The 106564-nt window shown below is 43.6% G+C and overlaps 6 protein-coding genes and 1 non-coding gene across 18 annotated transcripts; 3 read left to right on the top strand and 4 right to left on the bottom strand.

The window, feature by feature from the left end:
* Positions 1-1690: 1690 nt before the first annotated feature.
* Positions 1691-26055, bottom strand: yme1l1b (YME1-like 1b). 2 transcript variants are annotated; one of them, XM_020044172.2, is made up of 18 exons: positions 25583-26055; positions 16729-16854; positions 16085-16265; positions 11823-11921; positions 11014-11120; positions 10695-10845; positions 10256-10339; positions 9747-9899; positions 9495-9647; positions 6661-6793; positions 6322-6384; positions 6066-6178; positions 5680-5835; positions 5435-5586; positions 5204-5330; positions 4940-5013; positions 3609-3695; positions 1691-3422 (listed from the first exon to the last, which is right to left on the bottom strand). In XM_020044172.2, exons 1-18 carry the CDS (start codon positions 25613-25615, stop codon positions 3279-3281), a joined length of 2136 nt encoding a protein of 711 aa, XP_019899731.1. In that variant the 5' UTR covers positions 25616-26055; the 3' UTR covers positions 1691-3278. The 2 variants fall into 2 exon arrangements, with proteins under 2 accessions (XP_019899731.1, XP_010893636.1); XM_010895334.4 differs by having other exon boundaries at positions 9747-9920; positions 25583-26054.
* LOC114831825 lies at positions 16937-21081 on the top strand. Its single transcript, XR_004575597.1, has 2 exons — positions 16937-17415; positions 20423-21081. It is a non-coding gene; the product is annotated as an uncharacterized LOC114831825 (transcript).
* Positions 26056-26342: 287 nt separating the features above from the next.
* Positions 26343-34355, bottom strand: LOC105024986 (acyl-CoA-binding domain-containing protein 5A). 8 transcript variants are annotated; one of them, XM_010895341.4, is made up of 14 exons: positions 34182-34348; positions 33748-33879; positions 33185-33308; positions 32323-32395; positions 32043-32166; positions 31542-31583; positions 30710-30913; positions 30060-30281; positions 29581-29651; positions 29305-29482; positions 28726-28931; positions 28582-28635; positions 28326-28435; positions 26343-27982 (listed from the first exon to the last, which is right to left on the bottom strand). In XM_010895341.4, exons 2-14 carry the CDS (start codon positions 33824-33826, stop codon positions 27970-27972), a joined length of 1500 nt encoding a protein of 499 aa, XP_010893643.2. In that variant the 5' UTR covers positions 33827-33879; positions 34182-34348; the 3' UTR covers positions 26343-27969. The 8 variants fall into 8 exon arrangements, with proteins under 8 accessions (XP_010893643.2, XP_019899732.2, XP_019899734.2 ...); XM_020044173.2 differs by having other exon boundaries at positions 30722-30913; positions 34182-34340; XM_020044175.2 differs by lacking the exon at positions 28582-28635 and having other exon boundaries at positions 34182-34355.
* A 237-nt stretch (positions 34356-34592) lies between these two features.
* On the top strand, positions 34593-61342 carry LOC109614578 (abl interactor 1). Of its 4 annotated transcripts, XM_013132011.3 has the most exons (11): positions 34593-34922; positions 44154-44321; positions 49876-50052; positions 53079-53093; positions 53391-53500; positions 54328-54468; positions 54890-54990; positions 55513-55734; positions 57340-57426; positions 58722-58910; positions 59050-61342. In XM_013132011.3, the coding sequence occupies exons 1-11, from the start codon at positions 34806-34808 to the stop codon at positions 59223-59225; spliced, it is 1503 nt and encodes a 500-aa protein (XP_012987465.1). In that variant the 5' UTR covers positions 34593-34805; the 3' UTR covers positions 59226-61342. The 4 variants fall into 4 exon arrangements, with proteins under 4 accessions (XP_012987465.1, XP_012987467.1, XP_012987466.1 ...); XM_013132013.3 differs by lacking the exon at positions 57340-57426; XM_013132012.3 differs by lacking the exon at positions 53079-53093.
* A 281-nt stretch (positions 61343-61623) lies between these two features.
* On the bottom strand, positions 61624-74551 carry LOC105024989 (amyloid beta A4 precursor protein-binding family B member 1-interacting protein). The gene is made up of 13 exons (XM_010895343.4): positions 74429-74551; positions 72699-72758; positions 71256-71343; positions 70770-70993; positions 70316-70393; positions 69845-70007; positions 69254-69375; positions 68821-68895; positions 68550-68693; positions 68235-68345; positions 62810-62908; positions 62294-62417; positions 61624-62155 (listed from the first exon to the last, which is right to left on the bottom strand). The coding sequence occupies exons 2-13, from the start codon at positions 72756-72758 to the stop codon at positions 62046-62048; spliced, it is 1398 nt and encodes a 465-aa protein (XP_010893645.1). The 5' UTR covers positions 74429-74551; the 3' UTR covers positions 61624-62045.
* Positions 74552-76678: 2127 nt separating this feature from the next.
* Positions 76679-85103, top strand: si:ch211-252f13.5. Its single transcript, XM_010895392.5, has 5 exons — positions 76679-77501; positions 78321-78526; positions 80463-80777; positions 80942-81008; positions 82847-85103. The coding sequence occupies exons 1-5, from the start codon at positions 76883-76885 to the stop codon at positions 84403-84405; spliced, it is 2766 nt and encodes a 921-aa protein (XP_010893694.5). The 5' UTR covers positions 76679-76882; the 3' UTR covers positions 84406-85103.
* Positions 85104-96753: 11650 nt separating this feature from the next.
* On the bottom strand, positions 96754-104448 carry anxa13l (annexin A13, like). The gene is made up of 11 exons (XM_010895346.4): positions 104298-104448; positions 103398-103473; positions 102834-102928; positions 101820-101990; positions 101487-101520; positions 101051-101130; positions 100707-100775; positions 100146-100247; positions 99862-99937; positions 98763-98875; positions 96754-97317 (listed from the first exon to the last, which is right to left on the bottom strand). Exons 1-11 carry the CDS (start codon positions 104310-104312, stop codon positions 97198-97200), a joined length of 951 nt encoding a protein of 316 aa, XP_010893648.2. The 5' UTR covers positions 104313-104448; the 3' UTR covers positions 96754-97197.
* Positions 104449-106564: the final 2116 nt, after the last annotated feature.

Genomic DNA, 106564 nt, shown 5'->3' on the forward strand with positions numbered 1-106564 from the left:
GGTTATGTTCAAAAGCTGGTATCGTCTTATATTGCTATGAAAAAGGTATTTTTGCATATTTTTGGTTAACGAAAAATGTCAGATCTAACCACACATGTATATAGTTTACAAGTTAAAGACAAATTATTTTTCAGTATTTTATCTAATTTGAGCATATTTGTCAGAATGTTTTCAGTTCTTTAACCAAAACCTATTATTAAATCCAGGGACACTGGGTTAACAAATGTGTACTTATTTTTAACAATTGAATAAACATAGTTAAATAATACCCAATGTGTCTAGGCTAGGGCTTTCAGAAACATTAAAATGTACAGACATTCTGATGTTGACTTGCTTGTGTTTTCTGGATTATAGTCTTGCAGCATGACCCAAAGTTTCTTCACCTCATTAATGCCGTTTTTTTTTTTTTAATGGACAGGTCATTAAAAGTGTTTTTTGCAAAAGCAGAATTGGAGTTTGCATTAACTTGTTGATTAAACAAATAAAGAAACCATGTGTTAATGGTTAAATAAGATTCTGTTCAATTAATATCAGGTAATATTATGGTCAAAGACCGGAAAAGCCATAGTGGGGATAACAAGTATTTGATAACCTGCAAAATCGGCAGTTTCCCACTTACAAATTACAGACTTCTACATGCTTTGTATCATAGGTACTCTTCAACTGTGAGTGATGGAATCCAAAACAAAAATCCAGAAAATCCCATTGTATGATTTTAAGGGATTTTGGGTTCAGGTCTGGAGACTGGCTAGGCCACTCCAGGACCTTGAGATGCTTCTTATGGAGCCACCCCTTAGTTGCCCTGGGTCGTTGTCATGCTGGAAGACCCAGCCACGACCCTTCTTCAATGCTCTTACTGAGGGAAGGAGGTTGTTGGCCAAGATCTCGCGATACATTGCCCCATCCATCCTCCCCTCAATACGGTCCTGCCGTGTAATTCTGGACTGATCCCTCACCTTTCTCATGATCATTGATGCCCCACGAGGTGAGATCTTGCATGGAGCCCCAGAGCGAGGGAGATTGACCGCCTTCTTGAACTTCTTCCATTATCTAATAATTGCGCAAACAGTTGTTGCCTTTTACCAAGCTGCTTGCCTATAGTCCTGTAGCCCATCCCAGCCTTGTGCAGGGCTACAATTTTACCCAGCTCTCTGGTCTTGGCCATTGTGGAGAGGTTGGAGTCTGTTTTATTGAGTGTGTGGACAGGTTTCTTTTATACAGGTAACGAGTTCAAACAGGTGCAGTTAATACAGGTAATGAGTGGAGAACAAAAAAACAAGAAAAACTAACAGGTCTGTGAGAGCCGGAATTCTTACTGGTTGGTAGGTGATCAAATACTTATGTCATGCAATAAAATGCAAATTCATTATTTAAAAATCATACAATGTGATTTTCTGGATTTTTGATTCCATCTCTCACAGTTGAAGAGTACCTATGATAAAAATTACAGACCTCTACATGCTTAGTAAGTAGGAAAACCTGCAAAATTGGCAGTGTATCAAATACTTGTTCTCCCCACTGTACATACAATCTGGTGACAGATCATTTTCACAGCCGATTAAAGTTTAATATATAACTGCTTATATAAAAAATGTAATTGTCTATCGGCAAATAGCCAAACAAGCTGCATAATTGTGGACCTCAGGTAAGTTGCATCAGACCACACACAAAAACCCAAGCTCAACACAAGTTAGGATCACTGTAGGGTTTGGAGTCATTTTATTTATTTCAGAAAAAATGATATTTACTAAACATCATCCGTCATATACCTCTGACAGAATGAAAAGCTTATCGGTAGATTGTAGAGCCAGCCAATCCATACACAGGCCAACATCTATCTATACACATATACACAGTGTTCCTGTTAAACCCCATTCCTATATACACAAACTGAACTTGGGTCAAAGGCAGAAAACAGGAGCTTGAAATGTGTGACTAAGGCAGGGTAAACAAAACTGTACAGAGTATATAAATAAGTAACCAGGAACTGGGGTTTTACTGTCACTGTACTTTACAAAGAAATATCAATATCATACCTTAAATGCTAACAGCGTGGCTATCATAATGCTTCCAACTCAACTGATACATTGCACACAAAGGATTTCAATGCTCTTGCCTCAAGCAGTATGCAGAAACTATTCATGCTGGCTGACCAGAGGTGGGTATTTCTAGATTGCTGAAGCAAATGATTTGCAGAAGCATTTGACCCTTGCAGGCCAACTGAGCAGAAAATTAGTAGACAGGTCCTTGGGTCCAATGCAAGCGTAAAGGGTCTAAAAAACATACAATGGAAAGGTTTTCTTAAGAGGAGATTTACTGAAGCAATGCCCGGGACAGCTGGTGTTCAGATGTGTATAGTGGGTCTATTGTAGAAGTGGGATAAACCAGAACACAAGAGGTTGTAGGTTCTCAACTTGTTCACTGTTCAACGTTGTTTCAATGTTACACCTAGGAGCCAGACAACTTAAGGTCCTTAATAAATAACAGATCAACTATTGGGATTTGAATTAATTGAGAGGCCAAGTTGATCCCAAAACCCTGTTTCAATAGGCCAATGTTGAGTTTGAATAGACTACAAATCATTTTAAAAACAAAGGTGTCTGGAAAGCTTCAATTCTGTTTCGCTGTGCAGATTCTGATGGAACAGGTGTAATCAATCTGGAAATTCCAAGGCTACGCATTTCACCCCCAATCTCCACACACACAGCGCTGACATTTCTCCTAATATAAATACATAAATTAAATGTTCTGACTTACCAGAGAGACTGAACTGAGGCTCAAGACCAATCCCTTATCGAAGTACATTCCAAAAAGTCTCAAGAGTATGTTACTGAGGATACATTAGTCTCAAGTGATTCTGAGGGCCCAGCGCAAGATTTTCTGGATTTGTAGGTACAGGGCACAAAATACAGACTAACGGCAGGGCACATTGAGAGAAAAAAATAAATAAAAACCACACAAACATGGGAATATGGCAAGAAGAACACTTCCAAAGTTAAAAAAGCTTTGTGAATATGCCCAGGGCAATGGAAAAGTGCCAGTACAGGGAGAAATCCCACAATCCTCTTTCTAATCAACATCAGGAAAGTAAAATTATCCAGACATGAGCAGGAAGACAAAATACAGTGTGCTTAATGTGCGTGGATCGTTTACCTTAAAATAAATCCTAATTTTGGTTTGCATATTTACATTCGCAACACCATGCAAGACGTCCGTCCGGAAACGTCCATTGCTCCCCAGCCCCTAATTAACCAGTTACGCCCCCGCCCGGGGACGTCTCATCTGGTCTCCAGGGACTTGCCCTCCAGGATCATCTTGATCTCCTTGGCGTCTAACGTCTCATACTGCAGCAGGGCGATGGCCAGGCTCTTGTGCTCTTTGGCGTGAGACTTGAGCAGTGCCCTGGCGCGCTCGTACGAATCCTGAAGACCACAGAAGAAGAGTCAGGGAACTGTCTTACTCGGTTAGGGGCAGTTGAGAGACATCCCACAGGCTCGCTTGGACCCAGCCCATTCCAGTGAAGAGCACGGACAAATCATTAAGCTTGCGTGGCCTAGGTTTGAAGAAGTGATCAGGGGCATGGAAGGACGATGGAGGTGGAAACTCACCTTTAAAAGCTTTCTGATTTCCTGTTCAATGACAGCCTGTGTCTCTGGGCTCTGCTTGGTTTGGTCGGTGTAGGTCATGACCCCGAGCTAGAGGAACAGAAGAGGAGAAAAACAGACTAATAGAGAAAGAGCAATGTTTCTATACACACACACACACACACACACACATGTGTTGGTTCCATGTGTAATGATCTGAATTAAAAGATCCTAGACATACTATAATAATAATACATTTAACTTATATAGTGCTTTTCGGGCTAGGGAGTGGGGAGGGGCTAGGGGAAGGGAGAGGGGCTAGATGTAGGGAGTGGGGAGGGGCTAGGGGAAGGGAGTGGGGCTAGATGTAGGGAGTGGGGAGGGGCTAAGGGAAGGGAGAGGGGCTAGATGTAGGGAGTGGGGAGGGGCTAGGGGAAGGCTTGTCTGGTGGATGAAGATGGTAACAGATTTACAGATTGATTGTGGAAGCGAGTTCCAAAGCCTTGGAGCAGCCCTACAAAAACCCCTGTCTCCAAAGCTCTGTGGCTTGGACCAGGGGATGATGAGGTGACCAGCTGTAGCAGAGTGGAGTGACCGAGACAGTTGGTCATAGGGAATAAGGTCCGAGAGGTAGGGTGGAGCAAGCAGACGGAGGGCTTTATAAGTGAGCAGAAGAATTTTCCAATCAATGTGCTGGGGGACGGAAAGCCAGTGGAGTTCCCAGAGGATAGGGGTGACTTGCTGCCAGGACTTGGTTGAAAAGGAAGTTTTTTTTGACCATCTATAAGCTTATGGAGAGATGAAGTTGATGCCAGGAAGAAGAGAGTTGCAGAGGTCTAGGCGGGGAGGAGGTGAATGCATGTATAAAGGTTCCAGCGCGGTGGGAGAGGGGAGGCCTTTAGCGTGGCCATACGTGTAAAAAGCGTATTTCTCGTGTAATATCCGGTGATTAGGACTTTAATGAATTTAGTTCAACTGAATGATTTCTAACTGTAAACTGTAAACTACAGCTCTACTATGCCAGCAAGGATGATGTGAAGGAACACCTGACTAACAAGAAACCTTTGTCTAGAACGTCCTGTTACTCTGTTGCCTGGAAAAAGGCAATATATGTATAATTTAGGCTTTGTTATTTTTACTTATAAATGGTGAAACCAATGTACACAACCCTCCTCCATTCACCACTGTCTCAATGTTCATGTAGAGGATATATGCAGTGGTATTCGCACAACATGGGGTAGTTAACACACATGCCAATGAGGCTAATTTAAACGTGTCCTCCGTTTCAGGTTACTGAGAAGAAATTGCTACAGGACTTCATCTGCCGACCAAACGTCTGCACTCCAGACACGTACCTTCTCGCACATTCCAAATCGGGTCACCATCATTTTTGCAATTTTGGTTGCGGCGTCAAAGTCACTTGATGCACCTGGGGGGGGGAGAGAACCCAAAAACATTTATTTCCTGTATAATGTGTTCAGACCTGGACTTCTGGAAGATTCTAAACAGGCTACAAGACCTAAGGGGCTCATTCAGTGAGTGCATGGTGCTGAAAAAACCCAAACAGGATTCTAAAACGCCTCTCCCACCCAGACTCCCCCGACTCCCTCGGCCCCTACCGGTGGTGATGAACTCGTTGCCGAATATGATCTCCTCGGCCACGCGGCCTCCCATGCTGACATCCATCTGGGCGAGGAGCTGCGCGCGCGTCTCGCTCCACCGGTCATCATCCGGGAGCATGGACACCTGAGAGGAGGCCCCGGAGGGGGTAGAGAAGAGTAATGAGGAGCGGACACAAGCGCAACCCTTGCCCACATTTTCGACATCCCCGACGTTCCGTATCTACTCACGTGGCCCAGGGTGGGACCTCTCGGCATGATGGTGGCCTTGTTGATGGGCATGGCGTCCTTGGTGTAGTACGCCACAATGGCGTGGCCTGACTCGTGGTAGGCAGTGATCTCCTTGTTCTTCTGGTCAATCTCCACACTTCTCCTCTCCGGACCTGGGGGGGGGGGGGGGGGGCGTGAGGCGGAGTGAGTGGGGGGGGGGGGGGATTTGCATTTCTATTTTCATCCACATTAGCCACAGGTCTCACCCATGAGGATCTTGTCCTTGGCAAACTCCAGCTCTTTGAGGGTCACCATGTCTTTGCCATCCACCGCCGCCTTCAGCGCCGCCTGGTTAACCAGGTTCTCCAGATCGGCCCCGGAGAAGCCCACGGTGCCCCGGGCGATGATGCCCGCCTGGACGTCTGCGTGAGGAAGCAGGGTGGTGAGGGCCAGCGTCTTTAACGAAGCCACTAGCGCTCGGAAATGTTATTAGACCTACATACATAACGTTTCTTTGAGGTTTCCAGCACGCTGATATGAAATAGACTGAAGTGATGGTCAACCCAGGGCTCTCACTCAAACACACACAGAGAGACAGACACACACACACACACACAGAGACAGACACACACACACAAACACAGACACGTACTGGGGTCCACTTTGATCTTCTTGAGGTACCAGTTGAGGATCTCCGTGCGCCCCTTGACATCTGGCTTGGGGACGGTGACCTGCATGTCAAAACGTCCTGGCCGGATCAGAGCACTGGGAAGTGGAGGGCGGTTGACAAGGGGAGTTCCACGCTGGTTTAGTTGTGTGTTAACAAGTCAGTCTGCACTCAATGCAGCACAGACACTGGAAAAACACTCAATCTGGCAACAAGTTACAAGAACAAACCTTTGACATACTTATCTAAAGCCTCTGGGAAGTTTGTTGCTCCAATGATGATGACCCCTTCGTTTGTTTTGAACCTGTGGGCGCACATGACACGGTTTAGGGTCATGTCAGGTTGTTCCCCATCAGAGAGAAGCCGAGAGCAGCCTGGCTGTCCCGATTTCTGGGCCAGTAACCAAAATGTTTTTCTGCGGGTTTCTCAGAAGTGACCCATTACCAAAACAGGACAAATATTTGAATGGCTTCGGTGGTCACAGCATTTCGTAACAGAAAAACTCATTTCAGGCAGAGCCTCCCAATTCTAGTAATTTCTAAAAACTTTTTCTACCCAGACAAGCCCATTGGAAACATACCCATCCATCTCTGCCAGAAGCTGGTTGATGGTTTGCCTGGAGTAGGGGTGCATGGGAGACTCTATTCTTTTCCCGCCAACGCTGTCCAACTCGTCGATGAAGATCACACAAGGAGCATTGGCTTTGGCCTCCCCTGTAGAGATGAAAAATACAGGGAGGTGGGATACATACATGCATAAATACATACAAATACATACATATACACATAATTCTACGTGGCATTGATTCAACAAGGTGCTGAAAGCATTCTTTAGAAATGTTGGCCCATATTGATCGTATAGCATCTTGCAGTTGATGGAGATTTTTGGGATGGACATCCAGGGCACGAAGCTCCCGTTCCACCACATCCCAAAGATGCTCTATTGGGTTGAGATCTGGTGACTGTGGGGGCCATTTCAGTACAGTGAACTCATTGTCATGTTCAAGAAACGAATTTGAAATGATTCGAGCTTTGTGACATGGTGCATTATCCTGCTGGAAGTAGCCATCAGAGGATGGGTACATGGTGATCATAAAGGGATGGACATGGTCAGAAACAATGCTCAGGTAGGCTGTGGCATTTAAACGATGCCCAATTGGCACTAAGGGGCCTAAAGTGTGCCAAGAAAACATCACCCACACCATTACACCACCACCACCAGCCTGCACAGTGGTAACAAGGCATGATGGATCCATGTTCTCATTCTGTTTACGCCAAATTCTGACTCTACCATCTGAATGTCTCAACAGAAATTGAGACTCATCAGACCAGGCAACATTCTTCCAGTCTTCAACTGTCCAATTTTGGTGAGCTCGTGCAAATTCCTATTTGTAATGGAGATGAGTGGTACCCGGTGGGGTCTTCTGCTGTTGTAGCCCATCCGCCTCAAGGTTGTGCGTGTTGTGGCTTCACAAATGCTTTGCTGCATACCTCGGTTGTAACGAGTGGTTATTTCAGTCAAAGTTGCTCTTCTATCAGCTTGAATCAGTCGGCCCATTCTCCTCTGACCTCTAGCATCAACAAGGCATTTTCACACCATTCTTTTTAAACCCTAGAAATGGTTGTGCGAGAAAATCCCAGTAACTGAGCAGATTGTGAAATACTCAGACCGGCCCGTCTGGCACCAACAACCATGCCACGCTCAAAATGGCTTAAATCACCTTTCTTTCCCATTCTGACATTCAGTTTGGACTTCAGGAGATTGTCTTGACCAGGACCACACCCCTAAATGCATTGAAGCAACTGCCATGTGATTGGTTGATTAGATAATTGCATTAATGAGAAATTTAACAGGTGTTCCTAATAATCCTTTAGGTGAGTGTATATGTATATACCAAGCGTGCCGCACAAGCCCTGAAAAGTGAAGCCAAAACGTCTCGATCGCCCCCTGGTGAGTGGTCCCAGTATAGGTCATAAACCCCACCCTCCCCATGTTATTCAATGGGACGCGAGACCAACTAAACAATTAAATTACCCTTCAAATATCTTTTTTCCGAAGCTGGTTTCTGTCATTTACTGTAGTTTGTATCACGCTAATGTAAATTCAAGAGTTTGTTTTTAAAATAAGTTTGTTTTTAGTTAGTTATTTAATGCTCTAAAAACGATGGTGTGACGTCGTGATTCACAGCTGTGATTGACAGCTATCTGAGCCGAGGAGCCACTGAATCTTCGGAGGACTGAGGAGATTGGAACTTTACATTTAATCTCAAAATTTCCATAATTGATATAATTTCACACGGACATAATGGGTTGTTCTGCAGTACATTGTGCTAACCGATCTGGCATTTCCAATCGATCTTTGAATTTTTTTCGGTAAGTTACATTTATAAGCTATTTAATTAGTAAATAAATGTAATGGGCTAGCTAACGTTAGCTAAAAGACAACAAGCCTCGTTAATAGCCATGTTAATAGCTAGCAGGTGATCGTTAGCTAGAAGTTACCAATTATTTTTGTATTAGGCCTATTCTAAATTAAGGTTAAACATGATGTAAGTTAGGCTATAACATATCGTCTAGGTTTAACAAGCAAAGGTTGTACTGTACTTGGACTTGCGATTGATTACGGTATGCGCATTCTGCGAGGGAGAGTGAGGGCGGGGCACAGGGGTGGGGCCGTTGATTTTGCGGCTGTACGGCTTTACTTCCTGCTCGCTACTGCGCATAACTACTGCGCAGAACTGGTCCCAAGATCGCTATCTGCGCAGACGCAAGTCCAAGATGTCAGCGCCGTATCAGGACACTGGTGGCTTCATTTTTCACCAATGGAAAAGAGCAAAAGGGCGTCGTCCATTTTTTTTACAGTCTATGGTATATACACACGCACGCACGCACCTTTAAACAGAGCAAAATCTTCAGCTCGGGGGCCACATTAAATTATTTGCAGATCAGAAAAGGGCAATCATTAAAATACTTACACAGTATTTCTATTATTATGTCTGAATAATTTCAATTCAAATTCAGATGTACCAGAGTGAGTGAGTTATGTTTTACCTCTCCTCAAAACTATTTTATTACCTGCTGCGCCTTAGTTTACCCACCCCTGCCTTTAAAGCACACGTTATTACTGCTACTGTTTATGTTCCCCCCCACCACAAAACCACACGTATCGATTTGTTTCCAGATAACTCGAAAAACACAGAATGAACATACTGAAGAATTGCATTTCAGTCCAACGAAGGACTCCACTGTCCCAAACGCAGCCGATCTGTGCCTTGGAAAGTCTAACGGCCTATACAAAGACCAGCACTCGCGGGCTCACATACAACCCGGCTAACGTTCAGGTACCGGGGGAAATAAAGGAGCCAGTGACGGGGAGAACGTCAGGCTCAGGTTCTGAAGAGACGGCGCGACTCACTGAAGAGGTTCCGGATGCGGCTGGCTCCAACACCCACGAACATCTCGTCAAATTCCGAGCCGGAGGCGTAATAGAAGGGAACGTCGGCCTCGCCGGCCACGGCCCTCGCCAACAGGGTCTTCCCGGTCCCGGGGGGCCCCACCAGCAAGATCCCTAGAGACGGGTGAGACAGAGTACAGTGTTCCCGCAGTTGGTGCCAGCTGACTGGGCCCAAACCCGGAGGCCGTGACAAAGCCCCGCAGGGCGCCGTACCTTTCGGCAGTTTCCCCCCGAGGACAGTGAACTTCTCCGGGCTTCGAAGGAACTCCACCACCTCCTGCAGCTCGTTCTTGGCCTCCTCCGCCCCTTTGACGTGCTCGAAGGTCACGTTCTTCATCTGAACCGGGTCCACAGCCGAGTCCAGGCCTGATGTGGTTCGGAATCGCACTGTCAAGAACGGTTGGGTTAAGGTTCGAAAGCACACTGCACAGATGCAAACCCGCGTTTAGCTACGGTTCTAATTCACTTTAAGTTTGCCAACATGTCGCTGTCATTTACAAGCATTCAGCAAAACAAATTGATGGAAATAATGGGTGAAAATACAAATGTCAGTGTCAGAGATTGTGTATGAACTACGACAATTTCCCCCTCTGTAGTGAGGATGGGAGCTGGGCTGAAGCCCAAACTCCAGACCGATATTTTAAACACAAATCACACCCCATGCCAAAGTGAAGGTCTTACAAGACTTGATTTGAGGGACAAGACGAAAAGGTTTCCTTTACCCGATAGGAAGGGGGTCTTGGAGAGGCCATAAAGCCCAGCCAGGAACAGAACCAGCAGCACCAGTCTGGTCCTCCTCAGAGAGTCTGCAGGGAAGGGCAGAATGTCACCCGGAATCAGTTTCATGTCCGAACATATAACGTCTTAACACTCACTCCTGTAACAGTCAGTATTTAAGTGCCAGTACAGACATCCTGGTTGAATGCTCACTGCTCTACTGTAGCCGATGGCATTTATGTTCTGAAACTCTTGACAGCATTGAAGGAGGTCTGAACATAGGTCAGACCGGGTGGTGAAACGAAGGCAGGTACTAAATGTGTTAATTCGGAATGACTTGCTTGGGCTTCGATTTTAACATGGTCAGTTATGTCATGTCCTACTGAACATGGACATGACATAGCCTTTTCGTCTCATGAAGTGTAATGTGTGTGTCACACTTGCCTTGTGTGCGTTGCGTAAGTGCTTGGGATTTCAAAAAGCCCTCCGCAAACCCGGTCTTGAAGGAATCTTGTTGACCTTCTGGAATGTTCTTGTTCTTCAGGAGCTTGTTTAAGTTTTCCACCTCCAGCCCTTTGTCACGTGTCAGAAAGCCCTGCAAGAGACAGACATGTTACCAATGACGCCTGGGTCAGGTTCATTAGGGAAAAATGCTTCAAAACTTTGAGGCACAATTGGCCTTCATCCAAAAAAAAACTGCTTGGCTTTGGCCTAAGTTTCAAAACACCCAATGGACATGACCTGAGGTAAACAGATGTCTCACCTTCATAAAGGATGGTGTGAAGCCACCTGGTTCCATGGGACGCTCAAAGCTTTCCTGCAGGCGCTTGTGTTTCCTTAGAGTTTTAAAGCCTCTGCTTTGGAGCCACACTGGACAAAAAGGGAAACATACGAACGGGTGACAAATCGAAGGAAAAATCGAAATGAAGTGTCTCAGTAAGGTGTTGGGCCACGAGCTGTCAGAAGATCTTCAGTGTGCCTTAGCATAGATTCTGCAATGTCTGAGGAACTGTACTGGAGGGATGGAACACCGTTCTTCCAAAAGATTTTCCCTCAGTGTGTGTTTTGATGATGATGATGATGATAATGGTGGAGAGCAGTGTGCAAAACATTGATCCTTTCATTTCGCCATCTTGACCCAAATTTGAGGTCAACTGGACCGGCTCAGCATTTTTATACACGCCACAGAGCATGATAAGATTACTTTTAATTACTTAATTGTATCAGGCAGCACACCTGCATGGAAGCATCTGCATTTGACATGTCCCTCCACTAATGTGTTCAGTTTTTTTCCTGTATAATTTTTGTTGTTGTTACATTTCAAATCACCTTCTGATTTTTTCATTATGGCACTCAAAAATGGGAGAAGAATACAAAAAAACACCATGTCCTCCAACATTCAATTGGATAAACTCTCTCTCTAGAATACAATATGTCAACACCAAGAGGTAGAACAGGCTTGCTTTGGTTTTTACTGGCATTTTATTGTTGACATTCACACGATTTGGGACTTATGCCAGACATTTACTTTGGTTACCTTATTTAAATTGAATACAATGTTTGTTCTTTTACCTGGCCAGTACTGGAGCTCTGTGCAAATGTTCTGAAGAGGGGAGGGAAACTGCCGGCAGAAAACGGGGGAATTCGTGCCCAGTTTTCCACCAGAGAACCCTAGAAAAACAATGAAAGGAGAGTTGGATGAGCATATTCATATCAATGGTAACGTTTGTAGAGCATTAAAACATACACAAAAAGTGTGTCTCAGCAGAAATCCCTAATCAGGCAGGTAGGCGATACAGTGGTGACGTTACCTAGCAACGATCATGGACCGAAAACACGTAATTGGGTCTGATGAGTTAAGCTGAACGGTGACTGTGGAGAATGTCATATCAAAAGCACTCATTCCAAACACTTGTTCCAGCACCTTGAGACATTGGCTTGAATCTAGGTTTTGCGTTTACATTTCAAGAAAATGAACAGCTTAGGCCCCTCCAAGAACTGCCACCTTAACGTGGTGGAGGGGTTTGAGTACCCGAGTGACCCTAGGAGCTATGTTGTCTGGGGCTATATGCCCCTGGTAGGGTCTCCCAAGGCAAACAGGTCTTAGGCGACGGGTCAGACTAAGAGCGGTTCAAAACCCCTTAATGAAGAATACAATTTTGAGTACCGTGACGTCGCCCGGTATGGCGCAGCCGGGGCCCCACCCCGGAGCCAGGCCCGGGGTTGGGGCTCGAATGCGAGCGCCTGGTGGCCGGGCCTTCCCCCATGGGGCCCGGCCGGGCTCAGCCCGAACGGGTGACGTGGGGCCGCCCTCCCGTGGGCTCACCACCCACAGGAGGGACCATAAGGGGCCGGTGCAAAGAGGATCGGGCGGCAGTCGAAGGCAGGGGCCTAGACAACCCGATCTCTGGACACAGAAACTGGCTCTAGGGACGTGGAATGTCACCTCGCTGGCGGGGAAGGAGCCTGAGTTAGTGCGTGAGGTTGAGAGGTTCCGATTAGAGGTAGTCGGGATCACCTCTACGCACGGCTTGGGCTCTGGAACCACACTCCTTGAGAGAGGATGGACTCTTCACCACTCTGGAGTTGCCCATGGTGAGAGGCGGCGGGCTGGTGTGGGTTTGCTCATAGCTCCCCAGCTCTGCCGCCATGTGTTGGAGTTTACCCCGGTGAACGAGAGGGTCGTTTCCCTGCGCCTACAGGTCGGGGATAGGTCTCTCACTGTTGTTTGTGCCTACGGGCCGAACGGCAGTGCAGAGTACCCGACCTTCTTGGAGTCTCTGGGAGGGGTGCTGGAAAGTGCTCCGACTGGGGACTCTATTGTTCTACTGGGGGACTTCAACGCCCACGTGGGCAACGACAGTGACACCTGGAGGGGCGTGATTGGGAGGAATGGCCCCCCTGATCTGAACCCGAGTGGTGTTCAGTTATTGGACTTCTGTGCTAGTCACAGTTTGTCCATAACGAACACCATGTTCAAGCATAAGGGTGTCCATCAGTGCACGTGGCACCAGGACACCCTAGGCCGCAGGTCGATGATCGACTTTGTTGTCGTCTCATCTGACCTGCGGCCGTATGTCTTGGACACTCGGGTGAAGAGAGGGGCGGAGCTGTCAACTGATCACCACCTGGTGGTGAGTTGGATCCGATGGCGGGGGAGGAAGCTGGACAGACTCGGCAGGCCCAAGCGTACTGTAAGGGTCTGCTGGGAACGTCTGGCCGAGTCTCCTGTCAGAGAGATCTTTAACTCCCACCTCCGGCAGAGCTTCGACTGGATCCCGAGGGAGGTTGGAGATATTGAGTCCGAGTGGACCATGTTCTCCACCGCCATTGTCGAAGCGGCCGCTCGGAGCTGTGGCCATAAGGTCTCTGGTGCCTGTCGAGGCGGCAATCCCCGAACCCGGTGGTGGACACCGGAAGTAAGGGATGCCGTCAAGCTGAAGAAGGAGTCCTATCAGGCCTGGTTGGCTTGTGGGACTCCTGAGGCAGCTGACGGGTACCGACAGGCCAACCGGGCTGCAGCCCGGGTGGTTGTGGAGGCAAAAACTCGGGCCTGGGAGGAGTTCGGTGAGGCCATGGAGAAGGACTATCGGCTGGCCTCGAAGAGATTCTGGCAAACCATACAGCGCCTCAGGAGAGGGAAACAGTGCCCTACCAACGCTGTTTACAGTAGAGGTGGGCAGCTGTTGACCTCAACTGAGGATGTCGTCGGGCGATGGAAGGAGTACTTCGAGGATCTCCTCAATCCCGCTGACATGTCTTCCATTGAGGAAGCAGAGGATGAGGGCTCAGTGGTGGACTCGTCCATCACCCGGGCTGAAGTCACAGAGGTGGTCAAGAAACTCCTCGGTGGCAAGGCACCGGGGGTGGATGAGATCCGCCCTGAGTACCTCAAGTCTCTGGATGTTGTGGGGCTGTCTTGGTTGACACGCCTGTGCAACATCGCGTGGCGGTCGGGGACAGTGCCTCTGGGATGGCAGACCGGGGTGGTGGTCCCTCTTTTTAAGAAGGGGGACCGAAGGGTGTGTTCCAACTATAGGGGGATCACACTTCTCAGCCTCCCCGGGAAAGTCTATGCCAGGGTTCTGGAGAGGAGAATACGGCCGATAGTAGAACCTCGGATTCAGGAGGAACAGTGTGGTTTTCGTCCGGGCCGTGGAACACTGGACCAGCTCTATACCCTCTACGGGGTGTTGGAGGGTTCATGGGAGTTTGCCCAACCAATCCACATGTGTTTTGTGGATTTGGAGAAGGCATTCGACTGTGTCCCTCGCGGCATCTTGTGGAGGGTGCTTGGGGAATATGGGGTCCTGGGTCCTTTGCTAAGGGCTGTCAGGTCCCTATACAACCGAAGCAGGAGCTTGGTCCGCATTGCCGGCAGTAAGTCAGACTTGTTCCCAGTGCATGTTGGACTCCGGCAGGGCTGCCCTTTGTCACCGGTTCTGTTTGTAATTTTTATGGACAGAATTTCTAGGCGCAGCCAGGGGCCGGAGGGTGTCAGGTTTGGGGACCACACGATTTCGTCTCTGCTCTTTGCAGATGATGTTGTCGTGTTGGCCCCTTCTAACCAGGACCTTCAGCATGCACTGGGACGGTTTGCAGCCGAGTGTGAAGCGGTGGGGATGAAAATCAGTACCTCCAAATCCGAGGCCATGGTCCTCAGTCGGAAAAGGGTGGCTTGCCCACTTCAGGTTGGTGGAGAGTGCCTGCCTCAAGTGGAGGAGTTTAAGTATCTAGGGGTCTTGTTCACGAGTGAGGGAAGGATGGAACGGGAGATTGACAGACGGATCGGTGCAGCTTCTGCAGTAATGCAGTCGATGTATCGGTCTGTCGTGGTGAAGAAAGAGCTGAGCCGCAAGGCGAAGCTCTCGATTTACCAGTCAAATTACGTTCCTACTCTCACCTATGGTCATGAGCTTTGGGTCATGACCAAAAGGACAAGATCCCGGATACAGGCGGCCGAAATGAGTTTTCTCCGCAGGGTGGCTGGGCGATCCCTTAGAGATAGGGTGAGAAGCTCGGTCACCCGGGAGGAGCTCAGAGTAGAGCCGCTGCTCCTCCACATCGAGAGGGGTCAGCTGAGGTGGCTTGGGCATCTTTTTCGGATGCCTCCGGAATGCCTTCCTGGGAAGGTGTTCCGGTCCCGTCCCACCGGGAGGAGACCCCGGGGAAGACCTAGGACACGCTGGAGGGACTATGCCTCCCGGCTGGCCTGGGAACGCCTCGGTGTCCCCCCGGAAGAGCTAGAGGAAGTGTCTGGGGAGAGGGAAGTCTGGGCATCCCTGCTTAGACTGCTGCCCCCGCGACCCGGCCCCGGATAAGCGGAAGAAGATGGATGGATGGAACAGCTTAGGACCAAGTTAACTCCTCCCATTGACCTTTTTAACCATCTCCATCCAAAATCAAGTATTTGACATCAATGACACAAAATGAATTCTTAAAAAAAAAAAAGACAAATCAGCACTGTGCAAAAAACAACAACGCTATAATCACCGAAAAATGCTACGCTGCAATAATAGTCAACCAGATGCTCTTTGGGGTGTCAGGCTGGGCATCTGTCAAAGCACCATGGGAACTGCTGACATAAAAAAAAAAAAAAGTATTTATAAAATACATGGGATTGATTGAACCGCAAACATTCTCTTGGACATGGGCCTAAGCTACACACAGAAGTGCAACTCTCCCCCCACAAAATCCAGTCCAATTACAGTCATTACTACAAAACGGCGAGTGCCAAAAACACAGTGATTGTGTTCAGGGCTGAAGATTGCCATCAACGTTCTCCAACCGGCAGAGTTAGGTCACAGTGTCAAATCGACGGTCCTCAGCCTCACCATGCTTGTTGCGGAAGAAGGAGGGCGTGGAACAGTGGGAGACGCTCCAGGCCCGCGGGCTGAGGATGGATGTGGACGCCGCCCTCTGCTGGCTCAAGTGTGGAAGTGCACCGGCCACCAGCTCGTCCAGCTGCTGCACGCCCAGGTCAGACAAGCCCAGGTCCCTCAGGCACCACGCGGCCTACAAATATACGTGCACAGCACGGGCGGTCACTATCCTCAGTATTTAACGCTGTCTTTTTGTTTGTAATTATTGGCACGTTTTGTTCTCTCCTGTCCATTTTCACACAAATCTACAACCTGCACGCAACATAGCACAAGCCCTTAACTTGTAGGGTTGGTGGAAATAGAGTTATGGGGAAACAGAAGGGGTGACAAATAGCTGATTAACTAATGTAGTACTACTATAGTTAAGACAAAGTATTTAATATGGAATTCTACAGTATAATGCACTATTCTCTGCAATATACACAACAATGCAGAAATACTAGTCTGAAGCCCTAAATTAAAATAAAATACAAGAACAATAGTACATAAGTGTTGTATCAAATAAAAACGCAAGCATGATACAAAGGTGTACTTTGCCTTGGTACTTGGCAGGCCAGCATTCCGTAATGGGGGTGTGTGTGTGTGTGTTTTTTTACCTCTGTGCTCTCCAAGTCCTGTTCTGAGGCCTGCTCTCTGCGTTTAACAGTGGCACTACTGCTGCTTCCCACCGAACTCTTCAGGGAGTGGAGGGCGTTAATCAGGTGACTCAGGGGGACAGTGACCTATCAGAAGGCACAAAAGAGTTTCACGTGAGTTCAAGACAAGTCCCTTTTTAGTATAAAACTACATTTTGGGCAAGACCAATTTAACATAGGTCCCTACGTAGTACAATTTATCGTTTATACCCTTTGGGTCTGATCCCAACATGTGTTCCTAATAGATAGTGAAGAACAGGAAGAAATAAATGATGGAAGGAAAAAGGAAATATAACACACCTGACGTTTAATTCAGTAGGCAGAAGTACACTATAGACATTTGAGTTATGTAAATACATGTTCAATTACTGTAAATTTAACTATCTAAAAATGTAGTATCCTCGGCTACAGTATATAGTATGCATGCAGCAATATGCCAACAACAATGAAAGCTCAGATTTGTGCAGAAGCGGAACAAAAAACGGGTCGGTGTCTTTAGTTCGAAGAACGTTAGTGGACCGGAAGCGGTTGCAAATTCAAAAAAGGCTGCAAAGATTTCGCTATTATTCTCAGACGGGGTGGCTAGCGAGCTACCTACAACGAAAGAACCAGCTCTAGATCTTCGTGTGGTGAATGTGTTTTCCCAAGGTAATGCATAAATTGTGTATTTATATGGAATTAGCCGCAATCGAACAACCAAGCTAACATAGCTAGCTAATAACGTGGTTTATACAATCACAACGCTAGCTAGCTGAGCCTGTCAATTGGCTAGATAACGTTAGCTAATTGAACATCAAACCTGGACTACGCTTTGTTGCGGTCGTAGTAACGTTAGCAAACTACGGAGATACATACAACACCCCTTGTAGCCTGTACAGTAATCATGTTCGGACTGTTGTGGCTAATAGCAGGTATGAGGTAGTGTGTACAGTAATGTGTGACATGCATTCCCGGCCTTTTAGATGTTTATTTTTTTATCTCGCTGCTTCCTAACATCATCAGTAACATTAAGTAATTACAGTAAAAATATTTACAACTTGCTTTCAACTCGGGCTTTTTCTTAAATAATGCGAGTTGTATGGCTATCACTGTTCGAAAGCTGTATATAACGCAGTTCAGACGCTGAACCTGTGCTCAGTCGAACTAATTACAATACGTATCATGACCATGCAAATATAGCCCATCGGCTTTACAAAACTTTTCATCGGGAATCATTATATTGGCTCCTTAATACGCGTCGACGTCTCAGCACTGATTAGTCTTTTTGTGGTTCCCGGCGTATTGTTTTTGCATGGTCTCATGCCGCAAACACCTTCCTTTGTGCTTGTCCGTGCGCACGCCGTAGCGGCGGCAAACGTTTCTCATTCGCCGCAGAAGTTGGAAAAGTTGCTAAACGTTATCAAAACCATAACTGTTGGTGAATAAACCAGTAAAGGAGCCGCATTTGTTGAGAGCCTGTCACCATGAAATACATCACTAAGAGGGGTGTATAAACTCCCTACATATTGGTACAAATGTCAAAGCGAACCTTGCATGGTTTAGTTAGATGCCACTTGCCCATTCTAGCATGTATTTGCATTTTTGTTCTTCAATGCCTAGTTGATTTTGAGCGTTTAGCAAACATTGAATTATTGTGATGGGCATATTTACTTTTTTCGGGGGGTGAACGGGTTCATATAGCGTTGTTCAAAGTGTCAAAATCACTAAGAACCATAAAAATCATCCAGTGCAAAGCCCCAACGTAGGCTGCCGGTATGTCAGCTCTGAAATTGATTTTGAAATAGGCTGCATTTCCACTGCCCAAATAACTGGGCAGTGTGCGTTTTCATGAAAAATTGCAATTCGGTTTGGGCATTCACCAAAGGCAGCGGTTTGTGCAATTGGAGGCCCATGTGACCTGTCCTTCTGCTTCTTATGCATTACCTACTGTCTAGTCATTTTATTTTAAGCACCAACATTCTGTGCTTCCTACAAAAGGTGCCAATACCACTTCCTACAAAAGGTGCCAGTGTGTGGTCTCAATGAAATCCGGTGAGTAGGCAGATTTCATACACAGACCTACGCTTGCTAAAAGCAGGATTATTCTGCCGTGCATTGATAAACTGCCTAAGCCATTATTACATATAATTCGGCACACATTCTAAGATTGCTAGAGTGGAGCAATGATGCTACTCAGTAGCATTGAGTACCCCCAGCAGAATGAGGCAACTATCAAAGGTTTCAGTTTTAGAAGACAAAAATAATACAAATTGAGTGGTTATAGGACCTTGCTGGCTCTCCAGATCTTGGTTTTTCTTCCCTCCATATAGTCCTCAATGGGAATAAATGGAATGACAGTATTTCAATAATGTTTCAAAGTCAAAATGACCTTCCTAAATACTCAAAGATGTAACAGTAGTACTTAATACATTCCAACGTATTAGTTAAACATTTGTTTATTTTACTTAACTCACCAGAATTATGTATGCATGAAGGCATTTAATACAATACCTGTCCAAAATGTAGGTCTGTACATTAACAAAAGCATTTGTGTAAACATTAAATACTAAAATAGTTGTAGGGCTGGGTGATTATCGCCAAGAAATTATCACAAATCCCTGTGTCTTTGATATGTGGATGACAGATTAAAAAAGACTGCTGATTCTGTGGAAATGTTACCGTACAGCTGTTTTAGGATTCTTGGGGAAACTGACATCCTATTTAATAGTTTGTCATAAATGTGTACTCAGTGTATTTCCATGAAGGAATAATGGTTTACAGAAAATAAAAAATGTAAATGATTTTTCCACTGTACTTGCATGTCTTCCGCGAGACACAATTATAGCCTACCCCATTGAGAAGCACTGGAAATGCATGGAAAATTAACGCGTAAAATTAAACAATTAGACAAGGGGGGGGGAAAACATTCGCTATAGAAGCAGGTTGACAACGACCAGAAACTGATGTGATTTTTCAGAGCAATGACTTAGGAATACAGGTGACTAGTCACTTGTTTTTCTATTGATGTCAGACTTAGTTTCATGAAAATACCTAGACCGGGGACAAACTAAACCAACGACCAAGCCCTGTTGCTCCAAGCAAACGCTTCGCTTCTAGCAGATCCTCTACTCTGCGTTGCTTGAGTTGTGTATCTGCAGCACCTACCTGCAAAATCATTGTTGCTATGGCAAGGAAAATGTTTTGAGCAAAAATATCGCCATTAACATTTTGTTGTGCACTTGAATCAAATATACTTTAACTAGACACTGTTGATGTGAAACACTCAAATGGGTATTTTAAACGTTTTTGTGGAAGTCCAAGGTGCCTGTGTGAGTCGGCGTGGTGCAGTCTTCAGTTGGACTGGAAAGACCTGGTGCTTCTTTTGTTAAACACAGAACATTAAGCAGACAAAGCTCTACACAGGTGAACAAAATTAACCGGCCTTTCTGTACACTTGAGTCCGGTGAACACAGCAGCTGTTGATGCCTTGACATTAGTTGTCCTGTCCGAATACCATTTATATAGAGAGTTCGACATAAAAATTAAATAAGCTCTGGTTAAGAGTTCCTGGATTATTTACAAATTAGGAAACACAGAACTGTTTTATTTTTCCAACCAAAATGTGAAATTTTCGAAAACAATGAAGGGACTCGTGTATAACTGCTTTGTTTTACAGCGGTGAGCCCCTGAAGATCCCACGCCCCTCTGAGAAAGGCACCAAACCGGGGAGAGTTCCGGTGGAGGGAAGGGAGACCAAACTGGAAGTGGAAACAGAGGCAACCATGTCTGAAGAGTTGCAGGTGGATGTGCCGGGCACGGAAGAGAAGTCAGGTGGAAACCTGCCTAATTGTAACTCCTTAACCCCCAAGAGGGGGAGGGGCAGGCCAGCTAAGAAAGGATCGGTCTCCAAGTCAGATGAAATATTGTCTAATAGCCCTTCAACACCTAAGAGAAGGGGTAGACCGCCCAAAGAAAGATCAGTCTCCAAGTCAGATGACATATTGTCTAATAGCCCTTCAACACCTAAGAGAAGGGGTAGACCGCCCAAAGAAAGATCAGTCTCCAAGTCCGATGAAATATTGTCTAATAGCCCTTCAACACCTAAGAGAAGGGGTAGACCGCCCAAAGAAAGATCAGTCTCCAAGTCCGATGAAATATTGTCTAATAGCTCCTCAACACAGAAGAGGGGAAGGGGTAGACCGCCCAAAGAAAGATCGCTCTCCAAATCAGATGAAATATTGTCTAATAGCTCCTCAACACAGAAGAGGGGAAGGGGTAGACCGCCCAAAGAAAGATCGCTCTCCAAGTCAGATGAAATATTGTCTAATAGCTCCTCAACACAGAAGAGGGGAAGGGGTAGACCGCCCAAAGAAAGATCGCTCTCCAAGTCAGATGAAATATTGTCTAATAGCTCCTCAACACAGAAGAGGGGAAGGGGTAGACCGCCCAAAGAAAGATCGCTCTCCAAGTCAGATGAAATATTGTCTAATAGCTCCTCAACACAGAAGAGGGGAAGGGGTAGACCGCCCAAAGAAAGATCGCTCTCCAAGTCAGATGAAATATTGTCTAATAGCTCCTCAACACAGAAGAGGGGAAGGGGCAGACCCCCCAAAGAAAGATCGCTCTCCAAGTCCGATGAAATATTGTCTAATAGCTCCTCAACACAGAAGAGGGGAAGGGGCAGACCGCCCAAAGAAAGATCGCTCTCCAAGTCAGATGAAATATTGTCTAATAGCTCCTCAACACAGAAGAGGGGAAGGGGCAGACCCCCCAAAGAAAGATCGCTCTCCAAGTCAGATGAAATCTCATCTAATGGCAGCCTTTCAACACTGAAGAGGGGAAGGGGTAGACTGCCCAAAGAAAGATCGGTCTCCAAATCAGATGAAATATTGTCTAATAGCTCCACAACACCTAAGAAGGGAAGGGGCAGACCTCCTAAAGAAAGCTCAGTCTCCAAGTCAGATGAAATATTGTCAAATAGCTCCTCAACACTGAAGAGGGGAAGGGGCAGGCCCCCTAAAGAAAGATCAATCTCCAAGTCAGATGAAGTGTTACCTCATGGTAACCCCTCAACACCTAAAGGAAGGGGTCGACCCCAAGGGATGGTCTCCAAAATGGGTACCATCCCCATAACACTGAATAAGGGAAGGGGCAGACCAAAAAGATCAGTCCCCAAGCCAACTAAGAGAGGTAGACCCAAAAAAATGGTGTTTTCAAAAGCCAGAATGCTGAAGGTGACATGCAAGCCATATCCGAGTGGACCTCGCCAAGTGGTTGACCTCGCTCCTGAGAAGCGTGGCCGTCCCGGTAAACCAGTTGACCTTTCCAATAGACGGCGTGGCCGGCCCGGTAAACTTCCACCGAAAAGGGGCAGACCAAAGAAGATCCTGACGCCCGAGGAGGAAGAGAAGAGGAGGAAACGGGAAAGCGAACCGAGAGTGTTTAAGCCACTCGGTAGGCCACGCATCCACCCCCGCGTCGATCCTCCAGTCCATGTGCCCAGGCCGAGAGGCCGCCCACGCAAGACCAACCGTGGTAAAGCCCCGATTTATGACGGGCCTCCGCGGAAAAGGGGCCGTCCCCCAGGTGCAGCCGTCAAGGCTAAGAGAGAGGCGGAGCAGGATCAGGCAAACGGCGAAACGCCAGTCAAACGCTTCTGCAACTTCGACGGAAAAAGTGAAGAGGTGGGGGAAGGATTCCCTCCAGTGGAAGACAGTGATCAGGAAGAAGAAACAGGAAAGTTGGATGAAGTAATGGAAACGAGAAAGGTGGAAGAATATACAGAAGACACAAAGCCAGTCACCCCCGCAAGCTTTCTCGGAGCAATAGGCTATAGGATGGTGTTTGGCGACAGTCCAAGTGACAGTACCCATTAGCTAGTTATTATTTTTGTCCCAGTGTAATCGTTTTGATGTGACGCTGTTCTCTATTAGGGATCATCACTCAATCGCGGGCAGAGACAATGAATTGCAGAGAATGTCATTCTTCGCCTTTTGGTTAAGACGGTCACCGTTATGTGGACTCCACAACTTCCAATCCAACATCTTTTTATTTTATTTTTTATCCTATGAATCTCAAACAAGCCCCTGCACCCTACACACATGCTCAAAGTGCCATGCACCTGTTTCTGGTGAACCTGAGGGTGATCTCCACAGTGTTTAGGCGTATAACAACAAATCAGCATTGGGTGACTAAAATTACGCAATATGACAAGCGTGAGCCCCCCCCCCCCCGCCAATGCAAATCCTCTGCAAAAGTTTTGTTTGTGCTGCTTTCATTTTTTAGATATTAAAGTATATTCTTTCATTCTGAAGTCACTCAATTCACCCATGCTCCAAAGCACAAACGAAAATTGAAACAAACCAGCCTATTTTGCCAAATGTTTTACGTTGGGTGGGGGGCCCCAACTTCATGCAGGTCGCAATTTGTGGTCCACTGACACTAAAATGAGCAACAGGCATCTTTGCAAATCCCTCAGATTTGTTTAATTAAACCTCATTGACAATTAAACATTTAATTTAGGAGGTGTTTTGTCTGGAGTCTGGAATTGGACAAACCAAATGCAGATGTCATAAATGGATCATGTCCATCCATTCCTTTGTGTGAAATTGTACAAGCTCAAAAATAACACGTGCCTTTCACTTCACTACTATGTCACTTTGCACATGGAGGCTGTATCGTTGTACTCACTGGAAGGGGCCTTTTTGAGAGTCTAATTAGCCCCAATACCCTTGGTCATTATCATTCCCTCAGCATTTGGGACACTTGTCCAAATGGAGGGCTGAGGGTGGACTGAAGAGGGGTTAAATTTGATTTAGCAATAGAGTTGTTTCCAATAAGAGGCTGTTTCAGACGTGGAACGCCAGGTGCATGCTACCAACCAGGTTGAAACAAAATCCACAAGAGCATTGGACCTCCAGGACATGAGCTGAATAACCCTGATCAACTGTAAGTGTTTTGCCTAACAGTGGCATTCTTGAAGTTTGTTTAATGTTCACTCCGTGTGGATCTTTTCAGGATTTAGCCTGCTGTCTTTTGCAGTTGAAAGTCAGTCCCGATCGTTCGTTTTTCATAAAACCAGAGATGGAAGTTTTTACAGCAAAACGTTTGTGAGATTTTACAGGGTTTAATGTTTTTCTGCATTTAAAATGTTCTTTCATATGTATGTGACACTGGTCGTTGAGTTAATTGCAGCCATGTTAATTGCTGCTTTTAACTGTGTAACTGTTTGTTTGTAGCTGTATTCTCTTCATTTTGGTACTCAATTAATGCCCCTTGGTTCCACTGCAGTAATAATGCACCAACATATATTTGGGCAAAGTACAGTCAACCATGTCCTGAATGATACTTATTTCTGTCACTGTTTTTAACCAATCAGCTCTGAGCTAGATATGATAGGCCAAATGACCAATTGGTAAAAAATTCTGTTGTCTGTATTTGCAATATTTGAGTTTGAAGTAGACTCAGCGAGTAGAGCAGTGTCATGTTTTTAATTTGGTGTTCTCTAATATTGTTGTGTAGCTTAGGCCTGTACTTCGAAGGTGCCACCAGACACTAAATGACCCATGTCCACAGTTCTTGTCGGTTCATGAATGTCGGTGTTGACAGTAAATTCTGATGGCAGAGTAACTTGAAAATGTTTCAGAGCAAGTAGGCTGAATAATATAAAGTAAATATGTCACGTTTTGTATTACATTCGATGGTTTCTAAATCTTAATGAATATAGACAGTGTGCAGTATTATTGAATAAGGCAGTTAGCGGATGAGCATAGCCAGCACACCAGCAGTTAAGAGCTTGCTCAATAGCACATCGGCAAGAAGGTAGTACCTGTAATTTAAAATAAACCGTTGTACTAAATTAATAAGTGTACTAATCCTAAATAGATCCGTGGGAAAAACAAGACCCGCTAACGACCACAACATGGCCGCAATTTGGCAGACAGATCAAGTTCAACCTGCTAACTATAGTCTTGCTTCAAGACAACAGCAGCTATTTTGTCTGATCTGTGGGTGGGGAATGTTCCACCACCTGTCAGAAAAGTTCGGTTGGTAAATGGAGATTATACACAAGCCTTTGTTGAAGATAACTCGTTAGGGCTCGGCGAAAAAACGTTTCGACGTAACTTTTCTCTTAGGCTATGGAACTACAGATTAGACAGATTAGCCACTGCGGCTGTTGTGGTCGAAGCCAGCTCTGTAGCCTATCCTACTACAGCAAAGATGCACAAAAGTTAGGCCTTCCCGGTAATATTCTGATGATCACATGTTCATGCCCACACCTGACCTTATTACAATGTGGCAAGTTCTGACCGCCTGATATTATGTAAGGGCATAGCTCAGCTAGATATCCAGCTACGCTAACAACATTTCAACAGTTGATCCTGTCACGGGAGAGCTGTGACGTAGCTAGGCATCTTTACGTTACAGTAACACACGTTATCCAGTTAGCCATGTCACACATTGAACTAGTCCGCGAAGGTTCCTTATGTTACGGCCATTACCCAGGGAGAAGGAACACAACGCCCGGGGCAGTTCGACACACACCAACGCTGGTTTGCCGGCGGCATCAGACAACCGCATTAGTTAGCTAGCTGTAGCTCAACAATTAGCCTAGTTAGCAGTGACGTTAGACGTCAAGATTTTTAAAACCCCGGTGAAAGGTATTCCTTGCAAAGTGCACAATAACATTGTCTCAACAACATTAGTTAACTATTAGACAGGTACTGTAGCCGTATGTGGGAAGAAAGGACTGCAAGTAAACCAAGGTTAGCTAAGCAAAACTGTGGCTGCTAGCAAGCTGGTAAACACCAACACTGCCTAGCTTACGTTACTTTACCTGTGGTTGGACTGTTGTTGACAGTGAAAACATTTTCAATATCGGTCTCGGACAGGCCAACAAATGTGTTTATACGTTCCTTTCCGAAATTAATATGATGTTTGTTCTCTGTCCGCGTTGATCCAATGAAACTCCTGACCAGTGTGGGGTAGCGGCGGTACAGCAGCTTTGTGAACTTCGTAAACTGCAAACGGCTAATGCAAACCCGGATATTTTTTTTCTTATGACAACCGGGTTAAAGGTTTAAAGCCACAATCCAGTTAACCACGAGTTAATCCTAACCCCTGAAGTGCATTTAAGAAAATGTGTTGGAATGCAATGTGTCTAGCTAAACATAACAAAGCTATAGCCTTACATCAATGGATATTGAATTATGCAAACGCAGCCTACTACTTGAGCGAATATTGTATACCATTAATTCACCGAGATAGTTGACTGTTCACAAATTAGGCAATTGCTCCCTACATTGAGGCAATTGGGGAACAACAATGTTGTTGAGACAATGTTATTGTGTATGACAAAATAACTAATGGCGGTATTTTACTAATTTTACTGTTAAAAAATTCTGGTCCCCATAAATCCTTTTATAACATATTTCATATACTTGGCATAGTATACACTGGGAGATAAAGTGTCCATGTTCTGACACACAAACAATAACACTTTTTTTAAATTTTTTTATTCTTCAAACTTTAATGCTCCTGAGATTCATATGCTAGACTTGGTGTCAGTGGACAGAAGTAGGAATGACAGTGCTACATTTATATTTAAAGGGTATCTGTGCATTTTAAATCATTTATTGCGAACTATATGAAGTAACAGTGGAATTGAATTAAGTAAAAACAGAAAGCCAATTACAAAACCTATTCCAGTTCATTTATGAGCAAGTCAAATTGCAAAGACACTTGCAAAAACCCTCCTTTACAGTCTTCCAAAAGCTGGAAATTGAAATTACAGATGTTTACATTAACAAGAACAAACTAACAATCAACTCCACGCCAAAACAGCTTTATTGTAAGTGCATCTCCGCTCATGATATTTGTGTAATAAGGCTATTCAGTGCTTGACTTGGTCCAGAGTTCAACAGAGCTGAGTACGGCACCAGAAAGTCACATTTCATTTTCTACAGTCTTTGTTAACAACAGGTGTAGACCCTTTTCCACAGACAGGAGTCAATAAAACATTTTATGGCAAACTTCTGTTATACAGCTTGAGTTCCTGCACCTCTTATAAAAAGTTTGCTCAAAATATGGCAGTTCCTGCATGGAGTTACAGTACAGGCACCTATTTCTCTCCAAGTCAAGCATAGAGGCTACTTAGATACATTGCTGTGGTATCGATAAATACTATAATTACAACACATTGCACTATTGTCTGTTTCTTTCTCTAAATTACAATATATCACACTATGACAACAAGAAAAACATTAAGAGATAGATAAATAATATTGACTTAAGAAAATAAAACATCCCAAAAATGTTACATTTCAAAAAGATTGTCTAACCCTGTCAAATTACTTTCTGGGAGTTAATTATTTGGTCTTATTGCAATGCAAATAATAATATACCACAGATATTTTACAATAATATTTTTAATTATATTTTGGTCCACACAGAAACATCCTTGGAAAATTATACGTACTTCTGAGATTTATTTGCTACACAAAACCGCAGGATTTTTTTTTTTTTTACCATATATTGGGAATAAAATATTAAAATCTATAACCCAGCAGTGTTACTGGATGACCATGGTTAGTGGATGACTTCATCGACACAGATACAGTTGAATAGTCGAGGCCACCCACCAGTATGTGTTGTTTGCATGACAATGTGGTTAATAAATACAGTATAAAATCTGGTTATGTTCATTGAACTCAATATAAATACCTTTACTGTTATTTCTTGATGACCCGCAAGGTTGCACTTTAAATTAGTGACGTTTCTGTATGGATCTCCTTCATGAGTACGAACGAACAAATATTTAGATTGTTTCCTGTTTCTAAGAAACCATGTTGTATCTCTACGTATGAAAATCAGAGCAAATGATCAAGTTAGTGGGTCACTATGTTGTGTTAGGAATTATACCAACCTACCCCCTGGAGTAAAAAGCATCAGAAAAATCACAATTTAAAGTGCTTAGAGTTCAGTAGATTACATATGTGGCATTTGTTGGATACCAAAGCCTTATACAGTTTTCCATATACTGGGACAAGTCAATTCACCGTAATGTAAATGTAATTATGTATTACAAATCACCTGTACAATAACAGCTAATGTCCAGTCCAGTGCCAACCAGTGGCATGAGAGCTTCAATGAAAAGCCCATCGCTTTACAAAAGAAGACCCCCGACACTTTCACCTCAGCTCGTCAGGATAACTCACATGGTCCTCAGCTCATTTTCCTGAGAAGAGAATTTTTTTTTTGGAGAATAATTATTTTTCATCTTGACAACCTGGTAACGGACAATACATAGATCTCCCCCGCCCAAAAGCACACATTCTAAAGACGGTAAGCCCCCGAAGGACATCGTAGATGGATCCCTGACATCACCTGTCACAGTGAAATTATCACTATTATTGTAATAACTAGTGGATATACTATCGTGTTCACCTTCTCCCACAACACCCATCACCTTCCACCACCTGACTATATAAGCGCGCGTACAACAACCATATACAGAGAAGTGTCCCCCCAATTCACAGGGCTCTGACGACGCGGGGTATAAATTGCAATGGAACACTTGCCTGCTCCTTCTTTGAAGGTAAATCTGAACGAGCCAGTGGGCGATCAACGGCCAGACGGTGGAAAACACCAAAGTGGCAGGGCAGAGGTGAAAAGGCCACCACGAAGGTCTCTGGAATAGAACACAACATGTGATGTGCCTCATCCGTGCTGATTTGACCGTGTTGTCAAAAGAGGGCGATTCGCTAACCTTGTTTATCATTGAAAAATATTTAACCGTTTATATATAGAAGTTATTTAGCGGACTGAAGTACATACCTCTCTTGCTATGGATAAGGAGTCATTTTGTCTAGCCTGAGAAAGCGATCTAGTCTGTAAAACGAACACACACACGTGTTTTTATCCTGCGATAACGTTTCTCTATGGTGCTCAGAATGCCTCTGGTGTTCAGGGCGTTCTCACCTGTATGGTGGTTAGAGCCTCCAGGGTGTTCAGCCTCTGAAGCACGTTAGCCATGTCCTCCTGTAGCCTCGTCAGCACCCCAGCAATGTAGTCGTTGAGGTCACCACTGGCAGCTGCCTCAGTCGAGCTTTGCATAACCCAGCGCTCTGCTGCATTTTCATTGGTGCAGAGTTGGGATCCAGAGCCTAGCCCAGATGACCTGGAACCTATACCACAAATAATATTCAGGGAGTGAACAATACTCTATGGACAGCTGGTCCTGTATTTACAGCATGTCGAAGGGCTGATCAAGAACAGTTAAGCCTTTTATGTAGCAAAATATGGACAGTTGGAGAAGCTTCTAGATGGATAACAAAGATCAGATCTGATGCACCAGTGAAACAATTTTAACCCAGTTGAGAGATGAAATGGTAGTGATTATTGGTATTTTCCTTTAAACAATAGGATAATTTTTACTAGATTCTCAGTATTTTTATAACTTTTTTCCAAATTCCCAGGTTGTCCAGAAATCCAAGTTTGAGAAACACAGACATTTTGAGTAGGTCTACAATTTTGTAACCCTAATTTCTTAAGACCCACCGATTCCACTCATTGACCAGCAACTGTCACGTCGTTCTGTATGAAGCCCCTCCCTGTTAGGGGAGTCTTCCAGGAGACTCAGGTCCTCATCCATGTTCAAATTCGTCTCTCTTTGAAGACTCCTCTTAGCCTCACTTGCCCTCCTCCCAGAGGAGTGAACTCTGGGTACTGCTGATTCCTGTGGAGACCACCGATTTAAACCAGCAATTAAAATCATAGGGGTGGCAACGACTGCTCCATTTACATTACCAGTTGTTCAAAGAATAAAAGCCTTACCTCCTCCATGACTAAGTGTTCAATTGAGTCACAGAACTCCTCGTTGTCTGACTCGGTGGCTCGAAGATGCTCTGTGTATGGAGAAGTGTACTGTGTCATTGCCAGATTATTGACAAATCAAGTCTTGACCCGCATTCACCAGATGCACATCTCTGGTCCTTGTGGGTCCCTGTAATACCCTGATTCTACCTGGTAAAACAGGCTTATTCTCTCTGGCTAATCAATGACGCTAAGAGAGAAAAAAGATCTGCAGAATTCAAAGACCTGAGCTGTGTACCCTTTGATGAATCTGTGTTAAATAAAACATCTAGTGGGGTGTGCCCACAGCCAAGGTGTCTGTTAATGTGCCTGTGCTGGAGACAATGTGTTTTCAGTGACACGTGATAATCAACCTGGCTTTCACTCCCTCTGAAATCTGGATGTCGGGGGCCCCTCGGGAATATCTTTCCTAACAACTTTAGGTTGCCGGTGGTTCTTACCACTGAGGTGTCCGTTCAGATGCTGGAAGCGGTTCTCCGGAAGGGGCTGTTTAGAATAGGCCAATTCTTCTTCCTCCTCCTCACTGTTGAGGGAGCTGTGTGTCCCGTAGGTCACGGATGAGACGCTGGGTTCCATGCTGCCGTTGGAGGAGCTGACCTCTGACCCACACCTGGGGTCCTCCATCCTGAGCCGACTCCGGTTAGGGCCTGGGTGCTTCCTCTCTGGTGGACAGTGGGACGTAGGCCTTTTCTTAATATCATACTCTGTGCGTCCTCCCTCTTAACCCACTACCAAAAACATATTTTCTCACCTAATGGCTTCTGAGAAAGCGATTGACATCAAACTAGAGGCTCTGTTTCGATATCTACACTAAAATGTCACTCAGTGGAACAACATTTGATGACATAGCAAAAGTCCCTCCTGTCCTTCCGTAGTTAATACAGGGCAGTTATGCTATGACATGACAACAGACAAACATAAGTGAGTCAGGGACATGAAACCACAGTCACAAAAACTCAAAACAGACTCAGCTATCCTTAGCTATCGCTTATACTGCTCTATAGCTACTTAAAGATACAACAGTGCCAAAAATATAACCATGCTACATAGTATTTGTAACCAGTGTATAACAAAACATCTCAATGTGTACCGGCAGTGGTACCTCTCTCATCATCCTCCTCTTCATCGTCTGAATCTTCCTCCTCATCACAGTCCACTTTCTCCTCCTCAGTCAGTTTGCGTGCCTCTTTCATTCCCTCTTTGCTTTCTTCCTTGCCCACCATAACCATGCTATTTGATTTTCTTTCTGGGACTTTGGTTTGAATATCCGCCCAGATTTCCAAACTTCCAAAGCCTGAGCAGGACAATGATATTGACAAGACAATTTGCAGCTTCTACGATCATAGCAAGGTAATCTAGACCGCCCCAAATGCATCTACATTGCAACAACATTTACTAGTCTATGACTCACAAACACGATTCGAAAACTTTGGCACAACTCTCACAACTACCAACTCAACCACCACGAATAACACAACTATCACAACCAACACGACTAACACAAAAAAGCTACTATTCACATCAGCAGCAAAGACGTAATGACTATAGAGACAATACCAGATAATCCAAAGATATATACTAAAAGAACCAACAAATCATACCACAAAACACAACAGATACAAGGGCCACTCAACTCCTCCCACACTTCACAGCCTCTTTGCACTTATTTTCATAAGGATTGTTTGGCCAAATTATAAATGTGTTTGCTGTTTAGCACAGGCTAACAGGGGTTCTGCTTGCTCCATTACGCTAATATCTTCTACATGAATAGACATTTTTCTTGGTGAATTTCATTCTAATTGTAGCCATCGAAAACAGTCGGTTTGACGTTTCTAATTACAGGCTGAGAGTGTCAGAAGTTCAGGCTGTGGACATTTGGTGAATGGATTGTCCATGACCAACAAAATTACACAAACACTTGCCTTCCATTTTTGGTTTCTGGATAAACCCTGTCTGCATTTGCTCTGAGCAAAAAAAAACAGAAAGGCAACTATGAGTATACAGTACATCAAAGGGCCTTCACTGCTAGTAGATAGAAAACCATGAAAGATGAAAAACGAAACCATCCATTAAGTAAGATGGAACAATCTCTCATGTGATTTCATGGACTATTCAGTGCAGAAAAAAGTCAAACATACAATCCAGCCCCACGGGTCCAGTTCAGTGGAAAAAATATCTCAACACTGAAATGACAAAAAAACTAAAGGAAATGGCATTAAGATGAGACATTTATCATCTCTTTACTATTTCCAACTTGCTAAGACTCCTTGACGTGTAAGATGGACAGGGGAGATCGAAAGTTCAGAAATCAAAGGACATCCATTATAAATTTGGCACATTTTGACAGCTAGGAAATAAATTGTAAGACCGGCCGCTGGACACTGCTAAAGACAAAATGGGGCCCTTTCAAATGACTGACGCACCTGCAGCGACTGCGTAGGGCCTCTCTTCCTCCTGCACTCCTCCCTCCACTTCCTCAAAGAAAACCCCTCCCAAGGCCTCCAGCAGATCAGAAACCTCCTCAGTGACCGGAAGAGTCTCCAGGATCTTCCAGATAGAGGGAATTTGACTGTAAACGCATCACTATTTCGGCACGGTACAAATGTGGTCTGTTCAATTTGATGGAGATGTACATGCGTTTTGCATAACACAGTTGCTTCCTCTTCTGTTACTTATTATACAAGGCAACAGTAAAATCCTCACCAGCTGAATGTCACTGACATATGCTTGCATGGCTTCCGTCTTTGACATGTTTCCCAGTGAGTTCCATGCATCCCTGGAAACAGACAGTATTTCAGTCTCGTGAACCCAGGTGACAAATGAAATGCTCCACAAACCTCAATGATTTTACAGACAGACTAACAATGTGCTGTCCTCCAAAAGTTGGGAGTTACTTCTAGATACATATAAGGTAAAGGGGGCCTTGGGGTTTTCACGATCACATGGTGGGACCAGGAACTCGAGGCCATATTGTATTAAAAACATGTTAAATGTTTGTAAATAAAATCTCTTGCAATTGGCCCTGCAGTAAACAGATACAGAAATCGTAATAGTAACATGTGTTTTCTGTGGCCAACAAATGTGTAATTATAGATTTGATATTAGGATGGTACTCATGGTAAATGATGTACATTGTCTGAGGTAGTCCGAATGAATATCCCACATTCCTTGCAATGACATGGATATCATGTCATAATCTTCTCCAAAATATCCCAGGTAAAATAATCAAGCATTATTAGTTAATGACAAAACCTTAGTCTGTTTCTGCCTTGAGGCAAAAACAAACAATTTTTTGATTGTTCATTTGCATTTGCCTTGCCATGGCATTCTTTTGCTGTCTTTCCAACTAATGTTTGCTTTTCTAAGGAGAGCTTTCAAACGGCACTTTCTGCACACTGGCAGATCTCATGTCTCAGTAGATGAAAACCCATGAGTCATCAATGTTTGTGGGTACTCCTCTTTCCGTGATAAACAGAAGCAAGCGATCTGAGCAGTAACCTTGTATTTAATTTCATGTAATTATTTTGCAAAATGTTTTTTTCTATGGTGAGTACTTATATTTTACCATTTGGCTTTGCCTGCTGTGTCCCAGTATCCTCTGGGTCTGGGAATGTTACAAGGCCCAAACTTAGCCTGCTTGTAGTAACTATAGAACATCAGCATCATGTCATCCGAAGGCTGATACGAACCTTTAGGAAAAACAAATAAGGATATAGAAGAAAACAAAAAACAGGATAAGTAGGTATATAAGGAAGATAATTGTTGACATTATACTTAAGTATTTTTAGTGACTGTTAATACCATAATAGCTGATAATGCCCTAATTTATAGCAATTATAATGGGGTTACTGCAACTGACAATAACATGTCCTCACAAGGTAGACATTTATTTAAATGTCTTCAGCTCGAAAGGCACCATCAATAATTTCAACAGGCTGTACTGCCTAAAGAGCAAGAACTGACATTCCATACGATTCGCAGGATGATTTTGTACGTATATCGAATCACAGGTTATTCACAAAGACTCAGGGTCAAGATGCTGTCATGAGCTGATACGGCATGTATATTATTCAAGAATAGCATCATTTCTTATAGCGTGGCATGTTAGCGGATAGTTGATAAGCGTACCGTCTTCAGGTAAACTTCGAATCACTCGCACTGCGGCATCAAAGCGGGTCTCGAGCTCGTCTTCCTCGGCGAGCTCCATGGCTTATTAGTACTGTAGTCACAACCAGGATGACAGACGGCGAATCTTTACGCCTTAAAGAGACACAACATCCAGTCAGCTTTGTAACAACAAAGTTGCATAGCAGCAATAATTTCAAACGGTATCAACCGTTATTTCTAATTAAATCAATAAGCCTATTCGGTGCCCTCGAACATCGTAAAGTAACGGTAGGCTACATGCATAGGGCACATGACAACCGTATCTACTATTTTGCGCCTGAGGTTAATATTAAAACTATTCGGTCATTGCATAAACATTAAATATCCACATGTGATTGTAAAAGCGAATGCAAAAAAGAACCATGGCAATATAAGGTAATTTGTATGAAACTCACCCTACGCATGTCTGGATGCATTAGCCCTCTGAAATGTTTGCCGAAATCGACCTCCTAATTTCAGTCAAACCAAACTCAACAAAACATATGATTCCCAAAGTTGCTAGGGAGTTGTAGTGTCTTCTGACCAGCAATTATAGAACGAACCAATTGGCTTTCCTTCACTACTCCTACAAGGCCCAGAATGCTCTTTATGGGGAGACGTAGCGCTGACTGGAGCAACTATTTGGGAGCAATATGGGAACAAATCTGTTTTGCATACATCTAAAGATAAGATGTAGCAGTGAATGAAATAATGAACTGCGCACCATCATCGACTGACTCATCACACTGACCGAATTGTACCGCCTCTGGCTTAACAAAGTAGCAGGCATTTAAAATCCTCCGGTTTCACGACTTATCATCGCGCCTACATTCTATTGGTCCACAAATAATCAATTTAGCATTTGAACCAATCACGTTTATTAACGATGCCCACAGTGCGGTAAAAAATAGTGACGGTTATCAAATCGAGGCCAGAATTCTCTCAATACCAGGCGGGGGAGCCCCTTTCTCACCACACCAAAAGCATCATCGCTTTGCCTCATTGAAAGGAAAGGGAGGAGAGATGCAGAGGGATGTAAGATGGCAGAGCTACAAATGTTGCTAGAGGAAGAAATTCCGGCCGGTAAACGAGCACTCGTGGAAAGCTACCAAAATCTTTCGAGGGTTGCAGAATACTGTGAAAACAATTATGTACAGGTAAGGAAATAAATATATGTTTATATTATTTATAATATGCCGAATTCGTCGGACCTGTAATATTCTGTAACTGGGTTAAATCGGGGACAGGAAATGTTGCTCTCAGAGACCCCAGACCGCTAGACTTGCATATTTAACTCACGAAACAGTCTTAGGGCAATGTAAAAATATATATAAAAAGGACACCTCATCGTTCTATGCTCTTACAGTCGCAAGCGATATTCTCCTATAACAGCAACGCTCGGTTGGTTGCCTGCTCTTACGGCCAATCTTTACCAGCCTATTTGATATCCATTTATAAAGCTGTTGGGGACTATTCAGAGGGTGTGTCGTTGTTATGACCAAGGTTTGTCACTGACTGCAATCTCTTTGATAGGTAGATTAGAACTGTTATATATCATAGGCAAGGCTATTTAGAATTCTAGCCAGGGTCCTCCATTTTTCTAAATCGTTCACTTTCCGAACCTAGGAAATTCTAAAAGGACCAGTAGTTTAATAATGTAATACTCATTGATTCTGGGCCTACTGGTAGCATGGTTGGTCACCGAATGGTGTTACTAGGGCAATTCTGGTCGCTCGAGCAGTTTTTTTTAGAACCAGCAAATCAGTTCCCAGTCAGCCTGTATCACGCATGCAATAAAGGCATCGCTGTTATTTTGTGACTGTAGCCTCACATTTGAGTAATGCACTTATATAGAGGTGTTACAGTTGATTAGGCCCTTTGTAGATTCATGTGGGACGCGATTGATGCGTGAGTTTAAACTACAATGTATCTCAATGTGTTGGCCGACTTGATTGAGGCTACGAGAATTGGGATTCATCCGGAGGTGGCTCTGCATGGTAATAGGCTGCCGGTCATTCCAGATTTATAGGTGCAGCTCGAGCACTTGTTCCATCTCCGTATTCAAGATACTTTGCTATAAACTACTTTATACCATGTTTATTTGCGCATGAACAGTGGTTCCCAAGAAACGGTGTGAGCAGTTGTCAACCGACAGACACGCCTGGGACCCCTTTGTGTTCGCGCGTGGAAATGGAGCTATGCGGATGTGACACTTTGATGTTTGGTGATTAGTGACAAGCAAAATTGCGCCAAGCACTTCGTAATAGCATACCCTGCATGGTCTTACAAATATGCATCCACCAATAAGGAAAATAAACGGTAAAACCACAGAAGTCTAATAATATTCATAAAAACAAAATTCGAATAAATATGATCAAATACATCATATATGCGTCATTTTAAGTACAATCATGTCGTACATAATACTTAACTACCTTCAATCTCAGTTGTGCATCGTCTTCCAAATTGACATTGGTAAATGGCAATTGGTTACAAATGGTGAATCAAGCGTGACTTTGCACATTTGATTTGTGCCCAAAGACTGTACCTGACGAATCGCTTTAATCCATTGTAGAGGGGTTAATTTGGGAAGTGGTGAAGCCCTACTTCCTACTTTCCAGTTGTATCTAAAATGTTTAACTCCTGGCCAGTGGCGGTATGGGAGCTCATCTCCCCTAAGTTAAAATGTTGTGTCCATATATGCTGGTTTGCTGGCTCCTGCCCAATATTAACCCCTGATTGTAGACACTGTTGTGATTTATAATTTCAGTGCTCCCCCATAAAAAATTTAAATTGAATTACATTTTGATAATCTGGATTATTGTCTGCGAAATGGATTGTCCATCCAACACGCCAGATGGACAATCCTACAGATATTTGATACTCTCCAGCCTAGTACTTTTTGTCCTGAACAGCAATTTGGAGATGTGTAATAAGCTGGATATTTCATCAGTGATGTCTTCACGGGAACACTTCAGGTCAAGAGGCGTCCGTCAACATCTTTGTACATCCATAATCCATAATGGCAGGCAAAGCAGTTAAACATCTGGCTTTACATCATCCCGCTTCAAATCAGTTGTGTCGGTCTGCTAACTGGTATATATAGCAGGGATCAGTGGAACGTGTCTTTTTTGTGTGTGTTGGTGTTATGCAAGGAAAGGCCAGTTGTGACAGCGGAGCCTTCACCCTAAATCCCTGACCACATGATATCCTATTGACTCATAGTCCTTTCACTCGTGAGTCATGGGTTTCCAGACACAATGTGACAAGTCTGAGCCCTGTGTGATCTTTTTTTTTTTTAAGTATTACTAGGGTCGCTCTCTGACTAGGATCATTTGATGATGCGGCCACCTGGTTCAGAATGACCCAGGTGACTTTCTCCCATAATGAGGTTAAGGACGGACCAGTCACCAGGGTAACACCGGCTGGTTAGTCTTGGTAAACTAAACGGAAGGAGAAGTTCTAGCCTACAGGTCGGGCCAAACGTTTGGTCGCAAACCACTCCTCATTTTCACGTGTGAATGGGCACCCTGGCACTTTATTGAAATAATGCATCATTTCTTCTAGGAAATTTATGAAATTCCCCCCCAAAATATTGTACACACGTATTCCATTATTTCACAGAAAATCTGGATAATTTACTAAAACTCCGCTTATTCCACAAAGAAACCCTTAAACGACCCAAACTATATTATTGGCACAGAGAAGTAGTTACAAATAACTGGATTTCAAGCAGGTGATTCTCCTTATTTCTGGAACTGAGTTCAGCTGTGGTGAGTAGCAGATGCCTGCAATATGAAAATAAATCATTAGACCAGTTTGAATAGAGGAAAGGACTAATTCTTCTGTTTTGTGTCATTGCGAAAAAGAAAGAAAATCAGAGAATTGTCTGAGGAAATCAGACACCAGGTTGTAGCCCAGCACAGACAGTCTGACGGATTTGTCCATCTCCAGAGACATCGATGTACCTGTTTCCTTATGTGATGTTATCAAGGAGTTTTTAGGCCTGTGCTACTACTATAGCCAACGTCCCTGGAGATGGCTGCAAGAGAACTTTATGAACAATCTCAGTGAAGGATTGTTAAAATGGTGGAAACCTCGATTTACTGACACAGATTCAAGCAGACCTTCAGACACAGGTTACAACGTTTACTCACACCGTTTACTCACACTATCAGTCCCCATGTCAGTGAAAGAGGGCGTTGTAAGGCAGGTTGCCCGGAGAGACATTAGGCAGCGGTTGCGTTTTTTAGCTCAAATCAAGTGTCAGACTCCTTCTGGAGATTGTCATTGCATCAGAGTTTGGAGATATGTTTTGAACAATTTAAATGTGCTTGATTCTGTAGGAAGTGTCTCAGTCTATCCACACACTGGCTTTCTCCTGCTCTATTCTGGGGAATCCGGTGAGTCATAGCTGTAATAAGCTATATGGTTTCATATGTAAATGTTTCATGCAGAGTTTTCTCAATGGCAGTGCCCAACCAAATGCCTCCTTAAGCTCGAGCAGGTCCTCGGCTACCCCCAGGTTCTGGGTTGTCGTCACTGATGCCTGCGTCTCTTAAATGTGTTTAATTGACCCATCCATTAATGTCATTATCTCATTGTGTTCCCGGCGAACCGTTCGGAAAAACACCACGTAATTAGCCCAAAAATCTGCGGGGGAATTCAGACCCACAGGTCAGTGAGTGTTGTAAACAACACTGGGAGATTAAACTGCCAATCAAAATCCCTGGTAACACAATTGGACTGCAACATTTGAAAGGGAGGGTTTAAGTGGGTCAGAGAGATTTCAGTGGGTTGGTCTTCCCTATGCTATGAATTCAGGCCAGCAGGCTTGTGTTGAAATTCACCACAATTTGAACAAAGGTTTACATTAGAATGACAGTGAACACCAGTGGTGGAAGGCTCTTGCTGTGGTTCTACCTTTTGCATTAAACCGTGTGTTGATGTAGCGTGGTGCCTTATCTACCATGAGTTTTTGTAATCCGGTCACATGGCTTCAAAACACAAACACAGTCCGGGCCTCGGGGAGGAAGAACCCAGTCAATATGCAGCAAATGTTTCGTTGTTAATATGATTTATATTTTCAAGTAAAAAAATCTATTTATTTTTTTTGTATCTTCAGCAGACAAAGCAACATGACTCAGCACTACATTTAAGTAATTTAGCAGATGCTCTTATCCAGAACGACTTTCAGTAGTGGGCCTACTGGCCTCCCAGTGGGAATTTTAACTGTCTACTGTGGTGTTGAAAACAAGTGTTTGTGTTTTTATTTACTGTGAATAATCTGGGGGTTGAAAATATCTAATTAGTCAGCCAGACCAAATTTGAATAGTAACCACTTGATTCTGTTTACATTTTCCACAAACAAATGGGCAGTGAATGCATGTTTCCTCTGCCCGTTACCCATGCCACGAACAAGGGGGCATGGCCTGGCTGGACTGAATAGTTACAGCTGCTCTAGCAGCCTACAGTTATTCAGGCTGAAACTGACCTGGATTCCATGAAATGGCCTGCAAATGTTTGAATGTTTTTTCGCTTGGATCTGTCAGCTGTGATGTGGTATCACGCTTGGAAGACACGCATTCTACCGGTTCACACCGAAGAGGACACTCTGGGTTGTGTGTGCAGTGCTGGGCCCCGCACAATTCTGTGATTTTGATTGCTTCTTGGTACCTGCAGAACCGATTTTGCCACGTTTTCAGTCACCCTGAATTGGAGGTGTGCCCCGTTACATGGCAATCAAATAAAATCACCCGTTACCTTGCAGTGAAATATATCCAGAGGTGCAGAGGAGAAAGACAGCTTCCCAAAGGAATCCACTCAAACCTTCCACCAACATCACCAGACTAACAGCAACCCATCCACCAACATCACCAGACTAACAGCAACCCTCCACCAACATCACCAGACTAACAGCAACCCTCCACCAACATCACCTGACTAACAGCAACCATCCACCAACATCACCAGACTAACAGCAACCCTCCACCAACATCACCAGACTAACAGCAACCTATCCACTTACATCAACCCCTAACATCACCACAGTAACATCAACCCATCCACAAACATCAACCCCTAACATCACCACACTAACATCAACCCCTAACGTCACCTCCACAAACATCAACCCCTAACATCACCACACTAACATCAACCCCTAACGTCACCTTCACAAACATCACCGGAGGCCATTGATTACTTCCTGAAACAAATATTTTAATCAGCCAAAAAGCATTTGGACATTTCTATTTACACAAAGTCACAGTAACAGCTTTGCGACATTGACCACAATGTTTTAAATACCTGTCTGGGGGTCTGTCTGGGAGACCAGATTAGAGGGTCTGCTCTTGTATTGGTACTTCAAACCAGGCGTAATCAACCACAGATAGAGTATTTAAAATGTATTTAATATATTTTTTTCAGTTAAACTTGCATTCTAACCTAGGTTGTCTGTGAGTGTGTTTTACAAGCGTTAGGCCTAATTGCTTAGTGATTTAATTTTTTTGAGGTTGGTTCAGTTTTGATTTAATAAAACGTCGTTGGTTTTTAATATTGATTTGAAATTTCTCTTTAACATAAAATGCATTATTAAATGAACATGCTTGTGAGGTTGTTTCTGTCCGTTACTGTGCACATCACCTAATCATAAATTATTCAAACTAATAATTTTAGAGTTCCAAAAGTCCGGCATCATTTAATCTCTGCTCACTTTTAGCAGCCGTAGAGTCACTAGCCCAATGAATCAATGGCATCTTTTTTTTTATATCAGCAGTAATTAATTGCTTAAACATATACCCAGCCGGAAATCCCAAAGAGCAAACAGCGCAACAACAAGGGATCCAAGCACAGTGGCTTGGAAATCTCCCTAGTAGAGCTGGAACCCTGGAATAAACCTACAAAGAGCTTGACACTGAGGGGTGGCTGTGGCGTATGAAGATTATTAGAGTACAGGCCTTGACAATGTGTGGCCGGACCACCTTGTGATGTAGCCGACTTTGTGCTACCCTCATTTAATTTCTTAAGGTTGCCAGTGGCTACAAGCTAGTTAGAGGCTAGCTGCCGAATGCTGCAGCTGTCTGATTAAAAAAGTTTGTTGTTCAGTTCTTTGGTGAGGCATTCCCTACAAGTGAAACTGTCAACGTAGAGTACTGTGTCACACGTGTCACCGTTGTCGTGGTTGTGTGTGAACCTCTCTCCCTCCTACACGGCACCCACTGTGGTCATTGTAGTTAATTAATACATTCTCTGAGCTGTGCTAGATTCAGTGTTTTCTTAATGGAACTACAACTCCCTGAAGCCCAGCGTCCTAATTTGCTCATTCCACGCGTTCTTGTGTGAAATATTGTATTTCTCTGCTGGAAAAAAGCTAAGTGTTGAGCTAAAAAATGAGAAATCAGGTGGAATTCAACGCTTTGAACTAATCTGCTTATTATCACAGCAAGTCCCTTGGCATTTCAGATCACAAAGTGAGCAGGCTTAGTTTGAAAGGAGAATTTACAACCACTTCTGAATAGACAGGTGCACTTTGGGATGCTAGCCTCAAAAGAAATGCTGGGACATTGGTTAGGATTCCTCTGGGAATGCTGGGACATTGATTAGAATGCCTTGAGGAATGCTGGTACATTGGTTAGGATGCCTCTAGGAATGCTGGGACATTGGTTAGGATTCCTCTAGGAATGCTGGGACACGGGTTAGGATACCTCTGGGAATGCTGAGACATTGGTTAGAAGGCCTCTGGGAATGCTGGGACATTGGTTAGAAGGCCTCTGGGAATGCTAAGACATTGGTTAGAATGCCTTGAGGAATGCTGGTACATTGGTTAGGATGCCTCTAGGAATGCTGGGACATTGGTTAGAAGGCCTCTGGGAATGCTGGGACATTGATTAGAATGCCTCTGGGAATGCTGGGACATTGGTTAGAATTCCTTGAGGAATGCTGGTACATTTGTTAGAATGCCTCTGGCAATGCTAAGACATTGGTTAGGATACCTCTGGGAATGCTGGGACATTGGTTAGAAGGCCTCTGGGAATGCTACGACATTGGTTAGGTGTTACGCTGCTATATTATTGTGCTGGGGGACATGAGGGATGTACTACTAACTTTTCTCAGTTTCCTCCAATTTTAAATTTTAGAAGGAGATGAGGTCCTGGTCCACACCTGCGGATTACCTGGTTTGGGGGGACCGTTGCTGTTCCTGTCCTTGTCCACCTGGTCATACTTCTGACCTAGTCTAAAATCAAATATACTCTGGATTTAGCCAAGAGAAATTTATTTATTATTCCAATTGGACTCTTAATATCTCACCCGGCACAGCCAGAAGAGGACTGGTCACCCCTCTGAGCCTGGGTCCTCTCTAGGTTTCTTCCTAAAATTCGACCTTCTTAGGGAGTTTTTCCTAGCCACTGAAATTCAACACTACTGTTGTTTGCTCCTTGGGGTTTAAGGCCGGGTGTCTCTGTAAAGCACTTTGTGACAACTGCTGTTGTAAAAAGCGCTTTATAAATAAATTTTGATTGATTGATTGATTGATTGGTTAGAAGGCCTCTGGGAATGCTATGACGTTGGTTAGAAGGCCTCTGAGAATGCTAAGACATTGGTTAGAATGCCTTGAGGAATGCTGGTACATTGGTTAGGATGCCTCTAGGAATGCTGGGACATTGGTTAGAAGGCCTCTGGGAATGCTGGGACATTGATTAGAATGCCTCTGGGAATGCTGGGACATTGGTTAGAATTCCTTGAGGAATGCTGGTACATTTGTTAGAATGCCTCTGGCAATGCTAAGACATTGGTTAGGATACCTCTGGGAATGCTGGGACATTGGTTAGAAGGCCTCTGGGAATGCTACGACATTGGTTAGAAGGCCTCTGGGAATGCTATGACGTTGGTTAGAAGGCCTCTGAGAATGCTAAGACATTGGTAAGAATGCCTCTGAGAATGCTAAGACATTGGTTAGAATGCCTCTGGGAATGCTGGGACATTGGTTAGAATTCGGGTTCCTCCCTGCTGTAAGAGCCATCTGTCTGAAGCAGTATAGGCCTACATGTGTGTAGACACGACACCATACACACACACACACACACACAGAAACAAAAAAACGCACACTCATATGTAGGCCTATACTGTTTCAGACAGATGGCTCTTACAGCAGGGACAGAGCCACTTCCTAACCAATGTCCCAGCATTCCCAGAGGCATCACAACCAATTTCCCAGTGTTTCCAGAGGCTAATGAACCAAAGAGGCTGTGAAATACAGTCACAAAACAAAACCCTGTTGCGTTGCATGTCATCAGAGACGTATGGAGGAAAAGCCTGTCTTGGTTTGGCCATGGCACACTACTTTCAGAGTGACACGTAAGTGATTTCGTCAATGTTCTCCCACGGTGGCCCGAGGTGGACCAGCTGTCTGGGTGTCTAGTGCACATGTACTGCTTCAGCATGAAGCCTGACCCGCCGCTGTGTCAGTGGAAACACCCCTGTCTGTATTTCCCCTTCTGCCTCTACCAGAAGGATTGTATGGCCAGGAAGACAGACTGCATTGAGTGCAACAGGACCGAGCTGCAGTCTTCCCTGGGTGGATTCGTGTTTGTTTTGGACATTGGTTTTTAGGACTCTAACCCGAGTGCTGACAGGGCCTCCTCTGCTTTGCACGCCTCCACTCCTGCTCCATTTCGGCGATGTCTCTCTCTCTCTCTCTCTCTATGTATCCCTTCACGTCCCCGTCCCCCCGTGTCTCTCTTACTCTCTTTTCAATTCAATTCGGGGCAGGAATTGGCAGCAGACAGTGTGTGCCTAATGTCTATGTCAAGGCCTGCTCACGGTGCCCCTGCCGGTTTCATTTATGTGATGTGTGCTGCTCACGGTGCATCTTAGAAGAGGTTTTTGGCATGACTGGTCGTGCTTCCACAACTCCTCTGCCTCGGCTCGGTACTGTACACAAATAGGACACTGGCGGTCAATGAAGCTGAATTTACCACATGTAGTGTACATTTTTTTTTTTTGCCCTGCTACAACATGTCCAAGTTCTGTGTGGCTGTGTGTCTTCAGGAGGGGTTGAGCTAAAGTCTTGCAGAAAGGGCGGGGGGGGGGGGGGTACATTATTTTGGAGGTGTTGGCCAAGAGTCTTAGAGGGTTTGGCATGAAACATTTCAGAAAGGTAGGGATGAAGTGTTTAAGAGGAGGTTGGGATGAGGTATTTCATGGGTGTGTGAGGGTGGGGTTGGGATAAAGTCTTACGGAGATAAAGTAGGCTATTTTGGAGAGGTTGGGATAAAGTGTTTCAGGGGTTTTCGTCTGGGTTGGGGTGAGGTGACAGTCAACATTCAGTTGGAACTCGTGTACAGTTTTACAATGAAGTAATGTTTGCATTTGTCATGGTCTTCCAGGCCCAGGACAAGAGGAAGGCCCTGGAGGAGACTAAAGCCTACACCACCCAGTCCCTGGCTAGCGTGGCCTACCAGATCAACGCCCTGGCCAACAATGTCCTGCAGCTGCTGGACATCCAGGCCTCACAGCTTCGCAGAATGGAGTCCTCCATCAATCACATCTCTCAGGTCAGGACACACACACCCACACACACACACAGAATGGAGTCCTACATCAACCACACCTCTCAGGTCAGGACACACATACACACACATACACATACACACACACACACACACATACACACACACTCACACACACACAGAATGAAGCCCTCCCACAACCACACCTCTCAGGTCAGCAGATGCGCATACGACCATTCAAACCCGCATCAGCAGGACACACGCACACAGATGTACAATCCACTCCACACTTGTCCGCGACACTCCCCGTCTCGTACACACTGTGCAGCGCCACCTAGAGGCCATGAAACCGGGGGGGTCGTGACAGGAAGTCGTCAGACGTCTGGCCTAGCAGTGCTTTCTCGGCTCGTGTAGTAAATTAGGAGCGGGGTGAATTAGAGTCCCCTCCATCCTGCCTGGATGCTGGGTAATTGACTTAAGGAGACACACAATCCTACCATGGGAAAAGATAGCTATTGATCCTTGGTGAACGCTCGTGTTTGTACCCATGATGTGCGGGTGAGCTCTGGGGTGATTTTGCTTTGTACAGAAGTATTAACAGGCCAATTCACTGGTTCTCTGGTCCGGGGAAGCTTTTGTGTGTTATATCTTTGTTTTATTATTGAACAGGGCAATACGGGACCCTGGTAAAATAGTTGTAGCAGGAGTTGAGTTGCAGGCTGGGTTCTGGTGTTTTACGGTCTGATGGCATTAGCCGGGGAGCTGGCTGACCGATGAGACTTTCCAGGGAGTCGGGTTTCCAACCCTAGCTTTCAGGGAGTTTGGGTGGGGATATGTCACGAGATGTGTTAGTGATTAATTCCTATTAAACAGCTTGTAGCAAATTCCCCTCTAAGTCTTGGACCAAAAGGACCAGTTTTGACTAACTAAAGTGGCTTGGGCAGCGTTGCCAGCTTGTCAACTGTCACTCCAGGGAACCTTCCATTAACACAGCAGAGTGTCTCTGGGAAATGTCATTTCTGGTGTCTATGCCCTTCTGATGAGCATGAGACAACTTGACACTCAACGAGGCACTGCTGCGGTTGGTATGACTTTTTTATAATTGAAATGTTGTACAGTTAGTTGTCTAACTGCACAATGAGAATGTAAATATCGTTTTAGATGCTGTACTTTACAAGTACACTGAACTGTCACTGTAATCTTCATAAACAACAATTAACACAAAATTAGCTATTTTTATTATCTCCTTAAATGAATATATTCGGGGACAAAATCCCATGAAAACCTAGTCAATGAGGTTTTACATTTCAAAGACATTCCAACGTGCAAACACTGTTGTTGGATGACAGTTTAAAGTAGTTTGTGTTGTCGGGTACACTGAGGATGAAGGCAGTACACTGAGGATGAAGGCAGTACACTGAGGATGAAGGCAGTACACTGAGGATGAAGGCAGTACACTGAGGATGAAGGCAGTACACTGAGGATGAAGGCAGTACACTGAGGATGAAGGCAGTACACTGAGGATGAAGGCAGTACACTGAGGATGAGTAAAAATCAGAGATGGGAAGTTTTGAGAACAGTGTATCGGCTACAGAAGACTTTCTGTTAAGACATCTGGCCATGTTTCAGTGTTATCTCCCTCTTTATTGTCACTCATAGAGTCAGAGGGGCACTGTGTAGAATCCTGCCTCTAAACAATAACGTAACTTGTTTCCTCCACGTCTTCCCTTATCGAATAAGACCGGAATAGTATTAGTCAGTCCATGGTGGTTTCATGGAATTAACTTAAAGCATTAACTGCAGATGTCTATTTGTCATTTGTGCTTGTATCTATGCTAGTAGTGCAGTTAAAATCTTACACATTGCCCCTTGTAAGAAATTGTATTTTCTGTGACTCACTAATTCGTCCTCCTCTATGATGGCCCACTAGCTGTGCTGTTGCCTCTCTGTCTAGAAAGATTTGGCTTAGATCCTAATTGAAACACTCATTTGAGTAATTTAACAAATCCTCTCAACATTTCCGACCGAAAGATGTGTTTTGAATTTCCAGCCACTGCACTTGGAATTCTCGTGTCATGATTCAGTTCTTGTCCAAACTATGAAATGACTCCTTGCCAACAAAGAGAGACAAATACTTATCTTGAGGAAAAATAGTTTTGGAAAATCGTGAAACTTTTCTGAAAGTCCTGATTTTGCAAATGTGGCATTTCATTAATGGGGCACCGCCCGTCTAGAGATTTCTGGGACAAAGCTGTGATGTGCTGACGGTTTGTTAACACGTTGTTCTTAAAGCATAGCTGCCATCTGTTCCTGGGGAGATAGCTGGCTTTTAAATACCAGCCAGATGTTTATCAGAGTAAAGAGATTATACCAGAGCTGTTGCTAAAGAGAGAGGGAGAGTTGTGGCAAAGGTTAGATTGCATTCGCTGTGTCTAGACACTGTGAAAGCAGAATTAATGTAAGCGTTTTGTTGAATGTGTTTTTGACAGCCTGCTGTTGTGTGACTTTTTTTTTTTTCTTCTTTCAAGTTATTGTATTTATTTTTTAAGAAAAGTGAATAGAAATATGAAAGTTATGCTAAAATAAATGTGTCTTAAACTGCTTGGCCACCTTTGGCCATGATTTGGGGGTTTTCAAAGTATTCGCAGACCCCACATTTAAGTCCCTATTTGACTGACTGGATATCTAATCCACCCACAGTCATGTGTTGGTCCTCAGACCAGTCAGCTCAACTAAGACCAGGAACACAAACACAAGGTGTCAAGGTAACTTGTCACAGGTGTTGAACTCACAAAAACACCTTGACTTCACTAGTTGTGTTGCTCACTGGCCGAGCATGGGGCTTGCAACCCCACGGTGGTGAGTTCAAATCCTGGGTCCAGAAATGCATACTATGTATGCGTGCCTGACCGCTTGTCACTTTGGAACAAAAGCATTTTGGTCAAACATTAAAATCCAATTACACAATGTACTTACCACAATCGAAATGGTAACTAAAACACTTGTAACCGCATAGATAAACCTCTTAGTTCCTCTCTCTATTTCTCTCTCAGTCTATCTCTCGTTCAATTTCTTTCTTTCTCTTCATTTTTTCCAACACTGTAATCTGTCAACATTCTGGACAAATGTCTCCCTCTTCAGTTTTTTTTTCTGTTTGGTGCCTTAGGGAAGTTCTCAAATCCAAAATCCCAGTGTTGCCTTTATCCTCATCTCAATAAAAACCCATTGGAGCAGAAGTTAAGGGAGGGACCACTGACTTTCTCACTCTGTAGATAATGAGATGGAAACGTCAGGTTCTTCCTTTTAGGTGGTGAGTCCGCTATCTCAGATTCAGACAGGAAATAAGCAGGATTTCCTCTCTGAAAATGTTACAACAACGTCACAGTTTCTTCCCCGCACACAAACGTGTGTCATGAAACACGGAGCTGGTTGCCTAAAGTGACATGTTTATAAGGAACCGTCTCCGTCGCTTCTTCTCTGCCTCTAGTAACAATCAGCGGCAGTTGACTGAGTTGGATGAACAGCAATTGAAGTGTGACCTCATTTACTAGGGTCACACACGTGCGCACATACGCGCACGCAAACATTCTCCCTTGATGACTGAAGTGTGACCTGATTGCCCGGAGACAGACACACCCACCACCCATGCTTCTTTATCCATTATTCATGAGACTCCACCCCCTCAGATTCAGACAGGAGACAACCAGGTGGCAGATCATTATAATGAAGCCTGTAATATATATGGATAAGAAGGTCAAGTGACCCAGATGTAAGAGTGAGCTGTCTGTCTCCAGGGAGAAAAGCTGTGTTCTTGCCCACAGTAGCAAAGCAGACCACTTCGGGTCAGTTGATGGCCATTATCCATGTTCACAGTGCCTTGCCAAAGTATTCAGACCCCTGACCAATTCTGAAATGTTACTGAATTACAAACGGTACATTGAAAATGCGGTCAGCTTGATATTTCATTTTAAAACACTGACACCCAAAATTAGTTATTGTTAGGTGATATTCGTTTTGTTGGGGGGAAAAAGGAATGGAACTGGCTTTGAGGACCAGAGTTCAGTTAGAGGGGCATATTTTAGTAAAAAAATAGTTTTACAAACATTGCCATACAATAATAATCATTTTAGAATTACATTATTTTTACAAATATTACCATACAATAATTATTACTTAGTTTTTTTTTTCTTACTAACATTACCAAATATTATTGTAGTTGAAAAATTTTCTTACAAACATTACCATACAATAATTATAATTTTTGTTTAAAAATGTTCTTACAAACATTTCCATACAATAATAAATATTTTAGTTTACAATTTTTCTTACACACATTACCATACAATAATAATTATTTGAGTGAAATTTTTTTCTTACAAACATAATTTTACAATTATTATTATTTTAGTTAAAACATTTTTTTTGCAAACATTACCATACAATAATTATTATTTTAGTTTAAAACATTTCTTACAAACATTACCATACAATAAATATTATTGTAGTTTAAAAATGTTCTTACAAACATTACCATACAATAATTATTATTTGAGTTTTAAATTTCTTTTTCTTACAAACATTACAATACAATAATTATTATTTTAGTTTTAAATTTTTCTTACAAACATTACTATACAATAAATATTATTGTAGTTAAAAAAAATTCATACAAACATTACCATACAATAATTATTATTTTAGTTTTTAATATATTTTTCTTACAAACATTACTGTACAATCATTTTTATTTTAGTTTTAAATTTTTCTTACAAACATTACCATACAATAATTTATTTTGGTGAGGCCTTATGGGGTCCAGTGGACTAAGCTGCTGCCTCCGACTGACATACATACACCACACTGTGGGTTTGAATGCAGCCCACTGCTCTCTGTAAACTTTATATAATACATACACCACACTGTGGGTTTGAATGCAGCCCACTGCTCTCTGTAAACTTTATATAATACATACACCACACTGTGGGTTTGAATGCAGCCCACTGCTCTCTGTAAACTTTATATAATACATACACCACACTGTGGGTTTGAATGCAGACCACTGCTCTCTGTAAACTTTATATAATACATACACCACACTGTGGGTTTGAATGCAGCCCACTGCTCTCTGTAAACTTTATATAATACATAAGTGTTTCCTATTTTTACTGGTCCAGCTCAGTAACAACAGCCAAATGAAAAGAGAGGGAGCATCAAACAGGCTGCAGATTTTGGCAGCAGATTTTGGCTTGTGAGACGCTTTCGGTGGGGCCCTCCGGATCTCATCGAAGGCTGCGGCAGCGTGAGTCCAACCCCCGCTGGCTTTGGGGATCCGGAAAGGCCGTTACACCATGAGCCTCTGAATGTGAAACACTGTTGTTTTCATCCAGTGGTTTTAATAATGTACTCCTCCATCGCTGCTGTAAAGATGAGGTATTAAACAGCCATAGTCAACTGTGACACTCCGAGACTGTAGCACAAGACCACGGGAAACGCATCAAACAAAATGACGCCCGTGAGGTTCCAGTAATTGCACTTGGCGGAGAGCCGTCTTCCTTCTCTTCACGGTACCCCCCTCTCTGTCCCCTGTCCGTCCCTGCAGACCGTGGACATCCACAAGGAGAAGGTGGCGCGCCGAGAGATCGGCATCCTGACCACCAACAAGAACACGTCGCGCACGCACAAGATCATCGCCCCCGGCAACATGGAGCGGCCGGTCAGATACATCAGGAAGCCAATCGACTACACGCTGCTGGATGACGTGGGCCACGGTGTCAAAGTAAGTGGGGGGGGTGGGGGGGGCTCCATGCATGATCATATTCGCTGTCCACTACAACTGGGATCTCTGCAGTGTTTCTGCTAGTTTCTTCCCCATCGTAACAGGTCCATCGGGGGGGGGGGGGTTGGGGGGGGGGTTCACACCCTTCATTGGAGCGGATCGGCTGGCGTCGTTCGTTTAACAGTCAATATTCCTTCAGGTGTGTGCTGATCCTTTGATTAGTCACGTTCCCTGAGAGGCACACACAATTAGCACCAGATTCGCCCCCCTGGAACATGTTAATGGAACGTCTAGCCGGATTATTGCTGTTTGATTACTTCCACTCACTTAAACGCCGCTGATCAATAAGCTGCCCTTTTAGTTAATGAAGTGAAGATTTAAAACAACAACACCGTCGCTGCGGCTGTAGCCTGGCCGAGCCATTAACAGTTATTATTATTCACGGCACAGAGAAGCCTGGCTTCTTCACCTGTGACTGTGTCCAAGAGACCTAGGAGGTTACTGGCCAGGAAGTGTTTACGTGTAGGGTTTTGAGTGTGTGTGTGTGTGTGTGTGTGTGTGTGTGTGTGTGTGTGTGTGCACTCATGTAAGTGTGACAGAGAGTGAGAGAAGCAGACAGAGAGCGATCTGGGCCAAGTGCTGACGCCATTATACCCCCCTGTGAATTGTGGGAAAGTAATCTTTCTGCTCTCTTCCGTCTCAGTCTTCATCTTTTATTCTCCCTTCCTTGGGTCCGCCTTTCCCTCCCCCTCTCTTCACGTTGGGTTTGTTGTGTGCCTTGGTTGCGTCTTGTCATTGATAAATATATATATATATCTGGTTGCCATGGTAATATGCATGAACAAAACCATCACTCTTGCTGTGACTGTGGCTGATTATGGTGGACGGTGAGTTTGATGGTTAAAGTGATTGCAACATCCGCCATGACTCTGAAGCGTTCTAAACGAAAGAGCCCCCCCCATCTACACATTTGTACATGCGAAAGGCTACATGAGTAGCATGTGTGTCCATGTGTGTTCTGTGTTGGGGTGTCCCGTAGAAAGTAAATGCGCAATATGGCTTCCCCAGTAACACTGTGGTTATGTGGTGTCAAAGTGTTCCAGATACTCAAGATCTCAACATTACTTCAGTCCTGACAGGCACACAATGTGTTGTTTAGGGAATGCCAAGGATGTCCACTGCTTTCAAATGTTGAAATAACGTTGGTGAGGAGGATGATAAACGATGTTAGAAGGGACAGAGTTCCCCAATGACACCTTCTGCAGCAGACACAGAATGAGCCATTCGTGCTTTTCAGGACTTAGTAGTGCTGTGCACCTCCATTTTGATCTGTCTGTGGTTTCACTGTTACTGTATTCTTCACGGCTGACAGGCCCTGCCTGATTTCCCCATCCTCCACCGAACTACACGTGTGTGTGTGTGTGCTAATAATTCTGTGCTATTAATATCTGTTTGTGTGTCTGTGTGTGTGTGTGTTGGTTGGTTGCAGATATATCATTAAAAATTAACTTGCATGTGCTGCACTTTAATGCTGAAGCCTGAATGGTGCCTTTGCTTTTCTGTTTAAAGGGAAATGTCAGTCCTGTACTATTTAGCTATATTGGTCCATTAATATTGTATTAGAATGTCATACCCTTGGTGCCAAAATATATTGACACCTATGCACAATAATTCACCATTTCTTACCTGAAAATAGTTGAAATGTACAAATCTTTTGGCATCCATGACAAAATGAAATGACAATATTATTGGAACCTAGAAGTAGTTAGAACGTATTTTATTTCACGCAGGGGATTCTTCTTTATTCTGGAATTGAACTCACCTGTGGATAGTTGCAGGTGCCTGCAATATGGAACTCATCCAACCAGTTTGAATTGAGAAATGGACTCATTCTTTTTCCTCCACAACAATAAGCATAAAGAAAATGTCAGAAATCTTTGAGGATGTCGGTCACCAGATTGTAGCCCAGCACGGACAGTCTCAAGGTCAAATCTAAAAGTCCATCCGCAGAGACTTGGTTGTTTCTGTTTCCAATGTACATAATGTTATCAAGAAGTTTCTTTGACTGCAGAAAACAAACTGAAGCCTTCAAAGAAAACTTGTGGGATTGAGCAATTGGTGAAATACAAAGGTTATAATGATAGCCACAAAACATGATTCTACTCATTTGAAATCAGACAGTGGCCCCAAATAACCATCACAGACTGAACTCTACCTACACAAAATGTATAAATGACTGCTGTGTTACTAATTATGTCTGACACACCCTCAATGACTAATAATTTTTTAGGGAGACTGAAAAAACACCCCAAAGTTTCTAGCGGTTGAGTTCCTCTTTAAGTGGACTATCTCAGTGTGTGTGTCATGTACTGTGTGTGTGTGAACAGCTCATTTTCCCAGCACACCCTAACTGCTTATTTCTCTCCCTCCTCTGGGCTGGAAAGGTGTCTTGGGCTTCTCTCCACCAGTCATTACTGACAGACGGAGGAGCTGCCCAACCATTTAGGATCAGATGAGACACTTCAAACAGACATGCTTTCACCACTTACTGGAAACCCAAGAAATGCATTGACTGGTTGGTTGACTGACTGGTTTGTTGACTGACCTACTGACGGTTCGACTGGCTGGCTGGTTGACTGACTAGCTGTTAGGCTGGCTGACTTAGTATATCTAAGCTTCCAGTATAATAAATCAGTCATTGACAGACAGAACTGTGAGGTATCTCATTTAGGCAGCAGGTTATAGTGGGAGCGATCACCTGTTCATAGCTAAGCTAGCCTCTGTTATCTCCCACCAAGTATCCAGAAAATGTTCCCTTGACAGGGAACCATTTCTGTCCCAAGCGTTTCTGCTTAGGTGTTACTCTCCTGCTACTCCTAACCAATCATGTGACCCCTCAGGACTTAACTCACCTGTGACTCTTAACCAACAAGCTCACACATTACCTCTGTTCTAACTCACCAGCTACTCTTAACCAACTGAGCATGTTTTTTTGTTTCTCTTCTCTTTTTACCGCCTGCGATCAGTGGCTTAAGGCCAAGGTAGGTACTGTGTTTATCTCCTTACCCATGATGCTTCGGGCCCCCGAGCCTTCATTGCCCTGCTATGCCAAACTTTTTGTAACTGTATCTGTATTGTTCTTTTTATACTTCTAAAAGCTTTCTGACATAATTCAGTCTGAATATGAGATGCTTGTTGTGTTGTCAACTATGTCACCATTTGATATATTAATGATGAAATAATAAAACCAGTCTTTCAGTGTTTGCCATCACGAAACACTGTACCGTACAGGTTGAGCATTGTGTTAACAGTAACACAAACAACTCTGCTTTTCATAGCAACATGGCAACAACCAGCCAGTGAGGGGGGGAGGAGCTACTTTATCAAGGACCAATCCGCCAACACAGAAACCCCCGAGCCCGCCAATGGCTGGTCGTGGAACTCTTGGGTATGGTATTAAAAAATGTGTGTGTGTGTTTGGATTTTACTATAGAAATGGGGACAAACATTTCCCTAAACTGTGCTTAACAGTGTTTTAGTGTAACATTAGTGTAGTATTAACAGTTATGGTTATGGCTAGAATTATGATTAGGATTTAAAAGTAAAATGTTAGGTTAAGGGTTAATGTAAGGTTACATGATCAGTAAACATTCGATTTTTAGGGGAAATCATTAATGTCCCTATTTGTATAGCTAAGTTGTTGTTTTATTTGTTCTTTTGCCCCATTATTCTTCCCCAATATATCTCCAATTTTGCGATCTCGGCGTTGTCATGTTGCAACAAACCCAAAGCAGTTGTGGAAGAGCTAAAGACTCTCACGCGTGTCCTCCGAAACAACTTCACCGCACTTTCCTGCTTCCTACCACGCTGCTCGTTCCACCAGGAGGTCCACACCGGCACACCAACACTAAGGAGGCGTACCATACCTAGACCAACAACCACAGTTGAGCTTGCAGGCACCCGACCGTCCACAAGGGGTAGCTAGTGCTCAACGAGACAAGGCAGCCTTCTCTGACATCCACCCGTCCGCCTCGGCTGGCGCTGAGAACATTAACTCCACCCGCCCGCTAGTCCCCCTGGGCAGTGTTGGTGTGCCGCGACCAGAATTCAAACACCTGGCCACAGCAACTCAACTGACCCAGCTCTGATGGGCCTCCCATGTAGCTTCACACGTGTGTGTGCGTGTGCGTGTGTGCGTGTGTGCGTGTGTGTGTGTGTGTGTGTGTGTTTGGTGTTTACAGACACAACTCAACGTTCTCCATGTATCCTCCCCAGACGAAACACCCCCTATAAGACCCTGGAGCCCGTGAAACCCCCCACGGTGCCAAACGACTACATGACCAGCCCCGCCCGCCTGGGCAGTAACCACAGCCCCGCCCGCACAGCCTCCCTTAACCAGAGACCCAGGACACACAGGTAGCTCGCAGGGACACACACACACACACACACACACACACACACACACATTGTTTGCAGCGCGCCACCGGAACACAGGTGTGTGTCCGTGGGTTTGTTTACCCGGGTGTGACCCTCCTGCTCTGCCGACTCGCCGTGGCTTTTTTAAACAGCGCAGTAGAGGGCTGACGCCAGGCCGGCTAATACCGTCTGTAACAGACAAGACGTGCTTTGGCGCTGTCTTTAATCACCGATAACTAACACAAGGCGTTACTATAAGGAGCGTACCATGAAAATACAACTGAAACACACCATCTGTCACACCTTTCACTGAGAACTGTGATAGGAGTTCATGCTGACAAACATAATTACAGTGTCTCTCTCTCTGTCTCTCTCTCTCTCTGTCTGTCTCTCTCTCTGTCTGTCTCTCTGTCTGTCTCAGTGGAAGCAGTGGGGGTAGTGGCGGGCGAGAGAACAGCGGTGGCAGCAGTATTAGTGTTCCTCTGGCTGTACCCACGCCTTCCCCTCCCAGCCTGGGACCAGGTGAGCCCAGCCACTCCCATTACCTCAGTTTAGCGTTCAGCTAGCCGCTCTGATATCGTAGCTCCTCTGCTAGTTTCAGTAAACAGCTGCTCGTTCTGTTGAGTTAGCCTCTTGGTTAGCTTACCATTTAGCCGTCCGTTCTGTTACAGGACATTTTGTTCTTTGTTGGTTTTATTTACCACACTGTCTACTGTGGCTTCTCTGGTCTCTCATCCCATTCTGGAACAGCTGGGAGAACCCTAGATTACATGTTGGCAGCCTATAACCTCTCATAACATAGGTTGTTTGTTGTCCTCAGGCACTCGCAGCCACACACACACACACACACACCAACAAACACACCCAGTGTATGTATTTTTTCAGAGAGTTTAATGCCTCATTAAACAGGAAAGTTTGGAGCGATAGGAGGGAAGTGGTGCTTCATTCTGGCCCTTGCTGGCGCCATACGAATGACCCCGCTGGTCCTCCCCAAAAACAGCCAAATACTCCTCGACTCCTCTTACCCCCCCCCTTCCCCCACAGCGGCGTCGACGGTCGGGCACCAGGGCCCGGGTTTGGGACCCGTCCCCATGTCCCAGTTTGGCACCATCTCGCGGCAGGTCTCCCGCCACAACTCGGCCACCTCCTCCGCCTCCATGGTGTCGGCCACAGGCACCTATCGCCGGGCACCCTCGGGCACCTCCCACTTCTCCGTGTCCCAGCAGCCACACCTCAACGGAGGCCCCGCCTACCCCCAGAACACAGGTAAGACCGAGGAAAGATTCTTCACCGGATCCTGGCTTGAGTGAATGTTGTCCGACCATAGATCGCCTCGATGCACCGCGGGCACCCTGGCATGTGTCCCGGACAGATTTGTTCCGTGTTCATTTAGTTAAAAGAGGGAAGTCTTTGAGGCTAAGTTGGAGAGGAATCCCGACGGGCCCGTCAGCGGACGGACAAGGGGGACGCCAGGAACCACGTATCAACGTCAGCTGTCAATCAAGGGGAAGATACAGGTCGATCGCTGCAGAAAGAAAACCAAGGCGTGCTGTCACTCCCTCTGTCCGCTCTCACACACGGCGCCGAGCCGTAGCGCTTGGTCCAGTCCGTGGAGAGAGTGACGGGTCTGTGTCTAGAGGCTGCTCCTTGCCGATGAGGAATGGATCTCGGGTTGGCCGTCACGTTTCCAATGGCTCGTCGCCCGGGGAGTCTGGGAGTTAGTCGCCCGCCCACAATGACGTCATCTGTGGTGACATCACGCCTCCGAGTGGGAACCATCTGTTGTGGAGCGTGGATGTCGTGCTGGGGTGGCCGTTACGCTGCACTCGCCAGACAATGGTGGTTTTGTCCCATAATGAAAACACACTGAAGGTTTGTTGGGAGCTAAATAATGAAGATCAGGTCGGCCTACAGAGTATGAACGTCTTTATTTACAAGGACAAGAGCAGACAGACGGCAACACATGCCAAAGCAAACAGACAAGAAAGGGAGAAAGATGATAGATTAAGGACCATTACCTCTGTGTTGACGTGAGATCACAGGATCTTCTTTCTTCATTTACACTCCCTCCATACAACTGGCTGATGGTTAAAATCTCTGTACATTTGAGCTTACGAAACGGTTTAGATCAATAGGCCAGAGTGTGAATTATCAAACAGTTACAGAGGTTTACTGTCGGAAATGGCAAATCACTGAGGCAGAATGCCAACTTCATTCTACGTAATGGTGGCGGGAGCGCCGCGTTTGACCTTTGACCTCTGTGGCCCAACACCAAGAAATGTCAAACAGTTTCTGTTCTCAAGCTTTTTCCCTGTTGGCCCGGCACTTTCAAATGATTCCTACAACACTGGAATGTAGCCAGTGTAAACTGGTGTACACTGTGCTGTCATGGCGACACCCAGTAGGCCGAAACGTTTTGAGAGGATAAGGACGCATTTGCAAACTGTGTGGTCGTGGCGACGTCATGAGAGCTTGTGTTGCCTGGTAGCCATGTTTCGGGGTCCATGTCTTAAATGGGGTCGCAGCAGCATCCCACAATGCACTTCTCTTGGGCTCTTTTATAGTCTTTTCTCGTATCAGTGTCGCCCCTTCTATCAATGTCAGCCACAGTCGTAGCTTGAAGCTGTCCTTTTTTTAGATAACAGTCATGAATGTGATAGCAAAGCAACGAACAGAACAATCATGCGCTAAGTGGGTCTTCCCCCTGCTTGGGTTTGCTCTCTGACAGCATATCCCTACTGTTTTCTGCTTTTTTCCCCCTCTCTCTCCCTCACGTCTTTCTCGCCTGTCTGTCTCTCTGCCTGTCTGTCTCTCTGCCTGTCTGTCTCTCTGCCTGTCTGTCTGCCTTCCTGTCTGTGATGTTGCTTCCAGTCTCTGTGGCTCCGCCCCCTCCACCTATGGTCCAGCTCACTCCTCAGATTCCTCTGACGGGCTTTGCGGCCAGAGTGCAGGAGACCAGTAAGTAAAATGCGCACAGACACACACACTCTCACACACACAGGCACACACACAGACACACACACACGGGCAAAGGTAGGTCTACCACCCCGCACCACAAAGCACTGTCAGCAATCGTTGCTCTTCAGCGCTGTGTCCGTCGTGCCAGTTTCACGCTGCCCTCGTGCATCGTCGGCCGGATTCCACCATTGGACACACCTTCCCCATGTCTTGTCTGTTGCCATGGTCACTGAGAGACATGTGTTCTTATGCTTCTACGTCTGTCCTCTGAGGCCCCATGATGCAGCGTGTGGGAAGTCTCAACCGCCGCACGCAGTCTCGCTGCGCTCCGCAGCTCAGCGCACGACCGTCTGTGTCCTCGTCTGGGCGACTGTGGGCATCGATCCGGCTTTCATCCTCACTTTCTTTTGTCGAGTGGTTAAGCATTTTGAGCTGATCGAGCATCTCTTGAGATGAAAGAGAGGGGGCTCTGTTGTGCCACCTGCTGGCTGGCGTTGGTCGTCACTCCTCTGATCAGTCAGGCTCAGGCATTCAGTCGAGATATAAACAATTAAGTGACCACTGCACCGTTTTTTCCCCCTTTCCAAAAAAATTGTAAAGGAAGGTTTTGAGTGAGGAACAGAAGGGGTATTAATTAAGAGACCACTGCAAATTGAGCGCTTCTGTTCCTCACTCAAAACTTTCCTTTTTAACTTTTTTGGAAAGGAAAGACAAAGGTGCAGTGGTCTCTTACTTTTATCCAGAGCTGTACATAGATCTCAAACCTCTGGACTTGCTGTCACACAAATACATGTAACTACTATAACAGACCTCCCCATTCAAGTGCAGGAAAACTCTACTTCCATAACATTACGTTTAGAATGTCACTGATGTTTCTATGACAGCAATGTTTTTGTAATGCCACTAATGTTTCTATAATGTCACTAATGTCTCTATAATATCAGCTATGTTTCTATAATATGTCTCTAGAATGTCACTGGTGTTTCTAGAATGTCACTGGTGTCTCTAGAATGTCACTGGTGTCTCTAGAATGTCACTGGTGTTTCTAGAATGTCACTGGTGTCTCTAGAATGTCACTGGTGTTTCTAGAGTGTCACTGGTGTTTCTAGAGTGTCACTGGTGTTTCTAGAGTGTCACTGGTGTTTCCAGAGTGTCACTGGTGTTTCCAGAGTGTCACTGGTGTTTCTAGAGTGTCACTGGTGTTTTCTAGAGTGTCACTGGTGTTTTCTAGAGTGTCACTGGTGTTTTCTAGAGTGTCACTGATGTTTCTGTCACTTCCCATCCTCCCAAACCAGTTACAGACAGCCCCGAGCCCCCTCCGCCACCCCCTCCCGAGGACGTGGTAATGTTCGAGGTTCCCTCGCCCCCTCCGCCTCCCCCGCCCGTGGACTACCAGGGGGATGAGGAGGCAGCGGTGGTGCACTACAGTGACCCCTACGCCGACGGGGACCCCCACTGGGCGCCCAAGGCCTACGTGGAGAAGGGTGAGTCAGTCCGCCGCTCCCAGGTCAAAGGTGACGTCAGCCGGCCTGAGCGTGAACCAGTCCCTTCAGCCCCATTCCCACCGGTTTGTCTTTGTTCAGTAACGTAAACCTGGATGAAATACGTGCGTGTGTTTTTCAGTGGTGGCCATTTACGATTACTCCAAGGACAAGGAGGATGAGCTGTCCTTCATGGAGGGGTCCATCATCTACATCATCAAGAAGAACGACGACGGCTGGTACGAGGGTGTCTGCAACGGCGTCACCGGCCTCTTCCCCGGCAACTACGTTGAGTCCATCATGCACTACGCGGACTAAGGGCGGCCATTTTGACGTCGCAGAAACGCCAAGAAAAAAAAATAAAAAGGTTTTGAATTGAATCGAGTTCTGTGTTTTAGCATCTGAAACCACAAGGTAGGGTTTAGTAAAATCTGGGCTTTTAATTTTGTCACACGGTGCCACCCCCCATCGTTTGTCCATACAGCAAAACTTTAGTCTTACTTTTACAGAAGAAAAAAAAGAAGAAACAAACAAACAAGCTTAAAGAAGTGCATTAGGACATGGCCGAATGTTTGTTTGTTCAAATCACATATGTTAAAAAAATATTAAATATTATATTTACTATGCTAGGTGTTGGGGGGGTGGTGAGGGGACAGGAAACGTCAGGAGGGGGTGTACTGAGTATAGAATGCTAAAAGATAAGATCAATACTTTGTGTGTTTCTGGTGAAATTATTTTGTTTCTGTTGTGTATATATATATAATGTAATATGAGAATCTGCCAGTTTGTGTCAGTGGTGTGTTTTACCAGTGAGTTTTCATCGCCGTCTTTTGAGTGGAGTGGTCATAGCAAGCAATGTTGTGCCAGGTAGGGGTGGTTTGAATCAGTCTTATTTCATTTTTATGTTGCGTGTTCTTTTGTCTCTTCTAGTGCCATTTCTACAGAATGTTGTCCAATTGTCACTTGATAAGACATTTCTACTTACCTTCTAGATCGGCTGTCAAGCTTACTGTAGCAAGTGGTTCCTGATGTCTGCTTGCTTCAATCGGCAACGAAAACGATTCGTTGTACTCTTTTCTCCAGTCACTGTGCCATTGTGTTGGAATGTCTGCACTGATTAGTTTTCAGCGACTTGTTGTATTACTTCCATTATGGATTTGATTGCCGAACCTTGGTTACATTCAGGCTATCCAGCTGTTATCATTTTTTGTTATCTTCCCGGGTTAGTAAGTTGGCTCTGGTTAGGTAATCACCTTTGGTGCTCGATAACCCTAAATCACCTACCATCCTTAACACAACTTCGGAAAACGAGGACATAAGACTGTCAAAAAAAGACTGTCGGCTGCTGGCCTACTTGTTGAGCAGTGCGTACCGATTTGTAACAATGGTGAACATTTAATCGTAAGTGTGACCGAGCTCAATTGTTTCTATCACAGTGAATGTAGGCAATTTGGCAGTGCATTGTGGACCGAAGTGTACCAAAATGATTGTCTTTGGGAAAAAGGATGACTAATTTGTGTCACACATTTATTGTAGATTCACATCCTCATGCGTACAATAGGTTATTGACGTGGCATGAAGACAGTTTATGAATATGTGCTACCATGCTCACACGCCGTGGTCTAAACACCGCTTGTGGCACGATGGCCTTACCAACGGTTTGTCACCGGCAGCCAGTGCTTCCACAAACAGGTGATGAACGTAGGTTTCGGTTTGCGACCTCTTTCCGTCACAAATGTCGTGCTTGATTCAGTCCAACATGCGTTACAGTATTTATGCAGTGGCTCCTTTCCCCAGCGGTCAGATTAACTCACAGAGCAAGATGCTGCGAAAACACTCCTTTGGGGCGTGTTTGAATGAAGTTATAGCTTGCCGCGTGACCTGTGTGGATTTACGTGTGACGCAAAACATGTCCGTGAATAGTATTCAACCGTAATGTATGCATGAAGACTTGCGTACCAAAAATTCTATTTTTTTTTTTTTGTGTGAATAATCATTTGCCACTACGTCCAGTTCATCGATTGTACTTTTATCTTTACCATCGGAGATCATTTTTGTGAGAAAACCTTTTCTACCTACGCATTTCTAACATTGCGTTTTGTTTAGAAATACTTTGAGATTCCTGTACATGATTTTAGTAGCAGTGTATTTTGATCTATTAATATTTTTCCCGAAGATTAGGATGGAACAACCACTCACATGCAACCGAATTTCGTATGTTTTCCACTAACATTTCGGGGCACCCCATCTGAAGGCGCCTTGGTTTGATGTCTGTTTTCTAATATGAAACGTGGAAAAAGTGATGATATGTAACTTAAGTGTTCATGGGAACAGAACACTGACAATTGTCTTCTTTCCCCTTGGCTTGTATATATAATGTGTTCATTGAAATGTATGTACAGTCCTTTTGTAATAAACAGCTTGCCGAAAACAAACAGATGAAGCTGATCGTTTTCTTTTGAGTATTGGAACCCAATCATACTGATCATAAAGCCACACACACAAAACATAAGATCACTATTAATTGCTAAATATCCAATTAAAACAGGTACATGATTGGTAGACAACAGTATATGCTCTTTACTGTCTGAACCAAGGAGATGCCTTAATTATATGTTCTGTAATGGGAAAATTATGTTCTCAGTTTCCTGAAGTCAGTTTTTAAGATGAAGTTTTAATCAAACAGCGATCAAATATTAGGTGCTATGACAAAGAATGACAAGTAATACTACAGGAGTTTATTAAGTTTGTCCAGTTGAACTATTTTTGACGTAAGCTTTATTGCCTAGTCATTGTCCCACTTCATCTGTTTGCAGTCACTTCACAGAACACCTGCACTGTGGTCAAGTTAAGTCCTATCAAAATAAAATTAAAATAAATAATCAAAGAACTTTCACTATCTGTCAGAGGTTTGGAAATGTACCCATTACATTTCGTTGTCCAATCATGTCTTCAGGTCCATGAGCCACTTCGAGGAAAGGAAGGGTGTATGTTAGATGTCTTATAAGTGGGGCGACCTCCAGAGGGTGCTATTTCACAAAGAACACATCTAATCCATGCACACTGGCCGTCCGATCTGTCAGTTGAGAACCTCCTGTGGTTACCATGGATGTGCATGGAGGGAGCGAAGCTCCGTCCCTAGACCCCGGAGTTCCAACCAGGAGGGGGCGGGGGAATAAAGTCAGGGGGCGGTTCTGGGAGATAGTCTGCAGAGTCCCATACCTGAGGGGGGTGTCCATTGCCCTTACCTGATGGCAAGTCGAAAAACAATTGCATTGGCCATTCAGTGTTCTGTTTGTGTGTGTTTTAGATATATCTACCCTGTGTTTGTTAAGTGCCTGTGGGTGCATGCGTGTAGCATGTGCCACTGTGAATGTGTGTGTCACCTCTGTGCAGAGTGGATGGTGTGGAGGGGCTGGAGGCAGGCAGGCTGGTCAGATGTAGGGTGGAGCCAATGGTCGATGCTCTCTTCACTGCCACCTGGTAGTTCTTGTACAGGGTGGCTCCATACTAAACAAAGGTGGGTGCAATAAGTATCCTCCACCCAATACAACCGGACTAAACCCAATATAACTGGACCCATCCTCAACCCAGGACAACTAGACTAAACCCAATATGACTATAATCTTTTCAGGCAGTTAGTCTGAACAAAGCCATGCTTTGAGGGTTTTATTTAGCATATTTGCTTTGGCAAAAAGCAAAAGCAGTGTGTACACAGGAAGGCTAATTCAGTTTGGAAAAAGTCATTTAGCTAAAAAAAACCATATAATTTTCGATTGAGCCGGCATGTCACACTTTTGTATCATGCAATATCCGGAAATGCAGAGGCATTGTTTGAAATTTTGGTCAAGTCACAGAACAAAACTTACATGCCCCAGATTGAATGTAGGCTGAAATCTTACCTTCGCCACTCTGATGGAGTTGACCCAGAGGGAAAGTGTGTGTTCATCGTCGCAACACAAGAACCGGATGTACTGCGACTCCTTCTGGATCTGAGGGTGCTGAGAGGAGAGAGCAGAAAGTGCCAGATCGATGGCAAAATCCCCCGTGAGCCAACGGATCAGTTTGTGTAACAACAATTACAAGAGACTACATTGATGATTGCTGCAGTGCTCTGGTCTTTATTCAAAGTATTTTTGTTTTAGGGCTTCTCAACAGAGCCAGCAGGTGGCAACCATCAGTGGTGTGCAATTATGTTTTCCACTATGTCTTTTCAACCCCTCTAACTGAAAGAACCATTCTTCACAATCTGAAGAATGCCTGAACAATTGCATGGCTACTAAATACATGGCTTCAAAAGTAAGAGTAAACAAAAAGGCCCTAATTCGAACCATTATTTTGTTGTCTGTTTTAAATAAATTCCCTTATTTTAGGATTCACTCTTCTTCCACACAAACGTCTTGCTGCTGGGACAAGGGAAAAAGAGCATCCAAAATAGATTGAAATTGATTTATGTCATATGTTGTTGCTAGTGTACGAACTGTACAATCTTTGAAGCCTTATTGATGTCATCAGATTCTTTTATAAATGTATCTGTATGTGTTTATGTTAAATATTTCCTGTTTGTGTCTCAGTATCATTCCCGTTCTCCAGGATCCACCAGTGTAGGCCAGTTGTGTACTAATTAAAGGGAGCAGTGAAAGGCTGTGTTCTATCAGAGACAGGGGTTCTGGGGAAGACCTCTGCCATGAAAGACATCTGTAGATCCCCGTCTGAGCTGGTGACCAGAATGTTACCTGTTCCAACCATTGGTTTTTGCCTGTGACTTTCAACCCGTTTGCCAGTTTGTATTTGTAATCCTGAATGTTTGTTTGCAATGTACTAATGCTGTATTCAAAACATTTATATTGGTGAATGGCAATAATGGACAGTTTCAGTGTAATGTCTAATAATAAGTATTGTTGTGAAATAGCTGCGGGGGTGTTGAAACTAAGTACTATATTATCCAGCTTATTCAAATATTAAAACAACTCCATAGCTATATAGCTTCAGCCTCCAAAAGCCCCTGAACAGGCAACACTTCCTTCAGTCAATAAGGACTGCATTGGTTATCAAGAAAACAAATGCAGTATTTTGCAAACACCATTTGGCTGACTGTGGTTGCAAACCAAGCAAGTTCCCGAACACTGTAATATCATTTGAAAAATTATAATGAATCCTCTCGACGCATATAAAGATGATTTCAAAATTAGATGTGTGTTTGCCAAAATGTATTTCTAAGCTCTTATTTATTTAAAATGATTAGCAATTAATTTACGCCTGTCCATCATTTTAAGGCTAACCATTTCAATCAATCAATCAATCAAATGTATTTATGAAGCCTTTTTACATCAGCAGATGTCACAAAGCGCTTTTACAAAACACCCAGCCTTAAACCCCAAGGAGCAAACAACAGTAGTGTTGAATATCAGTGGCTAGGAAAAACTCCCTAAGAATGTCAAAATCTTGGAAAAAACCTAGAGAGGACCCATGCTCAGAGGGGTGACCAGTCCTCTTCTGGCTGTGCCGGGTGATGATATTAAGATTACAATTGTAATAATTAATAATGCATGTGGGCTGAGTCTAGAGTCTATTTAAACTTAGTCCAGGTCGGAAGCATGACCAGATGGACAAGGACAGGGACAACACGGGGGAGGGAGGAGGTGTCAGCACAGTGGCAGCTGAAATCGTCAGGTATCGTTTTGATCTGCAACACAACCAGGAGGACTCTGGACAGGGACAGCAATGGGTCCCCCAAGCCAGTTACTCTGCAGATGTGGGCCAGGACCTCATGCCCTCCTAAGTTCAAAACGGGAGGAGAAATGCATTCCTCATATCAACAAGGATTTATAGTGGAGAAGTTGGTCCCCCAGCACAATAACATAGCAGCGTAAGACCTTGGGACTGAGACAGCGACACTGTGGCCCTATCTGGTGGAGGCCCCGGACAGGGCCCAACAGGCAGGAAATCAATCCACCCACATTGCCAAGCATCAACCAAAGGGACACCCACCAACCGCAACCACCCTGAATGAGGGCCGAGTATTGCCAGCAGAGAGACAACAACAAGCCAGTGACTCCACCCCTGAGAGGCATTGGAGGGAGGGCATCCCAGTGGCAATGAGAGTCCACCTAGCAAGACAGCAAGGGTGGAAAGTATCAAGTCTTTCTGGTCACCTTCACGCCCCTGGGCCAGACTACACTTAATCATAGACCATGCTGTAGAGATGAGTCTTTAGTAGACAATTTGCACTGAGTTTGCATTTCTAACCTTAGTTGGCAGATCATTCCACAGTAGTAGTGCTCTAAATGGCCCTGCCTCCGGCTGTTTGTTTAGAAATTCTAGGTACAATTAAAAGGCCTGCTTCTTGCGATCGTAGGTTACGTGTAGGTATATATGGCTGGATCATTTCAGCAAGGTAAGTAGGAGCAAGTCCATGTATTGATTTATAGGTTAAGAGTAAAACCTTAAAATCAGCCCTAACCCTAACAGGCAGCCAATGTAAGGATGCCAGGACAGGAGTAATGTGTTCAAATTGTTTTATTCTAATTAGGATTCTAGCAGCCGTGTGCAGCACTAACTGAAGTTTATTTATTGATTTGTCAGGGTAACTGGAAAGTAGAGCATTGTAGTAATCTAGTCTGGAAGTAACAAAAGCATGGATTAGTTTTTCTGCATCAGTTTTTTGCAATGTTTCGAAGATGACAATAAGCAACTCTTGAGACATATTTTATATGTTCATCAAAGGAGGTCAGGGTCAAGGGTAACGCCAAGGTTTCTTACTGACGATTGACAAGGGGAGGACTGACGATTGACTAGGGGAGGGCTGACGATTGACAAGGGGAGGGCTGATGATTGACGAGGGAAGGAATGACGATTGACTAGGGGAGGACTGATGATTGACCAGGGGAGGACTGATGATTGACCAGGGGAGGGCTGACGATTGACCAGGGGAGGGCTGACGATTAACCAGGGGAGGGCTGACGATTGACCAGGGGAGGGCTGACGATTGACCAGGGGAGGACTGACGATTGACCAGGGGAGGGCTGACGATTGACCAGGGGAGGGCTGACGATTGACCAGGGGAGGGCTGACGATTAACCAGGGGAGGGCTGACGATTGACCAGGGGAGGGCTGACGATTGACCAGGGGAGGGCTGACGATTGACAAGGGGAGGGCTGACGATTGACCAGGGGAGGACTGACGATTGACCAGGGGAGGGCTGACGATTGACCAGGGGAGGGCTGACGATTGACCAGGGGAGGACTGATGATTGACCAGGGGAGGGCTGACGATTGACAAGGGGAGGACTAAAGCTTAAACGGGGTGATGTTTGACAAGGCGAGAGCGGATACTTGACCAAGGGAGGGGTGATGACTGAGTAGGAGGAAGAACAGAGTTTCTGGGGAGGAATGATAATGTTCCTAATATAGATGCTGTACTGTACTCTATACTTGCCAGTTTTAGACTTCGCAAGCACCAGCCCCAGATTTGCAGCTACGTCGGTGATACTGCCCCCCGGTAAACAGTGTATAATCGCCGGCTGATTCTTTAGTCTAATACTTCGGGTAATGGAATCGCCAATGACTAAAGTTTAGAATTATGTTTCTGAGATTTTGCAGATCACTGAGATTTGCTTCACAATTGGCCAGAAGGAGTGTGGGAAGGAGATTAGCTCCATTTCTTCAGAATGTGAATTGTGCAAAATCAGAAAAATAAATGTAGTTATGTTTTCTTTCATTATGAAAAGCCTCCTTGTTATGCCAGTCGAGCTACAAGTCACTTTAATACAAGTCCTTGAATGAGCCATTGGATGTCTTTCAGTAATATTCCAATCAGCAGATATATTAATAAATGTACATGGTATCAAAAATATTTCTAAACGAAGTTACACTTCTCAAAAGGCACTAAATTGTTGGAACGACCTGATTGGTTCTGCAAGTATGTTACTGGTGATTCATCCTAAGTATTTTTGCTTGGTTACAGTAACAACAGGTCGGTGTAGCTAATAAATAACATTGACCTCATGAAACTAAATTCACTTCCTTCTTAGTTGAGCTCCCATCAATGTTTTTATTTCCTTAAAATCTCAGGAACAGAGACTGAATAGGGGGCAAATCTAGACTTATTTTACTACTATTTCAGCTACCCATCAGGCTCTCCAGGCAGGCTAATGCAAATAATCAATGTATAACATTAGCGGCAACAAAAAAAATTACCGTGAGTAATTGTGTCAAAACCCCTTGTCTGGAGGGAACATCTGAGTTAAACCGCTGGTTTTCACAGGTTAACCCAGCTGCAAGGTAGAAAAGATCTGACTTCACACACACTTGTGGCGGGAAGCCTCAAGACTGTGACCCATGTGTTGCGCTGCACCAAATCCAGCCCACCAACACCCCACCTCACTTTCATTCTGAGTAAAGTTCTATTCCGAGAGTGGAAACATTGAAATCACAAAAATTCCTCTTCATGACTGACATCAGCAGGGCTGCCGGAAGGCACTCACTTCCTCAGGGTGGGCCAGGGTTTGAACGAGGGCAGCGTTCGGAGGGTTACGTTGCTCTGAGAGTTAAGCTAAATGGCAAAAACATGGCCGATCCACTGACATTGTGGTGACCACCTACCCAGAACCTGTTGTATTTTGCCGCACCCATTCAGTCTAAACCATGAACCTCTCTTTCTGGTACCTATAAGCACTTTACTCCAGTGAATTCCTGCTCCAGTGAATGAGCCTATGCTTTCACCCCGTCAAAAAAGTATGTTTGCGTGTGTGTGTGTGTGTGTTTACGTGTTTCTGATTACAGTATATAATGGGAACAGAAAGTTCCTCAAAAATGTTTCGGATTAAATTAGAAACACTTGACTGATGGGGAGTTGTTTCCTGTGCGCAATTTGAAAAACAAAAACTTTGCATAAGAGTTAGAGTCTTGGGCAAATGTTACATTTGAGGTAAGGATTATAATTAGGATTAGGATTATGCATTACCAGTTAGGGTTGGAATTAGGATTAGGGTTATGCATTACCAGTTAGTGTTAGAATTAGGATTATGCATTACCAGTTAGGGTTAGAATTAGGATTATGCATTACCAGTTAGGGTTGAAATGACATATTAGGGCTTTATTAAGTTTATTTCTAAGCATAAATCTTAAATTATGAGGGTTGGGATTAGTACAATTAAGATTTTATTCACGAGCAGTCAACTTTGGTGTTCCCATTTAGATATATACGTTAATATGTGTGTGTGTGTGTGTGTGTGTTTCTTCATCTGTTACCTAAGGTAGGAAAAATGTCCACAGTCACAAATGAATAAAGATCATACTATTCTTTCCATCAAGGTAAATGGTTTACCTTGAGGACAAAGCAGAAATCTGTTGGTGCTTTGTATTTCCGTCTGTAATCAATGGTGGTGTAGATGTTGACTTTGTCGAACTGAACGAAGCACGCCAGGTCACTGGATGTCTGCCAAGAGGAAAAACATGTCCTCATTACAGAGGAATACCTGCCATAGCTCAAAGGGAATAATGACATCTGCTCATTCTGTTAACCTCCATTCCACATAAATACATGTACCTCCTACACCTGGCCTTTAAACGTTGCATTGAAAAGACACCTACTGGACTTGGTGCACGACACATTTCCCAACAATTATGGCATTTCCTGTACCTTCGTCTTTCCTTTAGGAACATAATATATCCCAGAAGCTCTGAGCAGGAAGTAGCGGCGTTTCCATGTTTTCTTCCCATCCTCTCTGAGGTACAGAAGGCCCTCCAGGTCTGGGACGATAACAGAAGGTCCCTCAAAATGTTCCTGCATTCAGAAGTTGACAATCAGGTGTGGGGAAGTGTTGCTGCTGGATTCACTCAGCAAGGAAACGTCCTTCAACTAATCATGGCTACGGAGTATACTGCGTATATGTGCGTTTGTTATAACTCACCTTCAGCAGAAGTTCCTTCTGGATATCTTTTATGTCGTTCAAAAATCCTTTGTCTTTCTTCCACAGGTAGAATATCTTGAAGTTCAGGACACACAACAGTGAAGGGAATATCATCAAAGGAATATCAACAATGGAAATAAATCAAAAGCATGGATGCCAGTTGATTAACTAATTATTAATGAAAAATGTATTTTTAAAAGCGTAGATACATTTCTGGCAAACAGGCAACAACGGGCTGGTTTGTAGTTCTGTGTTGAACCTTCCGCTGCACTGTGTTTTAAAAACTCTGGTCATGTTCATCAGGGCATATTACTGTCAATGCTTAAAAACATTTAGCAAACTAAAATAAATGTTCTAATGTTTCTCCCTGTTAAAGTCTATTTTCCTTCATGTGATGCTTCAGGAATACCTCCCAAGTCTCTAATTTACTTACTTGGGGTTCTTTGAATAGTACATATTTGTTGGGTCTCATAAGGAAAAGGATTTTGTTTTCGCTGTCTCGTGTCCATGTAGAAAGAGGCTCCACTAGATATTCATGGTCTTCAAACTCCCTTTCTGCAATCACAAAAAAAGAGGAGTTTGTTGCTTTACGAAACGATAATGTTATGTATTCGTTACTTACTGTAACAGCATATCCCGAATCATGCTGATTTGTTTGAGCCTCTCTAGTGGCTGTTGAGCCAATGGAATGGTCCAAAATGTGCAAACCCAGTCCAGGTTGACTATGGGCAGGTTTCACAGACACTTGTAGCTCAATGGTCAGAGTATGGTGCTTGCAACGCCAGAGTTTGTGTGTTTCGATTCCCATGGGGGACCAGGTTGTAAATGTATGCACTCACTACTGTAAGTCTCTCTGGATAAAGGTGTCAGTTTAATGACGAAAACATTTAAAAGCTAATGGACACAAAGTAGTCCTAGTCCTTGGCTGAGCATTGAAAAAAAAATAGTCTAGGCCTAGGCCTCATGTGTTGGTGTCTGTACCTGCCCTGACATGTGTGTGCCTGTGACTCTGTGTGAGTCATACCCGTCTGTAGCTCCGGGTTCGTCTCACATAGGCTCCAGTCCACACAGCTACGGTCGCAGTGGGTCTTCTCAAACAGGTCGTTCAGCACGTCACTCACCGTCTGTCGCTCATCCACCATCAGCGTCTTGGAGCTGCCATCACTCATTATGACCCGAACCACCAGCTGTGAGGAAGAGCCGCCTGAGTTAAGTTCTCTAACTGGGTGCAGGGCATGAGGCCGTGGGAGCAGGACAGCCTACAATAACCACTGGGGTGGTCAAACGTGTGACACACGCACTCCAGAGCAGCGCGACCGTCTCAGAACGTTTACGTTATATTTCAATGAGAACGAGCACAAAACAGTGACTACTGCAGTGATTCACATGCAGCGTTTTTCTCCAACTCCAAAGGAGTTTCCCATGGTGTCTGTGGGGTCTCTCGACTCAAAATGGAGCAGCTGCACTCTAGTGCCGGGAAACAAAGCCTATATACCTTCTTCACTTTAGCCTCCTTCAGCTTCTCCAGAGCCAGCTTGATTTTGTCTTCTTTGGAATTTGCTTCAGGCGCTCCCTGAAAAAAAACAAATTGATTGAAAGAGAAAATATGTTCTTAATGTTCTTAATGAAATTCAACACTACTGTTGTTTGCTCCTTGGGGTTTAAGGCCGGGTGTCTCTGTAAAGCACTTTGTGACAACTACTTTTGTAAAAAAAATTGATTGATTTGATTGATTAATGTTACCGTTCGCTGTTACAGCTGGCAACAAGCTAAATAAACACAAAGGTGATACGTTCATTCAGAAATTAAAAAATGTAAGAAAATGCAGTTTAAGGGCCTAATGTTCTGTAAATCTCATCTGAGACCGAACGGATTGCATTAGCTCCCCTGGCTTATGCCCAGGCTTTAGCTCAGACGGCTGACACATTCTTCCAAGCCCATGAGGTTACCGGCAGCAGTGGTTTGGGTGGTTCCGGAGGCGGCGTGGATGACGTGGACGTCAGCGAAGACATTTGGGACAGGCAGATGGGCGTTGGGACATCTGTGCCGCCAGACGTGTGCTTCTGCGTGTCAACGTGTCCTGTCCTCGCTGTCCTCTCCGGCTCTGCCAAATCTGACCCCAGGTCAGCCATCAGGGCATCCAGGTCATGATCCTCAAGCTCATTCAGAGATTCTGAAGGAGAGGACGATGGGAAATTAAATGGTTCAAGTAATCGTACAGGGAGGTGGGTGAGACACAATGGCGGGTCCGCCTCTCCATACATGAATGCGTTCAACATGCTCCCCCTTTTGCCCCGTCATATGTGCATGATGACATCGCTGCTGGCAAGCAGGACAAAGCATTCTTGTTTTGTTTCATCAGTGTGCGTCACTGTAAAGATGTAAAGATAGCATTTGCACTGTTTACTCGGGGGAAGTTTGCACTAGTTTCTCACCGTTCAGATCTGTGAAACCGATTGAGAAGTGGTTTTCTCTCTGTGAAACGGAGGTCATTTCTGCCGGCTCCATTTCAGGCCCAAGACTCTGTTGGAATAAAACGGGTTTCAGATGAAGACACCGTAGGACAGGACCAGGCGGGGACCGAACGTTTCACATAACATCATTCCAGATCGGCGTTACATCAAAAACACGAGCGGCATTTGTGTGTTCCTCCTGTTATAAAGATGAAAGAGGACCTCTGCATTGTGGTGATTATGGGATGTCGTAGGGGAACTGATTATTACAGCTGTGCCATAATGTTTCCCAGCAGGCTACCACAGGCTAATCATTTATCAGAAACTACCGAAGCGGGTGACCCGCTGACCCTGTCTACGACGTCCTCTGGCACACCGCTGAACCGAAAACATGTGTTTCTGACGGACAAATGTTTGCCAAACGGCACATTAAACCGTAGGCCTCTGTGCCACGGATCTGTATCGGTCTAGTTGACACAAACAGCCATTCCATAATGCAGGGCCTGGTGTTAAGGAACACTACCGTCCAGAGAGCGGCATTCATTAAAGGGGAGGTTCTGCAATTCACAAATATCTGTGAGGAAGAAAACACCTTTCCATTTTGCTAATCAATGGCCTGAGTCCATTCCTCAAAACACGCCAGATGCTGTTACTCTTGTTATTCACTTAACTTTATTTGATTCATTCAGCAGTGACTATGTAAAAGAATTAACATATTCTATGAATTGGCCTGAAATAACACTTTAATCTGTAGTGCCTAATTCACATCACTATGTGGTTAAGGGTTGAATTAAAAACTACTCAAAGACCACTGCTGAGCAACATCCGCTAGATGGTGTCTCATGGGAAGTGTAGTTTATGAATTAAAGTTCATCCTAGTGAGAACTTACCAGCTGTGGTCGTGTATAGAAACCCTGGTTTTCTGGTGCTATGTATTTGCTATTGGAAGTCCTTGAAGGCACCTGATTGGCTGCATGGGCAATTCCCAGAAGGAGCAGTCCTCCATTGTTTCAATCAAATGTTTAAAGGTCAAAATGACATCCATGTGAGACTTTTGTTAATTCTGGGTTCGTCAAAACGAACATACTTTAAAGGTTTATTTCACTATTTTACAACTTCACCCTGAAATTATATAAAAGAATGTGTAATACATGGTCCTCATATCTGCAAATAGCCATTAGAATAAATTAGAATATGTAATTAACATTAGCAATGCAAGTATTGGGGAGGTATGAACATATGCCTAAATTCAGCTATTTGAGTGAAAAAGAAAACATACATGTTTTGCTAGAATTGGCTGAAGTTAGTAGAGGCACAGCATTTAACGGATGTTTCAAGAAAACCACAAACCTTGGCCCATAAACTCATTTTGTAGGTACTGTAGATGTAGGTAATATTAATATTATACGAGTCACTGGAACTTACCTGTGTTAGCATGTCCATCTCTCCCAACAGGTCAGAGAACATGGCGTCTATATCCTCCATCTGTTACAGAGGACAATCAGCCATTTTAGACAAAGAGCAATGGACAAGACGTCAAACATGCCACACACAGCCCAGTTCATACTGTATGCACTCATTACTGTGAAGTCGCTCAGGACTCAACAGTAAGAGTGTGCCAAATTGCTCAAATGTAAATGGTTTGATCCTTGAGGTTTTCAGATGAGAGCCGCACTGAGTCATAAGTAAAGACTTTTGGAGGAGAGCTGTGTGTTTTTACATTAGGCAACTGAATTGGTCCATACAGAGAAGATAGAGCCAGCACTTAGTCAAAAACTGCACTAGTACATGCCTAGCAGCTCTGGCAAACTGGACCATCTTTCAGAGTGTCGTAGATGCAACGTCTCGCCGACGCCTAGAGGCCTTCTACCAACACAACTCAAATGACCGTTTTGAACTAACCAAATGTTGTTGCTTAGTTTGCGGCCCAGATTAAAGTTCTGCTTTACATGCAGCTCTGTCTGTCATGGTTCTTGGTCGTCCAACATGGCTTATGCCTGCGTAGTTACACGCTGTTCCATTTCTGCTGGCGTGTTTACGGACCGTCCGTTAACGTGTAAGGAGAGATGTGAAAAGTGCGGGTGTTTCCATATGAAAGTAAAAAAAATGCTTGATGTAAACAAAGGGGTTTGTGGCTTCCCTAATTCTTGTGCACTTTTTATTGTCTGGGGGGGGGGAATAACGCAATTTGGCGATGTGACATATCGGCAGGTTAGGAGACACCCAACTTGTCTTTTTCTACCAATTCTGTAACCCTGTCCTTAGAAAAATTGCACACAGCTCGGGACAGAAGTGTCTGATATGCAAGACCAACTGTAAAGGTACTTCAGCTTTCCCTTTTCGACAACATTTCTATCCATCTACCCAGGCATCCACCGACCCAACAACTAATTTAAAACATACACAGACCTAGAAGACAATGCACATCACACTCTCGTGGCGAAGATGTTTCTTTCAGCTGCCACTGTGGTTTGTGGACACACTCTTTGTCTTCTCACACGTATGATGACAAACCGAAGGACTCACAAACAGAAAGAAAGCCAACGCCTTTTTATTTACAATGATTTAGTGTGCAGAGAGACAAGCTACTTCTAGAGTGTGACTGCAGGCTACAGATGTTGAATGTTTTTTGTGGTCAGATGGTTCCTATGTTTTTTAATTAGACGCATATGCAATTGCTGGATCCTTCTGAAGAAAGACAGACATCTACTCCCTTTAACGGGGCAATCTAACTGATTTAAAGGGTCCAGAATGGGAGTGAAATTCCCTGATGTACTCTTTAACTACTGTCAGTTGTGTTTAACTCCCCACTTAGCAATGGTTTTCATGATTATTTTTTTTAGTTAGGACGCGTTCTAACCCAAAGGGGTTTTGATAATGGACTGCATACATTTCGGTTATTTTTCTCAGAATGGTACCTCATGGAACTCAGACTTGTGGCATGGGACCATTTGGTGAGTTACTGTACAGCTTCTCTTAGAGAACTATCTGGCAAAATCCTCACATGAGAATAACACAATGCCAAATGAGAGCAAATTTAACACGAAACCTTTAATTAAAAAAACTAAATGTAAAGAAATGTATTTCCGAGCGTCTGTACACAGACATCATTAATGTCAAATCATTTTCTGTCGAAAGACCATTAGAGCGCTTACCTTTGCTGTCTACTGATTTCCTGGATTACTTTAATAATTTTTAAGATCGTATCTGTAGTTCTTTAGTCTAAGAGTAGAACTTGCACATGTGCGGCTTGAACTAGAAATGGTGTGAATACTGCGACCAACTGATAACGTCTGTATTTCCTGTTCTATGCGGAAGTTAACATTCTCACCGCCGTGTGACTCAGGGAAGTGGCTTGTTTTGCATCTAACTGCGAAGTGGCTTCCTCTTCTTGTCTCATCCCTTGAATCTACTTGGGACTGTAAGACACTGAATGAATGAAGGAAAAGATCCTTTCTCTGATATCTATGACATCTAGTCCGTTTACCACTGGGGAAAAAACTTGTTAATTCGTCTGTCTCTTACTTGATGTTCGTGCAACATAGCCACATGAAAAATGTAGAAGCAAGAAGAGGAACGCCCCCAGAATTGCGGGTGACCCTCACACCTTGCTTGCTTCAGAACTTCCATGGTCCCCTGGAAGTCTTTGGGACATTCAGTGTTTGCTGGGGTCCTGGCAGTAATTCCTAATTGGGCTGAATGAAACCCATATAAAACATGCGGCCCCCTTCAGGCTCCACAGCCATCAGAGCTGAGTGTGTGCTTGTGGGGGCTCCATTATTAAAGCCTGAGATATTTGTCATGAAAAAAATAAGAAAGCAAAGGGAAACTTTCAAACGTGGTTGAGTTTCAAATGGTGGCTCACGCTTTAACCAAAGCCACATGGGAGGAGGAAGATCAGGGACATTTCAACAGTGGAGGTTATATACATTAAAGAGGGCGAGTCTTGAACTTTTCATCTTGTGATTTGTGTTTTAAAGTCCATCCCTGCACACTTTAAAACAGAGAACACCAACTTTGCCATTCCCCCAGCCAACTGAGTACTTTTTAAAGTACTTAAGTTTGTCCCTTATTAAATTTGGCATGGCATTTGCAATGTAATCTTAGAGTAAAATACAACCTAGTGCCAAATTTGCAGCCAGAATGGACCTTTTAATCTAGCTGTACCATATTTTAACTATCAACCAAACTCTTGGCTTTAAAGGTTTGGGTTACAGTCAGGAAAAGGGTTAAAAAAACTGAAACGAATTGACGGTTACGTTTAGGTATTTCCTCAAATTGGTTTGGTTAAGGGTTTCCAATTGGCTGAGGTTTAAAAACAAAAGGCAATCCTTGGAGCCAGTTGGCCACTTGAACGCCACCATTCCATCCTCAACTCCAGGCCTACAAGAAAACAACAAGCACTCCCAATTCTCCTAACATAAGGTACGGTTTACACATCCTGGTGTATTCCGTAAGACCAAGGTCCAACTTGTGTGTGATGTGGCTTCCACACTTAACCCCAGTCCCGTGACCTGAGAATTATAGGGATTTGCTACGTTCCGCAACGTAGGTTAACTGCCTTGAATGGTTATGTGTCCAATTTTGTCTGGTACTGTATATATATAGCCATTTTTATGCCTTATGTGGCAGGAAAGTGGGGAAGGTTTTGTAATGTTTTAGTTTATCTGAAAGAGCAGTAGGCAGGATTTTATTCAATGCTGCAGCAGTGCTCATTGATAACGTGGGCGACAAACTTAATAGTTTTAAATAAATACAAAATAAGATTGCTGTAAAAGAAATTCATAGCAAATTATTATTCTACATCAAATGTTAACAACTTCTATTGTCATGAATAACCGGATGTTGAAGTAACTTTTAATTAACTGATTTAAGATGATGGACAAATAAAAAAAGGATACAGTCTTAAGTTGTTTTGTATTGTCCGTTAAAAGTGTGAGTCACCATTGGATATGTAAGCATCAGAAAGTAATATTGAGTTGTTACCCTTTTGTTGCCCTTTTTTCGCTTGCATAGTGAATTTGACATGAATTGAATGAATGAGCTGCCAGTTACTGAGAAGAAGAAGAAGTAAACGCCGTTCTATTTTTAGGACCGACCCATAATTCTCCATCTGTCACCAGGGGCCAAAGCATGATAAATGAACCCTTGGATATCCTTGAAGTCTGAGAAAAAAATATATAGATCAAGTATTTGAAATATCTACCACATGCACAGCGTCGATAGAAATGAGTGACTCTGCACCGTGGTATGTCCGGGAAAGCTATGGGTTAATTTAAGACCGAAAGAAAACCTGTTGCCAATTAAGTACATGGAATGCCACATGTAGCCTAGACATACCATAAGAACGAGGGATCAGAAACAACCAGACCGCTCAGAAGAGAGGAGAAAGGCTGAAAGTTCAGTTGAAGTCCGTCCAAAAGGGCAGCGTTCACTGAACATTTCTGGATAATCCCAAAGGAAACACAATGCAAAACTGAAGAACTTAAGTATCTATCAGTTTATTCCTTTGGTTACTGTGGTTACGTAGAAGTACCTGATGGGATGCTGAAAGAGACAGATACCTACGTTGGCCGTGGGACACTTCTACATTGAAGATACTTTTTTAAATGAAGATTATGACTCTGATGTTTTTGCCGTGCTTGATGCTGTTGCTCGGCACCACAGAAAGTGTGGTAGAGATGTGCAGGGGGACGCACTGTTTCGGCTCAGAGGACTGGACCGGACCGTGTACAGGGCCACACTGCCCGAGGCGCACAGACGCGGCGTCCCCACGCAACGGTCCCTCAGCGGCCGACCGCCAGCAGTTTGCTAAGCCTTTTTACCAGGACGCCCAGAGTAACCCTCAGCCCAGGAGTCCGCTGGTACCTTACACGGTCATTCAGCCCCAGCGCGACACGCGGAAAGCCAACCCGAGGACCGTCACCGCGGAGGTGTACCACCCGGCGTGTACCGGAGGGAATTGCCGAGATTCCCAGCCGCGACCTATCAGGACCGAGGAATGCAAGGGGATCGAATGCAAGCTACCGCTCAGGATGCGAGCGAAGCCAAAAACCCGGCAGTGCCCGGGCGACGGCTGTCTTGCTGATGGCGGGGAAGACGCGAAAGGGCAACGGACCCCCTTGGTTCGCGACAGAGCGGCGCAGTCTCTCGGGGAACTTCCAGACTTTGGAACAGAACGTGACACATCGCATCTGGGGATACAGTTGACATGTGATCTCAAATCAGGTTAATGTCTTTCTGTTGTCCAGCTTTTTCTGACAGTCATACAAAAGATCCAAAATGTAGATCCCTAAAGTAATTTGTTTTAAACTTGTTTTAATGTTTTAGAAGAAACCGTAGTCTTCTAATTTCTGTGTACCCTCCTTAAGAACTTATAATTTTCATTAAAGCTGATGAAGTTGATGTTTGTGTATTTATTCACATTCCTTTGAGATCATATGGAAGCATCCGTTCTTGCTTGGGTCATCATAAAACATAAGGAAAGGAAAAAACACTGACACATTTTTAGACCTGAACAGTTTCAGAAATATAAAACAATAAAAACATGTGTGCGTATGCGTGCGTGTGTGTGTGTAAAAAATATTTACAAAAATGTTGGCCAACATTATGTGTCAGCTATTTACAGAGTTAAATGTGAGACTTTTTATTCTCTATACTACTTTACTACTTTTCTTATGACAAAGATAAATCAACAATGTATACTTTACTATGGAATACTACTCATACTCGCTTTGTGCTCATGTAATTTACCATAATTAGTAGCCAGATCAATTAACATTTTAGTTCTTTGATCATTCAGAATTAATACAATTTTATTTTCAGCTTGGAACTGTGCACTCTGGGTGTACGTGTGTGCACATAAGAAAATGTTTATGTGGATGCCATAAATATGTGTTTTTGTCTGTATTTTAGTTTGAAATCAATTGTGCTCCCAAAAAAGTCCTCAACAACCTTTTTCGGCTCACAACTGATGTCCAATAAAAACCGAATCCAAACCCTAACAATAACCTTAATGTCACCCTGCTCCTGCTCTCCCTCCAACAGGCAACAACGAGGTCCCTTCCGAGGAGGCCCTGGTGTTGCACCTGCGACTGGCCAAGGGCCAGGAGAAACTGGTGGAGGCCCTGAGGAGTCAGCAGGACGAGATCCGAGAGCTCCAGCACAGACTGAGCGAGCAGCAGGGGACGCTGGCCAGCCAGCAGAGAGAGATGCTGGAGCAGCAGAGCAGAATGTACCAGCAGATGGATCAGGTCTGGAACCATGTCTCTAACACTCTGGTCTATCTTCGCCAGAGGGAGGATTTATTAGACATCGTGTTGCAGAGATCTCTGGCTTTGTTCCTGACAACTCCAGTGCTATTTCAACTATGAAATATATACATCATTTTAATGATTCATTATTAGTGAATGACTAAAGATATAATGAATACAAATAAAGAATATGCAGTTTATAATATGCCACTGGAAGGGTTAAGACATTTCAGACTTTTCAGTCAATAGATGGTATAGCAAGTTTATTTATATAGCACAATTCATATATCGAAGCTATTCAATGTTCTTTACAAAGAAAAAGAAAATATATAAAATGACAAAAACATAAAAACAAATACTGAAATGAAAACATCAAAACAACATCATAATAATAAAAAATAGAATGAGAATAAAAACGGAGGAAGCTGTAAGGCTAAACAGTGTGGTTAAGTTTAAATGTTCAGTCATAGGCACGTGAAAATAAGTGTTTAACCAGGATTCAAAAATGTATACGTTTGGGGCTTATCTAAGATCTTCTGGTAGATTATTCCAGTTGTGTACAGCATAACGGCTAAACGCAGCTTCTCCATGTTTAGTTTGGACTCACAGCTGACCTGTGTTCATGGATCTAAGAGTCCTGCTCGGTTAATATTCTTCAAACATATCAGAAATGTATTCGGGTCCTAAACCATTCAGAGATTTATAAACTAAAAGCACCACTTTAAAATCTATTCTGTAACTGACTGGAAGCCAATGCAAAGATTTAAGAACCGGAGTGATGTGCTCTGTTCTCTTGGTCCTGGTTAACATTATAGCAGCAGCATTCTGAATGAGCTGCAGCTGTTTTACAAACTTTTTGGGGATTCCAGTTAAAAGACCATTACAGTTGTCAACCCTACTAGAGATAAAAGCATGGATGAGCTTCTATTGGTCTTTTTGGGACACCAAGCCCTTGATACTGGCTATATTTTCATCCAGGTATTTATGTGCTTTATACAGTGACACAGAGAGTCTATTGAGCTGTTGTCATACGGTTCAAGAGCCATATATATTTGGGTATCATCGGCATTGCTGTGGTAGTTAATGTTGTTTTGTAGAATTGGCCCAGAGGTAGCATATAGAGATTGAACAGAAGCGGTCTGAGAACTGTTCCCTGTGGAACTCTGGATGTCATAGCCACCCTATCAGATTCATGATTACCAATGGTGACAAAGTAACTCCGGCCATCTAGATAAGACCTGAACCAATCAAGGACTGTCCCGGAGAGTCCTGCCCAATTTTCCAGCCTATCTATAAGTTTTCTATGATCTACAGTATCAAATGCTGCACTGAGATCTAATAGAACCAGAACTGTTATTGTATCAGAATCAGTATTCAGCCGTATATCATTTAACATTTTAATCAGGGCCGTTTCAGTACTGTGGTGAGGTCGGAAGCCTGACTAACATTTTTCTAAGAGACCGCTTAAGGTCACAAAAATGCTGAGTTGATTGAAGACAACCTTCTCAATGATCTTGGCTATAAAAGGGAGATTTGATACAGGTCCATAGTTGATCATTATAGATGCATCCAGTGTTCTCTTTTTTAATAGGGGCTTAATGGCAGCTGTTTTTAGAGACGTTGGGAAAATGCCTGATTGCAGAGAGCTATTAATTATTTGCTGTAGGTCCATTGTTATAGAGTTAAAAATTGTTTAAAATAGTCTGATGGCAGTGTGTCGAGACAACATGTGGAAGCTTTAAGATGTCGAACTGTTTCTTCTAATACTGTTACTAGTTCTGCCTAAAATCATCTGATAAATCCTAACCCTGACAAGTCACTGCTCTGATAAAGGAGCTTGGACCGCATCAACGTTTGCACCATTAAACCTCCAGCCAAACCTTCCATCACTAAACGATCGTACAGGGACAAAAAGGTGTGTTTGGTCTGATCCCAGGTCAAGGCACAGTATGGCCTGCTCCTGGAGAGTGTCAAGCAGGTGTCCTTCCAGGGCATTCACAGCCAGCTGGAGAGCCACATGTTGAGCCAACGAGGCCAGACCAGGGTCCCCAGCCCCCAGGCCTACGCTGTACACAAGGTGGACGTGGAGGCCAGCGTGATGGAGGTGGAGCGACCCGCATGCGGCGTCTGTGGCGCGGAGGAGTACTGCCACCTCGGGACTGGCCTGCCGCGGTGTGAGAGGTGCACCGTCTGCCCGCCGGGCTTCTTCCTGGTGTCCCAGTGCTCCGTATACGCCGACAGGATATGCCAGGTGAGAAGGGATTAGCAACCATGACAACACAAAAGTGTGTAAAAAAAATAAATAGAGGTGAGGGGGCTAGAGGAAGAAGAGCAAATATGAGCCTTGCGGATCTCTGTCGTGGTTCTTCGTTGACCAGCTGAGGTTTATGCTTTGTCACATTTCATGTATTACAGGACAGGGATGAGTGCCTTGAAATATCAAACCTTTGTGGGCAACAGGAGAAATGTCTGAACACTCCAGGTGAGGAGGGTTGTTTGGTAAAAATAAATACTGCAGTGATTTGTTTTTCACCGATGCAAATAAAGGTAAATATTGACAAAAAAAGGCGGTGAAAACATGTAATTGTTGTTCATCGGCTTGATCTCACACTCAAAACAAATATGTATCAAACATTTAATTAAATGAGTGAAAATTGTTCAATGAAAAGAAAATAGTCAAGAAACAATTATTTTATTAAAAAACATGCATGTCCCAATCATTGCCACCCCTAGACAATCTTATGAACCCAAACAATTTCCTGTATTCATCCATCAATATCGGCAAGGCCAGAGAACACACAAATGAAACATGATGTTGTTGTCAAATCAGCCAATGGCTGTCAAAATAATGCTGCATGCCTGAAAATACTAATCTCCACTGTTAGGGCTATAATATAGAGATGTAAAATTACTGAATCTGTGATGATCCTTACCTGTCTCAATAACTACGATTAGGCTCCACCTGCATGATGTCTCACCAAGTCTCAAAAACCAAGATTAGACTCCACCTCCATGATATCTCCAAGTCTCAAAAACTATGATTAGGCTACACCTCCATGATGTCTCACCAAGTCTCAAAAACTATGATTAGGCTCCACCTCCATGATTTCTCACCAAGTCTCAAAAACCAAGATTAGGCTCCACCTCCATGATATCTCCAAGTCTCAAAAACTATGATTAGGCTACACCTCCATGTCAACAAGTTATTTGGAAGGGATGCCTAAAGAAAGCCTGTGCTGTCAACAAACCATAAATGTAGGTGCCTGGAGTTTAAATGTCATTGGAACTTTGATCGGAACCAGGTTATATGGTCTCATGAGATTAAAGTGGAGCTTTATGGCAACTAACACCTCTGGTGGGTTTTGTGTAAAACGTTTTTAAAGAAGTAAAAAAGATAACGTTTACATATATTAGTCATGCTGAAAATAACCAACCTGGCAACCTTGTTTAGAGACCTGGCATCATAGACTACAACTAGTACCTGGAGAATTTATGCTAAATTGATCTGGCTCTGCCAGGAGTCTTAAAAAGGGTCATCATTAGTTCATTTAGCAGGACATTGATCCAAAGCATACCTCCAAACGCTCACCCCTCAGGAAAATAGTTTACTGACCATAGGATCAAGCTCTTGCAATGGCCTTCACAGTCCTTTTAACTAAATCCCATTGAAAGCCTGTGAGCTGAAGAGGAGAGTCCCCACACGAGTACCAAGGACTCTGAAGGATCTGGAGGAATGTCTCAGATCTCATCCTCCAATTATATCTGATGACACATAACATGTATCTTAGCAAAGGGAGGTAGGGCAAAGTACTAAATGAAGGGGTGCCAATAACTGTGGCATTTTTCTATTAAATCATTATTTCTTAACAACAAGCATAATTTTCACAAAACATTTAGATTCATATGGAAGGAAAAAATTAATATTCACTTAGAGTGCCAATAAATCTAGAGTGCACCTGTATGAGTAAGCAAAAGGGCACCAGGTGATGTGGTATATGGCCAATATACAACGGCCAAGAGTTGTTATTAGGCACAACGCATTGCTTAGCTGTTGTATATTTCCAATATATCACAAATCCGAAGATGCCTTAGTGCTTATTTAAACCAGTTGCTAACATAAACCACGCAGTAAATAGTGACGTCATTCCCATGGTATACAGTCGAATATACCAAGGCTATGGGCCAATCAGCATTCGGGATCTAAACCGCCCAGTTTATAAAATGCATGATACAAAATAGAAATTCCTCATTCACACTTCTTGAATTCAATAGAGTTGAACATTTTCTATTTATGTCATGCACTGTTTCTATGCAAACCAGGCGGATTCAGATGCCAGGGCTTGTCTGAGAGAGAGGCCAGCACAGGCTTTTGTGGACACGCCTACTTCTACAACGCTGAGATGGAGGAGTGCCAGGCCTGTCAGGACTGTGAGCTGGAGCAAGTGGCCAAACCCTGCACCTTCACGAGTGACACCGTCTGCTCCGCCCCCTCCCCCACTGACAGCAGCAGGCTGTCCCTGGCCTGGGCCGGGGATGTGACCCTGCCCCCCGCCAAGGGCCACGCCCCTGGCCACGCCTTCCCCAACATGCATCTCTACATTCAGGCCCGAGGAGAGAGCGAGCTGCTCTCCACTGAGGATGGCGGCCTGGTGCTGCGACACCACGGCCTGGTCTGGGCTGACGAGAACCTGGCCCTTAACCACGGCTGCCGCAGTTTCGTCCAGGTTTGCCTGCGGCTCAATGCCAGTGACCGGGCCGAGGGGCGGGACCTAAGCGGGATCAGGGTGGAGCAGCGCGAGGTTAAGACGCTCCAAAGTGCATTGATCAGTGGCGTGGCAGAAGTTGCTCCGGGGAGCACACTCTCCTTGCTCCTCCGGAGTGCCAGTCACCACTGCAACCACACCAGTGACGGCCTGCACATCCACGACCCCCTGGCGCCTCCCCTCAGCCTCCTCTGGCTGTCACACGACACCGGGGCAGTTGCTATGACGGCGCAGGCAGTCTCGTCGGCACACTACCACAACAACTACCGGCCCGCCTTTAAGACCACGTCCACCTCCGACCCGTACGTGGTGGGGCTGACGCATGACGGGCGCGGAGTGCGCTTCACCGAAAGCGGCACGGTGCGCTTCGTGTTCCAGCAGGCACTCTACTCCATGGGCCAGGCGTGCGTGACCGAAGGCCTCCATCTCCTGGCCTACGTAAACCGCAACGGGAGCAGCGTGGAGCTGGCGCGTACCTTCAAGACGGGCGTCCACTACCGCGACACGTCCATCTCCCTGTCGGCCGCAACCGGTGTGGGTCCCGGTGACACCCTGGGCTTTGAGATCCTCTCCCCGGGACAGTGCAACATCCGCTACTTCGGCGACGACTCCGGGATCAGCGCTCTCAGCCTGGTGTGGGTCCCCGCCGCCATTTCCTCAGCCGTCTCCGTCTCCGTGGCGCGCACAGGCTTGCCCACCGGAGCCGTGCGCAACAAGCCCCTGTACTTTCGCCAGGTCACGCCTAACGTGCTGCAGGTGCAGGTCGGGTTTCCGGGGAAGGTCCGTGCGGAACAGGGACGCGAGTTCGTCTTCACGGAAAGCGGAACTGCCAACTTGGCACTGGACCTGAAACTGATACACTCCTGCAGCCAGGTTAAAGTCACGTTACTCCGGCGTGAAGGCGAACGGGAGGAGGGGAAACCGGTCCTTCTGGCCCAGCAGGTCGGAGGGCCGATGCCGGAAGGAAGCGAGTGGACCAGCGTGGGTCTGAGAGCTTCCTTTCAGGTTCAGAATGGAACGATGGTTTTTGTCACATTGGATTGCGTTCGTGGTCGTGTCAACCAGATCAGCCACCAGGCAGGAAGTGGAGTCTCGATACTATGGGTGGCTGCGTAGCATCAGTCTAGATCTACTCAATTAATGCTCTAGGTGGCACCATAGCATTACCGTAGTGACGACAAAATAATAATACCATAATACTTTGCTAACATACAGCAGTTCTTACGCATCTTTCAGTGCCCTTTGATCAATTCAGTTGGCCAACTTTAGCATGGTTTTCATTAATGTCATACATTTTGTATAAAAGCTCAATTCCAAAACCGTAAAGCAAAAAATGTAATAACTTATAGTAGACCAAAAAGATGTTGGTGAGTAGCAGGTTTATGGTCTTCAATACAGATAGTCTTGTACTATAGTACTTCATAATACTCTGATTCTACAGTGACGCTAGAAATAGAATTGCTTTTCAACATTTCTTAGTATGAAACTTTGTTGAAGTAGAAATTTGGTTTGTGCATATTTTGATACTGTTATATTGTACATAATTGAGTTACTGTATTGATGCCGGTGTTTTATTTCAGATAGTTGTTGTTACATTTTAAATCTCTGCTGTCAACAACAAAGATTGTTCTGGGCTGGTTTTACTCTGAAGTATATTCAAAGCATATGTTTCAGGTTATTTGCCGCTTTCTGCATGCTTTATTTAATGACCATTGTCAGGACATCCTTGGCTATGTACAAAGCAGTTTGTACATTCTTGTATGGAAGTCCACTTGTGTTAGACAGTTGCAAAGAAGCTTGTCATTTTACCTTGGAAACTGTAAGTAATATAAGTATATATATATATATATATACACACATATATATATATATACTTTAAAAAAAAGAATATATATATAATTTTCACAGATTTTTTTTTTTTAATTCTAATAAAACACTTTTTCATTTATGCCAGAAAAGGCACTTGGAATACAATGTTTGCTGGTCATATTTTTTTTAACTTTCATATACAGTGGGGAGACTAAGTATTTGATACACTGCCGACTTTGCAGGTTTTCCCAATAACAAAGCATGTAGAAGTCTGTCATTTGTAACATAGGTAATCTTCAACTGTGAGTGACGGAATCTAAAACAAAAATCCGGAAAATCACATTGTATGATTTTTAAGTAATTAATTTGCATTTTATTGCATAACATCAGAAAAGCCGAACTTAATATTTGGTACAGAAACCTTTGTTAGCAATTACAGAGATCATACGTTTCCTGTAGTTCTTGACACGGTTTGCACACACTGCAGCAGGGATTTTGGCCCACTCCTCCATACAGACCTTCTCCAGATCCTTCAGGTTTCAGGGCTGTTGCTGGGCAATATGGACTTTCAGCTCCCTCCAAAGATTTTCTATTGGGTTCAGGTCTGAGACTGGTTAGGCCACTCCAGGACCTTGAGATGCTTCTTACTGAGCCACTCCTTAGTTGCCCTGGCTTTGTGTTTCGGGTCGTTGTCATGCTGGAAGACCCAGCCACGACCCATCTTCAATGCTCTTACTAAGGGAAGGAGGTTGTTGGCCAAGATCTCGCGATACATGGCCCATCCATCCTCCCCTCAATACGGTGCAGTCGTCCTGTCCCCTTTGCAGAAAAGCATCCCCAAAGAATTATGTTTCCACCTCCATGTTTCACGGTTGGGATGGTCTTTTTGGGGTTGTACTCATCCTTCTTCTTCCTCCAAACACGGCGAGTGGAGTTTAACCAAAAAGCTCTATTATTGTCTCATCAGACCACATGACCTTCTCCCATTCTTTCTCTGGATCATCCAGGTGGTCATTGGCAAACTTCAGATGGGCCTGGACATGCATTGGCTTGAGCAGGGGGACCTTGCATGCGCTGCAGTATTTTAATCCATGACGGCGTAGTGTGTTACTAATGGTTTTCTTTGAGACTGTGGTCCCATCTCTCTTCAGGTCATTGACCAGGTCCTGCTGTGTAGTTCTGGGCTGATCCCTCACCTTCCTCATGATCATTGATGCCCCACGAGGTGAGATCTTGCATGGAGCCCCAGAGCGAGGGAGATTGATCGTCATCTTGAACTTCCTCCATTTTCTAATAATTGCGCCAACAGTTGTTGCCTTCTCACCATGCTGCTTGCCTATTGTCTTGTAGCCCATCCCAGCCTTGTGCAGGTCTACAATTTTATCCCAGTCCTCACACTGCTCTCTGGTCTTGGCCATTGTGGAGAGGTTGGAGTCTGTTTGATTGAGTGTGTGGACAGGTGTCTTTTATACAGGTAACGAGTTCAAACAGGTGCAGTTAATACAGGTCATGAGTGGAGAACAGGAGGGGTTCTTAAAGAAAAACTAACAGATCTGTGAGAGCCGGAATTCTTACTGGTTGGTAGGTGATCAAAAACTTATGTCATGCAATAAAATGAAAATTAATTATTAAAAAATCATACAATGTGATTTTCTGGATTTTTGTTTTAGATACCATCTCTCACAGTTGAAATGTACCTATGATAAAAATGACAGACCTCTACATGCTTCGTAAGTAGGAAAACCTGCAAAATCGGCAGTGCATCAATTACTTGTTCTCCCCACTGTAGTTGTAGTATTGACCAGAGATGGGGACAAGTCACACATGGTCAAGTCCAAGCAAGTCTCAAGTCTTAACCATCAAGTCTCGAGTCAAGTCTCAAATCACAGTTCAGATAAATCAAGCAAGTCAAGTCAAGGGTTTACCCAAGCAAGTCAAGTCGAGTCCTTATAAGTTTCAAGTCAAGTCACAGTACTAAAGAGATGAACACACACACACACACACTGTTCTCTGTTTCTGACGTGCGCTCGGTGCGAAGCTCGATTTCAAAATCAAATATTTTTCTCCTCCGCGGTACAATTTTTTGGGGGGACGAAGCAGAGGGATCTTGAATCAGCCTGAAGGGGTTGTATTCGCTATAACAACCGCCTCGCTATACCTTATCCCGCGTATTACATGGCTACCTACCAAATAAATCAATTATTTGACACAAAATATTGATTTCAAAAGGAATTTATTGATTTAAAAACGATTGTATTGCTTCCTCTAAAGAAAATAGTCCGTTCCGTCTCTGGTTAGAATCCTGCTGCGTCCATAGCAACGCGCTGTTTTTCATGGCAACGGTCTGTTATCAAGAAATAACACGCATTCTGCACTGGAATTCAGCCAATCCATGTAATAAGGGCTAATAATAATAACCTTATAAACTAATTAGTGTGACTGAAAAACTGCCTAATATGTAATTACGCTGTAATTATTCTTGTCTGTATGAGTAAAAAAAATGTTTAGGTGCAAGTAATCACATCGGCGCCTCCATGTTAGACTTTCATGCAGTAAAGTTAACTGTTATGGTGTAAGCACAATGCTTTTTAGTTTCCACACGCAGTCCACAAACACTTGAAAATGGCCACATTTAATACAGACATTATAGCCTACGTGTAATAATATACATGCCCGCTCATTTTAAGATGCCCATCAACATTAAAATTCAGGCTATGCCACTGTTAAGAGTCAAATTCCCTAACATCTATTTACCAGACGTATTCAGTAATGATAATGGTCACATTTGTTACAAGAAAAAAAATAAAACATAATATGCAACCAATGCCAAATTATGACAAACAAAAGATTAATTCATTACATTAGTAACTTAATCGTTATAGATCTTAGTGAAACTGAATATAAAGAGATTACTTTCTTACCTTTCCTTGTGGTTCTTAAAATAACGAATAAAATTTGACGTTGTTGCATATTTTGCATCTGGCAAATCTTTTTTTATTCACACGGTCCAGTTCTAAGTCCTTGTATCCAAACGATACTATTTGTGGAGCTCGAATAACGTTACTGTCCGCCATGTTTGGCGCGGTTTGAATTGTGCAGGGTTAAAGGCACATACGCTGATTAGTGGTGCTGATGTCACAACATATTAAATCATTGTATTGCTGTTTGTTTATTATAAGTTCAAGTCATTGTCGAGTCTTCCACTTCAAGTCAAGTCTCAAGTAACTTGTTCTCAAGTCAAAGTCAAGTAATTTTCATACTTTAATCAAGCAAGTCACAAGTCCTGAAAATTGTGACTCGAGTCAAGTCATGTGACTCGAGTCCCCCACCTCTGGTATTGACAGTGTTGGTTTGCATTTATATTTTGAGGAATTTAAATATGGTATTTTTGCTACTCCCAGTGATCTCTTAAACCCCAAATGTTTTATGTCGAGTCTGCTTCACAAAGCTTCTTGGATGTCTTGCGCATTTGGGTGAAAAACCTCTCTACGACAATGTGTTTATGCGAGTTAGAGTAAAATGTAAAAACAAAAAATAATGCACGCATGTGAACAAACGTGTTACAGCGAATGTGATCAGTCAAAATCTAGCACTGTCAGGTTTCATCTAATCAGTTGGTTAGATAACACTGAGTAGTGTCTGTGTAGAAGGGTTTTAAAGCCAAGAATACTTGCTAGCTACAGAATTTCTTGCACAATCTTAGTCTTCATCATAGGGTCAGCAAGTAAAAGCTGGCTACGGTGTATAAGAGTGAAATATGTTTTTACTTAGATACATGAAAAGTCATACTGGTATTCAATACATTACAAAAGACCATGCCCCAAGGCCTGACTGGATTGTAGCAGAGTGATTGACCCTATGCATGGTCAGTTTTAGCTTATTCTAAAATTTAAGATTTGTGTCCATCCCTTTTTCTAAATCACTAGATATTAATATTTAAAAACATTTATACTGTATATTCCTTGGGGGGACATGCCCCCAGACCCCCCTGGCAAAATCAATGTCTTCATGATGTCGGGCTAGCTCTAATGACCCTGATGCCAGATGGGCAATGCTGCTGCTGTAATGTCTCTGCATTAACATTTAGCATGACAGTTAAGGCCAGTAGACAGAGGCTTACTATCACCACTTCTTAGAGTTCTGAGAACAGCAATTATGCCACCAGCAACAGTGCCAGCCTCTAAAACAAACATTGTGCTTTTTACTCAAGCTCCCTAAAGACCACTTCAATGCAGAAGATTACAGGCCACAGAATGTATTTTAATAATGGTTGAATGTTTGTTATATGTTATGTGATTTGAACTGAGCGGTTTGAGCTCAGATTGCTCATTGGAAAGCAATGGTATAGCAGACCATATAGCTTGGATATGACAAAAGAAATGTGTACTGTTAAATTATATTGGTGAACAGTCTATAATGGCAACAACGCATCTCAAGGGTTTGTGCTGTATGGCCAATATGCCACGTCTTGTGCTTAAATGCCTAAGAACAGCCCTTAGCTGTGGTATATTGGCCATGAACCACACCCCCTTGTGCCTTAATGCTTAAGAGCAGCCCTTAGCTGTTGAATATTGGCCATAAACCACACCCCCTTTTGCCTTAATACCTATGTATAGTATTAGTATCGATGTGCAATGGTCTCAGTTCTGTTATGAAAAGTACAGCAAAAGATGTTTATTTGCTGTCGTGTTTACCAGTTGATCCTCTTGTCCCATCTCGAAGGACAAAGACTCTATATCATCCAAACACGTCCATCTTCAGGACAGGTCTTAGCCTGCATATAGTACATGCCAAACTGACCGATATTCATATCGACATACAGACCAAGGTCATGTGGTCATTAATTAACCACAATGTTCAATTACCCTCGATGGAAAGCCGTTCGAGTATGTCCGGTCCACGACCTCACCGACCATGAAAGCCCTAACAACAGTGACAACAGAGCCAAAATATGAATCAAGGCCTGACTTTGTGCCATGTGGAGCTCAAATGCACATAGGGTTGCCAACTTTGTCACTATGAACTGAGGGACAAAAGGTGGGCTGGTCAAGTGCACGCTCAAGTGTCGTGATCAGCACTGCTGCTGTTATATCAGTGGTTAGATCAGCGTAGTAGTCAAAAAACGGGACAAGTGAGGTCCCGTGCAGGACAAATTAATTAGGCAAAAAATTCGGGACGTCCCGCCTAATTCGGGACAGTTGGCAACCCTAAAGGCACATGGCCCGTAAAGTAAGGACAGAATACACAACACCAAGGTAACGTCACTGTTGTTATATGACACTTGTGTGCTAGAGAGTAGTCAACACACAAGAGGTAGGTCGATACTTTCAGCAGTAATTGCTTCTGTGAGATTTTCAACATCACCTGGCCAAATAAGATGTCCAATGAGAACCTGTGTAGGAGGGTGGGTTGGTCATATGTCAACGAATGCCGAAAGAAACGATCCCCAAATACGCCTCACCTACTGGAAAGACGCAACGAGATGGACAATAAAACATGGCGACCGACAACGATGATGAGGTAAAGGGCATGGGTCTGTGGTGGAACACAATGTAATCTGTGGCTAAAGACAGACTCTAGTTGTAGATTGTCGCAGCCTTTTGTCCCAACCAGGACAATTTAAACAAGGTAGCCTTTCTCAAGGACCCAACTACAGATTTTCCCTCTTGATTGTTTGGGTCTCTAATCAGCAGAAACGTCCGGTAACTGGCTCGATGCTATGGTATTGGCCTTTCCTGAAGACATGCATTGTTATGGGTAGATTTTAAGATGGAACTGTGTGGCCATATGGCTTGAATTAAATACAAGTGTTGCTGTTAAAAAGATCCAGCTGTTTTGCATTGCAGATGAAAAGACACAGAAGGTCTTTTACATTGAATTTAAACAGTTAAAGTGGCATTAAAAAGTGGTTAATAGCCTTTCAGCCATAAACTTTTCTTTACCCGGAATGTTTCCTCAGCTTTGAATATAGATCAAAAAAACATAATTTGAATGTGACTTAAACTACATTATAGTAAATTAAAGTGAGGTTGGTACAAATTGTGTGATAGCAGACTTTTTAAAATTGTTTCTCAGTAAGTTAGTATTGGTTGCTATGAGACATTTCTGAACTTAAAGCATCAAAAAATTGTTAAGGATCAGAGATGAATGCTAGTACATTAAAGGATTAGAAGGGAATGATGTCCTCCGTAATGAAAATGTTAACATGAAACACATCAGAAACACTTTTGGAGGTCTTCTTGAGAAAGTCTGAAAGCTTTGCAAACCCTTGTGCAATATTAATTATTATTCTAAAGATCTGATGCGTTCGGGGTCATGGCTAGACAGTTATTTTCAGGTTTTGCCATGGAGTTTTAAAGTGAAAACTCTTTGACCACTCAGGGACATACTGTACTCTTGGTGAGCAACTCCGCTTTAGATTTGGCCTCACATTGTTGTGCTGAAAAACAAATTCCTGTCCCTGTCTGGTGCGAAGCACACTGAGGCATGTTTTCGTTGAGGATTTTGCAGACATACAGATCTGCATGTCAGGAACACTTATCCATCCCTGCAGCTACCACCATGCCTGGAAATCAGGAGGCAGTTACTCAGTAATGTGGTGTTGGATTTGTCCCAAACATAAGGCTTTGCGTTTTGCAAAAAGTGCATCAATTTGAATTCCCACCCCCAGTATTACTTTAATGCTTTCTAGGATGCTTCTTTTGGATTATTTTTATTCTTTACATGTTGATTATTATTATCAGGTTTTTTTTTGGGATGTAATTATAGTAATTATTTTCAATTTGTAGCTAATTGTGGAGTTGCTACAACGTGGTTGATCTGTAGTTGTCTGCCATCACAGCAACTGAACTCACAGCAGCTGTTTTTAAATCTCCAGTGGTGTAATGGTGACATTGCTAAGCAATTTCCTCATATTGTCTTTAAGTACAGTTCGGAAACATTACTGTTTCTGAAGTGGCTGTGTATTTTATTATTTATTCAATGATTATATTTTAGTTTACTTTTTTGTACACATTTTCACTTTGAGAATATTGCATATTTTATTGTGGATCAGATACTCTTTAAATACATTTAAACCCCTCTTTAGAATGTATCAACATGCGAAAAGTTTTAATGGGTAATTGCTAATTTAATTTGGTGTTACTATCATCACAAAATCTCCATACCATTCACTGTGATATTGCATTTCAGCTTTCAAATCAAAAGCAGCTCAAATAGTCTCCCCACTGTTAAATATGCTCTTCTTATGTTCTTGTTTATGTTAACAGTTGTATTGGATTGAAATTTCTCCAATTCAGACTATTCCAATGTCAAAGGGAAATAATTGTCATTGTTACAGAAATCAAGACCATACCACTTTGACTGGTGAGTTACAGCTGTGATAAAAAAGAAAGGTCAATGTCCCCCCTTAACCCATAGCTGTCCCTGTCTCAGGACCTAGCAGTTCAGCACCTCACATTAGTGCTTTGGCTATGTCTTCTGGGGTCATGTATGCCCCAGTTACCTATAGGGGAACTGTCTGAGATATGTCAGGGTTTGTTTATAAGGAATGCAATAGAAAGGTTTTTTCCCCCAATGGCTTACTGTCCACAGGCATTTAATCACTGAAAAATATCTCTAAGCTAAAGTGATAGTTCTTTTTTTTAGTTTTTTATTCGTGCTAATCCAGACAGGATCTCTCCTAGTTTGTTGTGGTACTGCTAGCAAAGGGAGAATAAATACATTTTGTTGGCTGTGCTCTTAAAAGCACAAAAATGAAATTTAAAACATTGGGCCACTCAATGCATTGAGAGATTGTGAGTGCGCTTATATATATCAGAACATGGTATATTTTGCTAAAATCAACTAATAAGGAACTACGGCCAATCAGAAAATAGGGCGGTCCGCAAGTCAAAGCCACTGCCCCCGGTGCACATGTACCGCTGCAGCATGGGTTCGAATCCGACCAATGATAACAGAAGGCTTTAAAATACATGTTTAGGGTTTTTAATGCTTTGCAAGATGGAGGAGTTTCAAACCCAGGCATGCAGCAGTACATGTGCAGTGAAGGCAGTGGCCCAGAACACTGGACCACCCGGGTCACATGGTCCTGTTTTCCAAACAGGGCCAGGCCCCTTGGGGAGCTCGCACACACTCCTTGACTGCAGACAGTGCATGTGCTGCCGTTTCATTGACCTATGAATCACACGTGTGCCACAGAGACACCTCTCACTGAGAGCCAGCGAGGCTGACGGAGGTGGGGGCAAGACCAACCAGGGGGGACTGGGGGCTCCACATGTTTCATAGACAGAGGACCAATCACAGGAGAGGAGGGAGAGAGATTACAAAACCTCCTTTGGTTGGATATGTCTGTTGTGGATGGATAGGTCTGTTTGTTGGATAGGTCTGTTTGTTGGATAGGTCTGTTGTGGATGGATAGGTCTGTTTGTTGGATAGGTTTGTTTTGTTGGATAGGTCTGTTTGTTGGATAGGTTTGTTTGTTGGATAGGTCTGTTTGTTGGATAGGTCTGTTTGTTGGATAGGTCTGTTTGTTGGATAGGTCTGTTTGTTGGATAGGTTTGTTTTGTTGGATAGGTCTGTTTGTTGGATAGGTTTGTTTTGTTGGATAGGTCTGTTTGTTGGATAGCTCTGTTTGTTGGATAGGTCTGTTTGTTGGATAGGTTTGTTTTGTTGGATAGGTCTGTTTGTTGGATAGGTTTGTTTTGTTGGATAGGTCTGTTTGTTGGATAGGTCTGTTTGTTGGATAGGTCTGTTTGTTGGATAGGTTTGTTTTGTTGGATAGGTCTGTTTGTTGGATAGGTCTGTTTGTTGGATAGGTCTGTTTGTTGGATAGGTTTGTTTTGTTGGATAGGTCTGTTGTGGATGGATAGGTCTATTGTGGTTGGGTCTGTTGTGGAAGCTGTTCATCTGGAAGTATTTGGGACTTGTTTGGGAGTAGGCCTTTACCCCAGCTGTCCTGTTAACTCTACATGTTCACCAAGACATGGTCTTCAATTAACCAGGGTTTGATTTACCGTAATGGCCAAATAAAACGTTTTATCATGTTGTGTTTTCCTATAGACACACAGATTCAATGAAAAACAGAAGACCCAGGGTACTAAAGTGACTCTTAATTGTTGTTATGACATTAAGAGTAGCTGTCTATGCAGTAATCATTAACATGGATTAAGGATCTCCTTGTCTTTGTCGTACGACCATACGTGGCTTCATACAACAATGGTTACAGATTTATTCACAGTATAGTTTCAGGTGAGGACTGACTGTATTGGGGAAAGCTGAGGGGGCTAGACTGAGCTGAATTGGGTCTGAAACGTAAAATGTAGTAATTTGTGTTCTCAGGGGTACAGTATTACCATGCCAAGAATGGTTGGCATGGTTATAACCCTGAGGCTCTGGACAAAGGGCGATATGGGGTGAGAGTGCCATCTAGCGGTTAAAGTGTAAAACGAGACAATAAATTCAAAGGCAAAACTTAACGGATTGTAAAGAATCTTGCCTCAAACGTTTGGCTTGTCCTAGGTGGTTTAAGGTGGTGGGAATGTACTGGGAGTGTCAAAAACATCTGCTTAAAAACATCACAGCAGTCTTCTGGGCATTTATTTTTGTATTTTGTATTGGTAGTACAGCAAAATGTAAACTGTTCTTTAGACCAACAGGCATTGATATGTTGCATTGATATGAGTAAGAAATATGTGTCTCACCCACAAATAAGGTGTAGAACAGTGGAGAAAAGTAATTTAATTCCCATTTAAATGCATTAATTAATATCTGGAGAAGTGTGTAAGTGCTGTGAAAATGTAATACAGCTCAACCACTACAATAAAATGAACCTTCCAGTTGGCAGTGTTTGAAGGCTCATTTTTAAGTCATGATGCGGCTCTTAAAAGCCATACACCCACATGCTAAATATTTATTTGGCAGGTACACAGTACCAGCATAAATTATTAAGCTGCTTACTTTTGCTGACTTCAGATTTCTATCTCGCAAATTGAGTTCACTTCATCCCATGCGACTAGAAATTAGAAATGACTGACTCCGGAGCTAAGTACATGCATTATCCTGTTGTTGACGTATTTCATTGCAGATTGCCCTACACTTGGTGTGGCCACTAGATTCCCCTCTATTGTTTACCGGGCTATGCATGGGAGACGGTATCACCCGCTACTACCCAATCTACACCAAGGATTGTGTCTTAGTGTTTCTCTCAGGCCATTCACGTTTCCAGGTGACACCTCCCAAACAGTGCCATCCCTGATGGCAATGAGTCACTCAACCAGTGTCATTATTGAGGGCGATGTGTCACTCAACCAATGTCATCCCTGATGGCGATGAGTCACTCAACCAGTGTCATTATTGAGGGCGATGTGTCACTCAACCAATGTCATCCCTGATGGCGATGAGTCACTCAACCAATGTCATCCCTGATGGCGATGAGTCACTCAACCAATGTCATCCCTGATGGCGATGAGTCACTCAACCAATGTCATCCCTGATGGCGATGAGTCACTCAACCAGTGTCATCATTGATGGTAATGAGTCTGTGTACCTTTGAGAGGTTGCCTGGCTGGTGGCCTTGTGCAGTCCTCCACTTTTCTCCTCTACTCTTCCTTAAGCAAGTAGTGAGCTGAATGACAGCACAGCTTTCTATCAGAGCAATTCCTTCAGATCCCTACTTCTTGAATTTATGATTTTATCATATTTCTTAATCTTTAGTTTGAGTGCTTAGTCATATTTGGTCATGGGAGAAAAACAAAATGTACTGAGTACATCTTAAAAGCACTTTTACCTGTGCCTGAGGTACATAAGAAAGTGAAAAACATGCACAATTTTGTTTAATATAGCTATATTTTATTTATACCACAGATCTTCGGCTACATTCAACATTAATCCAAATGTTGTTGACACTGTTCTGGTTGCCATAGTTCCCTGAACCATAGGTAACCTTTAGAAACACAACATCACAATCCACACAGTTAGTGGTACATTTGAAGTATATTTATATATGCTTTTGATTGTACTTGAAGCATTATGACTAATTAGCATATTTGATTGAATTATTCAATACTACAGTGAATGCCGCTAAGCTTCCTTACTTCCCTTATACAGCTCTTCATTTTGGTGCACTGCATCTCTCTAAAAGCAAAAACATCAACTGCAATTAAAATGTCTATGTTTGTATCTTACAGTTGGCTATTAAAATTGTTTCCCACTGAGATTTATTAGTAAATAAGAATAGTCAATTGGAATATGTGTAAATATGTAAAAGAGGTGGCAGTGTCTAGGCTGTGATTAAAAAGGTGACTTATAACCACCAGTCATTTGTTAACTTGTTTTTCTACAGGTAAAAAAATCCCCAAATGTTGGAATGAAATTCTAAAATACATTGGCTGAATCTTTTCTTGATTAATTGTTAGTAATCTTGTCTTTTTGTAAGTTCCTGAAAGCTTGAAATGTGATAATTCGGCACTTGAAGGGTGTGTTTCAGCAGAAAGAAACAATTGCTTAAGGCATATGTGTGACAGATACAGAGAACTTTAAGCTAACGCTAAAGCCAACATTACCAGATACTCACAATAGGGAAGGAATACTCAAATAAAAGAAAGCAACTTAAATAAATAAATAGTTGGTGTATCTTAACACAGTACTGTGAGAGTATGAGCAGCAAATATGACAATTTTATTCAATCCGTTCTGCATTTAAGAAGCCAGAACAAGAACGATATCAAACTGTGTGAGGAAAAGTGTGATAAAAGTCATACAAGCATTATCAAAGATGAGCTTCTACTTATCCAACGTCCTGCCTTGCCTGTCTGGCAACACTGGGTTCATAACAACTGGATGTAAAAGTTAACGTTGTACAATTCATCTGAGTTAGAAACACATAACGGTTAAGTTGGTTTTTGGTCTGTGCTGCAGTCAGAGTGGCTCACTACTAAAAAGAGACGACGCAGAAGAGGAACCTTCAGGAAAGGGTGAAGAAGGTGAGCCAGGTGGAGAAGAAAGAGAACTAGAAGGAGACAAAAGGTGTTATTGTAAAAGGAAGAACAAAAAAGAGATGGGGGGGCAGGAATAGTAGCATGAAAAGACAAGGTCTTTGTCTTTAGTGCAGAATTTCTAGCAGAAGGCGCTTGAAGTCCCCTCCACACTCAGAGCTTAGAGCGTCTTTCAGAGGAACATCATACTTCTCCAGGTACATCTCCTTAATGGTTTCCAGGTCAAACTGTGGAACAATTTTAGGCATTTATTACTTAAGTAATTTATAATTTAAGTTACAAACATAGCTTATACAGAATTGTATTGGTAATAATAATTTACAGTGGGGAGTAGAAGTCTATAATTATTATCATAGGTACTCTTCAACTGTGAGTGACAGAATCAAAAAAATAAATCCAGAAAATCACACTGTATGATTTTTAAGTAATTAATTTGATTTTATTGCATGACATAAATATTTGATACATCAGAAAAGCAGAACTTAATATTTGGTACAGAAACCTTTGTTTGAAATTACAGAGATCATACATTTCCTGTAGTTCTTGACCAGATTTGCACACACTGCAGCATGGATTTTGGCCCACTCCTCCATACAGACCTTCTCCAGATCCTTCAATTTCAGGGCTGTCGCTGGGCAATATGGACTGTCAGCTCCCTCCAAAGAGTTTCTATTGGGTTCAGGTCTGGAGACTGGCTAGGCCACTCCAGGACCTTGAGATGCTTCTTATGGAGCCACTCCTTAGTTGCCCTGGGTCGTTGTCATGCTGGAAGACCCAGCCACGACCCATCTTCAATGCTCTTACTGTGGGAAGGAGGTTGTTGGCCTAGATCTCGCGATACATGGCCCCATCCATCCTCCCCTCAATATGGTGCAGTCGTCCTGTCCCCTTTGCAGAAAAGCATCCCCAAAGAATGATGTTTCCATCTCCATGCTTCACGGTTGGGATGGTGTTCTTGGGGTTGTACTCATGCTTCTTCTTCCTCCAAACACGGCAAGTGGAGTTTAGACCAAAAAGCTCTATTTTTGTCTCATCAGACCACATGACCGTCTCCCATTCTTTCTCTGGATCATCCAGATGGTCATTGGCAAACTTCAGATGGCCCTGGACATGCACTGGCTTGAGCAGGGGGACCTTGCATGCGCTGCAGTATTTTAATCCATGACGGCATAGTGTGTTACTATTGGTTTTCTTTGAGACTGTGGTCCCATCTCTCTTCAGGTCATTGACCAGGTCCTGCTGTGTAGTTCTGGGCTGATCCCTCACCTTCCTCATGATCATTGATGCCCCACGAGGTGAGATCTTGCATGGAGCCCCAGACCAAGGGAGATTGACCATCATCTTGAACTTCTTCCATTTTCTAATAATTACCAAAATATTAAGTTCTGCTTTTCTGATGTATCAAATACTTATATACTTATGCAAATTAATTACTTAAAAATCATACAATGTGATTTTCTGGATTTGTGTTTTAGATTTCGTCTCTCACAGTTGAAGTGTACCTATGATACTTTGTAAGTAGGAAAACCTGCAAAATCAGCAGTGTATCAAATACTTGTTCTCCCCACTGTACATAATCTACTGACTTTTGATATCTTAGTGTGACTTGGGTTTTCCATTCAAATGTTATTATTGTACACATCCTGTTTCCAGCCTAGACATCGTAAATTACCTCGGAGCGACCGACAATAATGCGGATGAGCGTGTCCTCGTCAGTGCCCACCCCTTTCATGGCAGCGTTCAGGCGACGGGCAAAGAAGAGCTGGGGGTTTTTGGCACACCGCACTGGCGAGAGATATAAACACGCTTCTATTATCTCAGTCAAAACAGGAAATGCCACCATTATATTTTCACTTGATGAATGAGTTTTTGTTTTTCACATATCACTCCTTAAGTGAAGTGGGAGCATCATGTTATGGGGATGCTTCTCAGTGGCAGGAACTGGCAGAATGGTCAGGATTGAGGGAAAGACAAACAGAGCAAAACACAAAGAGGTCTTTAAAGAAAACTTGAGCCTTAGCACACTGGAGCTCTGGAACTACGATTAGTCTTTCAGCACAACAACGAACCAAAGCACACAGCAAAAACCACCAAGTGGCTTCAGGTCAAGTCAGTGAATGTCCTTGAATGGCCCTGCCAAAGTCCGGACATGAACCCCATTGAATAAAGGATCTACAAGGAAGAATCTGAGAGAGTGATCAAATCCAGGTGTGAAAAGCTGCTAGAGGTATATTTGAAAAGAGTGAATATTTGTTAACATGAGAAATTTTAGACCTTTTCCCCAGTAAATTGGCACCAATTGCTAAAAACTTGCTTTGTCGTTGTTAGGATACTATGAGTAGATTGGCAGCAAAAAATTAATTTGTATCAATATGTAACTAATAACATGTAACGATATATAAATTCAGTCTGAATACTTTCCAAAGGCACTGTATTTCTGTTTCATTTCTTGTTCATTTTCTGTTTCAGTGGGAGACCTCACTGAGTAAAGCATTTGTTATCTTCAGATATTAGCGAATCAAAATACTGTGTGATATTTCTTACGTTTGATAATGTAAACGCCCATTACATCCAGTCTAGCCAGCCAGCTTAGCCAGCTTAGCCAGCCACCTCATAATACAAAAGAGAAGCTAACCAGCGAAGAGCCTCACAAAACGATTGAAACCATAGCAAAGCAAACAATTCACATGTAGTAAGCAACCACTCTTGCACACTTTCGCTTGCTACCACAGTGTTGCAGTGTCAAACACGCGTCTGTGAACACAACGTACCCAGGGTGATGTAACAATCCTTTAAAGTCCCAGTGACCTCATCGTCGATGGCATCCAGGATGTCCGTCCCAGAGAGCTGGGGAGAACACAAACGGGACAGTCGACAAAAATGCTAATCCACTTGGCCCTGTACTGTGTGTGTGCGCAGCATAATTCACTGATAACTGACAAAATAAGTTACTTTGTGCAGTTGTTTCCTTCCACCACTGACTAATATCGTCGGTTCAGATTGTTGACGGACTTCGGGGACCTTTCGCACATCGCCTCAGCCGTTCCCCACGTACCTGCTCATAGACTTTAAAGGTGGCCTGAAGCTGCAGGTAGTTCCTGTGGGTCAGAATGTAACTGAAGGTCGACTCGTCCGTCCCAAAGCGACCCTCGCCTGCCTGACAGTGAAAACACACGGTCAGAACACATACAGCCCGAACACACATGGCCAGAACACACACGTGTGACCGATTCTAGTGGTGGACTTGCTGTGAAAATGGACGTACTCTCACATGGTCAATTCTGCAACCATAGAGAACACTCCTGAAAAAACATTTTACTTGAACACCAAGTAAAATCATACCCTTTTCTCTACCTACATTTGACTGAACCACTCTGATCATTGCAACACAAAAAAGCAGTGAAAGCAGTCACTGATTCATGATGACATGATGTTTCTTGTCAATTGCACACAAGCTTCAACCAAGATTTTACTTTCAGAAAGTGGTCGGATGCTCTAAAGACTGGGCATTCTGAAGCCCATGAGGGGTTAATAGTAACTAGACATATCATGGTGTGACATTAGAGTGTTAATAAAGCCTTTATAGAGCATGGTGCAGAACACGACGACAGCTCACCTCAAACAGAGCAGTCGCGTCCTGTTCGGCCAGTCCCTCGTCCACCTCAAAGCCCTCATCCCTGTTGGCCTATGAGAGCAGAGGAGGCGGGTGAGGTGTGGTGAGAAAGGGGAGGGGACAAAGGGAGAAAGGTAGAAGGATGGAGACATTAGATGGAGCGACAGTGTGAAAAAAAGGTACAGAGGGGCATGGGAGGGACAACTCCAGGTTATACATTTAGCTTCTTCCTGTGATTCGATCAGTTGCGGACATCAGTTTGCTTGGAGGCTTGAGTGCTAACTTGACAGAAATTCGTAGGCACGTTTCAAACAGCGTGAGCACCAAAAATCAACCACCCTGTTTACCTGCAGTAAGGAGATCAAAAGATGTTTGACGTCTCCACTGGTGTCATCCTCAATGTCAGCCTCCATGTCACGTTCGTTCACTGGAGGGGAAAACATGAAATACTGTAGAAGTCAAAGGTTGTGTTCATTTAAAAACAGCATTTCAAAACTGCCTCACATTTCGTTGTCAGTTTGGGTCATTCGGGGGGGGAAATGCTCAATCGTTGCACTGGAAGGACTCATTGACGTCATGTCAGCCTCTCCACTAACAACAGAGGAAAAGGTGACAGATGTTACCATGACTCCTCCCAGGGAGCCAATGAGGACGCTGTCTCTGAGGACGCTGTCTCTGAGGACGCTGCCTCTGAGGACGCTGCCTGTGGTTGTTTTGGTTGGCTCACTCTGAACCATAAAATGTGAAATTATGCTCTGAATATCCATCGCTGAAAATACATACCCTGAGCATAGGCCTCAACGCAGCTCAGGATCTCCTGTAGAGAGACAGGAAAAATAGACAGGAGAAACACTTGTTTAATTATTATTATTTATTTCATATACCCAGTGTCTGTGTCATACAGACAGTGAAAGTAAATATGTATAAGAATTTCTCCTTTTGATAGGATTGTTAATTGTTTATATTTCTTGTAATAACAGTTAAAGAAAAATGTATCTGATGATTAGTTGGTCATTATCTTGATCAACGCTAATTGTGCCAGTTAAAACCCATTCCCGAATGGGCCATTATTCATGAAGGAGACCCCTATTGGTTCATGGTCCACTAACAACCCACCTGATTGGTGCTGGTGCACAGGATCTCCACCAGGACGGCCTCGTCAGTGCCCGCCCCTTTCACTGCCTTCCTGAGCTCCTTGGCGTAGTAGATGTTTGGTGGATCTAGCATGGCCACGATGGCCTTCTCAAAACTACCAGTCAGCTCCTTCTTTAAGACCTCCTCCAACTCCTTCACGAAGATAGACAATAAACAGATGTAGAACACAGACGCTCCCAAAACATGGCCAAACACCCGTTGCCATTCTGTGTCCCACCGCAGACCGGAGTTCTATCCCAACATCCACATTTTCTCCAGTGACTCTCCTCTTTATCTACTGTATGTCAAATATAATGCAATATAAATGTTACCATCCCTGGCACAAAATCATTAAAAAAAAAATCTAATTTCTTCATCGCATTAACTCCCCAGTGGGTTTGGCAGATTCAAAGATTGTGTCCTCTGATAAATATCTTTCTGAGGCTTACTGCTTTGTATGAGTATTTCTAGCTCAACTAGTAAGTATTCATAGGAAGTGAGCGAATCAACAACCTCAATTTAGCTTGCAGGCACCCAACCAACCACAAGGGGTCAGTAGGGCTTGATGAGCCAAGACAGCCCTGTCCGGAGTCCTACCCCTCCACCCTGGACAGTGAGGAGCCCATTGCCCCAGCTGCTGTCGAGAGGCTGTGACCAGGATTTAAACTCACAGCTGCAATTACACTGCTGTGCAGTGACTTCAACATATGCACCACCTCAGTGCCCCATCTACTGATTCTAAATAATTAATGAAAGTACAGTGAAGTAAAAGAACATTTTTGCCATTTTCCTACTCCAAAGCATTTCAAAAAGGTGAGCTAAAAGGCTGCTGAGAGTAAATAAGTCTAGGACAGGAAAACTCTGCATAATAGAATAAATCTACAGTTCTATACATGTTACATATTTAATTCACCAATTCCCTTGGGGTGTCCATCTTGTGCTACAAATAGTCTTTATTTAAAAAAAACTAAAATGAATGGATGAGAAATAACTCACATCGTCATATTTTTCAAAATATGCTTGTTTGATTTCCAAGCGCTGTGCTGACGAACGATTGGCCAAGATCTCAATGATGGCCTCCTCATCTGTCCCTGTGAAGACCAATCAGAGAGACATAAACAAAAAAAAATAGAACCAATGATCTGAGGAGACAAACTATTTACTGAGTGAAAATAAACAATGCATTAGCCTGTTTTGCCTGGATAATCTATATACCCATATTATCTCAGTACTAGATCTGACCACCTCCATATTGAGTCTCAATAAATTGAAGCATACACTGTGATTTTCATTAGGACACTTCCTGTCATCAGTACTTCTGGTCTTTAATTATCACCTCAAATCAGGGACCAATGTGGCCAATCAGTGACAATGATTAATTAATTAATTAGAAAAACCAAAGTACCAAGTACTTCAAGAGTTGAATTTCAGAACCCAATAGCCTTTTGCCTAAATGAACGGATCATTCAAATGTCATAACACATTGAGACAAGCCTTTAACTGAAATGCAGGACTTCAATCGAATATTGGGATTTAAATGGATTTAGTAGGACTACTTACCCAAACCTTTGCAGGCTTTGCGAATGGCCTTGATATCGGCCCCAACATCAAACTCCTCAAAGGGGGTAATGGTTGGCTGTGGGAGAAATAACAAAATCCAGAACCAGGATGACAATACACTATTATGTACACCTAACATACATGCAGACATACTACTAACATACATGCTACATCATACATGGTACATCACACCCTCTAATGACCATAGATTTGTGCCACAAAGAAACGGAATGTTTGCTGACATTAACAAGCAGTGTTTTCTGTGTGACAAATACTGTAAACTGTCTTTCATGTTAGGCCACGTTTCCCACTGTTCTCAGTTCAGGAAAGGGTGCAGTCTCCACGGGCTGAGTCATGGGGCAGTCGCGTAATCCTACTGAGATACACGGCTTCAGCTTTCCTGCCCCCTCCCTCTCCAAACACAATGCAGCCGTATTGACCACGGTGAGGTAGAGCGTTTCTGAGAAATTCCGGAGGGCGGCCCACTCAAGCTGTCTGCCACGCTCCCAACATTAGTAACAGATTATTGTAAAATATTGGGTTAAAATTATACTCCACTAGCACAGACACAAAAAAACATGAAGGCTCTGAAGGCTGCCACTTGAACGTGTTACATTTTTTCCTTTAAAGCTTTACAGTTATTTAATAACCAATTGCAACGTGATAAATCAATTAGCTACAGACTTACGACGTTCTGACAAAAATAACATTTGTTATTTCCAATATATTTTAAGTCAGCGTCGTAGGCTATATTTTATTGATTCATGTGATCTTAAACGCACTTAAAATAAGCGTCCGCCTACTCGTTCATTTACTTTCAGTCTAATGTGCTGTACTGCTAGAGCGTAAACATAAGCTGAATGGCACACAGATAATAACATTTTCAAACTTAGCACTCACTTGGACGTTGCCCATGTTGCACGTATGTTTTCAGTGAAGTGGAGAAGAGGTGTCCTGTGTGGGTCAGTGTCCTTGCTGATGCTCTAGCTTAAGTCCGTTTTGTACACACGCGCGCTGGACCAGCCCTGCTCGCTGCTGTGTAGATGACGTCACCAACACTCATCAAATTAGGCTGACAGCCGTACTATTACTGTAAACATTTGGTGATCTTCCTATAGCGTAGATTCAACATCAACAATCCTGGTTTGCGTGGCCAACTATATGATTTAATCGATTACATGCTAGAAATAACATTTTATCGGGTCTTAACATCAAGAATAGGCGACGAAATCTTTTATTTGTAATTGAAATCCACTAAATAATTAATCATAACAACCACTGTAGAATTTCACATTACATTAATCAATATGTAATTTCCTACACGGTTCTCAGTTCACTGTCAACAGTCCAAATATTCTACCTTTTAAAATATACGGATCTGGAATATAGCAAATACTGTACATAGGTAACCTACGTTGGAAAAATATATAGAAATCATGCAATAAGATCTAACGTGCGTCAACGTTCAAAAATACTTGACAGTTAGTAATCATATATGGGCAACACAATCATTTGTTAATGTACTTGGGATATAATTCTTTGTATATTCTGTAATAAAATAGATTAAATCCTACTGAACAATACTGTACAACCTAACCATTATATTTGTAGACAAGGAAACACACTTTTTGTAGACAAAGTCTCTGTTGTTCATTGTTAGAACACAAATAACTCCAGCCCACAATCCCTCTGTATTCAGCTTTGACCCAGCACTGACCAAATGCTTCCCATAATCAAAACGTCCGTTGGATAGTTTTTCTTTTTTTGACAGGGGTCACATTCAAGCAATATTAATACATATGCATTCTCTCTTTGTATATTTAACAGTGTAATAAAAAAAAGATTTCATGCTTTGATGGGGGAGGCAAATATATTAGTGGGTGAAGAGTAGTCCAAAGTTTTGAAAGTTAGATAATTATTTCAAACTATGCAACCTCAAACCAGTTGCAGTACCTGGGCCACAGAAACCATTTCAAAGACATCCAAATGATTTAAACCTCGGCTTCTAATCATTACAGAAAATATACATTGATATGCAGCATGACGCAGTTGTTTTTTTGTGTTAATCTCCACCAGGGTGTAGTGTTGCTTTAGTGATGTTGGGTGGCTGGTGTTTTCTCAGACCAGACTAAAGCCTATATAAACAAGCAACATTAATGACTTCATCATTGATTTTTCCATTTAATTATTTTTTATAGATTGTTAAAATCTGCAAAACTATAAACACGTCCTCAAACAGGAGATACAGAAATTATGTACCTTTTTCTCCTTCCATTTGTCAAAAATAAATGTATTTCTATTAAGTTTTGAGAAAAAGAAGGCTACCAATGATTACAGTAGAAGACTCAAAGCCGAGGATGAATGTGGTGGAGGAAGAAGAATTATGGGAGAGTGTCTAGGAATGCAGCGATAGATACACTAGTAGTGTGCTGAGGGACGGAGTTGGACCAGATATTGAAGAATGGCTGTCAACCATCTTTCTAGATGTTCAGATTTGATAAAAATGACCAAGATCCTGTGCTGGCAGGACGGTGGAGAAAGAGGAAACCACTGTCACATCTTGTGGACCTGCTGAAAGATTAAAAAAAGCTTCTGGGGGAACATTCACATCACATTGAATTTAACGCAGACCGTACCATAGAGCTGGTGGCTGACTTCAGACAACAACCCACCAACACCCCCTTAAGAGATTAACGGCTCATCTGTTAGTTTGAATCAGCGCTCGTCACTGAGTGCCAAGAATCCCACTCCAGACGGATTCACCAATGAACTTTTGCAAGCACACGAGATAGCAAGGATTCTGGTCGATAAACTTGCCATCGGTGGGGAACTAGCACCTGTCATTGGGTGCAGGTCTTGCAACAGAGCTCGCAATGCCAAAATAGATTTGGTACCTTCTCTGGATGTGGAACCGGATTTGCCTTCATTTGCAAATGAATTTTCATACAGCATATAGGGTTTTACATGCTTTTAAAGGTGTTACTTGAGATAGACACAATAGGGCTGGAAGAATTACAACTTACTAAAGAGTCCCCACATGTTCGCGTACAATGCGCTCAATGGGGAGCATATGAGAATAAGGAATACGAGCAATAAATATATAAATAGTCGCAAAATAGAGTTTATCTGAGGCAAATCCAAGAAGGTACATGTCCCTTGCAGTTTCG

Source organism: Esox lucius, chromosome 3 (assembly GCF_011004845.1).
Source record: "Esox lucius isolate fEsoLuc1 chromosome 3, fEsoLuc1.pri, whole genome shotgun sequence".
Lineage (NCBI taxonomy): Eukaryota > Metazoa > Chordata > Actinopteri > Esociformes > Esocidae > Esox > Esox lucius.

Excerpts from the sequence above, each read along its gene's own strand:
- yme1l1b (XM_010895334.4), bottom strand. The coding sequence starts at position 25,615 with ATGTTTTCACTGTCAACAACAGTCCAACCACAG. Across the intron at positions 9,648-9,746 it reads CGGGGGGAAACTGCCGAAAG|GGATCTTGCTGGTGGGGCCC; the intron begins GTACGGCGCCCT and ends ACCCGTCTCTAG. Across the intron at positions 3,696-4,939 it reads GATTTGGAATGTGCGAGAAG|CTCGGGGTCATGACCTACAC; the intron begins GTACGTGTCTGG and ends CTGTTCCTCTAG.
- LOC105024986 (XM_010895341.4), bottom strand. The coding sequence starts at position 33,826 with ATGGAGCTCGCCGAGGAAGACGAGCTCGAGACCCGCTTTGATGCCGCA. Across the intron at positions 31,584-32,042 it reads GCCCTACGCAGTCGCTGCAG|AGCAAATGCAGACAGGGTTT; the intron begins GTGCGTCAGTCA and ends TTTTTTGCTCAG. Across the intron at positions 28,636-28,725 it reads AGGCTCTAACCACCATACAG|ACTAGATCGCTTTCTCAGGC; the intron begins GTGAGAACGCCC and ends TTCGTTTTACAG.
- LOC109614578 (XM_013132011.3), top strand. The coding sequence starts at position 34,806 with ATGGCAGAGCTACAAATGTTGCTAGAGGAAGAAATTCCGGCCGGTAAA. Across the intron at positions 54,469-54,889 it reads CAGAGACCCAGGACACACAG|TGGAAGCAGTGGGGGTAGTG; the intron begins GTAGCTCGCAGG and ends TGTCTGTCTCAG. Across the intron at positions 54,991-55,512 it reads CCCTCCCAGCCTGGGACCAG|CGGCGTCGACGGTCGGGCAC; the intron begins GTGAGCCCAGCC and ends CTTCCCCCACAG.
- LOC105024989 (XM_010895343.4), bottom strand. The coding sequence starts at position 72,758 with ATGGAGGATATAGACGCCATGTTCTCTGACCTGTTGGGAGAGATGGAC. Across the intron at positions 68,694-68,820 it reads AGAAGGAACTTCTGCTGAAG|GAACATTTTGAGGGACCTTC; the intron begins GTGAGTTATAAC and ends TTCTGAATGCAG. Across the intron at positions 62,909-68,234 it reads ATTTCTGCTTTGTCCTCAAG|CACCCTCAGATCCAGAAGGA; the intron begins GTAAACCATTTA and ends CTCTCCTCTCAG.
- si:ch211-252f13.5 (XM_010895392.5), top strand. The coding sequence starts at position 76,883 with ATGAAGATTATGACTCTGATGTTTTTGCCGTGCTTGATGCTGTTGCTC. Across the intron at positions 78,527-80,462 it reads TGTACCAGCAGATGGATCAG|GTCAAGGCACAGTATGGCCT; the intron begins GTCTGGAACCAT and ends GTCTGATCCCAG. Across the intron at positions 81,009-82,846 it reads GAAATGTCTGAACACTCCAG|GCGGATTCAGATGCCAGGGC; the intron begins GTGAGGAGGGTT and ends TATGCAAACCAG.
- anxa13l (XM_010895346.4), bottom strand. Across the intron at positions 100,776-101,050 it reads TTTTGATCTCCTTACTGCAG|GCCAACAGGGATGAGGGCTT; the intron begins GTAAACAGGGTG and ends CTGCTCTCATAG. Across the intron at positions 97,318-98,762 it reads TTATTGTCGGTCGCTCCGAG|TTTGACCTGGAAACCATTAA; the intron begins GTAATTTACGAT and ends ATTGTTCCACAG.